We start from the raw sequence: 144,179 nt of genomic DNA on the forward strand, positions 1-144,179 counted from the left end.
TCAGGTTGATCTGAATTTGATGGTACGATCCGAATCCAAATTCAAATTTTGAGTTAACTTAGTTGTCTGGATCCCAAGCACACATACCAAGAAAAAAAATACATACATTTTATTTGAAAGAAAAAAAATATCCGACAATAATTATTTTAATAATCTTAATTATAATTTATAGAAAACTTTTAAAATTATTAATTACTAAATATTATATTAATAAGTATATTATTGAACATTTGACAACTTAAAGATTAAGTTTCATATAATTTTAATATTGTATTAAGGGTAATTTTATATTTTTTAAATATTAAGTCATTTGATATACTTTAAAAGGTACACCAAATCTCATTACATTTTATAAACATAACATGTAGATGATACATATTGATACAATAATATTGAATTTAAAATTAAATTTTATCTTTAAAAATGATAAAATTATCAAAATAAAGAATTATCATGATATCCCTCCTAAAAAATAAAAATGTCCTCGCTTCATTTTTTTTTGTAATTATTTAAATCTAGTAGTGTAAAATGATTGTTACCTACAAAAAGAAAAAGGTTCACAATTAAACATATACGATGTTTGATAAACAAAAATCAGTCCATAGAAATAAAAATAAAAATTGCCCAATCGTTTGTCATCTTTTACGGATAAAAATGATGAATGCAGAAATTAAAACGGAAGACCTTCGCTTCTATGAATCGACCTTTTTTTTTAAATAAAAAAATAAAGAGCCGGAGTTTCAAAAGTTTGATCTTTTCTGTTTTCATTTTCTTACAATTCAGTCGATTTTATAATATTTTATTTATCTTTTCTTTCGGAAAAAAAAAAAAACAAAGTACGTTGTTCCTGTTTGGGGATGAATATAAAACCAAGCAACACAGAACTCAGATTCTCTGATACAGTTACAGAACCCACCACACAATGTCCTTTCTCCTGACTAATTGACATTTGACAATAGGAAAACCCAACAAAATTAGATTCGCTACATAATATTGTTCACTGTATCTAGCACAGAAAACTTTGACAAATAAAATATATACCATCGGTTTATCCATCTATGCCTCCATGGGGACAAGTCAACTCTGTAATTTGCTGGCTTCTCTCTTAACTGTATCCATTTCCAGCTTATTCATCTCTCTCTCTCTCTCTCCAGATATATTATAAAAATCAAAGCAATGAGAAGCATTTAAAAATCAAAGAAAAGAATCCCCCCTTTTTCTTCTTCTTCGATCCTCTTATAATCTTCTTCTTCTTCTTCTACCATGGATTTGTAGCATTTAAAATCGGATGAAGACGGAGATTTGAGAAGGTCGATCGGAACCGTGCCATCACTATTTCTTCTGACTTTTCAGTTGAGAGCTGATTCTCCATTCAAACCCAAGTAAGTTTTTATATATTCCAACGGAGATTGTTATTATTTCTGTTCGCATTTTGAATTTGTGATCATTTCATTGGCATTGAGAGCCACATTTTGGGTTTGAACTCTTCCTGGTTGCATTTATTCAAATTAGCATCATTTTGAAACAGATTCATATTGGTTTAGATGATTAGATCGTTTTCTCTCCATAAAGAAAAGAAAATAAATCATTTGGTATAATATTGGTTTAGATCGTGTTCTTTCCAAGAATATATCAGTAGTCATAATGTGAAATCACAATTTTATTTTTAAAACCTTCGAGAATATGTAAATTTCACATAGAGTGCATAGACCAATAAATGCGATTTCTGTTGATTTGAATTATTATTTAAAAAAATCATCAAGCTGTTTTTTCTATATAAAGTACACAACTGTAGCTGCATTATTTTTTTGAAAGAACTGTAGCTGCATTATTGTTAAAACTATATATCTTTGTACTTTCTGACCATGAGAAATATCATCAGGATGGTATCAAAATAAGAAAAAAACAATTCATTAATCAAAATTTCATGGGGCACTTCTTAATTTTGTTCTGATTTTTAAGTTATGAGGTTTGAGTAAACTACTTGCAACATTTTTTGTGTTACACAAAAATGCCACACAAAATCAAAAGTGCTATGTGAGCTAAGCATTCTTTTCTTGCATTAGTATTTTGAAAACCATGCCTTTCAAAAAAAAAATGTATTTTGAAAGAGAGCAGATGACCTGCCCCCCGGGGTGCAGGAAAATCCTGCCCCCTTTATCTCTGCAATTGGAACCGGTTACTCTTAAAGGGGGCCGGTCACTGTTCATTTTTGAATTTGGGGGTCCAATAACAGTGACTCTGGAGGCAGGAATTTCCTGCCCCCAGGGGGCAGAGGATTCGATCTCATTTTGAAAACCATGCTTATATAGTGCTAATGGCCGCGGAGCCAGCTTAATCCAGGGTAGACAGTCACCTACACCTGAATTTTGGAATACGGTACCAAGTTTGTATATAGTTGGTTTGGATTTGGGTTTTGTCTATTTCTGGATTTGGATTTTGCATACTCTTGACTGAGTCAGAGCATCTCGATTAGTGAAATTGGTCGAGTCCTTGTTATAAATTTGGCAGTCTTTAATCAATCTATTTTGTAATGCATTAAATTATTTTTATTAGATTTAACTATTTAAAATGAACTGAATTTTAATAGAAGAGTCTTGTGAACCATACTTCAAAGTAAAATTTAATACTTCAATATTTCATATTAATTTTTGTATATTAATAAATTTTTTTGAAAAAATCAAGTTTTCGATGTAATTTGGTTGATTTATACCGATTTTCTTGATTTTAATTCATGGTCAATTACCGATTCCGCTTTCAATGAAAATTATTTAATAATTTAAATAAAATAATAACAATTAATTTTGCCTACCCCTAATGAAAATCCTAGCTACGCCACTGCTAACGGGCATTCGAAAAAAGAAAAATGTGAAACCATGCTTAATTGTTCTTTTTAAGAAATTCTAATGACAACTTTGGAACAATATTGGATCATCATTACGACCTTGAAACAAGTTCAAGAAAGTATATTGGGTTAAGAAATAAGAAGCATACGTAATTAATTGTTAGAACACTACACAAAATATACATATATATTGTGGATTACTTGAACTATCTGAGCATTTGCCACTGAGATAAGTTGTTTTCTCCAAATTTAGATAGGATTATAGGAACTGATTCTCTGCATTATTTTAGCATGAGAAGTATTGTACATTTATCTATTTTATAAATCTGATTAAGAAATTGAATATTAATTAAATGTAGAAGATGGATGCTCTATGTCTGAGTAATGTGTTTAAATCCTGACTTTAACCTTCTGTGCATGAATGCAGTAATCTATCTTGTACATATCACTGTTTAATTTTCAAGACAGTTTTTCCCGAATTTTGTAAGGATCATTTTGGGCATCTTAAAAATGTCAAGAGAGGCTTGTTTTGTTATACAATTTGAATTGGCTTATCAACCATTCAAATCTAGATTCTTCAACTATTTTGCAGTGAACTGAAACAAGTTTTAAGTGTTCCCTAAGTTTGGTTGTACTGACAAACAAAAAAACTCTTGGTAAAATAAATTTTTTGCTTCTGGCTAAATTCGGTGGCACCTATCTAGTTGCTAAAAAATTTAATTAATAGATAAGGGAATCTTTTGGTAAGCAATCAATTCAGCTGTTCTTGTAATTTACCTGCCAGCTACAATTAAAAAAATTTAAGGCTAACATGGAAGATGTCGGTAGGTGTAGTAATCGAGTGATATAAATATAATTTATAATCCATGTTACACCATTAACAACAGTCAAAATAAGTTAAGTATTCAATCCTTTTTGCATATTAATTTGATGTTTATATCATTTCAAGTCATTATAAATGTTGCATTAAATGGTACCCATGAGGGAGCATGCTCCTTATCCAGAACTAATGTAGACTCATAAATACACATTAATTGTTCTTCTTCTTTGTTTCTTTATAAACATATGTTCTAATTTTGCAATTTATTCGTTTTTGGTCCCATAATATTTGAGATAGAGAAATTGGACCTCACAATACATTTATTTTGTACCATCATATACATATATAATATCTCTACACATGGTATATTGACAGAGAAATCACATGACACACACATAGTGATGAAAATAGACCTATTAAATTAGAATATGTTCTACATTATATCTATCATAATAATTTATGTGTGAGACCATCATTTGTCAGCATTTTCCTATCCTCTCTTTTGCTAACATTGTAACAACAAAATGCAGGGTTTTTCGTTAAAAGAAAGCACAACAAACAGAAGCAATGGAGAGATCCAACAGCGCTCGCATCATGGCACGGTACCAGTTCCCCATCCCCGCTGCCCCCTCCGACGACCATATCGAGTGCGCCGAATGCTCGACACAGACATGTCGGTCGTGCTCTGCATTTTTCATGGGCGATTGCATTGCTCTTTGCTGTTGCCCCTGCTCTTTTGTTCACCTCTTAGCCTTCTCCTTGGTTAAGGCTCCCTACTTAGTAGGGAGGCGTTGTTTCAAAAGACTCACAAAGAAGAAGGGCCTTTTACAAAAAACACGTGTAAGTGATTCCGGGGAAATTAGCGACGTCGGGGAGATGGTGATGGGGTTTGATTATAAGGGGTTTGAGAGCAAAAGTGGTGAATTGGGGATGGGTGTATGGGGGATAGGTTTGGGGGAGTATAAGAGTGTCAGTAGTAATGGGAGATTAAGCACAAAAATGGATGCAGATAAAATTTGGATGGATCTGTACCAGGTTGGGAATTGGGGTTTTGGAAGGATCTCATTTTCATCAAATCCCCTTGGAGGAACTGGTTTTGGGAAAGATGTGGTGGTTTATCAAAATTTGAAAGATCTGAAGGACGAATGATGAACAATGAGTTTATCCAAAAAAAAAAAAAAATGAATGAATGAAAAATGAGGTGTCGTGTTTTGTTTATATTTTGTGGGGATTTGGTGAGGCTTTTCTGTACAGTTGGGTTTTGGATTGTCTGAAATATTGAAGTGATTATCTAAATTGGTCCTTGCCTTCCGATTTGTGGGATTTCTTTCCAGATTTAATTGTATCTAAGAGATCGTGTTAACTCCGAAAACAAATGTGTGTAAATCTCGCTGCTAATTTGGTTCTTTTGTTGTTTGTTGGTTGGTTTTTTATGAGATTGAATCATTGCAATATAAAAAAATATTTTTCTTTTATTGGTTTTTAAATGGGTGCTCCTTTTATTGCATAACGAATTTGCTTATTCCAGGCATTGCCTCAACCACATGCAAAACACAGTAAGCTTTCACTGGTTATGATTCTTATGAAGGTGACATACTTAGGTCTTAATTTTTTTTTTTAAATAAGATAGGGTCAAGACCTAATCTTATATTTTATTGATAAATTAAATATAAGATACAATCAAAAGAGTCAAAAAGTAAGAAATTGCTCAATAAGTATTGAGCAAAGATAAAATAAAAATTACTTCTCTTGTACCACTTGACCAACTAACTGAAAATTAGAGCAAAAATTATGTCCAAAGATTAGATTGCATTGCTCTCTCCAAAATACTTGCGTCTTAATTATTTCATGATAATAAATTTTCACAGAAACATTTTGAAGTCAAAATGCTTTTATTTGTTAGTCTCTAATTTTGGGCTTTGTAATTATCTTGAGAAAAGTGGGTTGGAGGCCCACCAGCGTTATTAGAAACCATAAAATAAAGAGTATGACTAATATAACATTAGTGTCATTTCAGTCTATATAACACCAACTCCAAAACCTATCAAATCAAATTCAAATAATGAATCCAAATCGTTCAAACCGATCTACTTCATTAGTTGTACGTTTACATGTAAAATTTATAAGTTTTTGAGTTTATGTGGTATCAAGTCAAGCGGTCAAATATGTGAGTTTTTAAATTAATTTTAATACATTCATTTTTCAATTTTTTTGCCGCTTGATTTGATACAAAAATAACTCAAAAATATAAAAAGTTTGCATGTAAACGCATCACTCATAAAGTAAATTAGTTTGAACGGTTTGGATTCATCATTTGAACTCAATTTGATAGGTTTTGAAGTTGGTGTTATATAGACTAAAATGACACTGATGTTATATTAGCTATACTCTAAAATAAAATACATACTATATCGAGTTTGGCTAATATAACATCAGTGTTATTTTAGCCTATATAACACCAATTATAAAACCTATCAAATCGACTTCGAACGACTAATCCAAACCGTTCAAACCAATTTACATTACGAGTGATGCGTTTACATACAATTTTTTTTATATTTTCGAGTTATTTTAATATCAAATCAAGCGGTAACAATATTGAAAAATGAATGTATTAAAATTAACTTAAAAACTCACACATTTGACTGCTTGACTTAATACTAAATAAATTCGAAAAGTTATAAATTTTGCATGTAAATACACAACTAATGAAGTAGATCGGTTTGAACGGTTTGAATTCACCATTTGAAGTCGATTTGATAAGTTTTAGAGTTAGTGTTATATAGGTTGAAATAACACTGATGTTATACTAGCCAAACTCTACTATATCAATTCACATATTTACTATTTAGCATAAGTACTGTACATCAGTACATAGATCAATTTTCCGTACCGGCAGTTACACCCGACTAACTGGTACGCCAGAGAACACAGATCTCATGTAAAACTTCCAATCAGATCAATATCGAATAAGCAAAACCAACCCAAAAGAGGAAATTTTACCCAAAAGTCCCCACAGAAGTGTAAAAGAAACTAAATAAAACAACTCATGATCAGAAACAACATCTTTCATATTTTTACATGAATTTTTTTTTCCTCATCAGTACGTGCTTATGCATATTAGCAATACAATTCAGCTACCAAAGAAACAAAAGACAAAATATATCATCCCCAAATAAACTTGTTTTGTGCTATCATGCATGCCTTCTGCTCTCGAGTATTACTGAAGAAAGTAACAGTGGATAAAATTTTACAGCTTTAGCATGCAAAGAACCTATTAAGGCTTTCATTCAACCAAAAAAAAGATTTTACAGGTATTACAGAATAAGGGAAAGAACAAGCAAGTGAAGGGAAAAGGAAACAGGAGCAGAAAAAATGAAAAGAAAAAGGAAAAAATGAAAAGAAAAAGGAAAAAAAGAAAAAGAAAAGAGAACTGTCCTGGCTGTCAGTATCACTGCACATCTCTGTTTCAAGAAACAGGAACGGAACTTGGAAGATTGATACACTACAGTTCGAGTTGAATTGACTGAGATTAGTCCCAACTTGCTAATTCAACTGAGGTTGATTTCAACATGTAGGTCAATAGTGTCTGATAAAAGAATGTATTTTAATTTACCAGAGAGCGCCCAGTCTATTCTTTCATCGAAAGCCATGCCACTGTCTCTGCATGTTCTTTTTGTATAGTTACTTTTTTTTTTATTGAAGACAAATGCATTACAACTTTCTTTGGATAATGCAAACTATGTACATATGCCAACAATACATCAAAAACCTCATCAAAATTCTGTACAAAGGGTCACTGGTGCTACTCCCGCGAGCAACGCCTCTACTATTTCAATTTCAAATGCACCCAACCAATTCTATATATCTAGTTTAGTCAAACCGATATGAATAATAGATATCATAGGTGCACCTTCGCCGAGCTGACAATAGCCGAGACATTTTTCGGTTGCACAACTCAAACCACACCAACCGGTCAGAAGAGTTCTCAGAGAAGTTTCTATAGGGAATCCCGAGCTGCCTGTCCAGCTGAGTGGCCTCTTCAGCCCGTTGGATTATGTGATCATAGCAAATGTACCTTCCTCCTGCTGTGGTATTCATTGCCTCATAGATAGCCACATGGGCCTCAGCCACTTTTTCTACGTTGACAGTTGCTAGTAGACCCTCTGAGAACATCTCATGGGCCCCTGAAAATTATGTAAAACTAACTATTAATACAATGTTTGCATTATGAGGTTCATTTTTTTTTTTTTCCTAAGTTCTCAAAGAAGAGTGTCCATAATTAATCCCGCATATTAGGGGGTTATCTGGAAAAAGAAAGAGCACAAGCGGTTTACCTTTTAAATAAGCAATAGACGAGGTAGAGTTGCGGCGCCTAAACCCGGGCCCAGTGACCAAAGCAGGACAAACAGTGACCAGCTTCAAGTCTCTTCCTCGAGCTGCTCTCCATGCAGCCTTCTCAGCCATCGTCTTTCCCAGTGCAAACCACAGCTGCCATTTTTAATGTAGTCTCAATAAGTACAAACATAAAATGTAATTTTTGTATGATATAATTCAATTTCTTATACTTTAACTTTCGAGTAATGAATGAAAAGTGAATATTTGTTATTACCTTTTTGTCACGGCAAAGACTCTCATCACTCCAGCAGTTCTCGTCAAGTCTTGTGGGGAGGTGGCGGTCATGGGGGTAGTTTTGCCGCCACACACATGCTAATAGTGAAGATGTGAACACACATTTTCTGACAGATGGGGTCCGCACACAGGCTTCTATCACTCGCTCGGCCGCCTTTGCTTCCAGATCAGCCATGTGCTTCTGTGGTTCACAATTACCAATTAAACATGTAAGATTTCATGAACTCTTTCTAATTCAAGTTTAAACTGGCTCCAAGCAGACCCCATGCATATCTAGTTCCCAATTATCACAATCCAATCTATTAAATTTGTTACCAAAAGAAGTCAACAGTAGAAGTTTCATTTTTCCATAATGCTCTTGTTTAATTTAACGGACAAAATCAATTCTAACATTTTTCCTATCAAAAAGTGGTGTACTTGAGCAAAATTCTAATTTACTTTTGGCAATATAAATTTACATATATACGCGTTCATGTAGATGATAGAATGATTCAGCTTCTGAGAACTTTTCTTTTGTAACCAAAGATTTCTTTTCTTTTTTGAAATGGGTGGTATACAACACTACAACAGTAGTACAGCACCACCTGTTTCAATTTAAAGGAACAGGGTTTTACCTACTTTGACAAAAGATGGCATAATTTTCATCACAAAAGATGTTTTTCTCTTTAAAAAGGTACTATAATTTAATTTTCCAAAGATATTGCTCTGTTTCATTTGGAGTTGTTTTTCTTGTGTTTACAAAACCGTCATACCAGTTAACTGATGCAAAATGATTATGAAAAAATATTTGTACTGATTGAGATATGATTAAGAGACTCGAGATTAAAAGGTATCTTCAACACTTTTCCTTTAATCAGTATCTTAACCGCCTTATCTTAATTTAATATTGCTGTTGGAAGTTCTTTTCCTTCTATATACCAAGTTGTCTTATGCAAAACGTACATGACAAAAGTTTATACTGATTGGGCTAATTAGTTGCTTCTGCCACGGAATTCCAAAAAAAAAAGGGATTGGGCTAATTAGTTATTAAATTTTTACGTGATTAGATAAGACACCTTTATGATTGAAAGAAGTATCAGCAACATATTCTCTTTAATGGAAAAGTTTTGTTATCTTACCGTAAAGCTGTTGTTTTTAAAAAAAAATCCAATGGGGAAAGAGAGAAAGAGACTTTGTTCATCTTTTACTCCTTTCACATTTCTATTTTGGATTTTTTAAGGAGAATGTTATGTTAATGTTATATCATCAAGTAGGTGTGCCTAAATCAACTACAGAAAGAAACTTGGAAACAACAATTACAGCTGCACATTACCTCTAAATTATTCATCTAAATCATTCACCTACCCAATTAATGTTTGACCCAAATGAATCATGTGAAACATGACAAACTAAAAAAGAAAAAAATATATCCAGATTTGTGAAAATTTGGCATCTATTGCCAAATGATGGCTAAGTAATTCTCTAAAGATTTGTATTTAGTAGCAAGACAGCAGCAAAACAGAACAGTCAGTGATAAATTATCTATATAACCTCAAGTAATGGAATTACTAGTAAGTGCTGGGTATTTACCAAAAAAATATTCATTCTTTCCTATCTTATTTATATATTTCAATTTGGTATGAAGTGGTCCAACAGTTTCATATTTGCAAGTTGCAACTATAGCGATGAGATTTTTGAACTATACGTGAGCTCATATTTCTAGAAGGACAATATTGTATTGTTGTCCTATACCTAATCAATTGAGTAATGTTACTTTTAAATGTCAATTCTAGGAAAGAAGAACGCAGCATTGTTTGAAGAACCACTAATGAATTAAATTATATTTGTATAGTAATTCCAAGTTTTCGTTGTACAAATAAATATATGTTAATTTTAGTATGTCACTTTGAAATGTACTTGGGAATTGTGATTGCGGTATATATCTGTTATTAGAAATATATATGCAATGATGTATTCCAATTAAATATACATAAAACCTTTAATAATACAAAACTAAATAAAAAGACGGTCAAAGTTTTCAACCCACCTCTAGCTCATACCTACCTCTTCCAGAGTCAACCAGTAGTTTTCGGATTTTGAACCTAATACTAGAATACTGACTTTTTATTTTCTTGAGCCTTGTATTTTCGTGGAAGCTAAACCCTTCTCTAATTGTTTTATATAAGGAAAAAATATTTTAATAATTTGCCAATAGGAAAAAAAAATAATACAGAAAAAGTCTTTCAAAAGGAGTGCTTAAATTATTATGTTAGGCAACCAACAGAAGGAGAGAATACTTGTGAATGTCTCACTTTGACCCACAAGTCTTGTTAGAAAATGCTACAACAGCAGATTTTAATTCCTAAAACAACGTGTACTCTGACGCGACATCAATCTCTTTCACTTGTAAGATAATATATAGGAGCAGTTGCATTCAGAAAAAAAGAAAAAAAAAAGTTTGAAAAATTGAAATAAAAGCCGGCAGATGTCATTTATTTATTTATTTTATTGTACCCACGTGGAGTGTATCAGAACCACAAACTGTACCTAACCCCTGTATGTGTTCCCTTGATTTATCACCGGAGTTGAAGCAAAAAAAAAAAAGATTTATCACTGGAGAGAAACTACCTACATGACTAGGCTGTTTTTATGTAGTGATTTGTCTACGACAATTTGTGCAATTTCCTTGATCAATAGATTGTTGCTATCATTCAAATAGTACTACAAAAGCTATTTTAATTGTTGTATGATTCAGTTATATAACAGTAGTTTGACTCGCTATATTAACAACTACAAAGGAGCTGCCTACAAATTAGAAAAGAAGTCGATAAATTAATAGAGAATTTGTTCTTGACCAAACAAAACCTAATATATGATAGAGATGTTATTGTGCCGTCATCTTAATTCTTCATCATATTATTTTCATCATCACTTTTAATAAAAAATATTATAATTTTCCATTATCTAATTAAACTTCCAACTTCATTTGTAAGAAATATACTACTTTCGGCATGCAAGTTACAAATAGCCGAATTATAAACTCCTGCATATAATTATTTATTATGATGAACTACTAATATCTAATCCATTTGCTTGATTGCTACTGGGGAACTTAAAGGAATATCTTATTAATGAAGCCATATAAATATTATAATAATTAGGTGTTATTTTCAATGCCCCCATTGTGCTACTAATATACATTTATAAATTAAGAAGCATGTTTGCATAGGTTTAGTATTACATTGTAAACAAAGATGCAAAAAAGGAATTGAGATTCTCTACTACAAATTAACTTACATAATTCTTGTTTTGAAGTTATTGACGGGTAAATCCATTCATAATTTAAAACTTCCATGGAGTTAGCTCAGCAGTGACTTTGATATACAAAACATGCATAACAAGGGAGCAAATACCGAAAACAGAATGTGAAAGTAAAAGACGTAAAACATAAGGCGTATTTTAAGACTTGAAAAAGTGTTCTTATAAACAACAATGAAGAGGAAAATATTGGAAAATATATAGAAAAATAAATTTAGCATACCGAATAGCCAGACACACCACTGGGGTCCACAAAGGCAGAGGTATGGAACACACCAACGCACCCTTCGAAGGCTCGGCACAGACTATCCAGATCCATCACATTTGCCATCACGGTCCATACACCATCTCTACCCATCTCACCAAACATCCCCATTTCCCTCAGCTTGTCCAAATCCTCTGTCATTTTCGTAAATGAAAATCAAACATAATTAATATGAATATTTGACATATTATAGGAGTAACCTGACGTGCAAAATTAAACCCCACCAAGCTTCTCTAAAAGACATTTCTTTCCTTTTTGAATTAACTTTCCTTAATCTTAGTATAGTGCACTCATGAAATGGCAAAACATTATATGCCAAGAAAATTATTTCTGATACAATTTTTAAAATTAATGAAAAAGAGATGAAAATACAGGGTATCGTGAATTGTCTACTTGTCAAGAATGAAAGGAACCTATTACCTCACCAAAAAGACAAAAGAATATTTTCAGTTTCCATGATTTGTTTCTTACTTCACCAAACCTATAATTATAGCATGGGACGTTGTAGCAAAAGGACATCTAAATAAGGAAATGGTTGTGGGTGCCCATATGTCCAAAAAATATCTATATTTCTTGTAGCAATCAAGTAATTTGCTGAAATATTCGTTTCTCCATCAATAAAGGAGCCAACTAGGATTATACCAATTAAATACACGTCCATATACTTTTAGAATTGTAAGAAGTTTAATCAGGGCTGGGATTCAGTTTTGTTTTCTAATGACCCTGGAAATTGCGATTAAGTTTACTGTACACGAGTAGGAATAGATATGATGTAGGACACATTCCCCCCCCCAAACCCCCTGTTATCATAAAATATCAGATTTTCATCAATTTATAATTTTATTTTTTTCTTCCTTTAGAGAGAGATTTGCTCAAGTAATTTAATCAACTAAGTTTGTGCAATCTTGCTGTTATGTTATGATAATTGACATATTCTATAATCTATATATAGTAAGTGGCTTCTGCTATACAAAGTTATTATTGAAGTGAACCATCACCAACCAGCATTATCCTTCTCAACTATATTCACAGTTGAAATCATTTTTTTCATATGAGATTAAACTAGTTATTGGAACCCCACTAAAATAATATAACATGTGATATTTTATGAAAAATGAAGATAAGGAGTATCTAGTAGGTCCAGTAAATAATTGAAAAATATGTTAAATACGTTTTTACTATTATTTATTTTTGCAAACATGAAACATCCCAGAGACCCAGCTGGTAGGGGTGTTCAAATGTTCGGTTTATTTGGTTTTGAACCGAACCGGTAAGATTCGGTTTAAATGGTTCGGTTGTTCGGTTGAATTGGTTCGGTTCGGTTGTTCGGTTGAATTGGTTCGGTTCGGTTGATTTTGTGACTTAGTTCGGTTTAAATGGTTCGGTTCGGTTTTGATTTCTCAAAACCGATTAAACCGAACCGACCGATTTTATTGATAGGGTCAAGACTTCTAGTATTATTTTGGTTCATTAATCAAAACCGAAGTTTAAATTGGTTCATTAATTAAAACCAAAGTTTAAATTGAGTATTATAGATGTATTGAGTTTTGATTTTTGAGAAAGTTCGGTTCAACCGAACAAACCGAAGTTTAAATCGGTTTAAATGGTTCGGTTTTAATTCGGTTTGCTATTTTAGTTCGGTCGGTTCGGTTGGATTTTCAAACTTCGGTTTTAAGTTCGGTTTGATTATTTTAGTTCGGTTTAAACCGAACCGACCGTTTGAACACCCCTACCAGCTGGCTGACGGAAGGAATGATAGTATTTATTTTATTTTATGGATATGCTTATCAGGTTCATGCCACATGATGCGGTGCATCTACTGCAAATTAAATCCAAGCCAATCTATAAAAGCTGAAATATAAAGTAATTTTTTGGCCAAATAGAAAATATAAGGGATAATTATGTTTAATCTCTTACATGATGCGGTGCATCTACTGCTAAGGAATGGGAATGGGAATCAATAATTTTGAACTCATTTTTACTGTTCATCGTGGGAAAAATAACTTGGCTCTGAGTCATTTTTTTTTCCCACGGTGAACAGTAGGAAGCCGAACGGGCCCTTACTGTCTAAAGGTTATAACGTCGCACAAAAGAGCAAAAGATATCGACCCCACTAACATTAAATAATCTGTATGGATAAACTCCAGAATAAAGCCATTAAAGCTGAGAAAAAAAGTCGAATAAATTTCTATTTTGATAATAAAATGATTGAATAAGGAAAAATAAATAAAACTAAGATATAATCTTAAAATATCTCATTCCTTCCTGTGGTAATGTACTCTACTTGATCTAATTCCAGTGGTGATTATGTAATTGAGCTTTCAAAACGGACAAAGAAAAATTCAAAAGAAAACAAAAAAGGTCACTGGACCTCAAAACACGAGGTCAATCCTAAAAGTTTGAATTCACCAAACCCCCTTATCAGCTGCTAAGCCTCACTTTTTTTGGGCACAGATATGCAAAAATACCCACAAAATATAATCTATTATTCGCATATAAACCCTCCACAGGTTTAAGCCATTGCCACCAGCTTGAACGAAAAAATGAATGATTCAACTTTCAAGGATAAAGACATGGCAACAACCATTTTAAGGGCAAATATTTAAATGTCCTTTTAACGTCTGCTTAGTTTTTGCCTAATTACTACATGCGGTTCTAAACTTCTCCGTATGATTACGTAGATATTAACTAATCATAACTTATGAGGATTAAGATGCAATTTTATTCGGATAACAATTGCGCTGTTGATATTATTTTACCGTTTTATGGCCACGTAACCAAACAACATCATAAAAAAAAATCTTCAACAAAAAGACAAGAGATCAAAATTACGAAACTGACCTTGCGTCTCGAGTGCCAATCTGACAGTGTACCCAACCTCGAGAAGTCGATTTACCACGGCGAAACCAACAAACGAGATTCCTCCAGTGACACACACAACCCTCTCATCTCCCTCAAGACCGTCGCCTCCAGTCAACCTCTTCACTGAGGCGGGTTGCATCTTCAACCCGTTCCCACTGTTGCTCCCAACAGCGCTTCCTCGTAGCATCTCGCGCATCTCCTCCACCTCCGCCTGGAGCGATTGTGTGCTCCGTAACACACCCATGCGGATCGATTATTGATTTCGCGATATCGAAAGTGAAACTTTTATTGTTTTTGTGTCAATTGAAATTGGATTGGGAACAGAGGGGTTTGGTATGGTGATGAGAAACTTGAAAAAGAAAATAGGTCCGTTTCGAAGTATATATACTTGTAGATTGGAGCCATGGAGGTTGGGGAAGGTGGGTTGGTTGATATTATCTGAGGCCTCTTTTATGTAGTTTATGTGTAACGAATCACTTAATTAAGGGTGATGATATTAAAACAATAAAATATTTTATTAACACAACATAATTAAAATATTTTAAGATATAGACAATTTTACTCTTCATTAAGTATTTTCTGTAAAAACTGATTTTCTCTCTCTTACTACATAACTTTTTTTCCTTAAAAGTTATATTTTATAAAGTAAGTTATTCTGTTCAAAATCTATTTCTATGTCATATGTTATTATATGATTTATTTTTTTAGAAGTTAGATTAACATAATAAATATTCTTTGTTTATTTTCATTAATTGAATCTAATATTTTTTTAAGAAAACTACAACAGTGAATTGTTGTATTATATTATTAATTTATCATAATTGTATTTATCGATTTTTTTTATAACTTCACCATTTTTTTAACAATCTACAATAAAAAAAATTGTTTTGTCACTTAACATTTTATCCATTTTTTGGATGGACTTTTTTCAATATGATACTGAGAACTTTTGGAATATTTTATCAATTTAAGTTTAATGCAAATAATTTATTAATTTTAGCATGATTGATGTAATTTTTTATTGTAGTGTTTTGTTGTACTTTTAATTTATTATTTTAATTATAAGTTGAATGTTAAAATTAATTATGATAATTTAAATTCAATTTTTTTATATAAGTAATCATGTCATTTTTTTAGTAAATTTTGAGCAAAAATGGATAAAATGTTAAGTGACAAAACAATCTTTTTTTTATTGTAGTTGTTAAAAAAATTGTGAAGTTATAAAAAAAATCAATATATACAGTGATGATAAATTAATAATATAATACAACCATTCACTGTTGTAGTTTTCTTAAAAAATCTTAAAAATTCAATTAATGAAAATAAACAAAGAATATTTATTATGTTAATCTAACTTTTAAAGAAATAAATCATATAATAACATATGACATAGAAATAGAAATAGATTTTGAACATAATAACTTACTTTATAAAATATAGTTTTTAAGGAAAAAAAAAGTTATGTGGTAACAGAGAGAGAATCAGTTTTTAAATAAAATACTTAATGGAGAGTAAAATTGTCTATATCGTAAAATATTTTGATTATGTTGGATTAATAAAATACTTTATTGTTTTAATATCATCCCCCTTAATTAATTACCCAAGGCCAAGGTTAGGTACATCTTAGGAGCAGGAATTGTTATGTATTTAATTTAGATGCTTTGAGGGACTGACACGTGTCCGAAACTGAAAAAAAAACTGGTCACACGAAGAGGCAGGAAATGAGGGAAGACCTCGTGTGGCTCTTTGTTTTGTATGCCTCAGTAGTCAGTATTAGTCATTATGGGTCGCCTCTCAAAAAATAAATTTTGTTGTGAATTGGATACCAAGTAGAAACCGAGATTTTTATTTTTATCCAATATTTTAAATAATTTAATAAAAATAACCAAGATCTGATCAAAATTTTAAAAAAGCCCAAACCGTAGAAAAAATCCACAGTCCCGTTTTTTTTTCTCACCCGTGGATTTTTTCCACGGTCCCATTAAAAAATTGGAACCGTGAAAAAAAATTCACGGTCCGGCCGTTTTTTTTTTTATAAACTTTTTTTTATAATATATGTATATGTGTATGTGTATGTGTATGTGTATGTGTATGTGTATGTGTATGTGTATGTGTATGTGTATGTGTATGTGTATGTGTATGTGTATGTGTATGTGTATATCTAATATACGTCGCAATAGCGCGCTATAGCGGCGCAATTGATACAGGGACCTCTGCTGGTAAATTAGCAAGTATGGATTGATGTATGGACCAAACTACAAAAGTGATTACACCAACATATAGAGCATTAAAAAATACACAGAATTGACATGAATTTTAATTTATTTGGAATTTTCTATAGTTAGTTATGAATTTTCAAAGTTCAGTTTTCGAAAAAACTTTAAACAGCCATAACTTTTGCTAGGAAAGTCAGATTTGCGCATATGACGACTTTTCGGAAAGGGGATGACGATCGTTTAGTGCCTCAAAAATGCAGTTTAAGTTTTCAGTAGGTATACAACGATCGGTATTTTGTTTATAAACGTCGTTTTTTTTTTTATAAACTCATTCTATTTATAATATGAGTTAGGCTGGGGTGCTATGGATAACATAGTGGCCTCTATGCTACGGCTCAATATTCGAGTTTTCAAAATTCAAACGGTCGATCCGAACTATTCATCTTATTCTCCATATTAATATCTGCTTGGAGACCAAATTTTATATTTTTCTGAATTTTTTTACTATTTATTAAGTATTTTACAAAATTGTTGATCCAATGGTGGCTGCACAAAACAGTAAAACCGTTGGATTAGCGATTTTCAAAGTGGCTTAATAAATAGTAAAAAAATTCAGAAAATTATAAAATTTGGTCTCCAAGCAGATATTAATATGGAGAATAAGATGAACGTTCGGATCGACCGTTTGGATTTTGAAAACTCGAATATTGAGCCGTAGCATAGAGGCCACTATGCTATCCATAGCACCCCAACCTAACTCTTATAATATATATATATATGAGTAGAACTAAGGTGTTCTTAAGCTCACCAAAGTATTTGGTGAGCTTAACTCCAAAATCCATCAAATATGTTTCAAATGACAAATTCGAACCGTTGAAACCCGCCTACCTTACGAGTGATGAGTCTACATGTGAAAATTTTAAACATTTGAATTAATTTAGTATAAAGTCAAGCGGTCAAAAAACGTTCAAAAAATGAATGCACTAAAATTAATTTATTAAGTTCAAAATTTTCACATGTAGACACATCACACGTAAGATATGGGGTTCAACGGTTCGGATTCGTTATTTGAAATAGAGTTGATGGGTTTTGGAGTTAAGTTCACCAAACACTTTGATCTTAGCCAACCTCTATATATATATAGAGAGAGAGAGAGAGAGATAGGTTAATGTGCTTTCGGTAGCATATGGGCCGAAATACACACGGTCCAAATTTGAAATTTTAAAATCCAAAAAGTCGATCTGAACCGTTCATCTTGTTCTCCATATTAATATGTGCTTGGAGACCAAATTTTATATTTTTCTGAATTTTTTTACTATTTATTAAGCCACTTTGAAAATTGTTGATCCAACGGTGGCTTAACAAAACTGTAAAACCGTTGGATCAACGATTTTCAAAGTGGCTTAATAAATAGTAAAAAAATTCAGAAAAATATAAAATTTGGTCTCCAAGCACATATTAATATGGAGAACAAGATGAACGGTTCAGATTGACTTTTTGGATTTTGAAATTTCAAATTTGGACCGTGTGTATTTCGGCCCATATGCTACCGAAAGCACATTAGCCTATCTCTCTCTCTATATATATATATATATAATATATAATATAATATATGTATATGTATATATAATATAATACATGTATGTATATATATATATATATAGGAATATGCTAGCATGCTATGCATAGCATAGAGCCCCTCCATGCAACGCCTTAAATTTCGACTTTTTAAAATCCTAACGGTCGATCTGAACCGTTCATCTTGTTCTCCATATTAATATGTGTTTGGGGACCAAATTTTACATTTTTTGGAAATTTTTTACTATTTCTTTAGATTTATTGAAAATCGCTGTTTTCAGCAAATCTGGACCATAAAAAACAGCGATTTTCAATAAATCTAAAGAAATAGTAAAAAAATTTCAAAAAATGTAAAATTTGGTCCCCAAACACATATTAATATGGAGAACAAGATGAGCGGTTCGGATCGACCGTTAGAATTTTGAAAAGTCGAAATCCAAAGCGTTGCATGGAGGGGCTCTATGCTATGCATAGCATGATAGCATATTCCTATATATATATATATATATATCTATATATAATATTATACATATATATACGTGTATATACATATATGAGGATGAATCAAGTGACAACAATTTTTGAGTTACAATAAGCATTTTTTATATTTTCAAAGTCCAAATCGTCGATCCAAACCGTTAGATGTGATCTCTACAATAAAATGTGCTTGGAGACCAAATTTTACATTTTTTTGGTCTCCAAGCACATTTTATTGTAGATATCACATCTAACGGTTTGGATCGACGATTTGGACTTTAAAAATATAGAAAATGCTTGTTGTAACTCAAAAATTGTTGTAACTTGATCCCTCCTCACACATATATTATATATACATACATATATATATATATATAGAGTTAGGCTGGAGTGCTATGGATAGCATAGTGGCCTCTATGCTACGGCTCAATATTCGAGTTTTCAAAATCCAAACGGTCGATCCGAACCGTTCATCTTATTCTCCATATTAATATATGCTTGGAGACCAAATTTTATAATTTTCTGAATTTTTTTACTATTTATTAAGCCACTTTGAAAATCGCTAATCCAACGGTTTTACTGTTTTGTGCAGCCACCGTTGGATCAACAATTTTGTAAAATACTTAATAAATAGTAAAAAAATTCAGAAAAATGTAAAATTTGGTCTCCAAGCAGATATTAATATGGAGAATAAGATGAACGGTTCGGATCGACCGTTTGGATTTTGAAAACTCGAATATTGAGCCGTAGCATAGAGGCCACTATGATATTCATAGCACCCCAGCCTAACTCTATATATATATATATATATACATATACATATACATATATTATATATATACATATACCATATATTATAAAAAAATGAGTTTATAAAAAAAAAATGGCCAGGCCGTGGATTTTTTCCACTGTTCCAATTTTTTAATGGGACCAAGGAAAAAATCCACGGGTGGGAAAAAAACGGGGCCGTGGAAAAAATTCACAGGTGGAAAAAAAACGGGACCGTGGATTTTTAAAATTCTGATCAAATCCTGGTTATTTTTATTAAATTATTAAAATATTGGGTAAAAATAAAAATCTCGGAAGTAGAAACGAAAGAAAACCCTCAAAAGTCAAAATGATATATTTTTGTTTAGTTTATTAAATAAGCAAAAAGAGTGAATATTTCTTATTTAATAAGTAAAATGGAAGGATGTACCAGTACTATTGAGGATTCACTTGATGATAATTTTGATATACGGAACAAATAAACTTATCACTTGTATAGGCGAAAACATTTTACATAGTTTGCCATCTATCACAAATATATAGAAATATTCCAGCGAAACTAGAAAATTTATATTAGAGACTGAAAAAAATGCATAGTGTATAATAGTCAAGATTTAAGCTCAAATCTCCATTATCACAATTCACAAAGTTGATTTCTAACTTCAGCTGCATGCACACATTTCGTAAAGAAAGATATCAATGAAATTTCAATATATATAATAATAAAAAATTATAAAGATAACTTAGCACCAGAAATGGAGCTCGACTTTCAAACAGTCAAACATGTATAGAAATCAATTATATAAATTTTCGTATAAAAAATAAGAATCAATTTTAAATACTAGATCATTTTGCTCTAAATTATGTAAGAAATTATATGCAAAATAGAAAATAAATAAAAATCAATTGATTATCATTCTCTCTTCTTTTCACCACCTGCTTAGCACCCAAACCAAACAGTAGATCCACCTCTGAAACAATTCTCGTATTGCTTAAATCGGACACATAGGCTACCTATACGATGTACCGCAAACTTTTATGAATCTTGTGTAATTAATTTGAAAACCGGATTATACTTTTAAAAAATTACAGGAAGTTGTTGAGAAGCTGCTTCTAAGTGCACGGTTGGGGTCAAACAGTAGAAGGGTAGCTTGAAACCGCAGGCGCTGACCGTAGGATAACTCCACATCCCACACTTTGGATAGTTAGTCGGATAAAACGATTATTATATTATAAAGAAAAAGAATTGAGAGAGAATGATTAAAAGAAGCAACGAGAGAAGTGCACTGAAGGGTAGTTGGGATTTGGGAGCATGAATAAGAAATGAAGGAATTCCAAGAGGACGGCTCGTCATAGTTGGCTGTGTCATCAGTTGATTTTTCTCTACTCCGTCAAAAGTTTACATCTTATGTCAATGTCAATGTCAAATTATACAAATGTAGCATGTTTTAATGAGGGGAAATTGTCGGGGTTTTTTTTTTTTATATAAATTATCGAGGAAATTTTGAATAAAATGTCTTTATATCATCATTCCCTATTCTCTTTAATTTTCATATTACCTCAAGTTCTCTTGTATTCTCTCATAACTTTACGAGAGAAATAAAAAAATATATATTTTTCTTAATGTTATTGATTAAGTTTATAATTATCTAGTATTAACTTTTTTTTTATCATATAGGCTTTATACAACATATAATTTTGTGTATATATCATTTCTCGATACTAAAATGAAAAGGTTTATAAAGATAAACAATTAATTTTTTTATTTAATAAATATAAAATTATAAATTTAACTTATAGAAAATATTGAACAAAATTACATAATTCATATAAATTTTCGTTGCTTATTACTTTTTTATGACCCATACGAGAAAATGTTTTAAGTTTTGTTATAAACCATCAACTTAAAAAATGAATAAATGTGAAGTTATTACTTTAAATGAGCAAACTAGAAAATATATGAGATGTAAGAAGATGGCTTGCAATAGGTATATAAAAGTTTTAATATGACAATAATATGTATTATATTTTAAAAGATGCAAAAAATTAGGGTTTTAAATAGCGCCGCTATAGCGTTTTTAGATCATAAAAAGTATAATGTTATAGTGCACTATAGCAGCGCTATATGGACGCTATATAGACATAGCATCATTTTTTTAACCATTTTACTATGACGCGATAAACGCTATTTAATTCATTATAAAAAAAAAATGTAAAATACCATCATGTAGTTTGTTGATCCTTTAAAACTTTTAAATAAAATTTCCGTGTGTCATCTTCTTACATTCCATTTTTATTGGTTTGCTCCTTTCAAACAATAATGTCAAATGAATGCTTTTTAGACTAATAGTTTTAATGAAACTTTTTTTTTCGGGTAGGTTAGAAAAAAAAAATGATGAGTACCGTAATAAGTTCACACGAGTTTCGGTCGAAATATCAATGTCTTGACTAAAAAATTGAATTTCTTTCAACTTTATAAAGTTTTGCATTTAGATATAGAAATTATAATATAAATATAAAACTAATAGTTATAAAAAAATATCTTATAGAAAATTAAATATTATATAAATAAAAACTAAGTCAGTAACAATAAGTAAAGGGGGTCCACAAGGACTTTGTTTAAAATATTGGAGGGGAAGATAATTGTTTCAAGATTTAGAAAAAAAAAAAAAAACCAAATTTTTTCTTTCTTTCCATGATAAATGTAAGCATGTTTTTTTTATTTATTTATGGCAAATAGTCTGGATAATTACGCGCACGTGTTATTATAATTAAGAGACATTTATAATAACGGATTATATTGGGTCAGTAGGATTAGGTTTAACGGATTATATTGGGTCAGTAGGATTAGGTTTAATGTAGGTCTAATCCAGTGGTGAAGCTAGCTACATCCAGAGGTAGGCAGTCGTCTATCCTGGATTTTGGAATAAAGTATCAAGTTCATATATAATTGGTTTGAATTTGAGTTTTGCTTATCTATGGATTTGAGTTTTGCCTACTCCTGATTGAGTCAAAGCTCTCAATCAGTGAAACTGGCTGAGTTATTACAAAATTGATAGTCTTTCATCAATCCATTTCGAAATATAACAACAAGAGGAAGATGATTAAAAATAATATAATAATGAAACCACAATAAAACTATTTTTTTTTAAAGGAATAGACTAAAATGTTTTACAAAGTAATATATTGAAATTTAATGTAATGTATTAAATTATTTTTATTAGATTTAACAATTCAAAAATGGGCTGAATTTTAATAGAAGAGTCTAGTTCATGTGAACTATGCTTCAAGTAAAATTTAATACTTCAATACTTTAGATTAATTGAATTTTTGATTTGATTCAGTTAATTCCTACCGATTTTCTCGATTTTAATTCATGGACAATAAATCATGAGAATTTATAAGGTGAAATTTTAATTCATGATGACTAACATTATATACATTGAACTTTTTAAGGAGGATAAGTACAAAATTAGACCCAAAAAAAACACTTTGTTTAGACTCCATTTCTAACTTGACCAGTAAAATACCAGGGAACAGTTAGGATTTGGTTAGAGATGTTACGTTATGAAATTTTTACAATTAAATTCGAATGATTTAAAAGAAAGAATCGATAAATCATGTTAATAAAATGGAAGTTTAAACCTTAATTAAGGTTCCCCTAAATAAGTAAGTTAATTGTGAATTGAAACCGCGTCGAAATTTCGAGATTTCGGAATTTTATAGCCCCAGTGCGGATTAGGTTGACCGCAGTGCGGGTGGAAGCCATCCGCAGTGGCTCAGGCTTTTTCTGGAATTTTGCCAAAAAAATGACTAAGTAGTGAGTGCGGGTGAGGGATCCGCAGTGCGGATGAGTTTAGCCGCACTCATGAATTTCTGTATTGCACTGAATTTTCCTGAAATCGGCTAAGTAGTGAGTGCGGATGAGGGTGAACCGCAGTGCGGATCAGGTTCATCCGCAGTAGGCTCGGACTTTTCCTGGATTCGGCTGACAACCAACTAAGTCTCGAGTGCGGATTAGGTAACCCGCAGTGCGGATTGGCTAATCCGCATTCAGGGTAATTTTAACCCTAAAACCCAAATTAAACCTTCTCTCTCTCTCACTTCACCATTTTCCCCATTTTCAAGTGAATTTCGGTTAAGAGAGAAGGAAAAGATCCCGTGAGTTTCCGTTTCGTTCAGACTCCCGATTGTTGCGAGAAATCGAGTCTGGAACCGAGAAAGCAGCCGAGGATCTCTCCGAACCCTTCTAATTGGTATTTCTTTCTCTCCTTGTTACTTTCGAAACCTCGAATTTTCTCGATTTCTCGGATTCTCGTTTTAAACCCGAGATTTTTGTTCGAATTGCTCAAGGACTAGTTCCTCTACACTTCTTACTAGTTTGTTTGTCAATCTTTTTCCCGATTTCTCCCGATTTATGAAATCTGATTTCTAGGGTTTCGTGCCAAAATTGAAAGTTGGCATAATCGTGATTTGATTTGTTTAACCCGACCAATTAGACTTGTAATCGGTAGGGTTGCCTCCTGATCGTGAATTTTTAGAATATTTAACGGCTGATTTGAGGTTTTGACCAAATTAGGGTTAACCAAACGGTGAATCGAATTGATCCGAGAACCAAAGTAGTGAAACGGTGATTAATGGTTACCAAAGTGAAATAGTATAAGGCTAGAGGGCCTAGATGGAATTGTGTACCGTTATGTGAGATTTTGGTAAGAAAGAAAGAACCGAAAAGAATCGATACCAAAACATAAGAATTGATTTAGGACTGTACAAACCCTAAGTAAACGTATGGACCACTGAACCCGAATTAAACCAAGTAAACGTATAATATAGGTGTAGGCTCGGTCGAGCAAGAACTTGCTAGACAATACGAGACGTCCGATCCTTAAGCTAAGCGGTACGCTCGTCATAATAAGGTGCGGGATTCTTGGACTTGTTTGATACTTTATTTTCAGGAATTAAACTGTGTATTCGTTTGTCATGTTGAATATCATTGATTGCATCTGAATTGTGTAAAGCATTTGCATAGCCCAATCAAATTAAACTCGAATTGATGTGACTTGAGTGATTTGCATGCTGGTATGGTTGTAGGTTGTGTCGATCGATTATTATCTGATTTGATTGAAAGTCACCACGATTTGATTTGATATGTATGTGAATGGATTTACGAAGTTAACACTTGGATCCAATTAATTTGCCAAGTCGGGCTGTATGCTGACTTGGATTCCCAGGATCCTAAATGGCCTTAGGTGAACGGCCCTCGATATTCCCAGTACCGGTTGGGACGAGGGAGGGTGATTATGTTATGAGATGTGTGATTGGAAATCGTGGTTGACTTGTGTAACGTCTATGGCTCGGTAGCATTTTCCTACGTGTTAATGCATTTGAACGGTCGATTGAATATGACGAATATTGGAAACGATTCTAAAGTGGATTTTCTTTACATGATTTGAACCAGACCTTAATAAACTGTTAAGCCAAGCGGTTGCAGATGGGTGTCAGATAAAGGGTCCAGCGGTTGGCCATCTGTAGGTGTCAGTAACCCTACAGATGTGGGTTTGATAAAGGTTCAGCTCGAAAGAACATCTGTAATTGCTACAAGCCCTACTGAACTGAGTTAGGAATCGAGTTAAGCCAAAATATATGTTGTGTTTGAGATTCATCTTGGAAATTCCGTAAACTGTGTTTCAGGTTGATTAACTGTTGTCGAGTAGTGGCATTCTGTTATTTATGTTTTCTTATATAACTGTTTGCATTGTTGTTGTTTGGGTTTCATTATTGAATATAGAGTTTGATTGCAAGTCCAATAGTCTAAACTGTGGCAAATTCGCACTGAGAATTTATTCTCACCCCCACCTTCCCCGTTATTTTACAGGTATTGGTGCGACTGATTCCGGAGAGGCACGAGAGTAGTAGGCCTTAGTAGCTTACCAGTATATGACCCTAGATATCTTTTGTTGTATAGATTTAGGGTAGGCCTCGTGGTTGGTATCCGGATGAGATACTTTTGTTGTATTATATGCTGACCAAACTGTGTACTCTGATATATATATTAGAAACTTGTTTAAATTGCTTGTTGTTTGGTTTGAAATGTGAGTAGCCTTGTAAGCATACACGGCGTTGTATGCTTACGGCGGGGGACTGTTACGACCCGTGGCCGCGGGGTGTGACAAGAGATCTTTTAAGTCAATTAAATATATTTTTTTTCCTTTTTCTTACTATCCTTTCATTTTAAACTTGCAGATTAGTGTTGATGGTCAATTTACTGGTAACTTAGTTGCTCAGTTTGGATAAGTTATTATGTTTCTTGAAATGCCTTCTAATGATCTATAGGAGCTGAGCAAGAGATGTTTATAGTTAGGAAATGCTAGTTAGAAATTTTGCTAGAAATGAATTTCAACATTCTTGATGTAGCTATAAATTAGTGTACAAATGCTAGTTAGATGAGTGATATTTTTAATAATTCATTGTTATTATATTGTTGTTTAGTGACATGGTTGATATATATATATATATATATATATATAGAGAGAGAGGAGGTGGGCTACGGTGAGTTGCGAAGTAAAGCGACTATTTTACTTCACGCTCATATTTTCCGATTTTAAAGTTCAAAACGTCGATCCGAACCGTTCATCTTGTTCTTCATATTGAAATGTGCTTGGAGACCAAATTTTACATTTTTTGGAATTTTTTTACTATTTATTAAGTAATTTTGAAAGTCGCTGATCTGATGGTCCAGAAAATTTTACTGTTTTTTACTGTTCACAGCAAAACAACAATTTTAAAAAATGCTTAATAAATAGTAAAAAAATTCCAAAAAATGTAAAATTTGGTCTCCAAGCACATTTCAATATGGATTAAATATCTAATGGTTCGGATCGGTAATTTCATCTTTCAAAATAAAAATACAGCGTGAAGTAGAAACGCGTTTTACTTCGCAACTCACCGTAGACTACCTCTAGAGAGAGAGAGAGATGGGCTATGGTGCATTGCAATGCATGAACCCTCTTATCCATTGCACTATAAATCATGGATTTATAGTCCAAACGACCAATCCGAACCGTTCATCTTGTTCTTCATATTAATATGTGCTTGGGGACCAAATTTTACATTTTTTGGAATTTTTTTACTATTTATTAAGCAATTTTGAAAGTCGCTGATCTGATGGTCCAGAAAATTTTACTGTTTTTTACTGTTCACAGCAAAACAACAATTTTCAAAAATGCTTAATAAATAGTAAAAAAATTCCAAAAAATGTAAAACTTGGTCTCCAAGCATATTTCAATATGGATTAAACATCTAACGGTTCAGATCGGTTGTTTGGACTTTAAATCCGTGATTATAGTGCAATGCACCATAGCCCATCTATATATATATATAAATTTTTTTTTTTTTGACAAAAGTGGTATTTTACCACCGGTTTCATTACGAAACGAAAGAGTTCATACAACAGGTCCAAAATAAAGCGCTAGCATACAATCCATCGACACCGTAACATGGTTGATATAATTTGATTAATTGTTGGAATCATGATTATTGAATGTTATTTGTGATTATTGAATATTATTTGCTAGCAAAATTGTAGGCCAGAAACATCTTTGAGGGAAACATTAAAAAAATAAGCATTCTAAAAATATAAAAAAAGAAAAAATAATAATAAAACACCATCGGTTCATTGTCCAAAACAGATGGTAAAAAGGAACCTAAAACCAAGGGAAAAGTACCAACACCATCGGTTGAAAAACTTTCAACCGATGAAAAAAGTACCAATGCCATCGGTTGAAAACCAATGGCATATGTACATACCTTTCCTATCGGGGCGATAGCTAAAGGTTAAAAAACAGATGATAAAGTGCAATTGTAACCGATAGTAAAGGTTTTTTTGGTAGTAGTGACATATATGATGTATATTTTTATCGTTGGTACAATCAGTAGATACAATTGCGTGAAAGCTTTGCTGATGATAATTATGGCTTATTGTGAGAGGATATATACATTTCTGCTGGTACAATTAATGATATACAGTTAATTATATATATTGCTTGTTGGTAATCTATAATGTTGTTATGTTACATATATGTATGTTGTTGTTGGGTACAATATGCGTTATGTCTATTTAAAATTGTTGGTTGAAAAGATGGATTTTAAAAAAAAAACTAGCAAATGGATGCTAGCTAGCTAGTTCCTAATTGGGGTGTAATTGAAACTATATATATATCACCAACGGTTCAAATTAAAAATAAAATTGAAATGCCATAATTTTTTGCACGTGCATAAATAAAATGATGTAGATCATATCCAACGGTTTTATTTTAACTTTTAAGTTTTAAAATTATTTTAACTTTTAAGTTAAGTTTTAAAATTATTTTAACTTTTAAGTTTTAAAATTAAGTTAAAGAGAAAAAAATCAAAATAAAATTGAAATGCCATAATTTTTTGCACGTGCATAAATAAAATGATGTAGATCATATCCAACGGTTTTATTTTAACTTTTAAGTTTTAAATTTTTGAATTATTAAAGTTTTAAAAAATGGAGGCATGGTGGAGGCACAAAAAATGGAGGCATTTGAACCCTCCTCTATATACATATACACATATACACATATACACATATACATACATATATACATATACATACATATATACATATACATACATATATACATATACATATATACACATATACATATACACATATACATATACATATATACATACATATATACAATTTTTTTTGTTATAAACTCATTTTTTATAATATATGTATATATATAAACGCATGTGTTATAAACTCATTTTTTCTTCACAAAATTATTTAAATCAAAATACTCAGATCTCTATAAAAAAAAAAAAAAAAAGGAGACCGCTTGTGGGGGGAGGGGGGGGGGGGGTTTGGTCCCCTAGGAGACCGCCCGTGGGCCAGGCGGTTTGCTTATTTACTGGGCCACCCGTGGGCCAGACGGTTAGGTTATTTTTGAAAAAAAAATATAATGCGGGGTTATTTTTAAAATTAACTTTTTATTTTTGGGTATTAATAAAAATGGCCGCACGCTGAGCTGTTAGCTTTTAATTGCTCTTAAAAGAAATGGGGTCAATAAATTATAATATAATATTTTCTAATATCAATATTTTTAATTAATTATTTTAAGGATAAGAAGCTACTATCTTCTCTTTGCAAAAGTTAATACTATTTTTCCTCAACAAAAATAATACCGGACTAGTTCGTAATAATTAATGCATCAATTGAGAATCAGTCTTTGATCTAGTGATAAAAATAATAAAAGATAATTTTTTATAAATATTTAATGGTTGAATGGTTTGACCTCCAAAATTTACAAATTAATATACAAGTTCAGTCTAATAAAAATTCCTATACGAGTAAGATGGGAACATCTACGAATTGAACTAAAAAGAATAGGGATAATTTCGTATATATTCCTCAAAAAAATTTAAAATAAAACATTTTTTCTTCTAAAATTCATAATATCATATTTATCTTTCTAAATTTCAGAAACTCACTAATATTATGCTTAACTTATTATTGCACTTGATATAAATTTTATAGAACACACATAAGTATCAGACCTGTATAAATTTATGGAAGTACAAATTTAGATATGATAAAAAAAATTATGGATGTCATAATTAAATTTGCACTTAAAAGAAGCAAATTGACAAGCAATTTAGGGGATCAATCACCGGAGGGCAAAAATGTCTCCAAGGATTTGGGCCATCTAATTTGTATAGATTGGTGATTTTATACGGATCATATTTATATATTGGTAATGTATATTCACTACCCAAAATCACAGCCAATCACTGACATGCTTAGTTGCTCTTATAATTATAATTTTTTTATTATAAGTATTGAAATTTAATTAAACTTTTTTTATTTTATTTTTTTATAATTCAGTCTTCCTTATAAAATGTTATATGTGTGTTTGTAGGATAGTAGTTAATTATAATTTGACTTTTTGATTGTAGAGACTTGAATCAAATCTCATATGTATTTTACATTTTAAATTTTCAGTCCATTTGAAAAAAAAATAGTTTCGCCATTGCCAAAATCATCTAATGTATGTCACTCAGCTTAATTTATCTCTCATTATATTGAATAATATAATAGTTATCTTCCAAAACATGCAAATCTTGTATAATCATTCATATAGATTTATTTCTCATATACTGTAAAGTTATCTCGGAAAATTTTGTAATTACCCGGGAGATATATATAGCTCAACTGATTAAATTAAATCGTAATTAACTTAATCTCTAAAAGTTTTTTATTTAATCGAAATTAATTGCAAAATTATGTTTCTAAGAATTCTCGTGAAATAGAAAAAAAATGAAGCTTTACTACATGCCTCATTAATTATCAAAAAAAAAAATTTCTGACACTAAAGGTGAAAAGAAAATTCATGAAGAGTCTTGACTTGTCAATCATAATTTAAATCTGAGATTACAATTCCCAATCTTATATTTAGACTGCATCAAATTCCTTTAAGGCCTACCCCATTTAATGGTAAAGATATTGATAGAGTAATTTTGACTTCACGGAGAGCATAAATAATAACAAAAAATAATAACAAAGACAAATACAAAAAAATATATGACTGGTGTGCTTTGTGAAGTCAAAATAGCTCCGGCCATTTTTATTAATATTCTTAAAAAAATAGAAAATTTTAAAAATGCCCCTCTCTCTAATTTTTTTTCATACATGCCCTGACCGCCTGGGCCTGGGGCGGCCCAAAACAGCTAGTGAGGCACCCCAGGGCCCGGCGGCCCATACCTTAAGTGAGGCGCCACCCCCTGGGGCGCCCCACTAGTCCTGTGATTTAAACGCATTTTCTGCCTCTGTCACTTCCCGATCTCAGACCTTCTCTGGAGGCGATAACTGGGGAAAATAGGTATGTTTTTTTAATTATAATAATTAGTAATTATAATTATAATAATTAGTAATTATAATTATAATAATTAGTAATTACTGTTCCAAATTTACTGTTGCACTTACTGTAGCGTACTGTACATTACTGTTGACATTTACTGTAGCGTACTGTACATTTACTGTTGACCTGTACTGTATCGTACTGTACATTATTGTTGGTATTTACTGCAGCGTACTGTACAATTACTGTAGCAATTGCTGTACACCTACTGTAGAAAAATTGTAATTTTTTTTAATTTTGTTTATTTATTTTTCAATTAGTCATTTATTAATGTACCCATTATTATGTCATGTAATACTTGTAAATTTTTTTTTAAAATGTAGTTTGTTAAAGAAGAGATGTTAGTTGCACTGTATGTCGGCGGCAAGCTAGAAAGGGATGAAGATGGCGTGCATTACACGAAAGAAGTCGCATTTGGCTTCGAGATTAATGAAAATACCACATTTGAGGAACTGAAGCAGCTAATATACGAAAAGACATCTGTAAACCCCAACAGGTATGAAATAGAGTTGGCTACACGGATTGACAACTCATGTGGGGGGGGGGGGGGGTAGACCTTACTTTGTTAAGTTTCCAATAACAGATGCCAATTTGTGGAGAGTTGTGTATACTCAATTTGTAGCTTGTGGGGTCCCGGTAATGGACATATATTCGAAGAGGGTTCCCCGCACGAGGGCTGGACCTTCAAGTTCGGCTGGGGCTGGACCTTCAGGTTATGACAACCAGGGGTACCATCAGCACTCCCCTTATGACCACCAGGAGTACCACCAGCAATCCCCTTATGACAACCAGGGGTACCACCAGGAGTATCACAGCCCCGGTAATGACAACCAGGGGTACCACAACTCCCCAGAAAATACTGAAGAGTTACCACTACCACCCAGACAGACACCCATAATCCCTAGATTTCCAACTATGCCAGAGTCAGGACCGGTACCCGTTAATCGAAATGATGTTGATGTTGATGTTGATGCTATTGATGCCGTACCAGAAAGAGAAATGGAAACGGGGGATGAATACCAAGGGGTTTGGGAAGATGATGACTTATCAGATGGTGATGCAAATGTAGCAGGGTTGTCCAGGGCAGAAAAATTCCCGATTAGAGGTCGGGGGAATAAGCATCCGGTTGCCACATTCAACGACACCACAGCTTTCGAAGAGGCAGACATTAGTTTCTTTGGTCCTCGTGTTGTATACAACAAAGAACTTGCCGCAGGGCAAGTTTATACCAGCGTAGACGAGCTTGTAAAGAAAATATATGAGACTCATGTTCACGGCAACTGGGAATGTATAATACACAAAAGGGACCGAACAAGGTTAGTTGTGCTTTGTTCAACTCACCCGCACTGCGAGTTCCGCCTTTTTGCAACCCCTGCGGGTTCAGGGGAAGCATGGATGATTAAGAAGTGCGAACCACCTCATACATGCAAGTCTGCGTCCACAAGGACAGACCATTCAAATCTGACAGCATCACTAATTGCCGATGCAATTGAGGAGGACATTAAGTTGGATCCATCGATGAGCATCAAGGCGGTGGCTATGACCGTCAGACACAAATACAAATATGTAATCCCAAAATACAACAGGCTGTGGAGAGGTCGTGAACTTGCGATTTGCAGGATATTTGGTAGTTGGAAGGACTCATATGGCTATCTGGCACCATTGCTCCAGGCCATGGCAAGTACAAATGTCGGCACCGTATATGAGCGATGGCATGGCCCTTTTTTTGATAAAGACGGTGTACTAATAGAGGGAGCTAAACAATTCAAGGGCATAGCATGGGCTTTTGGTCCTTGTATCCAGGCTGTGCCATACATCAGACCTGTTATCAGCATTGATGCATGCTTCATGTCTGGCCGTTACGAGGGGAGACTACTCATAGCATGCGCATATGATGCTGAGAACCAGCTGTTGCCTTTGGCGTTTGCAATTGTTCGTAAAGAGGACGGCGAGAACTGGGGATTCTTTATGCAGTTTTTAAGAAGACGGGTGATTGGGGAAGGGAAGTTTTTCTGTGTGATATCAGACCAGCACAAAGGAATAAAATATGTTTTTGATCGTGAAGATTACGGTTGGTCAACACGTACTGGCCAGTGTGTGCACAGGTTGTGTATGCAACACGTTGCGGAGAACCTTTCCAAGGCAACCGGAGGCGACACGTGGGTTACTGATACATTTAGATGGAATTGCAGAAAGAAAAAGCCGAGAAGGGTGGTAGAGATGACTAGCAGTTTTGCAAGGGTACATGCATTTCAATTGTTTACATATATTATTGTACTTTAAGAAAACAATTTTTTTTTACTACAATTGTTTACTTACATTATTCTATTTCCTTATTTTCTATGTAGTACATGCCAAAGGCAAATCTCTACTTAATGAAGGTGGGGAAAAATAATCCCCGAGATGTCAACGAAGATCCAGCATACGAGAAAATATATCAATCCCGGGATGGAGGTTGGCGTTGGGGAATTATGACCACCAACGGATCCGAGTCGCTGAATGCAGTATTCAAGCAGAGCCGGATGTTGCCTGTGGCTGCAGTTGTAGAGGACACATTCTACAAGTTAAATGCCTGGTTTCAGGAACGGCGTGCTAAGGCCGCAGAATTAATAAGGATGAACCAGTCATTTTCAACAAGGGTGGAGGAGAAACTAAGACGACACAGAGACAAAGGTGCAACCATGACCGTGATCCCGATGGGTAACGATGGAACAGAATTCGAAGTGCAAAATCCAAATGAGTACGTTCCTACCACCCGTAAACCAGACGGCACTATGGCGTTTGTCAAGAGGGCTTGCAAGTACGTGGTTAAATTCGGAGATGCCAGGGCGGTAACCTGTACATGCCAAGGACCCCAGCTAAGTCACATACCCTGCAGTCACGTGATGGCGGTATGCCGAGTGAGGAACTACTGTGAGGATCACTATGTTGCTGACATGTACCGTACCGATTACCTTGCTTCCACTTGGGGTGGATCTTTCCATTCTTATCCTGATCAGCATGAGTGGCCTACATATGTCGGAGATAGAATATTACCTTCAGAAGGATGGATAAGAAAGGGAAGGAGGAGACACAAGCGTATTGTAATGACCATGGACGAGATGGGTGGTAGGCGACCGTCGGGAAATCAGGCTCGCCGTTCTGTTTCCGACAGGCGCAGGGCAGGTACGTAGAATTGTACAAAATTTATTTATGCTTTAATTATATTACTAACTGAATTGCATTGTTACATTTAGATGCAATAAACGAACACAACGAAAGAGAAAATGCCAGAGTTGTCGCTGAAGCAACCGGTAGAACACAACCCCCTCCTCCTGTAAGCCAATCATCTAGTAGCCAAGCCTCTACAAGTAATGCCGCACCTGCCACTGGTACCAGAAGAACTAGTCGTTTGTTAGGTTTATTCAGACGTGGTGGCAGATAAACTTGCTATTTTGCTTATGCGAATTGATTTATTTGGTATATGTGTATGTGTATGTGTATGTGTATGTGTATGTGTATGTGTATGTGTATGTGTGTATGTATATGTATATGTATGTGTATGTGTATGTGTATGTGTATGTGTATGTGTATGTGTATGTGTATGTGTGAGTTTTTTTGTATGTGTATGTGTATATATGTATGTGTATATGTGTATGTGTATGTGTATGTGTATATATGTATGTGTATATGTGTATGTGTATGTGTATGTGCATGTGTGTATGTGTATGTGTGTATATTATACATATAGTTCACCAAAGAAATAAAAATAAAAATTAAAGTTATAAAAATTTACGACATCACTTCGTAAATATATCAAATATTATATTTTTTGGCATACACATACACATATACATAATATTTTATTTTTTGACATACACATATACATAAACCCAACACTTTTTTCAACAAAATTATTCAAATCAAAATACTAAGATTTCTCAAAAAAAAAAAAAAAAAAACCAAATTACTAATGGGGCGCCCCAGGGGGTGGCGCCTCACTTGGGGTATGGGCCGCCGGGCCCTGGGGCGCCTCACTTGGTGTTTTGGGCCGCCCCTGGTCCAGGCGGTCAGGGCATATTTAAAAAAAAATGAGGAACAGGGTTATTTTTAAAATTTTCTTTTTTTTCAGGGATATTAATAAAAATGGCCGAAATAGCTCTCTCAATATCTTTGCCCCAACCTAATCCTCTTTCATTAGTTTTTCAGATAGTAAACACTTTCTATAACTTAAATTTCAAAAAAAATTCTAATAATTTAATTTGAAATTTTCATTTTGATTGTATTTAAATAAAGATGCTTCGTCCTATAACTTAAATTTCAAATCAAATTTCTAATAAAATTTAATTTGAGATTTAATTTTGATTGTATTTAAATAATCTTCGGTGTAAATTTCGCAAAAAGCCTACGCGCTGTGCTTTTGCAATGCGAATATTCCAAGTCATAGTCTAAAATAAAGAAAACAATCTGACCTCAAGTCTTCTGAGAATTTACAATTCACATTAAAAAAATTCATTGGCTTTGACCACCGCAATTTTTCGAAAGCTTATTTTACATCGATTTGATTTTCCACTACCAAATTCACATTAAGTCGCTTGCGTTGTTGTTTCCATTTTGAATTTGAATTACTAAACTTTGATTATGTACATATAATATAGCCAAAAATTAATTTAAACCTCTAATATAGAAGTGGAGGTTATAGCGACTGCTAAAAAAATCATCAACGCAGAACGAAGGTAGTGTTCGGTACATTCTTCTTAAAGAACTAAGAAATCTTAAGCTTGTCAAATACTTGTTCATTTGTAAAGTTTAAAATTATTTTCTTAAGTTTCTTTTTGTCCACTTTCTTAAGTTTGTTCCAATTTTTAAGCTCATATTCTACATGACTTAAGTAATTGATATTCTAAAGACTCATTTTCTTAAATTTCTCTTACCAAACACATTTTTTTAGTGGAGCTTAAAATTTAAGCCTACCCATCTTACTGAAGACTACCAAAAGGGTTTTAGTCAATTGACGATACAAAGGTATATTGCTCGGAATTAGGGGCGGTCTGATGCCATGCCTGAACCGTACAATTAGCATTAATATCCGTGCGGAAAACTTCAAGATACGTGTGGATCAAGTAAGCATGAATATTAATGCGAATTGAATGGTTCTGATTGAATATCAAATTGAATTTGATCTGATACTCATCGTATACCTGCCACTCCATACTGATCGTCTGAATTTCTCAGGAAGAAAAAAAAAACCATAAACAATAAAAGGTTACTAGGAATATGAATATATGGAAATTCATTTTTTGTCCTAAGTATTAACAAATAAAACAGAAAAAAAAAAGATCTTACGTGGTGTTTAAATGATCATTTGTCATATTTTAACTAATAATTGCAAAATAATAACATGTTAAGAGTATATTTCACTACAGTCTGGCGGTAATAGTATATGGTCTCTTACAGTAGAGATGAAAATATCAAATTCCAATAGAGGTCGATAAAGACTTTAATTTGAGGCAAAGTAAGAAATTGTACTAAAATATATGTAGCGAAAATAACTCGAGAAGATTTGCTTAGAACTGGAAGTTGTTCAACGAAAATAATTATGGCGGTGCGGATCCAGTTTACGGATTTTAAAGTTTTATACAAATTTATAGGTTCAATTCGACTTTGTTTTCCTCTGGAATTTTATTTGTTCTCCTTTGGACTTTTGGTTTGTAATTAATATAAATTTAGGGTTAAAATTATGATAAATTTTTTGAATTCTAATTGGTAATTAGGATTATAAGTCAGAGTATTGAAAATTAGAAATCAGAACATTAAAAATTACAAACTAGAGCATTTTTTTTTTTATCTAATACCAGATTAGCTAATGGGTTTTAACCCGATTAACTATTTAAATTTGATTCGTTATTTTTTTATCCTTCTCTGACAAAAATCCTGGATCCACCCCTGTATATGTAATATGAGGAGGATTGAAATGCTTTTATTTTTAGAACTAAATAATTTTAAATTTGAAACTTAAATGTCAAAATAAAACTATCAAATATGTTATATATTATTTCTTTAATTTAAGCACACGCAAAAGATCACGGAATTTCAATTTTATTGTATTAGTATCGAGGGCTTGCAAATATGTATCAATACTTGTAAATACTGGATGTTGATTTTTTCTACTTATTGATTCTTATAAAATTTAAATTGAAAATTGATAATTTTATATGTGCATGTATCAAAATAATATAGATCACATTTAAGAATTTTATTTTGAAATATAAATTTAAAAAAAATTACTATTAATAAATTAAAAAGTAAAAGATGATGAAGACATAAAAAAGGTAAAGGAGTTAGTAGCATGTTATAGGATAGTGGCATTATTTTAAGTTGGAACATGTTAAATATTATTTGAAGTAAGACAAAAAGAGAGGTCATCGATTTTACATTCTAACAATAGTGGCATGTGTTTTCAACTGTTGACCAGAGAGGAGGAAAGAGGGACAAATTGGGCACCAAACTTTCCTTAAGATTTGGAAATGTGTGTGTGTGTATTTTTTTTTTCTGTTCCTTTGAAGTTTGCTAATATCCTTTTATTTCTCTTACAATAATTAAAATTATACTAGTTATTCGATCCTCCAATTCTTTTTTTTTTTCAGTCTCTGACTCTCTCGACTCATCAAATATCAATAGAGATTACGGGTACATTTTGATGATACAAGAAATAGAACAATAATATAGCTAATTTCAAGTTTAAAAATAGTAGCTAATTAAATTTTTGATTGGGTTAGTAAAATAGTATGCTAACTCATATAAGACAAATAAATAATAGTGAGTTAGTATTATTCTTGCTTCATCTAAATATCGAATAGCTTAAAAGAATAATGTTATTCTCGGATTAGTGTTATTTTTGCTCCATTCAAATGCACCCTATGAGAAGAATCACAATGTTGACCAAGTCAAAAAAAAGTAAACAAGATTTGACCAAGTCAAACAAAAGCAAGTAAGATTGATTAGGACTCTTAACAGTAATAGGTTAGTTTGTTTATTAGAAGATTATTACACTTCTAAACCGTAGCTATAAATGTATCTGTAGTTCTGTACTAAAAATTGAATCAATAAAATACAATTTCATTTTATCTTCTTTCTAAATCCATTATGATTAAATTGAGTTTTCCTTTTTTTTTAAAAAACTAGCTAAGTGTCCGTGCGTTGCAACGGGATTGAAATATTATTTTGATTACTTTCTTTAGATGTGATTAATATTTATTTGATTTTGTCATAATGTATTAATTAATAATGAGAGAAATAAAAATCAATAAATTGTTAATAGATGAAAACACAAACAACCACATCAAACAGGCCACGGAAGATCCGGGAATGTATCCTCTGAGATATCTCAACTTTTGCGTATCCGGTGAGATATTCCAACTTTTGCGTGACGCGTGTCCGGTGCCTATTCGGGGTGCTGTAGAGGGTCAGTATTATGTGTGTTTTGAGATTCGTGCGGAACGTATTTAAACGGTTGGGATTTTCCATTATGTCACGCTAAGTTTGAGATATCTCAGAGGATACGAATTTGTGGAGAGAAGGAAAACGCGTCGAGTGCGTGGAAAGAAGGGAAAACGCGTGGAGAATTAACTGCAATTACTATGCGGCGTTTCATGTAATGGATACGGTTTTAATTAAATTTAGATTTTTACACGCTTGACAATATTAAACAGATGTATAAAATCAAAACTATTTATTAAAGACTGAGATTAAGATCTATTTTGATGAGTGGCTGAGATTTATACAATCAAACGGCTCAGATTTTCTCTGAACAAATAGAGGATTGGATTCTAAAAAAATTAGCATGCTATTTAGTTGGGAGGATACGAAGGAGAGAGTGTATTTTGTGTACCAACTGCCCGATTTTTTTATTTTTATCCAAAATTTAAATTAAATTTTAAAAATTAACCGAACCGGTTGGTAAATTATAAAACTACCCAAACCGCTAAACGGTTAACCGGACCCTAGGTTCGGTTAACGGTTTAGCGGACCAAGGGTTCGGTTAACCGTTTAGCGGACCAAGGGTTTGGGTCCGGTTAACGGTTAACCGGATTCGTTGGTTCGCTGAACCGTTAACCGAACCCAATTTTTTTTTTTTTTTTTTTTTTTTTTTTTTTTTTTTTAAAACAGAAAATTTTAAATTTTTTTATTTTTCTATTGAAAATATACATGAAAATTCGTATTTAGATTTATTAACCGGAAATATGGTTTTGGTCCGGTTATCCAATAACCGGTTTTTTTTTTTTTGTTTTTTTTTTAAACTCGTTTTTTTATAACCATATTTATATGCATATGTATATGTGTATGTATATTTTTCTATAATTTTAAATTTCAGATTTGATTTACAAATTTTTTTTGTGTAAATTTGATAAATCTAAATACGAATTTTATTTTATATGTATATGTAGATTATATATAATATATAGTGTTTAAGGTTTAGGGTTAGTGTATATTGATTATATAGAATATTAATAAAATAAATATTCCGACAGAATATATATAGTTTACATTAAAAAAAAAATTATTCACTATACAAGAAACATTGAAACTATATAGACTAGAAAATTTATACAAGTCGTATATATAATAAACAAGAATCAAGATGGTAACAAGAAAGTTAATCTAGTATAGCGGTTAGTGTACTTGGCTCCCACCCAAGTGACATGGGTTCAAGCCCCGGTGGGTGCGAAAAAAGAGAGCCACCCAAGTGACATGGGTTCAAGCCTCGGTGGGAGCAAAAAAAGTTCTCTTTTTTCCCAGTTCATGAGTAAGGTATGGACCAAGTCTATTTAGGTTGAACCGGTTCATAGACCCCTCCATTCCTAAAGTAATGGACATGTCCATTGCCTCCATTTGAACCAGAAATGGATTATGTACAATCCAGAAGTATAAAAATAGTGCACACTGATCATGAACCATCAAATCCGAAAAACACTAATCATGAACCATCAAATTCGAAAAAATTAAAATTCAGCAACTTCTGAGAATTCTTGAGAAAAAATGGTTCTTTGAATGGTTGTGATTAATTTGGAGCAAAAAAATGTCCAACCCAGTTGTATAAGATCCGTAAACAACTAAAGATGCATGGTTTTGCTTTGCATCTCCCATTTCCACTATACAAGATTATTGTTTTGCAATGCATCTCCAAAAGATACATTTAAAAAATCTCCAAAACAATGAATCTCAATTAAATACGATTTACAAAAATAAACATCGTATTTATATCTATCAAATTTACGAATAAAATTTGTAAATTAAATCTGAAAATTAACCATGATACAGAATAAATAATTTTATAATTTCAAAAAAAGTAAAAAAAATTGGTAACTGTATATTATTTATGTGTATGTGTATGTGTATGTGTATTTTTCTATCAAATTATTCACTTAATTTTTTTTAAAACAGAAAATTTTCAATTTTTTTTTCTATTGAAAATATACATCAAAATTCGTATTTAGATTTATCAAATTTACACAAAAAAAATTTGTAAATCAAATCTGAAATTTAAAATTATAGAAAAATATACATACACATATACATATGCATATAAATATGGTTATAAAAAAACGAGTTTAAAAAAAAAAACAAAAAAAAAAAAACCGGTTATTGGATAACCGGACCAAAACCATATTTCCGGTTAATAAATCTAAATACGAATTTTCATGTTTCAATAGAAAAAAAAAAAATTTAAAATTTTCTGTTTTAAAAAAAAGTAAAAAAAAAAAAAAAAAAAAAAATTGGGTTCGGTTAACGGTTCAGCGAACCAACGAATCCGGTTAACCGTTAACCGGACCCAAACCCTTGGTCCGCTAAACCGTTAACCGAACCTAGGGTCCGGTTAACCGTTTAGCGGTTTGGGTAGTTTTATAATTTACCAACCGGTTCGGTTAATTTTTAAAATTTAATTTAAATTTTGGATAAAAATAAAAAAATCGGACCAACTGCCAACCAACTTTTTTAAAGAAAGAAAAAAGTTGTGAAGCAATGCGACCTATTTCCCAAATGATACCTACAAACAAAATGCCATTGAATGATTGAAAGCAGCCAGCACTCGCTACTGACATATTTTATATCTTTAAATCTAGAGTTGGCGCATCATATATCCGAATAAAATAATTATATAAGTAGCAATATTTTCATTTAACGATGTTAATGGTAATATGTAAACGAGTTGGAAGATATTAGAACTGATATATGAATTTATGGACAATTTATCATATATTGAGGCTGTCATTGAATGTCGTTAAATATTGATCATCATTATATATTTATAATTGTATGATATACAACAAAACATGCATGCAACTTACCTATATGCAATAAATTTAATATCATGTAAACGTACAGATGTCAATTAGTTCATGCATGTTTCCATTTACAAGGGTAATCATTCATTAACAATAGAATTAACTTGATATGTTTGCCAATTGAGATATATATATATATATATAGAGAGAGAGAGATTAACTAATATGCTTTTGATAGCACTTCGGCCGAAATGCTATCGAACCAAATTTCATAAAATCACATTTGAAACTTCGAACTAAATAGCCAAGTAAATTAGTTATATATTGAACTTGTAGAATACTAATTTTTACTATTTTTGAAATATTTTTACTTTTTTTATGATTTATTAAAGATGACAAAAAATAACTTAAAATATTAACAATTTTCTTTTATTTTTAATTAATTTGCTATTTTTCATAAATCATAAAAAATAGTAAAAAATTATAAAAATAATAAAAAATTGATTAAAAATAAAAGAAAATTTTATTTTTATGATCTAATGCAAATATAAAAAAGGTCGATTTTTACCCATATGTTTTAAGGACAAAAAAAATGTTTTAAGTAATTAAGCAGTATTTACCCATATGTGCCCATAGCACGGGTTGAGCTTTGCAAGTCCAAAATCTGCAAGCTATTTTTGTGTGCATTTAACAGGTGATTTTTTTTATATTAAAAAAATTTGGCTAATAAAAGGAACAATATCTTAAGTTGTAGAGAAGAAAATGAGAAATTTAAATACCTTAGGTTGAAAGGAATTAGCCAAGAGAATATTCACTGATTTGATACCCGGTGCACTATTAACCTCAATTAGAGGTTTGCTAAACCCCTAACGGGTGGAGCCCGTTTTGCCCGGCCCGTACCCGTTACCCGTGGTACCCGTACCCGTTGCCCGGGTACAAACGGGTAGACGGGTAGACGGGTACGGGTAATAAACGGACCGGACACCCCTATTTTGAAATAAACCCATTGTACCCGTACCCGTCTACCCGCCAACCCGTACCCGCCTACCCGTACCCCTATACCCGCCTACCCGTACCCGTACCCCTTTACCCGTACCCGTATCCCTTTACCCGGTTGCCCGTACCCGTTACCCGTTACCCGTACCCGTTATCCGTTACCCGTACCCGATCCGTACCGCAAAATTCAAATTTTTTTGAATTTTCCGCCGGTTCAAGACGGGGCCCGGGCCAGGTCAAATCAAACCCGGCCGGACCCACCCGGGTCACCTCAACCGGTGGTTTTTTTTTTTTTTTTTTTTTTTTTTTTTTAATTTCAAATTTTATTCCCTCTCCAATTTTTTTCTTTAAATACACCCCTCTAATCCTCTTCCTCTCCACACTCAAATTTTCAATCTCTCAAACTCAATCTCAAATTCTCATTTTTCATTATTCTAAATTTTTAAATTTATTGTTTGAAAAACATATGGTTGTAATTTAATTCATTTTACAAATACGCAAACGGAATTAGAGGTTCGCTAAACCCGTGACGAAATTACGAAGGTATCGAAATTACAAAGTTGTGCACCTCCCGCAAGATTTCTCCGCGAAATTTAAAGGTTAGATTTATTTTATGTTAGATTAATTTATTTTTGTAGAGTAATTTAAAATTTCATATTAGATTAATTAATTTTTGTAGAGTAATTTATTGTTGTAGATAAATGTATAATTTAAATTGAATGTTAGATTTAGTTTATGTTAGATTTGTTACATTTATTTAATTTATGTTAGATTTGTTAGATTTATTGAATGTTACATTTATTTAATTTATGTTAGATTTATTAGATGTGATTATGTGAACTTGTGAAATAATTAGATTTATTTTGAATATGTTAGATTTTATTTTTGAAATTCGGATTTATTTTTAATAGGTTAAAAAAATATGTTAGATTCATTTTTGTGAATATGTGAAATATTTTGAATATGTTAGATTTATTTTATGTTAGATTAATTGATTTTTGTAGAGTAATTTAAAATTTCATATTAGATTTATTGTTGTAGATAAATGTATAATTTAAATTGAATGTTAGATTTACTTTATGTTAGATTTGTTACATTTATTTAATTTATGTTAGATTTATTAGATGTGATTATGTGAACTTGTGAAATAATTAGATTTATTTTGAATATGTTAGATTTTATTTTTGAAATTCGGATTTATTTTTTATAGGTTAAAAAAATATGTTAGATTCATTTTTGTGAATATGTGAAATATTTTGAATATGTTAGATTTATTTTTGAAAATGATAGATTTATTTTGAATAAGTTATATTTTTTGAATATGTTAAGTAATTGTATTTATTTTTGAATATGTTAGATTTTTTTTAAAATAGATTAGATTTTATTTTTGTTTTTTCCGGATTTTTTTAATTTTATTTTTTTCTGTTTTTTTTAAAAGAAGTTGTATTTGAAATTCATTATATAACTAGGTTAGATTTATTTGTTGAATATGGTAAGTAATTGTATTTATTTTTGAATATGTTATATTTATTTTTAAATAGATTATATTTTTTTTCTGTTTTTTCCAGATTTTTTTAATTTTATTTTTTTCTGTTTTTTTTAAAAATAAGTTGTATTTGAAATTCATTTTATAACTAGGTTAGATTTATTTGTTGAATATGGTAAGTAATTGTATTTATTTTTGAATATGTTATATTTATTTTTAAATAGATTATATTTTTTTTTCTGTTTTTTCCAGATTTTTTTAATTTTATTTTTTTCTGTTTTTTTTTAAAATAAGTTGTATTTGAAATTCATTTTATAACTAGGTTAGATTTATTTGTTGAATATGGTAAGTAATTGTATTTATTTTTGAATATGTTATATTTATTTTTAAATAGATATATTTTTTTTTCTGTTTTTTCCAGATTTTTTTAATTTTATTTTTTTCTGTTTTTTTTTAAAATAAGTTGTATTTGAAATTCATTTTATAACTAGGTTAGATTTATTTGTTGAATATGGTAAGTAATTGTATTTATTTTTGAATATGTTATATTTATTTTTAAATAGATTATATTTTTTTCTGTTTTTTTTTCTGTTTTTTCCAGATTTTTTTAATTTTATTTTTTTCTGTTTTTTTTTAAAATAAGTTGTATTTGAAATTCATTTTAATCTTTATTATTTATAATATCTACATTATTTGTCCACTAATTTTTTTTTATTTTTTAATAGTTCCACTTTCAGGAGCACTAGCAGTAGTGGATTGTTAGCAGATTTTCAATCAGATGGCGAACCGCACGCATCCACAAACGAGTTAGTGAGCTATTTGAATATGCGCAACGAAAATGAAAACGTTGACATCATGACGTGGTGGAAGAGGAATCAAAGGTCTTATCCAACACTGGCGATGATGGCCCGCGACGTCTTTGCCGTACCCGTGTCAACCGTCCCTTCAGAAAGTTGTTTTAGTTCGGCGAACAGGATCCTCTCCGACAAACGTAGTAAATTGGGTCCACATGTTTTTGAAAGACTTGTGTGCTTGAAAGATTGGATTAATGCTGACGAGCGCAACCAACATCAAGCTCAAGAATCATCTTCTGCAGCTGATACTGAAGAAAGCGTTACCGAGCCTCAGCCTCAACCTAATTCAGATTCAGACGGTGCGGAAGAAAACGAACAATGGTATATGAATCCAAACTACTAGATAGGTAGTGTCGGTATAATTTTCTAACCTCTTTTAATATTTATGGTTATTTTAAAAATTATAATTTCTAAACATTTCAATTAGTTTTTAAATTATTCATTTTAAAGAACAATTACTAACAAAAAAAAAAGTTAGAACTCCGCCTATGTTATTTTACATAGCCGGTCCCAAGCCCGGAATAAAGGAGGAGGGTAACTTTTATTTTTTAATCTATTGTTTTCAAATTATTCATAATTATTTTTAATGTAATAAATTAATTTAAGATATTATTATTTATATTTTATTGTTTTAATTATAATGAGAATTTGAAAATAAAATAAAATGACTTGCTTAAAGAAATAAATAAATAGATTTGTACTTAGCCGTATAAATATACAAATTTTCGTACGAATAATTTTTATATATAAGGTACAAATTTTATTCATTTATAAATTATAAAGACGCGAGTTGATAATTTCATGTATATATATACTCTATTTGATATCGAACTATTCATATTATAAAAATTGAATTATAAACACGTAATAATATTTATTCGACACTGTAAAAAAAACAGAAAAAAAATATTTAAACAAAACAAAAAAAAAAAACAGAAACAAAGACAGAAAAAAAAAAAACGGAAAAACAAAACAGAAAAAAAAAAAAAAAAAAACTGACAAAAAAAAAAAACTGACAAAAAAAACAGACAAAAACCGGAAAGAAAAACAGAAAAAAAAAACGGAAAAAAAAACGGAAAGAAAAACAGAAAAAAAAAGGAAAAAACAGAAAAAAAAAAAAAAAAAACCGGGCGGACCGGACCCGTACCCGGATACCCGGACCCGTACCCGCGGTACCCGTACCCGTCAACCCGCAACGGGTACGGGTAATAAACGGACCGGATATATGTTTTGGGAGTTTTACCCGTCTACCCGTTACGGGTTTTACCCGTACCCGTTGTACCCCTTTACCCGTCCTACCCGTTACCCGTAACGGGTTACCCGGAACGGGTCACGGGTAACCCGTTAGCAATTGTCTAACCTCAATTGTGCTGAGTAAAGGAGAGAGAGGAGTGGGGATTTCAAATACTGAATAATGGAGAAATACGCTAGCAATTTATCACAATCTTTATCTCTCACAAGTTTCGCTATCAAGTGTCAATTAACCTCAATTGGCAGTTTGTTCTGAAGCTGTGTGTGATACTCAGAACAAGACGGTTTGAGATCAGAACAAGCTGTGTGTAAAAGATTCCCTTAACGGTTTGAGATTCGGACTAGCGCAGGGGCAGTATTATTTAGGTTTTGAAATTCGTGCAAAGTTAAAAGAACGGTCTGGATCCACTAATTCTAAAAGTTGCCCTTTTACGAGTGTGTATCATCGGAGATATCTCATATTTTGCGTGACCAACGTATCCAGTGCCTATTCGAGAATAGCACGGGCCAGTATTATTTTACCTTAGAGATTCGTGCAGAACGTATTTAAACGATTGAGATCTCCAAAAAAAGTCATGCACAGAGAATTTCCCTTTTACGGTACGGAGTAGGGCTGCTCATTAGCTGAGATGAAGATGATTTTGGCAAATATTTTTAATTTTTGAGGTTTTGAGACGTCTCAAAAATTGAAAATATATGAATTAGGGTTTGGTGTGATGAGTTCAACCGAGTTAATTCTGAACTGAATGGGAGATAACTTGAAATCGGCTCATAAATCAACCAAGTCAGTAAACTCAAGTTAGTTTTAACTTTGAGTTATAGTGAGTTGAATCTGAATTAATTCTAAATTGAGTTTTGAGTTATAAGACTTTTGTGTACCCCTAGTACGGGGAGAGTATTCTCTGCGGAGTATGCTTTGTTGAGCTGTGCAGAACTTTTAATCTGATTCGTTTGTTTTAATCGGACAGATCAGATCAGAGAGGCTCAAATTTTGAGATCTGATCTGATCAGTCCGATTAAAACAGATTGATCGAAACGGCTCAGATTAAAACTCCACACACAGCTCCGCAGAGAGGATAGCGTTCCCCAGTACGGGGAGGATGTGAATTCGAACGGAGACGGGAGGATCAAACTCCGCTTCCTTTGCCAATAGCTAAATTTCAAATTTAACGGAAGGATGGCACCCAACCCCCCCCCCCCCCCCCCCCCCCCCCCCCCCCCTTCCTTGTAGCTTCACGACCGCATTTTTTTTTTCTCTCCTTATTATTGCCCCCTCCTTATCTTTTTTTCACGCCAAGAAAAAATCAAACACAAGTGAGTGATGCAGAGCAGAGTAGACTCGTCTGTCAGTCGCTTCTCTTCTCTTCGATCCAGCACCTACAAAAATGTAGCTGGAAATAGACGCGCCTTGATCTGGTACGGCAATCGCCTGATCCGGTACCCCCTTACCCTTAACCTGGTCCTTTGTATGCAGTGTTTTTTCCTTTTTTCTTTTTAGTTTTACGTGGATGGTGCTTACACAGGAGGAACACTTGTTTCCAAAAGAAAGACCCGTTGAGGATGAAGATTGATAATGGAGGTACATCAGTTAAGGTCCATTCTGCCCCGGAGAATTCTGAAGGAATTGAATTCCCAATGAGTATAAGCGGGTACCACCCTTTTGAGGAAATGGATGATCCTGTCGGCCATGATGGGGCCCATGTCAATGCTTCCCATCTCTCTGATGCTCAAATTGCTAGGACAATTGTTGAGGTCTTTAGTTACAACTCAAATTTCCCACTTTCTGTTCAAATCATGCATTCTTCCTTTTTTGAGAAATTGAAATATATGCCCATTGTGAATACATGATTTAGATATTTACCCTTCAATTTAAAAATTAGTTATTTTCCCATCAATATACCAATTTCTAAATTTATCACTTTGGGGGCGTTTGGTTTGCGCTTTCGAAAGGGGATTCCAGGCTATTGTGATTCCATTCCTGCGTTTGGCAAAAACAGTCGGGAATAGAAACGGGAATATAGGATTCCCTCTGTAATCACAATTCCCTGCTTAATGGCTATCCCGATAGCCAAAAAAAAGGTGGATTTTCTTGATTCCCGTCGGAAGGAAATCGCGTTAGATATCAGTAATGCATCAGATATAGATTTAATTAGGGTATGAGATTTTAGTATTTTTCTTAGATTTAAATAGACCATATATAGATATCAGTAATGCATCAGATATAGATTTAACTTTATAGTCTAAATTTTGACTCGTGTCGACTGCATAATTATTCATATAGTATGTAATGTGTAGGCACATTTATAATCTTGTTATACATAATCTTCTAAAATTAAATTAATCTTTAAATAATACATAAGCTTTCACGTTATGTGATTTTTTTACATTAATTTAATTTATAATTTATCTTTAACAATATATAAAAAAATTGGTAAAGTAATGTTATTTAGTTAATAATTAATAAATAGTGAAGTTATGTCTATTGAAATAGCTATGCGCGAACCAAACATGGGAATGACTCATTTCAGGGAATGTTGAAGCAATAGCCATGCGCGAACCAAACATGGTAATGACACATGCCCTGGCATCTCAATTCCATGGCATTACATTCCCTGGAATTCTTCTATTCCCTGGAATGACCTATAGCGCGAACCAAACGCCCCCTTTGTAATTTAATAACAAAAAGCAACAGAATGGACAATTTTGCCCCTTATATTCAAAATCCTAAATCCTGTGTGGCTCTCTAACTTCCTCTCCTTTCCTGGTACTTGTTTTCACTTTATTATTTACCTGGCTCCAATTGGGAAAAAACTAATTTTTAAATTTAGATGAGGAAATATCTAAATCATGTATTTATGATGGGTATATATCTGAATTTCTCTTCTTCTTTTAGACATCATCCCACTAAATGTGATCATGCAGGTGAACAACAAAGCAGCAATAGAGCTGTCGCTTGACGATGATTTTGGTGATTCATTCACTTACGACAAGTTGTCCTATTCAACTGATGAGCATGGAGGTACTTCAAATGTTATGTAGTGGTATCGAATTGTAACCACTTGTCCTTATAGTCTAATTTTCAATTTGTACATTATTGCGCAAGGTTCTTAAATATTTTCTCTTGAAGTTGGTATAAATGGCAATCTGCTCAGATATTTACTTTGAAGTCGATAAAGAAGAAGAAGTTCTGATGGAGTTTGCTGGTGATAGAATTGTGGTATTGGCTTTCAAACTCCGTATTTTCACTTTTATTTAAAGTTATTAAGGGTTCCTAAGTAAATAATAACATCTGATTACTGACAATTTCAAATTTTTGTTACTTATAGAAAGTTGTAATTGGGTTGGATACTTCAGAGATGATTGTGGACGACAGGCATGGAATCGATGCCTATGATTTTGACATGGATATAATCCGTACTGATGACTACATCTATGATGATGAAAGCGACTCTGATGATGAAGATGATGTGGGGTTTATAGTTTAATCTGTGGAATGAATTTTCATTCAATTTTCAGGACTTTGGTGAACTTTTTTCTCAAAGGAATTAAACTTTTTTAACAGGATGATATAGAATTTTTCATTGTTGATCATGAATCTGAGGAGGAGCCCAATTGGTCCGTAATTGAGACGTTGAAGTCTGTTTATCCACCTGACTTTGCCAAGTCAATAGCACAGGTCTGCATTATTCTTCAATTTTATCCTGTTCTTGCTGAAGAAAAATAAAATTTATGTTCTTCTGGCAATGGTTGTGCTGCAGCCTTTGGTGCTCAAGTGTTGTGTTGAGTATCAAACACTCACTGTTCTTTATTTTCTTAAATGGAATATAATTAATGAGCAGAATGGTTGAAAGGTACCAAATCAATCAGAGGGCTTTGGCGCTAAGAGTTGGCACAACTTCTGTATTTTATTAATACTTTAAAACTCAAAATTCAAATGACAAGTCCAAACTGCCGATCTTGTTCTTCTTCGCGAGGCATGTGTCCATGTAAAATTTCATGAGTTTTTTAGCTTGAGTGGATCAAGTTCAATAATTTCATAAAATGAGTGGATCAAGTTAGCTTCTGTAGATAAATTTTCATGCATTCAATATTAGGGCTCTTGATGTTGTAAAATGTGAGCCCAATTATTATTTTTTTTTTAATTTAACGTGGATGCATCCCTCATGAAGAAGAACAAGATTATTAGTTAATTCGTCATTTGGATTTTGAATTTTAAAATATTAATGACAAAGAGAGGTTGTGGTACCTAAATTCTCCTCAATTGATTAACAGGCTATTGAAATAGCTGGTGCTGTATATAATTTATTTATGCAACTCATCATGAAGTCCAATAACAAATTATGGGGGATTTTCATCATCTTTGTGCACAGGCTGTATGTGGTACGAAAATTGATTGGACCAATTATCCGGCATCAGGTATTGTGGTGAAGGGATATCTTAGACCTGCCTTTTCGAATGAGCAAACAATGGCCAAAAGGAATAAGTCAACTGTTGATGGTAATTTTAAACAAAAAAATTACATTTCAATAAGCTAAGTTGCTTATAATTTTTCTTAAATTCTTTTATGCCAATGTGCAGGAGAAAATGATGACATAGATCAAAATAAGCAGGACGGGTCAACTCATTTTCTAAAACTTGAATTGGAAAATATTCAGTTAACTACTGCTTGTGGAAATCAGGTTTCTTTCTTTCCTTTTATGTAAGTTGTGTTACTTCTCATCTGTGCTAAACTAAAATAGAATAGCTAAGAAACCCAATGTTTGGGAACAATTAAGCACTAGCAATAAGGTACTTGTGGGGCTGTAGTGGGTTATGCTTCCTTACTACTTTAGTCCCTCTTAATCTAACTGAGAAATTATCTAAGAAAGAAGCCTCCTTAAGACCTTTTTTAAAAAAAAAAAAAAACTTAGCAGAGGCTGCCAAGGGACCTCCTTAAAGACTATTTTGACAATTTGTCCTGTCTTCCTTAAGAAGTTTAATTTATCTAATTTAATTATCATTTTGATTGCATCACCATGTATCTTTTATCAAATGAAAATGTTTTATATAGTTGGACTAGGGATATACGGAAAGTCATTGTGTTGTTGTGCCTTTTCCATATCGTATCAAACAAAAATGTGATACCAGACGTCATTGTGTATATATGTTATTGTCTCTTTACATCTTTATATAAATATTGTAATAGTTGCAATTCAATTTGTTCATAATGTTATGGTGTTGTTGCCTAACCTACTGAAAAGCATAGAAAAACAATTGTAAGGATGTTTTATAATTTGCACGTTTTACTTGTTGTAGATGCTTTGTTCAAAATCATACTCAATACACCAAGTGATAGGACCTATCTCTGTTTGTGTGAGTTGTACTGCTGGTGATGGGAGCAGCAATAAAGATTAATGTTATTAATAATTGATAAAATGTTGGAGTATTCATAACAATTATAATAATTGGTGGCGACTAACACAAGCAAAATTGTTTTAGATTAATTTTTTTTTAACTTGTGCAAATATTTGTATTCGCATGTGATCATTCATATTATCAGATCCATAATTACTTTTCTTTTAAGGTGTTAAATTGGTTTGATATTTGTAATTGTCTAAATCTTATTCTTGACAGACTACAGTGAGCATTCAGGAGTTTTGGGGAGCAAAACCAGATGTTATAGCTCACTCAGCAGCAAACATCATTTCACGACTAAAAGCTGGTGGAGAGAAAATTACACAAGCCCTAAAATCCATCTGTTGGAGAAACTTAGGTTTGCAAGTTGAGGTGCTATTATCTCTTTAAGGACTTCAAATTTAGTTTCTGGACAATTTGGTACCATATATTCTGGCTTATTCTGGAAGCAAGACCAAAGATACATTTTAGGCTGAAAAAGAGTCGCATTCATAGAAGTAAAGCTAGTGAGATCTAATCTCATCAAGGAATTCTTGAGATTAACTTCAAAAACCCTCATATCAACTTCAAATGATAAATTTGAACCATGAGCTTGATCTAGTTGACCAGCCAAGAATCTACATTTCAACTCTCTTTTTTTTTTTCTTTTTTTTTATAATGTTTTGCATAAGATCAAGAGATTCTAAGTGAATTGTTTTGGTCATTTTTTTAGTAATTTTCGGCCTCTTGATCTTATAGAAAACAAATTCACAAAATAAGAAGTTAGAAAAGGTAAACGGTTGGCTCGTCAAGTAGATCAAGGTCTAATGTTTGAATTCGACATTTGAAGTCAATCCATGATTTTTGGGTCAAGTTGATGAACCTCCTGGGTGAACTTAAGTTACATACTTGCTCCTCCATACATAATGCAACATACTATTCTGTACTAATATGTTTGGCCAAATTCTTTAGCATATTTTTGTCAAAATGAAATCCTCGGGCTCCAAAAACATTTTTCACTACTGAATCACACCATATTGGGTGCTTTAGGAAGCATGCGTCATTGGGGTGGATAGCTTGGGTTTCGATGTAAAAGTTTGCTCCAATAAACAGCTGCACATTGTTAGATTTGCATTTGACAAACAAGTAAGTTCTCTTGCTCCTGTTTCTGGAACCTGATGATGGCGTCCAAAGATAAAAAGTCCCTAAAGGAGTCTGTATTACGGTCCCTAAAAATATTATTATTTGTAATAGGTTTGTTCTTTTCAGTTTCCACCACAAATGGGTGAAAATCCAAGTCATTGACCCTGTGAATTGAGCCATTTTTATATTTTAGATGAATATCTTTAGGGGTGCACAAAAAATTCGAGATTTGTGATTCGATTCGAAACTAATTCGGTTCGAAATTAATTCAATCCAGTTCAATTCGAAATTAATTCAATTCGAATTCGAACCAAGGGTAGGTTCGAATCGGTTCGGTTCGAAATTATTTTGGGTTCGAAATTCAACTCGGAGTAGGAGTATGGGCCATAGAAAATAGTACCGTTAAATGCAGTGGGCCCGGTACTATCATATACACCTTGTGTTCTCTGTGCGCCTCTGCATATACCCAGGCCCTACAACTCTTTGATACATCAATGTGACAATCCGTGAATGGCTCAAGGTTCACATTTGGGCTCACTTATTGGGCTGCTTATGATAAATAATAAAATAATGGAGCTATTGAAAGAAGCAGAGCTCAGCGCCCAGTCGTCCGGTTTATAACATTATCCCACAATTTCAAATCAAAATAAAAGCAGCTCTCAGTAGCCTATAAAAGCAGCTGGGTTCTGAGAAGAATTTCAAAACCAATTAACTTGACCCTATGAAAACAGAACTCAGATAATGGGTTTTGTTTTAGTTTAAATTTTTTTTTGGATCTGAATCCGAATTCTTTTGTTAATAAATTAAATAATTTAAATTTAACTGAATTGGTTTTAATTTCGAATTAATTTCGATTTGAATCGAACCAGTTCGAATTGAATTCGAACTGGTTTTTTAGGTTTGAAATCATTTCAATTTCTAACTGGGTTCGATTCGAATTAAATTCGAATTCGAACTTGGGTAGGTTCGGTTTGGTTCGGTTCGTTTGCAGGCCTAAATATCTTATTTGTCAATTCCGACTAGGATTTTTATTTAGGGACCATAAATTCTGAACCAATAGGATCAAAAGAGGATAAATAAGACTTCTAGGAATATTTTTGTTATTTACAATTTAATTATTACACAACCATTCAATGATGCAGCTCTCTCGTAATTATGCCTTTTAAATTATTTTGAACCTTTAGTATGGAACAATTTTTTTTTTTGAAGGTCAGTTAGCAAACGCTACTGACTTTTCCATTAAGATTAAAAAGAGTCCGTACAATATGGAACAATTTTTTATCACAAAAATTATTTACTCTGCAGTATATGCTGATATCAACATCTGTTACATAGCAAAATTCCATTCCTGACAGTTAAATACTGTCCTGATCTCCTTATAACAGCCTTTGTGCTGTTGCAAGTACCATGCAATGCATAGATGCTATTAGCAACAGAAAGTCTCTGCTTTGATGCATGACCCTATCAGCAAGTGTGCAGTAGGATCATCATGGGTTATTTTCTACTGCTAGGTCTGGTAACATTGGAAAAATAAGGTCTACATGTTATTTTTTCTGGATATCCAAATGTTTTTTCTTACTGTATGATGTCATAATTATGTTCTGTGCAGAAAACTGTGGTAGTTTTTGTCTGAAGAATCTTACAATTTTTTGCAATTCAGGCTACTTCTGAATTCGGAGCAGAGAAACAAGTGCATGATTTATTGTTTCCCAGGATTCAAGAAGACAAGAGACAGCAACAAGCAAGTCAACATGAATGCTGAGTTAGCTAGCATTTAAGCACTTCTACTTCGAGAACAAGATCCTAGAACGTCTTGTGCTCAAATAAGAAAGAAAAATTATTCCATTTATGAGATATTGTTTAGCAGGTTAATGTATACACAGATCTCTGAATCTTTATAATTGTAACAACAAACGATTGATTCTTCAATGTGTTAATTTGTTGATACCCACGTCGTTCTTTAATCATCCCTGAAATGCCTCTATCTCTTTAAAAACTTAGTAGTGGCTACCTACCAAGTGTGCATTAGCCTCTCCATCTCTCTCTCTCTCTTGAAACTCTGGTAGTGACTATCAAGTATATCTCTCCTTCCATGTGTTACTTGCTCATTACTAATGACTATGGGACAGTAAGATTTTGTTTTGTTTTTGCCGCAATTTGGGTTGGTTGCGCATTTTTTAGAAAAGGGCATATGATTTACGAGCTACGAGGTTGTAAAACGTGAAAACCTTTGGGTTCCTGTTACAAATGTGTTGGTAGTTAGTTATGTGCAGTGACATAACCAGAATTTTTATCAGTAGTAGGAAAAAAAAAAAATCTTGACACCGATTAAATGATTTGATATTAATACGTAAATTGTTTGATGATAAAAATTGATAAATTTAATATAGTGATTAATTACACTCCAATATTTTGATGTATTAAAAAAAGAAAAGAAAAGGAGAATAAAAAAAAGCAAATTATAATGAATAATGAATGAAAAGGAGAATAAAAGTGTTTTGGACTGAGAGAAGAGAGCTTTTCGTCTAATTCATTAAACCTGATAAGTGGTATCCATCTCTTTTTGTAATATTTTGTATAAGTATGGTTCACAAGGCTCTTTTTACAGGGAGAGGGGGGCGTCCGACGCCCATCAGACCACTTTTGTGTTCGATGGGTTCTCTTCACCGTCGGATCTGCTTTAGGATTCGCACCCGCAATTTTGCATCTGCTTTAAAATCCGTACACACGAATCCTAAAGCAGATCTGACGGTGAGAGAACCCATCGAACATAAAAGTAGTCCGATGGCCATTGGACAGCCCCCTCTTCCCTTTCTACAACTCCTTTTATGGTTCATGTGTACCAATTTTAAACATATTGTTTATTCATCTTCCTCATTTAGTCTCGGGAAACAATCAAAAATGAAAAGAATAGGAAAACTAAAAGAAAAAATGGTGAAAGAAAACAACTCAAATCCTTCTTAAAAAATCTTGATCCAAATCAAGGGCAGGCAAAGGCCAAGTCAGAGTAGGCAAAATCTTGATTCAAATCACCTATGCATAGTATTAGTGGCATTTTTTTAAATTCAAAGGTAGACAAGTGCCTACCCATGTGTGGCTGTGGCTCCGCCTTTTATCATGTGTGTCTAAGGTAAAATGTATTTCTAATAAAGAGATTCAAATATCTCATTTTTTATGCTTTAGTTTTAAAATTTAAATAATTCCAAATTTAAATATCAAAAATAAATTGAGATTCTAGCTAGTAGATATCAACTCTTAAATTTATTGGATAAACTTCAAATAATTAATTTAAACTGTTCAAACTGTACATCATAAGTTATTTTAGTATCAAATTAAGTGATGAAAATTATTGAAATATGAATGCATTAAAATTAACTTAAAAACTCTCACATTTAACTCCTTAACCTAAATAGGAAAAGGAGTTAAGGAGATTTTGCCTATGCATAGTATTAGTGGCATTTTTTAAAACTTGATACTAAATAAATTGGAAAAATTATAAATTTTGTATGTAAACACATAACTAATGAAGTAGATCGGTTTGAACGGTTTCGATTCACTTTTTAATATCGATTCGATAAGTTTTGAAGTTGGTGTTATATAATTTGTTGTGACACTTCTAGCACCATTTGAGGCTAATACAGCCAAAATCAATTTGAGTCCGGATGCGCGGTTAGTGGTCCAAATATAATTTGAGATTTGTTAACCCGCTAAATGAGCTTATTTTATTTGTTTCAAAATAAGATACACATCAATGCACATATTATCCAGAAATAAAAGGATTAGATAGACATCAATGCATATACTATCCGGGAGGAAGCGGAGGCGTTCCGATGCCCATGGTACCAACTACCAAGGCTGGTTCGATGAGCAGATCCACCGTTCAATCAGGTGTTATATCCGTACAATCAAATTTGATCTCCACCTGATATATATATATTTATCAACTAATTATACTTAAAAATAGTACGGATGCATTCATGATCCTATCTCTTCCCTCCAAAATACTTTGCTCCTGGTGTAGATTGTATTTTTAAAAGGTTAATAAAGCGCGTGATTACAGGAGAAAAGAGAATACCAGATTAGAATCCTATACACCAGCCAAATTTTAGTTTCTCTCTCTCGCTCTCATTTCCAATTTTCTTCTTGAAGGAAATCGGGGAGACGAGAAAGGGATTAGTGTCTGTTCTCCCTCGATTGTTTTCCTTGCTTGTGTACATTTCTTGTTTTTCGATTTTATATTTCTGCATTTTATTCAGAATTCAGCTCAAATTCTGATTCTCTTATTCCTCTTTTTTATCTTTAAATTGTTAGATTTCCTTCGCATGTTCGATGAAATGCCTCTTGTTTGTTCATTTTTTCGTTAGCTACCCTGAAAAAGAAAAGAAGAAGAAGCTTTGAAAGCTAAACTTGGTTTTGAAAATCAAATGTCAAGTTCAGCTAATTCTCTATTTTTATCTCCCAACCCATCTCCTACAATTGAATTCCCTACAATTTCACCTCCACCACCTCAAACTGGTATCAATCAATTAACCCCACCACCTCCTGCTGTCAATCAATTCACCCCACCACCACCTTCTGCTGTCAATCAATTACCTCTACCATCTCCTAGTGTCAGTCAATTACCTCTACCATCTCCTAGTGCCAATCAATTAACTCCACCACCTCCAAATGCCATTCAATTAACTCCACCACCTCCAAATGCCATTCAATTAACTCCACCACCACCCGGTGCAATTCAATTAGCTCCACCACCGCCCAGTACCAACCAATTAACTCCACCACCTTTCAATGCCGGTCAACTTTCTCCTGAGTTTATTGAAAACAAAAAAACACCAAATCCACAAATAACCAATTCTCCACCTCCGATACCACCACCTCTCAATACCGTACCAGTTCCAGTTTTGCCACCCCCACCGGCTAACCCTGTATCAGTTCCAGTTCAAATAACACCTCCTGACTTGGTACAGCAACCTCCTCCTTCAATATCCTCACCAAGCATTACATCATTCCAGCCACTACCAGTACCATCACCTCCAGCTCCAGTTGACCCCTTGATTGCATTACCTCCTCCAGCTGTACCAGTACCAGTACAGGTACAGACCCCACCTTCTCCTCCTTTTCCTAACCCCATTCTTTCTCCTCTTACCAATCCAACTGATACCTCGTCTGTACCAGCTGTCCATGTTGAGTCACCACCAACACGAGATTCTTCAACAATGGTACCAAAAACTGGTACTTCGGACTCATCTCCGGCAACTATTGGAATTGCTCTTGTGGCTGGTTTCATGCTTTTTTGCCTCATGTATCTTTTTGTTGTTTGTGTGAAGAGGTTGAGAAGGAACTGGGCAACTAAATTTCCGGGCCAGTATAAAACCATGCCAGAAAATGCTGGTATGAAAAGTTACTTTTTTGGTATATGTTATATGAAATCACTTGGTTGTTACTGATTATAGAAGATTGCACAATCAGATTTGAAAGTTAAAATAAAGTAAAATGAAATAAAATAAATTTTGATATCAATATCAACTATGTAGTATGAGCCAAATGGCAGTATCATGGTGCCAACACTCAACTTCTATATTGGTGATTAGTGCATGTGAACATTTAATCAACTAAATGACTTGTCTTTATTTTTATTTGTATACTTATTTCTGCACTTATCTATTGTGGTATATGGCCTCCATACAGGACCAGTTTCTTCAACCAACTCCAATCTTGATTCAAATGGAGGATTTTCATACCAGCATTTATATGACATGACTGGTGGCTTCTCAGACGCCAATCTAATTGGTGAAGGTGGCTTTGCACATGTCTATAAAGGTGGTTACTAAAAATATATAGATTTTTTTTTCCTCCTCTTTATGGCCTTAATTAGTAGTTAATAGTACACATATGGTGGTAATATTAAGCACAATAGTAATATTTTTCCATCATGATTTTCTTCTCTTTATAGGATGTAGCACACATACACACCAGCTCACATCTATTTTAGTAGTTCACGAATCGGGTAAAGGGTAAACTTCAGTGATGGGAATAAACAGCAAAAGAGAAGTGGTAAAAAATAATTTGTAATATTTGTAACATTTACAGTCCAAAGATCAAAAAATAACTCGTGAAGCTAGAAAACAGCGATACAAGAAAATCAATAAGAGACCCCAATTGATGTAGCCCAAAGAAACATTGATTTCAAAATTTGAAATTCTTAATACAAATTTTGCAAAAAAGATTTGATTGACCTGGCAATTGCAGGGCGGTTACCAAATGGGACTGAGGTGGCAGTGAAGAAGATCAAGCAAGAGAAATCAGCGGGACAGGAAATGCGGTCAGAAATGGAGATTATATGTCGAATTCATCACCGGCATCTTGTCAAATTTCTAGGTTACTGCTTCACTGAGCTGTATCAGTTGCTCATCTATGAGTTTGTTCCCAATCAAACCCTCTCGTACCACTTACATGGTTAGTTTTTTTCAAAACTCTTCTGATAATAACACCCAACCTTTTGCTGCAATCGTTTTACTTCACACTCATATTTTGCGATTTTAAAGTACAAAAACGTTGATCTGAACCGTTCAAGTTGATCTCCATATTAAATTGTGCTTGGAGACCAAATTTTACATTTTTGGGAAGTTTTTACTATTTCTTTAGAATTTTTGGATATTGCTGTTTTTGATGGTCCAGAATTTTCTGAAAAACAGTGATTTTCAAAAAATTTTAAAAAAATAGTAAAAAATTTTCAAAAATTGTAAAATTTGGTCTCCGAGCACAATTTAATATGGAGATCAACTTGAACGGTTCGGATCAACGTTTTGAACTTTGAAATTGAAGATATAGACGTGAAATAAAACACTTGCTTTACTTCGCGAAGTACCGTAGCCCAACTATATATATATATAGAGAGAGAGAGAGGAGGGTTCCAATGCCTCATCTTTTTCATACCTCATCATACCTCATATTTTATTATCTTCATTTTCAAAGTCCAAATTATCGATCCGAATCGTTCAACATAATATTTATACTAAAATATGAATGGAGATGAAATTTTATATTTTTTAGAATTTTTTTACTATTTTTTAAGATAGGTACAAAATCATTGTTTTTGAACCGTTTAAAAAAAAGTGATTTTCTACCCCTCTTAAAAAATAGTAAATTTTTTTCAAAAATTATAAAATTTCATCCCGAACCATATTTTAGTATATATATCATGTTAAACAGTTCGGATCGGCAATTTGAACTTTGAAAACGAAGATATAGAATATGAGATATGATAAAGTATGAAGGATATGAGGCATTGCAACCCTCCTCATATATATATATATGAGGAGGGTTCAAATGCACCCTATCTTTCAAATTCTTTTTTTCCGTTTTCAAAGTCCGAATAGTCAATCCGAACCGTTAGTTGCGATCTATATACTAAGGTGTGCTTGGAGACCAAATTTTACATTTTTTGGAATTTTTTTACTATTTATTAAGCCACTTTGAAAATCGCTGATTTTACATTTTCTGAACCATTGGATCAGCGATTTTCAAAGTGACTTAATAAATAGTAAAAAAATTCTAAAAAATGTAAAATTTGGTCTCCAAGCACATCTTAATATATATATCGTATCTAACGGTTCGGATTGACTATTCGGACTTTGAAAACGGAGAAAAATGATAGGGTGCATTTGGGTGCACAAAAATTTGGGTGCATTTGAACCCTCCTCTATGTATATATATATATATAGAGTGTGGCTAATTTGCTACCGGAAGCACTTCGGCCGAGGTGCTTCCGGGGTTATATTTTAGTGTGTGATGATCAAACAACAAATCTAAACCGTTAGATGTTCAATCTATTATAAAATCTGCTTAGAGACCAAATTTTACATTTTTTGGAATTTTTTTACTATTTATTAAGATGGTTTGAAATCGCTGTTTTTTAAATTAGTCACGCTCTATATATATATATATATATATATATATCGGATAGCATCAAAAAAATTATTGGGTTCTTTGCAATTTTGTGAAGGTCATTTACACTGGCCCTGATTTTTCTAACTTGGGTCTACAAAATTGCTTTCTGACAAGTTCATTTGAATTAAGAACCCAGCATATAAATGCTCCTTGTTTAATGTTCAACTTAAGATTCTAGGGAAAACATGTTCCTTGTTTGGTATTATAATTATTTTTGAAAAGTGGTGTGAATTTGGTGGTGTGAATCTTATTGTTAGTTGTTTTAGTTAATTTTGAGAATAGTGGTGTAAATCTTACGTTTCAATTTGATTCATGATTGGTCGACTTGATTCCAAATATAATGATTCATGATACAAATCGCAATTTGAACCCATTGAGTGAAATTGTGCATAATAATTAATTTTTCTTCAAGAGATGGCAAAATAATACTTTTTTTAGTAAAGAAGGCAAAAATAATACTTAATTCTTGAAGAAAACATAATTACTCTATGTTTAAATTGAGAATGTTCTTTTCAAAGTTGATGTTGGGATTTCAATTTGAGTCCAAATCTCTTTGTTGAAACTGAGAACTCAAATTAATCCCATCTACTTGTGCATGACATGCAAATTAATTATTTCACTGTATAAAGTGGCTGAATAATATTAAAAAAATAAATCATATCCAGAGACAATAATGCAGTACAGCTCTTGTCATCATTAACAGTTTTGAATTTGGATAATTTGAATTAGTTTTTGATGTTTGCTGCTAAGCCACCATTTTAATTATGCTCAAATTAATAGTATTAAGATACAATCTAATATTTTTTTACTAATAAGGGAAACACATTTGCAAGTTGCAGTTACTATTTCGGAAGGGTCCAAAATTCTCATATTATGCATGATCATTTATCAAATTTTGCATTGCTTTTTATTACATGGAACAGAGGAAGGCCTACCAGTATTAGATTGGCAAAAGAGAATGAAAATAGCAATTGGCTCTGCTCGGGGTCTGAAGTACCTACATGAAGACTGTATGTCTGCTACTTTTATTTGATTATAATATTGAGTCCGGTTAGTATAACATCGGTGTCATATGACACTAAATTCAAAATCAATTGAATATACTTCAAACGACTAATCTAAACCGTTCAAACCGATTTACTTTATGAGTGATGCGTTTAGATACAATTTTTCTATATTTTCAAGTTATTTTAGTATCAAATCAAGCGATAAAAATGTTGAAAAATGAATGTATTAAAATTAACTTAAAAACTTATACATTTGACAGCTTGACTTGATACTAAATAAATTCAAAAAATTATAAATTTTGATATAAACACACAACTAATGAAGTAGATCGGTTTGAACGGATTGGATTTACCGTTTGAAGTCAATTCGATAGGTTTTGGAGTTGGTGTCATATAGGCTGAAATGACAGATGTTATACTAGCCAGACTCAATAATATTTCTTCACTTTATAGGATCCAGTGGTAGATACTGATACCAGAACCTGTACTTGCTAAGTGGAAAAAGGCAATATTTTAGTGTCTGTATGCTTATCCACTGTATCTCATATATGGAAATAAGAGCCGATATTATTTTAAAAAAGGGGATTGCTATTAGGTTAGGAAATGGAAAAGGTAATGTATCCATCTTGTCAACGCTAATTAGCTTGATACTGTGATAAAATGAGCTAATTTGGTCGATTTTCAACCAGAATAACAACAGACAAGACAAATTTTGCTCTTAATTGACATAGATCTTGACATTTCTATCTGCAAATAATATGATTAAATTGAGAAAAGCAAGAAACACAGGAATTTGCAAGACAAAAAATATAGGATAGATTTGTAAGCACCATGAACAAAAATGAATCTATCAAGAAATGTTATATTATTTTTTTGGGGTCACATTAGACATGAAGTGCATTTGCAATTTTTAAACTTAGTCAGCATTTTTTCTCCATCGGGATTTGAAACAATAACCTAGTCTTTTTCCTGAGTTTGTTTCGATGTGTATGCACTTATATTAAAGCTTTATTTTGGAGTTTGCAGGTGAACCTAAGATTGTACACCGGGACATCAAATCGGCGAATATTCTCTTGGATAATTCCTTTGAACCTAAGGTGCTTCGATTTCTCATTTCTTCTCTAGAACTTAAGATATTGTTCCTTTTGTTAGTCTTTTTTTTTAATATAAAAAATCATCTGTTAAATGTACATGAAAATAGATTGCAGATTTCGGACTTGCAAAGTTGACATATGATAGCAATACCCACGTCTCAACCCGTGTTATGGGCACATATGGGTAAATACTGCTTAATTCATTGAATTGTTTTATTTTCAATGACCATTATATTTTTTCTAAGTTAAAAAATATTGCATATGTACTCTGTTTAGAAAATTGTTTCAGTTAAAGAAGTTATTTTTGAGATTGATGATAATTCATGAAATATTTAGGTATCTAGCACCAGAATACGCAATTACTGGAAAATTAACCTACAAATCTGACGTGTTCTCTTTTGGAGTTGTGCTATTGGAGCTCATAACTGGTCGTAAAGCAATCAACCCATCAGATCCAGAAGAGACTTTAGTTGGATGGGTACAAAATTTTGACTTTAAATTTAAGTTTGTTAATTCAAAATGTGTTCATTTTCGGAACTATTTGAAGAAAATTGCTCTGGTTAATAATAAGTATCTAGCATTAGTTAAGTTAATTAGGAATGAATATTTCAATTTTCTTTGAAATATTCATTTTTAGATTGATTGCAGGAGATATGACAATTTGGAGTTCAGATCCAATGAAGTAACCCAATCTTTGGGTTTTAAATCGGGACCGTCCGATTCAAATCCGTAATAATCTATCCGAAGTGGAGTGCACACATCTCGAGAGGTGAATTCGGATCGCAAAACAATCTCGAGCGATGGATTCGAATCAGACGGTCTCAATCCAAAACCCAAAGATTTGGTTACTTTAGGGGATCCGGACCCGACAATTTGGAGGGGATACCCGCAATGAATATTTCATTTTCAATTTTCTTTGAAATTTTCATTTTTAGATAGATCGTGTGAGATGTGCCATCCGGAGGGCATATTTAAACAATTGTTGTGCATAGCTGATCAAAATTGTTGTTGTTCTTATTTAATAGGCATGGCCACTGCTCGTTGAAGCAATTAACAACAGAAATTTTGAAAATTTGGTGGATCCAAAACTAATGGGAAATTATGTTGAAAAAGAAATGCTTGAGATGGTCAATGTGGCAGCAAGTTGTGTGCGCCATTCTGCTGCTAATAGGCTCAGCATGCCTCAGGTACTCCATTTGCCTTTATTAGTACATGGTATCCTAGTACAGTTTTGGCGTACCAGTAACAGAAGTAGATCAGCTTCTGATTTTATGCTACTTACCAGTAGGTGTTGATCTCCCACAGTTGTGGTGTCATTTAGAAAAACATAGTATCATGAGTTAAACTAAAATGACTGCATGTCAATCTATTTTTCAAATTGTATTTTAGTGAAAATTTGCTCCCTGAAGCTGATTATTAAATTTTAATAATATAAACAAATATCAGGTTTTAAAGGCACTGGAGAGTGGGTGTAACCCGTCTGACCTTTGTAATGGGGTCTGGTTTGGAGACAGCACAGCTTTTGATTCGAGACAATATTCCATGGAAATAGAGAATTTTCAGAAGAGAGAATTTTGGGATGCTGGTGTGAACATAGTGAATAGTTAAATAAATTTAGTTGCATAAAATTTTGTGTATATATCAGCCAAATTTGTTTGTATATAGACTAGTCAGTTACTATCAGGAGATGTGTCGGTATTAGGTCGTAATTTTTGTTCTCAATCTTTTTTCATATTTATAGAAAAAATAAATAATAATTTGGATTGCGTGTGTATTGCATGCATAGATGAGCTCTGGAATATTGTGCTAAGTAGAACTTCGAACAAAGTTTTTTTGGTTAATGTTTGATGTTAGCTTTTGATAGTAAATTGTGTTATTATGTTTAATATACTGTTTCCGGCGAGGGCTATAATTTTTCTCATATCATTTGATGCACATGGAATAATTAGTACTAGAGAGAGAGGCTACATTACTTCACAAAGTAAAGCGAGTGTTTTAATTTACATCTATATTTTCAATTTTAAAGTTCAAAATATTGATCTAAACTGTTCAAATTGATCTCCATATTAAATTGTGCTTAAAGGCCAAATTTTACATTTTTTGGAAATTATTTACTATTTCTTTAGAATTTTTTAAAATCGTTATTTTTCAAAAAATTCTGGACCATAAAAAACAACAACATTCAAAAATTCTAAAAAAATAGTAAAAAAATTTCAAAAGATATAAAATTTGTTCTTCAAGCATAATTTAATATGAATATCAACTTAAATGATTCAGATCGACATTATGAATGTGAAGTAAAATACACATTTTACTTCACAAAGCACCGTAGCCCAACTCTATATATTTATAATAAAACAGTAGTACTTGTTTCAAAGAACTTTTGTACAGCTCAGATAAAAAGGTAGTGCTTCGATAAATACTAAATCTTCCAACTGCTCCGCAACTCAAGTCAAAGATACATTCAACACAAAAATACATTAAAAAATAACTAAACCATCAATTTCAAGGATTTGAAGCATACAAAAATTTAACCTGAATACATTAAAATATTACTAATCATAATTTAAAAAATTTATTTTGATTTTAATACTAAATTTAACCTGAATTATAAATCAAATATTCAAAGGAAGGCAAAAAAATTTCCAGAAAGGACAAAATCAATCGGTATCAATAAATCATTACTAAAACTTGAAATTCAGAAAGGGCCCCCTGTGCTACAGTAGATCCGCCCCTGAACATCTGCTTCATTTTCATTCTCCAAAAAGAGATGATCAAATTTCTGCTGGATGTTACCAGGTAGAACAGCAAATTGTGCAAGTGGTTCAACTGGAAAAACTTTAAAAACACTAACCATGCATTTAATTACAAAACAATCATCCTTAATATATGACTCGAATACATCTCTTTTAGCAAATGACAGAAATCCCCACTCTGTGTCATTACCAAAATGTGTAATCTCTCTTGTATTGCTCAGGAGAGAAGCGCATCCATTTTGGTCTAGAATAGTAAAACTATATTGTGCTTTGACACATTCTAATTTACTTTTGAGACAGATAAATATCGAAATATCATCATCCTCAGCTGCGAGGCAGCCACTGGGGTAATACTGGATGCTCCAGTAATTATTACCGACATCAAAGATTGTTGATTCCAGAAATTTACCTTTGCCCATATGCTTATCCAAAGAGTATCCCGTTATCTTGAACATACGAGTACTCGTCACCATTTCCATTGGACGTACACAACCTGTGGTTTGTAGTACTGTTTTGACGGGATATTGTGGGGATGACATGGATGGATTTATGAAGAGGAGAGGTTTTATTACAAAAGAACAGAGAGGAATGAGCTTCTTCTACCTGCGTTGCTTAATGTCTACCTAAAAAAGGATGGAAAAGATGTGTTTTTAGGGACGGTTTAACTCCTCTGTTCAGGGAAACATGGAAATTTAAGGAATAGAAAGAAGGTACCCTTTTCTTGGAATTCGGATCCCCTAAAGTAACTCAAGTGTTTTGAGTTTGGATGTAGACCGTTCGATCTTCTCTGACGCGAATAATGATCCAAAATTCTGATCGGACGGTCTGAATCCAAACGCAAAATCTGGGTTACTTTAGGGCAGATGGTGGAGTTTTTATTGACTGAGGCGCCTGTCAACTGGAAAAAAAAAGGCGCCTTTCCCTTTTAATTCAGTCAATTTGGCTTGAACTTCAGAATCAGTCAAAAACTAGATTTCGAGGGGGTCTCTACGGTTTTCGATGCACAATAGAGTGATCAAAGCTTTATGCCTTTATCACAATAGACCGTCAGACCGATAGAGTGGTCTGACATTGTGTATTCCCGACGAGCTCATCTTTTCCAAAGTTCAACCAAGATGGAGTGGTCTGTCATTAAGTTTTGGAGGATTGTTGGGCCTTTCGAGAGTTCATCCAATTAGACGGGCCGAGATGGGTCAATTTAATCAAATGAATTCATTTGTATATTTATTATGTCAAATATTACCTTTACATTTTAAATGCACGCTCAACATATGCTTGAATTCAATTTTTCTCTAGGCTAGCCCTTTTCTCCCCTCCCCAAATCGGGTTATATTCGGGCTTTTTGGTATTTTGGGCCGGGTCCAGGAACACGGGCCGAATGCAAAGCACTAGCTATAAATATTTGATTTGGTTCAGTTAGATTGATGAAAAATTTGTAATTGGACATTTCAATTCTTGAATTTTGTAAACAATGTGTTTTCTTTGGAAGCTGACCATGGTGATGTGTCACCTATTTACAATTAACGTAGTAAAAGTAACATCAATGTAATGTTAACATGACATTAATCAGATATTATGCTAATTCCATGAGAAGTACATAAAATGTTATCTGCCACATGCTAGAAAATTTTTAAGAAATTAATTGAACAAAACAGAAAGGGAATCTCACATCTTATACAACACAAAAATTATTTAACCAAAGACAGACTTGCTTCTCAAGGCATATTTACATAATTTAATGAAATAATGATGGAATAAAAAAACATATATCTACTGAAAGTGAATGTTAAAATTGAAATAAGCTGATCAAATTTGGTGAGCAAGCAATGAAAAAGCCAGAATTCTCTCTCAAATTAATTATCCTTTGTTAATTGGCCAAGCAATAATCAGGGGAGCTCATCTATTATCCAAATTCCAAAAAAAAAAAAAAATTGGGATGGGACATGCAATGCTTGTAGCCTTGTTAGGTTAGTTGAATACCGCGGAAGCAGATCACCTGCCCCCCGGGGTGCAGGAAAATCCTACCCCCTCAGTCACTGCGGGGTGGGGCCGGGTTTAGGATTTAGAGGTTTAGGATTTAGGGTTTAGGGGGTCCACCAACAGTGACTCTGGAGGCAGGAATTTTCTGCCCCCAGGGGAGCAAACGATTCAATCCCGAATACCGCATGCTCTCGTAATTCATTTCTCAAACTAAAAAAAAATAAGCTTATGAACAATCAAGCGCCGAAAGATGAATAATAATTTATCGAAAGATGAAGAACAATAATTATCATTATTATAAAAATGGGGGAGACAAAAATGATTAGGAACTCTTGTTGCGCGTCATTCAAAGCTCTTTATGTTGTGTTTCTTCCACACAAAAAATAAAAATAAATAAACTCTCTGTTGTGAGCTAATTTCGAGTTATGGTTTCTAGGGGCGTATTTTTAGTGAAGGAAGATTGAGGTAAAATCTATGTACATAATTGAAAGTTTGTAACTTTGTTTATTAAATTTTTATAATTTTTGTATATATCAGTACTTTTTTAATAAAATGAAATTACATTATACCAGATTTTTTTTTTTTTTTTAAAAGGCAAAACATTCATTTCATTGATCGGAATATGGATAATTACATCATCATAGTTGTTTCAGTTCTAGAGTCAACTAAAAAAACGCAACAATAAAACAGTCATCAAGACATACATCATCCAATGCTTAACACTTGCAATATTCCAAAAATAGACTAATGTTGCTAAAACTAAGCCGCTAAGTAATGGGCTAAGGCTAATAATATCTAAGTGAGAAAATTAGAGTTTAGTCTTCATAAGCATCTAGGTCTTCAGAGCCGGCTGCTGGTTGGTAAACAACCACCTCCATGGGCATGTACTGAGCTAATGAAATAGCATCTTCAATCACAGAAAGCCACTCTCTAACTGCATCTTTGACTTTCTTCTTCAAGGTACCTGACCAATAACCACACAAGGTTTTAATGAGCAAAATGAATGATCTAGCATTTTTAACATGACAATTAGTAAATCATACTTCATTTCTATGTTTTCAAATACTCCAACTAATTGACTAATGTCATAAAATAATCATAAAACCAGTTCTATTTTCAAAATCTAGCGTATGTGCAAAATGTTATATATCATCCATGTATGCCAATTTTTGCAGTATCCATTGACTTTTACCTAAATAAAATCAGATTTATTGTGCTAAATTGCAGTTTATGAATAAGTGATCAATGGATTCGTGCTCAGAACAGAAATGTAGTATATACCAGATTTTTCAACTTTTGTTTTTCAATTTTATGGTTCCGCTCTGAGTCGGTTTTGAATTTTTCTTTCATTTTAGTATATTGCTGCAAGGTTATTATCTATTTCTCAAATTTCACGCCTTCACATGTTGTCGTCAATATTAAATGTAGTATGTATGGTTTGTTAATGTATATTATTTATAAACAATGGCACCTTTCACCATAAGTTAATGTAGGAATCGTACTATTCAAGTATTTTTTTTTTCATGCTTTTCTATCTGTTTTTAATCGATCGTTTTCTATAAATGTGGCTTTTATTTATTTTTTATCTATTATCTTGAAGAGTATTATTTATTGACTGATACTATGGTATTTGGTAAAACACAAATGGGTCTGTGCTATGAATCTCTATATTTATTTTTAAATTTTTATAGTTAATTTGAATTGTTTAACATGAACTTAAAACTAAAATATAAAGGGGATCGAAATTTATATTTTTTTTTGTAATTTTTTTTCTATTTAGATAGGTAGAAAATAACTAGAAGGTCTATAATTTTTAAATTAGATGATTTTCTACTTGTATATAAAAAAAATAATAATAATAATAAGTATTAATTTAATTTTCTAGTACATTTTCATATGACTATCATATTGAATGGCTCAGATTGGCTATTTTTTTTTTTATTACTTCATGCCCGTAGGCCTCAGATTGGCTATTTGAATAATGAAAATGAAGATACAAATTCATAGCATAGACCAACGAGTACTACCATAGTCTCACTCTTATTTATTAGTTATTATTAAATAAGGAATATATTAATCGAATTGTACCTCATTTCACTATATTTTTTAACATGTACTTGGCAAAACCAATAAATAATATTATTGCTTATCCGATAAACAAGAAATAGATACGGATACACTATTCGATCTTATCCTTGTCCGATTCGTTCTCACCTCATATTTGATACGATATCTAGCTCTCAAATATAGTGTTACATTGGTCTGAGGAGGCGATTATATTTATTCCAACAAATATAAAGCGCACATGAAGGCATTTAAAGGACGATGCCATTCTACTATATCTAATCCAGTATGGCAGTATATCATCAAGGAAGAGATTCCTAAGACATGCTCTTCATGCACTTTGTGACTTTAAATCCTTAATTTTGAAATATATTATTATAAATAGGAAGAATTTTATGTCACAAAATTTATCCCTCTCTAAATTTCAAAACTCTCAAATGTATCCAATTTATTTTCTTTACTGTTAAGATTTATTTTAAATTTATAAAATTCTCATTTTACTCTTTATTAAAAACATAAAAATATGCAGTGTATGTTAAAAAAATATTCACTCCCATTAGGTCGGCTTCCGAGGGCTCTATTTCTCTACTTGTGATGCATACATAGTGATATTTAGTTATATGTTTATCGGTTTATGTGCACGTCACAACTAAGAAAATGAATAATTTATCCTCACAGTCGGCCAACTAGAGGACTGAACATTTCTCTTAAACAAACTACACATATTTTTATTTTTTAATAAAAAGAAAAATGAGTATTATATAAATTTTAAATGAGCTTTAATAGAAAAGACGATAAATTGGGTAAATTTGTGAGTATTTGAATTTTAGAGGGGTAAATATGATATTATGAGTTTTAGAGGGGTGGGGGGAATACATGATTTTGAGATTCTTGAAGGGCATGAATGAAATTCCTCCTAAATTTTACAAAATAGTCCTTTATTCCATATTTGTATGGAGTCCGGCTAGTGTGACATTGGTGTCATATGACACTAACTTCAAAATTGATTGAATAGACTTCAAACGATTAATCCAAACCGTTCAAACCAATTTACTTTATGAGTGATGCGTTTACTTGTAATTTTTTTTATATTTTCGAGTTATTTTAGTATCAAATCAAGCGATAAAAATGTTGAAAAATGAATGTATTAAAATTAACTTAAAAACTCATTCATTTGACCGCTTAATTTGATACTAAATAAATTCAAAAATTTATAAATTTGCATGTAAACGCACAACTAATGACATAGATCGGTTTGAACGGTTTGAATTCACCGTTTGAAATCAATTCAATAGATTTTAGAGCTTGTGTTATATAGGCTTAAATAACACTGATGTTATACTAGCCATACTCATTCGTATGTGCACAACTGCACCTGATATAAAAGTGCCATAGACCATAGTATCTTTGGATTACTTTGCCAGTTTGCCTTGAAATCCCCAGAGTTTTTTACTCTATACTATTTTTTAACTTTAAAGACATAAAATGTTCAAATTACCATAAAAACATAGAACTGGTTGGTCATATAAAATTAGAGGAGAAAATTATTATATTGCCTGTTTCTTATTGCGATTTATTTCAAAAAAAATACCATGAATTATCAAATTCAAATTTTTAAATGAAATAACATATTCTAAGAATTATATCAGTGGTATTATATTAATGAACATAGATCATTTTCGTAATAACAAGTTTAATTAGTATCACTGGAGATGATATTATTGTTATTGGTATTGTAGTCACTGTTCTTATCATCACAATATTGACATTAGGACTGCTAATGATCAAGGTTCGGCTCAAACTCGGCTTGGCTCAATGAAAGAAGTAAAATAACTCGGCTCCAGCTAGGTTGCGAAAGAAAAAGCTCAGCTCGGCTCGGCTCAGCCAGGCCAAGCCTGGTCTGGCTCGCAAGTCAGCTCATACTATATTCAAATTCCTTGAAGTCTCAGATTGAACACTTTTTTCAAGTAGAACGTATAATTACTATAATTGAAATAAACGCATAATAGTTTTAAAAATAATGTCATCCATTTTTAAACTCAAAATTTTGTCACCCCTAAAATGTAATGTATATTTTTTTTCTTCTTGAATGAATTCTTCAACGTACAATGTAAACTCTTTAAAATAAAATAAACACTTACTTATTTTAATTCAGAATAAAGATATGATAACTATTACGTATTAAATCAAAATACATTTTGTAACACTATGAAAAATATGAAAATGAAATTAATAACTAAAAATATTATACGAAATTCATGAATATATTTTTCACCAAAATAAGTAACAGTTAAGGAACAAATATTAAATTGTTTGAATAGATTAACAAGTTAATCAAGTTAATCAAGTTATCTCAAAGTTAGTTACAAATTGTTTGCATTGAAAATTTATATATACTACAGGGATGAGAATGAGTAATTTAGAATGGTTAGGCAAACTAGATATTTCAATTAAATATATTTGATTTGACACGTGGGGTACATGTATAGTTCCTTATTTCTAATATGTAAATTAAATTTTTGTTGTTTCTCTCATAATCCTCAACGTTCCCATGTCTTTCTTTTTACGTGGCAATCTCTCAATGCCCAACACTTCTAAGCAACTAGGTTACTATGCTGCTTATTACCTGTCTACCGTACTATCTCTATTCTCTTTTCCTCATGCTATTGTTCCTCTTAAATCGATTTTGGATTTAGAAAATTTGAGAGTAAATCTTGGTTCATGAGCACATGTTGTTGGTGATGACGGGTGGCAGATAGACATATTGACCCTTCTCTAAATCTCTTGATTACAATCATGGTATGGTTCTATTCTCCTGTTTCGCATCAGTAATGGTTTTTAAAAAAAAAAAGAAGAAAAAAAATGAATACTTTAATGAGCTTGTCTTTCGAACTTGGTTCGGAAAAATGAATATTTGTAGAAAGGTAAAGTGGATTTGATCTAAATTGATCTATGCTCGAAAATGAATGAAAATAAATTGGATTGAAATGGAAATGAAATAAAAAGAATTAATCAATAGTTACTATCTATTAATACAAATGCTTCTATTAATTAAGGTATAATTACGGGAGGAGACTGACAAGATGATATGTTCAAGAAAATTTAACTATTGGTGACCACGCTTTATTGCCCTACGATATCAGGTGCGAGGTTATTGAATTAGTCTGAGATTCATAACTAGGAATTAAATCGTAACTCGCTGTGCATTTTGAATATTTGATTGACTGCATTGATTGAACTGTTGCATCATATGCATAGCCCAATACAACTGAAACTGAATTACAGGTAAGTCTGTTGACTGTCATGTTGATATTGTTTATCGATTGGTTTATTCTTATTGCAAATGATTGATTAAGACCACAGTGATTGAATTGAATGAATATTGAATAATGAAATCCTTGAACCTCCATACAGTGGAGAAAAATGATTATTATACGTAAAGTCTAGCTAGCTACTAGACTTTACTCCAGGACCCTTATGCGCATATGGTGAATGACCCCAACTGAATCCAGTACCGGTTGGATAGGGGATATTAAATAAATTGTGAATTGTGATTGTGAGACTAATGAACTGTGGTTACTGTCTTATCATTGATTTTCTTTAATGACAGTATTGTTATATTGATTTCGTATTGTTTTTGTTAACAAATAGTTAGAATGGTATAAGTCCTGACACGACAGATACATGTTATTGTATCTATGAGTGTTACCAGATTTGAAATTGTAAAGTTAAGAAACCAAATGTTACTAGACTCAGTGGTTGTAAAGATTAGGTTCCAAATATTACCTAACTTTATGGTTTAAAATATTTTGACCCAAACCATTTATTCTGATAAGATTCTTAGAAATCTGATTTATTTCTGTAATTTTTGTTATTCAATTGGATTCTATTATTGAGCATTTGCATTCGTCATTATGAAATGAACTGTTTATTTCTCGTGCGGTGATTTCATTCTGAATATGGATTTCCTTCAAATCCAATAATCTGAGTGGCAATCAGCACTGAGAAATAATTTATTATTTCTCACTCGTTTCCCCTTGTGGGTTACAGGTTCATTATGCGAAGTCAGAGAAACGCTTCCTGGTTATTATTGACAGCAGGGTCACCTAAAGATTGGGATTTGGGATTATTTTATCTGACAGGATGCAAAGAATATTTCTCTAGCATTATCCACTATAAATGTCAGATAATTATTGTAAATAAATTGAGATGTGGTAAAAATAATGGATGCTATTGGCAATGCATAAAAAGATTTGTGCCTTGTGTTACATATATTGAATGGTAAATAGACGCGGTAGGAACTGTCGCACCTCCGGATCGGGGGTGTGACACATTTTGATAACTATTAATTTATTATTTGAATTATTAATAATTGTATTCACATCCTCGGAGCCTCATAATGAACACTTCTTGAAAGTAGAGTCTAGACTCTAGAGTGTATACTTACTATAACTGAAATAAACACAATAGTTTTTGAAATAGCCTCTGAGGCCCGGCTCACGAGTTGGCTCAATTCAGCTCAGATTCGATTCAGAGTAAGTCATAATATTTGAGTTGAGTTGAACTTTTTTCAATTTAGAGTCTGATTCATTATAAAAAAATTGAATTGTTCAACTCATTGATTCATGAGCTGGTTGGGCTAATTAGCAGCCCTAGTTGACATATTATTTTAGTTAGATCTAAATTATCTAATTTTGATAAAATATGCATAAATATTAGAGATAGTGATGACTCGAGTAACTAGTGACAGAGTCATGTGCAGACAGAAGAGGACACTTGCTCTCTCGACTCAAATATGTGACAAACTATGCTTCTAAAATAATACTTCTGAACACAAAATTTTGTAAAATTTATGTTTGAATTTGAAAATAATTATGAAATTAGATCCAGCCTTATTATATTTCTCGATTTCTATCTTGATTGCACGAATAGTGTATCAGAAATCGATTTTTTCTTTTAATTACACCTAACACTAAAGATTGAGATTTTTAACAACATTAAAACAATTTCAGATCAGATGAAATGGATGATATTTCAACGATATTCAAATAAAAAAATTACAAACCCAACCTTGTGGGAACAAATGGTTTAATATTCTACCACAAACTTCCAAATTAATTTTTAATGTACATATAGAAAGGGAAAGACAAAGAAATGGCAATTTGGGCGATAGAATATTTAGATTCATCGGTATTATTTTTGCTTTCGCATCAAGTTGTTCTCAAAATAAAAATCCATCAAATCAGGGGTACACATTTGGGATCGTTCCATTTGCTGTTGCCTACCTAGAAGATAGATAATCTTTGCAACTTGTGGATTGGATTGCGACTCTCTCTTTTTCCCAATTTTATTCTATTTTGGAATTTGGATTTGTTTTGTTTTATTGTTTGTAATAATTGCCTTTCTCAGTTTCTCTTCCCACAATACCACGCTCTCATCTTTACAAGCTGGAAAGGTACATTTACTGTGCAAAATTTGAAGGAGAAATTTTGAGCTGGAACAAGACGTCAGGCTAGAATTTATTAAATTGTTCTAGAAAGCATATGGAGCCGTTAATTTCAAATATGACAAATTGACAATTATTGTTCGGCTCCTCGCTCAAAAGATGTTTCTAATGGATATCTGTCCTTTTGTAGAATTTGATTTATTGTATTTTCCGCGACTTTCTTTTTGTTTTTTTGTTGGGAAAAAAGTGGGTATCTTTTTACTAAATTTTGATTCCGGCGAAACAATCACTATAATGTTCAAACTTTACTACTATAATGAATTTTTCTTGTACTATTATGATATTTTCCATCCTTTTCCAGTTAACGGCTCAATTTTCTCCATCATTTTTCCAATTACTTTTAGCAACGCAGACATAATAGACGATGGACAATATTCCAAGGATTGACGGTTCAGAAATTAGCATGCAACATTTATATGCTGATGCCTGAAAGAATTAAAAAGAAAAAAAAAAGTTACTACGGCAATACTACTACCAAGAAGTAGAATAGGGTGTGTTTAAGTTCACCAATTTTTTGGGAGCTTAACTTTCAAATCTATCAAATAGACTTTCAACGTGGAATTCAAACTGTTGAAACCATTCTACTTTATAAATTACGAGTGATGTGTTTACATATCAAATTTATAAAATTTATAATTAATTTATTATAAAATAAAGCAGTCAAAAATAATGTTTGTAAATAAATTTTAATATGTTTATTCCTCGTCATATTTTTGACTGCTTGACTTTATACTAAATTATTTGAAAATTTATAAATTTGATATGTATATACATTACTTGCAAAATAGAATAGTTTCAACAGCTTAAATTTGTCGTTTAAAATAAATTTAATAGATTTTGAAGTTAAGTTAACTAAAAATTTGATGAGGTTAAACAAACCCTAGTCCGGTCAATAATTTTGGAGTAAAGCTAGGGTGTGACATGCTCACCAAGAAAATTTGGTGAGCATAACTCCAAAAGTATATCGGATCGACGTTAAATATCAAATCCAAACCCTTGAAATCCATGTACTTCATTAGTGATGCATATATATGCAAAATTTTGAAAGTTTTGAGTTTATTTACTACATGGTCAAGTGGTCAAAGAAATAATAAAAATTGAATATATAAAATAACTTATAATAAAATGTTCGTTTTTTTTACCACTTGACCGTGTAGCAAATAAACTCAAAACTTTCAAAATTTTGCATGTATATGCATCACTCATGAAGCACATGGATTTCAACGGTTTGGATTCGGCATTTGACGTCAATTCGATATACTTTTGGAGTTATGCTCACCAAACTTTCTTGGTGAGCATGTCACACCCTAGCTTTACTCATAATTTTGATTGGTTAACAATTCTTTTATAAGTCAATATTTATAATAACTAATCTCCTTACTATGACAAACCCTTCCCAACAATTTCTGGCGACATTCCAACAAAGACATTTAATGATAATAAAACAAACAAAATAAAAAATAAATCACTTAATCTGAAGTTTGACAGTGCTCAGATTAATTTATGATAAACAAGATCGGAAGCATATGAGGGGAACAATATATAATACATATAAACTGAACACTGGAGTATTTAATCGGAAAAATAAAAATTTCTAAATTGCACAATAAATAACACAAACTGAATAGTGAAGCATTAAAATTGAATAATCAAGCACATGCATTAAATACAATAAAACACACATGCAGAGTATTTAAACTGAAAAGTACTTAATCTAAGATTTGAACTATACAATAAAACATACATACAGAGTAACAATTCGTTCTAATTAAATCTAATAATAAGAGTAATAACTCCGATGAATTTAAGTGCGTTTTTTATCCACTTTGATTACTCTATTGTATTAATTATATTGAGTATATTATTATTTATTTTGTTTATTTTGTCATTCATATTGATTGGTTAATTATTTATATATATTAATTGCTTATTATTTAGTCAAATTGAGATGATCAATCAAATCACTATGGTTAAGATAGTGATATCATGGGATTAGGATATGAGCTACCTTAATACAAAGTCTTCATTAAAAAAGTTGTTCGCAAGTAGCAACAGGGGTGGTTATAAATTTAATGAATGGGATCAGTTAGATCCTTATTTATTATTCAAAGTTACACTATTTGTATAGTATTTTTTCTGTTTCAATATAAAGTATAAACAAAACTTAAAATGAACCTTCATATTTTAGTAATATTTATAACTCTAATTTTAAATAATAGTAGTACTTTTACATTAGAGCGGAAATTTTACCCTAAAAAAAATTATGAATCTACCCTCGATTTTTTTATTTTTATAAATGCCCCAACCACCCCCTATACGGGCGGCGGTCCACTATCTTTTTTTTTTTTTTTGAAATCTTAATATTTTCATTTAAACAATTTTGTGAAGTTTTAGTTTTCTTGTTTATGGTGTATGTCAAAAAATAAGACATTTGATATATTTATAAGTGATGTTGTAACTCTTTACAACTTTGATTTGATTTGTCAGTTGGATATCACAAGTCTAAATATAACACTAATTAAGGACTTGGCCTTGATTCTTATAATTTATTTTATTCAATATACACAAGGAAATATGGTTAAATTACCTCAATGATGTCAACTTTTTTTTTAGAGAATAATTTGAGAGCAAGAGAGAGAATAATTGGATTACCGTCAACATATACCATTTGCTTGAATAAGCAAACATACACAATAAATAGTAAATGCATTTTAAAATAATTATATGGATAATTCTTGAATAATCTCTTAGGCTTGTGACTAAACAAAATACCGATCGTTGTATGTCTACCGTTGATAGAAAACTTAAACTAAATTTTTGAGCCACTAAACGACGTTTTTTTTAATACAATTCTGATGCTTCGGATGCCAGGGGGTCCCCCCAAGCCCCCCCCCCCCCCCCCCCCCCCCGGGCAAAATTCGGATCCATATCATGCCCCCCTTTTTGAATTGTGGTCATACGTGCAAATCCGACTTTCCTAGCCAAAGTTATGATTGTTTAAAGTTTTTAGAAAAACAACGATCCTTCCGTACAAAAACACCGATAACGGACCGATGCTTTATGCCCGGCTTAACGATGGCAGAAGTGCATCGATATTTCATTGCCAAAACATTGATGCCATGCTCTCTAAACGGTCATAACTTTATTATTATCAAAACATCGATGATGCACCCATGCTCTCTCAACGACCATAACTTTAAAATGCATTTACTATTTATTGTGTGCATTTGTTTCTTTTTTTAATGGATTACGGTCTTATTTATTATTCAAAGATTATTGAAATTATCTATGATTGTTCAATATATGTCATTTACACGGTAATTATTATTTTATTTTCAAAATTCAAAACCGTCTCCTCTTATATTTAACAATCTTGTTCTACACTTTTTTGTTGATATTTTTCATGAATTATGGTTATATTTATGATTCAAAATCATCGAAAGCATGAATTATGGTTATATTTATGATTCAAAAATATTCAAAAACATCTTGTTTGGAATAAAAGAAAATGGTTATATTTATGTAGTTGAAGGTCAATGAGGCAATATAACCATATTTCCTTGTGTATATCTGAATAAAATAAATTATTAAGAATCAATGCCAAGTCCATAATTAGTGTTAGCTTTAGACTTGTGATATCCAACTGACAAATCATATCAAAGCTATAAAAAGTTACAACATCACTCATAAATATATCAAATGTCTTATTTTTTTGGCATACACCATAAACAAGAAAACTAAAACTTTACAAAATTATTTAAATGAAAATATTAAGATCTCTGAAAAAAAAAAAAGTGGACCGCCTGTATAGGAGGTGGTTGGGGCACTTTTTTTTATAAAAAAAAAAAATCAAGAATAGATTCGTAAAAATTTTAGGGTATTAATAAAAATTTCCGACATTAGAGTCATTAAAATACTCTCTATTATTTAAATCGAAAAGAAAATTTAATGTCTCCGACATCAGAAAACTGCTTTATTTACAAAAAATTTCATGTACAATTGGTCACCTTTTAAGGAGAAAAACATATGTCAAAATAGAAAAATATATATTCATTGTACCTTTTTATTCTTATAATTTCTTAGCATTTCAATAAAAAGATAATTCTTTCAATTATGTTAGGGAAAAAAATATATGTTGCCTCTTATATAATATTTAATCCTACTACAGGCAATACAATATAGTTTCGAACTTACAGTCTAAGTCTAATACACATAAAGTATTATCATTGTCATTAAATTAAAAACTAATTGTCTTTCTTTTTTTTTCTCACGGTTAAAAAAACATTTAACTAAAAAAATAAAACAAGTCAATTCTAAATTCTAAAGCATCTTGAAAAATCTTTTTTTTTTACTTCAGAGGAAACATTTTTTTCTCCGATTTTTTTAAAAATACCCATTAAAAAAATTAATTTAATAAAAATAACCAGATCTGAACTAAAATTTTAAAACTACCCAAATCGTGGATTTTTTCCGCGACCCAGAATTTTTATTCCGGGCCGCGGAAAAAATTCGCACCCCGAAAAAAAAAAAAAATTTATTCTGAGCACGGATATTTTCCGCGGCCCGGATTTTTTTTTCTTTTTTTAGAGTTTGGAGAAAGAAAATATTGTTTTTGTGGTCCAACTTTGCACCTCTAGTTAACATATCAAACACCTTCAAAAATCATGAAAATTTATCGACATGCATTCTTGACTTCATAGAATAAGACTGTGAAGTTTCATACAAAATCTCAAAACAGATCGTGAGATATCGGCTCTCAAAAATTGCCCGAACTGCTGAAGGAGTGCTTTTGAGCCCAACTTTTCACCTCTGATTAACATATCAAAACACCTTCAAAAATCATCAAAATTTACCGACATGCATTCTTGACTTCATAGAATAATACTGTGAAGTTTCATAGAAAATCTCAAAATAGATCGTGAGATATCGGCTCTCAAAAATTGCCCAAACTGCTGAAGGAGTGCTTCTGAGCCCAAATTTGCACATCTGATTAACATACCAAAACACCTTGAAAAATCATGAAAATTTACCGACCTGCATTCTTGACTTCATAGAATAAGACTGTGAAGTTTTGATTTGGTCATTTCGTGGATGTAACATTTTATTTGGGTAGTTTTAAAATTTCAGTTCAGATCTGGTTATTTTTATTAAATTAATTTTTTTAATAGGCATTTTTAAAAAAATCGGTTTTTTTCTTTGTGGAGAGTGCAAAGTGGGCCCTATCTTTTTCTTTGAGGTTGATAGCTCCAATTGTCTCTCTGAACATTCCCTCTTTGTTTTATTAAACCTTCATAGGTAGTTTTCTTGGAGGGCAAACATGTACATGCATGTATAGTAAACAATAAAGCACTTGTTTAATCACATCCTAACCAGTAATCATGATCACTAACTGCCATACTTTAATAGATCTTCCAGATAATTTAAGCTCTTTAAGATATGATTCCAATATTTTTTAGGATCAATGCTAACCGACATATTTGACCTTTATTATCCATCTAGAACATTATCCATGCATCTCCTCTTTGGGATAAGAAATGTTATCTGCAACAAAAGAAAATGTTACATCCACGAAATGACCAAATCAAACCTAGAACTTTTGTTAGAAAAATATTTCGCTCGGATTCGTTCTCCATCGAAACATGTGCTTGATGAAAATTTAGAAATAAAAAACTTACCAACCCATTATTTGAAAATAACCAATCAGCTGCTTTGTGCTTGCCATTCTGGCATCCATGTGTATCGCTCCAGAATCCAAAGACGGTGATTTTCTATGGCAGAGATCTATGCAGCCTTCCCAATGGTTGAAATAAGATTGTACCTGTCAAAATGGGGGTAAAGATTTTAACATAGCAGTTTTGTTTTCATACAACCCACAAATTATATAATTAAAACAACACTACATATATTTCATGCACTGCACAAAGCTATAGAATCAAAACAATAAACAAGTTTTTGATCCACAGTAGATTCGTAAAATTATTCGGAACATAAATTTTGTTAGAAAGAATGAGGTAATCTCATTCTAATTTATAGATTAATGTATGATCAAACACTACTTTATTTTTCTTTCCTGAATAATTTTCGTTAGTTCTGTGCAAATCTCTTGATGCGATCGAAATATGCTATAAATACATTACTGTATTCATCTTGTTATCATGTTATGTTGAAAAAAATATAAAATTATTTCAACGAAAGTGAAGTTTTCCCATTTAAATTTAGTGACATATCATCTTCACCTAATTAGTTCGGTCCATTTTTTTTCTAAAGGCACAAATCTCGCCTTTTTCCAAGTGAGAATTTTCTCCAAAAAATTAAATAGTGTAGTCAATACAGAGCCTAATGCAAAACTTGTTGCCAATCAAAATCATAAGACTTTGAACAGGAATAACAGTTGAAATTTTGAATTCTATCCTCTACTCTTCAGCACAGCGCACAATTTTTTTTATTTTTAGAAAATAAAAATAAGTTATTGAATAAAGATGAAATTTTTTTATCGAATAAATGTGATTGAACCAATGATTACATCCATTTGGGTATCTATTGGGGATGAAGCGTACCTTGGTCATATAAAATTTGTAAATATTGGGACCGAGTTATTGATTTAGTCCTAATAGTTCTATTGTGAATTTAGTATTAAAATTAATTTACATTTGAGTTAAAAATTAAAGAAACTGGAAAAACGATTAGTGGGACCGAACTAATGACATGTTCTCAATAGGTCCTGAATTATTGATTATTCGGTTTGATCTATTTTTTTTTTAAAAAAATCCATCTTGTTTTTGATAATTTATTTTTGCACAACGAACGTGCTACACTGTCTTCAGCGTGCTAGGTACCATCACGATTAAATCGAACGGGTGATGCGCGTAAAAGATGCAAACTGTGTTGTGCAAGATCCTAACTTATAAAACTAGAACTACTTCGGTCTGGATTTTGCTTCCAGTATTTTTCAAAAAAGAAAAATAATGTTCTAGAATATAGCCTGATTTCCTTCGCTTAGTTTGCATGACACAAAAATAAGATAACAATATTCAAATACAATATTGTATAGCAAATTGCTTCCACTATGGCAATTTCCAAGCAAGATTGACTTTGATTTGATTATATTATTGGGATGTATCTTTTTCAGAATATGTTGACTGTAGCAGAAATTTCCTGATTATTAATTATTAGGTAATCAGTTGAATCTGACCCAACCAATACAGCTTAAACTAATTATCATGCTTCTAGAAGGAGTTATAGAGATTGGAATTTCAGTTAGCCTAAACAAAATTATGAGTCATTTGGTTATTTTTGTGTCATGATATTTCATTATTAAATTTGATGGGATAATTAAAAGAGGATCCATAATAATCACTTGCATCATGAAGATCAAATCCTAAGTCATAGTATTATTCTTAAAAGTTTTATTTCATTTATAATATAAAAATATAAAAATACACTTCTAGTTGACATATATAGTATTTATAATATAAAAATACATAATTACTTTATTATGTCCAATGTGAATTTAATGATTAAACGCTAAAAACGTGAAACAGTCTACAGTGTACTAAAGGCACACTGTCTATTTATTAATTTATTCATCTTTATTAAGATTCTTACTACGTATGCAACTCTCTAGTAAAAGAAACCGCTAACAATAGTGATTAGTGACATAATCAATAAATTTAGATTGAGGTTGAAATATAAAACATACAATGTGTGATACTTAAAATTCGAACTCAGGTGATCGTGATTTTAAAGTGGGGTTATAATTGTCAAACTACAACCACATACATGTTAAGTATTTTATGAGAGGGTCCAACCATATAAACATTTCATAAGTGTAAAACTTTTAATAATTTATATTGAAATTTAATTGATTTTTTTTTTTGAAGTATTTTATATGATTCAATCCCTTTTTAAAATTGCTAATGTGTACATGTAATTTAGTGGATAAAATGTTACTTTGTGATTGTGATTGTGGATATTTGAATTTAAATTATGATTATCATATAACATTATATATTGTATGTTTCGATCCTTGATATTCTAATTCGACACTATTTGTGCGATTTGTGAGATAATGATAGGGGTTTATTACATATATAACAGTATGGCCTAACAGTTTCCAATTCTACAAGTCACTAACTTGACCTCTAGCTCTAGGTCTTCTCAGATAATAACAGGGGTATTATGGCAAAGGCTTCTATGGACATAAGGACCAATTTGTAAAATGAACATATTTTTATTTTCAAAGTTCAAACAGTCGATCCGAACCGTTCATCTTGTTCTCCATATTAATATGTGCTTGGAGACCAAAGTTTACATTTTTCTAAATTTTTTTTACTATTTATTAAGATGGGTACAAAATTCAATGGTCTGAATTTGATATTTTTTGTATCCATCTTAATAAATAGTAAACAAATTCAGAAAAAAATGTAAAATTTGGTCTCCAAGCACATATTAATATGGAGAACAAGATGAACGGTTCGGATCGACTGTTTGAACTTTGAAAATAAAAATATGTTCATTTTACAAATTGGTCCTTATGTCCATAGAAGCATCACTCTTATATTATTATATATCATTTCTAAGACTAGTTTTCTAGAAGGTCTGAGGTCTCATAAGATTTTTTTTAACTTTACGACTATGACTCCTCGGTATCAAGTTCTGAGTTCTGACTGTCAACGGATCTGTTTCGACTTTCGACTAATCGACTAAAGATACTTTCATATCTATGGATATTAAGCATTTGCTTATAATTACATCATATCTTAATTTAACTTATGGTTATTATCGTCTCTATTTCTTTCATTTTTTTTGTTATATATAGAATTAACGAAAGAATAAAAAATTTCGATCGTTTTTTATATCCGGTGGTTCATAGAGTCTCTCTCATCTTTAATTATTTTATCTCCTAAATCAAATTGCTGGAATAAAAATGAATACTATGCAGAATATAGTTCGAATAAACAGAAACTAAATAATACACCAATAAAAATGTGCGACATGTACGCACATACGGCAAAATATAATAAAATAATTTTCGTCCACCATCTCACCATGCAAAATGTTTTGATTGATTATTAATTACATTTTTTTTAATATATATTATTCACATATAAACGTTCCTAACATAGCTGCTGTTGCAATTTTATTTTAAGATTAGTCGATATATATCGCTAGCAAATATATTGATAAGAAAATTATTTATAAAATACCTGGTGCAATTTATAATCTATTTTGGAATAAACTAACAATCAGATGATGTAATTTGATACTTTGGATCGTTTTACGCATTAGTCACCTCATTTAGAAGTTCAAAACGAAACATAGAATCCAAATATTTCGTTGTCACTTCATCAAAAATCTATAAACACATTTTCTTAGGGGTTTAGTCATGGATTCCCTATTTTCACATCTCTCTTTTATATATTTTCTGTCTTCTTTCGTCTTTTCCCCGTATTTTCAATGTAACCTTTTTAAATGAAAATTTTCTGTGGCGGCAAGGGTGTATTTTAATAAAAAACAAAAACACATTAATTGATATTTTTCAAATTTTTACCTATAAAATGATTACTAATTTAAATTGAACACCTTAATTTCAGTTATACAAATGTAAAATTTAAGTAAAATTAAAGGTTGTTTTATAATTAGCATCTTTATTAAAACATTCTAGAAGAAGTACACGAACAAATACACAAAGAGCGCCAGAGAAAACCACACCATATCTAGTCGCCTGCACCGGATTCCTCGGACATATCCATTGCATGATGGACCGGGTCTTCCGTGTGGCTAAACACTTTCTCAGGTAACTGCTTTCCTATAATCGGTTTCCCATCTCCTGTGACCTGTCTTACTGTCTATTACCATCCACATATCTGGACTGTCCGATCAAGAATAACGGCAGATCACGGGATGAGTTATTTTTGCGCTGCTCAGGGAACGAATGAACCATACCAAACCGAACCTCAACGTGTCCTTCTAGAAGACCTACTGCTACCGTCTCCTGTTCAGACGTTGACACGTACGCCTTCTCTCCCAAGTAACTGTCTCAGAACCTTCCTAGTTAATGTACTCCCATAATCTACAAATTCTTACTCAATCGGACATGTTTTCTTATTAATGGTTCGTGTAATAACTCGCTTTATAAGAACTTGCCACGTCATAAATTCGTAAAAGTTCGTAAATATATGATAAGACCGAATACGCTAACGACAGTGACGCGCTCTTGAGACCTTGAGAGGATATAAACTAACCTAGATAATGGATGGATCCAATTTTCTAAACTTGAGAGGATTTAAAAAACCATTTCAGTTTCCACTGGCATAAATCACCTTTATTAACGCCGCAGAATCTCTCTCTCTCTTCTCTGTACTCCACACCAAAACTCCAGCCTTTCCATTTCCCAGCAAACTCAGATAACCAACGAACAGCAATTTCCCAAAAGCAAAGCAACAAAAGAAGAAAAAAGGGAAAGAAAATTTGAAAAACCAATGTCGAAAGAAGAAGACAGACAGGCGCTGGCGCCAAATTCATCCACCTCCTCCTTCTCAGGTGAAGCAGAATTGGAAGCTATCTCCAATCAAGAAATCCCCTTCGTCCATCATGATTCCCCTGAGAGAATCTCAGCAATCGACTTCCCCAGCCAAGATCAAGAAGAAGATTCTGATGATAACTTGGAAGACGAATTCGAATTCCCATCTGTCATCGGAGATTCGACTGTGGCGATTCACTATCCAATCTACCCGGTATTCGGTCGGCCACATATCTCCTCTCCAGCAAGTCCCGAACTGGACACTCCTGTCCGTCTACCTCTACGAAGGCTGTTAGTTGAAGAGCGGAACTCCTCTATCGGATCAACCTCGTCATCGTCTTCAACGGCCGATGTCGACTTGGAGGGGATACCAGCTGAGAGCTATTGTCTATGGAACCCAGGATCGGCTCCTCAGTCACCAATCAGGTGTCACAAATCGGGTTCGACTGGTTCGTTAGTGAAGTGGAAGAAGATAAGCGATCTTGTTCTAGGTAGAAGCCAGAGCGATGGCAAGGAGAAATTCGTTTTCCTCTCAGCCAAAGGTAATGCAAAACAAGAGGAGAAGGAGAAGGAAAAAGAGAAGAAGAAAGGGAAGGGAGGTAAGGTTGCCACCGAGGTGGATACGATCACTGCACACCGGATGTACTATGGCAACAAATCCGGTATGGGAAACGGTGTAGCGGGTCCTAGAAAGTCGTTTTTGCCGTACAGACAAGATTTGGTTGGGTTGTTTGCTAGCGTTAATGGCATGAGTAGGAGTCACCACCCCTTTTAGATTAGAATTTCAACTTTTGGTACTTTGAGAAATTCTTCTTTTTGGGTTATAGTGTTATATTGAGTCAATAGTATTTTCCTACTTCTAGAGATACATAAAGAAAAGAGATTGAGGTGATTCACATAGATTTAGTAAGGCTTGCTGATTTACTTTTTTGTTTTTTTCCCTCGTTTGAAAAAGCTGTATATAATGATTTTAGCGCTGCTGACAAATTAGTCGTTTTATCAGTACGCTGTTATATAATATAATGATGATTGATGAAATATTGCCATTGTTTTTCCATAAGTTGTCATTTTATGCAACATTGTTATATAAATACAATGATTATTGGTATTTTTTTTAAGCAAATAGCCATAATTAGTCATCGATTTGGAACTATGCAACAGGTCTATATAAAAATAAAGTCAAAGGTTAGGGGTTAACACGCGTAATTAACCAAAAAGTTGGTCATATGCATGCTTGGTCGAAAAGAGATGATGAACAATTGAAGGATGTCGGTGGGAAATGCGGTTATAATTAGGCCCAGAAGTGTAGGCTTTCGTCTTGTGTTCATACGAGAAGTGTGAACACATGGGGTCATGAGCCTTGACACGAGAAGTTTTGTGTGTATGTTAGCCGAGTCCTTGTATCATTATATGGTTGCTAAAACTAATGTAGAAGTGAAGTTCCTCTGTATTGCTTTTAGATGGCAGGTTCCCTATTTATGCAATTCCTTCTTTTGCCTTTATATCCAGTCCTCGTTTTGGTGGCTCAGTGGCTGGGTTCAAATGGATACATATCAATTAGATTCTGCTCTAGAGCAGAGCGGATTAGAAAAAACAAAAAAAAAACAAAAAAGGGAAAGAAGAGATGAGACGACACTAAAAAGAAGTCACCTCAATTTGAAGGTAGAGTATCCGATACAAACCAGAAAAAAATGGACGAACGGTAATATTGAATAAATGGATGTTATGTGAGAAAACAAATTCTGCAAGAAATACTATCAAGATTCTAAGTATACATTTACCCCGAATATTATATGAAAATAAAAGTATGTAAATAAGAAATATTATATTTTCTCATTCTATTTAGAAGTTAAATGAAATATTTAAATAATTTCTTAATTTTTACAATCAAAATTATAGGAAAGCAAACCCCCAAATTAATTTAAAGCTTCTCCATATTGACTTTAGTTTTTGATAGTCAAAATTAATTTAAAACTTTTACACTAAAAAATATATAAGAAAGTAAACCTCAAAATTTAATTAGTCATCGAATAAATTTACTGTCAAATTTCAGAAAAAAAAAATTAACGCTAGTGGATCCATTGACTCCATCCTCTAGGGGAAAAAAAAATGTAAAATGTTAGAAACCATTGATCCATTGACTCCGCATCATGTTTTTCTATTTGTATATACTTAAGTTGTTTTGGACCTTTTTGCATCACAAAATCTTAATATTATAAAGTAAACATGAGATGGTAGTATGGTACCTCCTACTACACTATTTTTAGCAATATGATGTATTGATGGATTTCCAATTATTTTCAGCTGTTATATGGTGTCAGCAATTGTTGAAATTTGATTAAATATTTATGTCAAAATACGTCAGGCATGACGTACGATTATGCGGAAAACAGAAATGAAGTTGACCTTACTGTATCCAAGAAAAATAATTACAAAAATACGGACTTATCATTAATTTATGGATCTACAAGTTTTCAACTTCTAAATTGACTAATCATTGTTCCAGCAAATCAGCAATTAATTAGGTCCAGTATCTATATTATATGCTGGAACACAGTTTTCTCGCATTTCTTCTGATCAGCTACTATCTTAGATTCATACCAAATGATTATTTTTTATAAAAATATTTAATTCGAATTTTGAACTTGAAATCTCCCAAGATATTTCATTTTATTACCATATTAAAGACCGATTCTCATACGAAGTAATTTTTAAAGTGATTTTGTTACAATTAACCCACTAACAAAATATCATTACAATTATGAAATTTATACAAAATATTTGAATAAATACAAGTTCTGTACAATTTTGAACATATTTTATAGTTATGTGATAACTTAAATAGAGATATTAATTGTTCTTAAAACTTAACTGGATTTGCATGCCATCTCTTTTAGGAAAGTATCACCAAAAAAAAATAGTGGTCTAAATGGGTAGCCTGTTATTTTAGTTAACCAAAGAAAGAAAGATATTCCAAAATTGTAAAAGAAAATCCTAATTTTTGTCAAATTTTATTTACCAACAAATAAAGTCAATGGTTTTGTTTGTTTGTGATACGAGCTGCATTCATAAGTGATACGAGCCGTGTGATATAACAGATCTGCCATCGTTTAAAATTTTATAGAAGAAAAATAAGAAAAAATGAAAATCTATATTGACTTTTACATTTTCCTTTTGATCCGTTATATGTCCGTAGGGTAGTCATTTACGTTTTTCTACAACATATTAATGTACAAAATTACTGATATGTGGGCCCTAAAACCAATCAAAACATGTCACAGTATTGAAAAATCTAGTTAAGTCTGTATCACAATTAGAGAGTCTACTTTTATTCAATTATCCGATCGGAACTGAATCGGATTCGAACTTTCATCCGGATCCGATTAATTTGAATAGGGCATGGTTTAATAAATATAACCGGTTAAATTATAGATACGATTACAAAATTAATAATTTAATATCTGATTCGGATCCGAACTGAAACCAATATTGTAATGGATAGAATATGAGTATAATTTAATTATCCGATCCATAATCGAACCCAACCCGATACCCGTATAAATACTCGATAAAATGATAATACCATCTTTTTATAATTATTTAATATAAAAATATATATTAATAACTATGAAAAAAATAATAATTTGTAGTATTTTTTAATTTTTTGAATGAAATTTAATGCTCTTTTTGCAATGTCACGTTCACCTTTTGCCTATAAATTTTTGAAGCTAATTAGTTCCTTTCTTAATATCTTTGTTTACCATATATTTGTCTTTCTGCATAGATCGTTGAAATTTATTGCTCTCTTCATTTATTGAAATAAATTGATGTTAATATTTTATTCGTGAATTTTTGGAACCATATAATGAAATGACCATCTACAATATTTTACTTTCTAAAATTATCTCACTTTTAATATTTTGGAATAGACTTTTAATTATATTATAAGAGTGATGCTTTTATGGACATAAGGACCTATTTGTAAAATGAACATATTTTTATTTTCAAAGTTCAAACAGTCGATCCGAACCGTTCATCTTGTTCTCCATATTAATATGTGCTTGGAGACCAAATTTTACATTTTTTCTAAATTTTTTTACTATTTATTAAGATTGGTACAAAATTCAATGGTCTGAATTTGATATTTTTTGTACCCATCTTAATAAATAGTAAAAAAAATCAGAAAAAAGTAAAATTTGGTCTCCAAGCACATATTAATATGGAGAACAAGATGAACAGTTCGGATCGACTGTTTGAACTTTGAAAATAAAAATATGTTCATTTTACAAATAGGTTCTTATGTCCATAGAAGCCTTTGCCATATTATAATGATATATTATGTGAAATGTTTAAGAAATTATAATTATATTTAAATATAAAGGGTTTCTCAAATACTTGTGAGTTGCTATATGTATCTGCTTCGGACCCGGCCTGAATTCGAACTAGACCCGATAATCTACAAACAAGTTATGAATGTTTCTCTACTCGGAATCGAAAAACTAGACCCGAAATATCTATAAATAGATAGATATTCATATCCAGACCCAATCTGATTTGAAACTAATAAGTATATGGATTAAAATTCGGACTCAAATATTTTTAGGGTACGGATCAAAATAGAATAGTATTCGGACCCTACACAACCCAATAGCAACTCTAATCACACTCTGTTTTCATGACTAATATACATAAGCTAAAAGTTGACATCTGAGATTAAAATCCCCATAATTGCTTCTCTTTTTAGACAATATCTTAGTAACCGATATTTCCTGCTCTAATTACTTCTTTTTTTAGACAACATTAGAAAGAAAACATTAAATTATTGCATTAGGTCGAAATTTTAAATTTCTATCTTGAGAAGGTCGGAATTTGAAATCCCTATTCGTAGAAGGTTCGAGTTTTAAAAAAATCCCTATTTTTAAATGAGGATGAGCTCTGTAGCTTCTATTTTGAAATATAAAATATCTATCTTTCAAGTTAAAATTTTTGAACTCTTTTGAGGGTCAAATTTTTATATTCCTATCCTTGCATTAGTTTTTTTTTTTTTTTTTTTTTTCAACTGAAGATGTATGTGAACAGAAATTTTATACTACGACCCTCCTAAATATTAAAATATTTTTATATTTCACTAGAGATCTAATTTATTTAAAAGTTCATATTTTGAAATAAAAAGTTGGTCTTAGTAATTTATCTTTACAAATACATAAAAGGATATAAAATTATGAATTCAGGTTCATATAGGGTCATGCGCGTCCTTCAGCAATACCTCATGATGACATATGCTTAATTTTAATTTCCACATATAAATCATTCAGTACTTTGAAAATCATAATCCTATCTCTACAGTTCTAAATCAGAAGTGGTAGTTGCGCACTTGTGCTGCATGTGTAGATAATTTAATATAAGATCACAGAAAAGTACCTAAGATGTAGGAAAGCACAAAATGACAAAAATATCATTCAAATCATCTATTCAAGTAAACAATTAACTTGAATGAATAAAAAAAATGTTCTTTCAAAACGGCTCAAAACAAGATTTCCAAGAAAGAAAGAAAAAAAAATAAAGAAATGGAAAAGAGATTAAATCCAAACTAACTTAGCTTCCAATGAAGACGGTGGGTAAAATTTGTACATCCATCAATTGCATTTTCATAAACTAAATTATAGCGGCCATTTTTTTTAATACCCCAAAAAAAAAGAAAAATATTAAAAATAACCTCTGTTTTGGATTTTTTTCATATATGCCCTGACCGCCTGGAAACGGGGCGGGCCAAAATTTTAGCAAACCGCCCATTATACGGGCGCTTCATGCCATTACCAAACCGCCCATATATTGGGCGGTCCACTTTTTTTTTTTTTTTTTTTTTTTTTTTTTTTTTTTAGTTTTTTTTTTTTTTAAACAGAAATTTTTTTTTTTTTTTTTTTTGTATTGAAATATTAGAAATATTGAATATATTTCTTTAAAAATAGATGAAATACAATATAATTTAATTTATTAGAAAGACTACAACAAATAACCCGGATCAATATTTTTCAGGCCGGATTTTTTGCGGCTGTAAGAAAACTTAATATATTTTTTTATGTGTTATTGGACAAAAATAAAAATGCTTAGATTCCGAGTAATTGATCCCGGTTCAAAAGTTACTTCTATGTAATCTAGAAAATATTATAATCCTTCTAGTACATTTAATTTATAAAAAGTTGTATCTATTTTTGAAAAAAAATAAAAACTTTAAGTTATTTAATAATTGTTATTCAAAAAAAATTCTCAAAATAGATACAACTTTTTATAAATTAAATGTACTAGAAGGATTATAATATTTTTTAGATTACATAGAAGTGACTTTTGAACCGGGATCAATAACTCGGAATCTAAGCATTTTTATTTTTGTCCAATAACACATAAAGAAATATATTAATTTTTCTTACAACCGCGAAAAATCCGACCTGAAAAATATTGATCCGGGTTATTTGTTGCAGTCTTTCTAATAAATCAAATTATATTGTATTTCATCTATTTTTAAAGAAATAAATTCAACATTTCTAATATTTCAATACCAAAAATAAAAAAATAAAGAAATTTCTGTTTAAAAAAAAAACTTAAAAAAAAAAAAATTAGAACCCAAACCGCCCAAGCATTGGGCGGTTCATTTTTTTTTTTTTTGAAAGTTTTTTTTAAACAGAAATTTTTTTATTTTTTTTATTTTTTGTATTGAAATATTAGAAATGTTGAATATATTTTTTTAAAAATAGATGAAATACAATATAATTTGATTTATTAGAAAGACTGCAACAAATAACCCGGATCAATATTTTTCAGGCCGAATTTTTCGCGGCTGTAAGAAAAATTAATATATTTCTTTATGTGTTATTGGACAAAAATAAAAATGCTTAGATTCCGAGTTATTGATCCCGGTTCAAAAGTCACTTCTATGTAATCTAAAAAATATTATAATCCTTCTAGTACATTTAATTTATAAAAAGTTGTATCTATTTTGAGAATTTTTTTTTGAATAACAATTATTAAATAACTTAAAGTTTTTATTTTTTTTCAAAAATAGATACAACTTTTTATAAATTAAATGTCCTAGAAGGATTATAATATTTTCTAGATTACATAGAAGTAACTTTTGAACCGGGATCAATTACTCGGAATCTAAGCATTTTTATTTTTGTCCAATAACACATAAAGAAATATATTAATTTTTCTTAGAGCCGCGAAAAATCCGACCTGAAAAATATTGATCCGAGTTATTTGTTGTAGTCTTTCTAATAAATTAAATTATATTGTATTTCATCTATTTTTAAAGAAATATATTCAATATTTCTAATATTTCAATACAAAAAATAAAAAAAATTCTGTTTAAAAAAAAACAAAACTTAAAAAAAAATAAAAAAAAATAAAAAAAAGTGGACCGCCCAATATGTGGGCGGTTTGGTAATGGCATGAAGCGCCCATATAATGGGCGGTTTGCTAAAATTTTGGCCCGCCCCGTTTCCAGGCGGTCAGGGCATATACGAAAAAAATCCAAAACAGAGGTTATTTTTAATATTTTTCTTTTTTTTTTGGGTATTAAAAAAAATGGCCGAAATTATAGAGTCATGCTAACACATTTCAATGCACATATACATAAAAGGTCCCATTTGTAAATATAATTTTATGGAAAGGAACAGCCAAATGCCAAATAATAACAACTGATGTTAACTGGCAGTTGTCTTAGAGCAGAATTAAATTCTAAATTACGTCTCTTGAATAGAACAAATTAACAACTAATGAAAAGTTCTATTCACACACATTAAGCATATATTTATAACACCAGCCAATGATACATGAAAAAGTACAATCCTCACATGCAAGTTTTAATTTTGGTATTAAGGCTTCAAAGTCCCAAATTTGTTATTATTTTCTATTCTACCCTTCTATATTTTCAAAACTCACAAAATTAACCCAATTTATTGTTTCTTTCTATTAAAACTTATCTTAATAAAAAAAAGTATCAATTATACCATTTATTAAAAAAAAAATTGCTTGTTTAAGAGAAATGTTCAGCTTACTAATTAATCGCATATGAGAATAAATGATTCATTTTCTTACTTGTGGAGCACACACAAGCGTATGCCTAACTACTATTGTGCATGCATCACAATTAGAGAAATGAACTATATACCCTAGAAAACCGATCAATTAGAAAACTGGACATTTAAAAAAAAAACTAAATATTTTTTTTAATAAAGATAAAATGGATACTTATAAATTCAAAATAAAATTAGACAGAAAATGCAATAACTTGTGTAGATTTTTTAGTTTTTAAATTTAAAATGATAAATATAAAATTCCCCATAAATTAGTATATTCGTTTCTTGTAATAAACTTTTTGTTTAGAGCCTAATGGGCGGCCCATTATGGGCCCAGTACCTCCTTTTCAGGGACCGCGAAAATCTAAAGCCACGTACTTGCTTTGCCCATCGCCCATTACGTTGCCAACTCAGCGCGTTGGCGAGTTGAAATTTGTGATCTGTAGTTGTTGATCTGGGGCCAGAGATTGGGAGCGTTCACCAACTCAATCTCCATGGTACAAACTACCACTTCTTTTTGTTTTTTCTAATTAAATGCCACAAACAAACGTTAATAATATTGATTTTTAATGTTTTTAAGTGTCTGATAACAATCATTATTCATTAGTCCTCAACCTAATAATTTTTTTAAGTGTAAATTTTGATGCACACATGCAAATTTTAATGCACCGAAAGAATGAAGTCGGTACCAATATATACAAATTTGTACTGATATCACACTATCACACATCATTAAAAAAAATTTGAGATGAAAATCCTCTTAGGAAAAGTAATATTGATGAAAAGTGTAAAACATGTACAAAACCAAGATCCAATTATCCATATAGAACCTGTTAAACCAAACTTTTGTCTTTCAAACAAAATCGATTTGGACAGTTTATCAAATCGCCAAAATACTAGCCAGGGAAAAAAAAACAAAAATGTCAATTGAACCCCACCACACAATGGAGTGGAGGATATTGTTGCCCTTGCACTTTAGTAAGATTTCACGGTTCAAATTTGTTGAAGGCATACGGACAACAAAGCCTCTTTGTAAACTAGGAAAAATCCATTTTAGGATAAGCACAACCTGATATCCCAAATGAAAGGAATGGATGTTAACAACAAAGGAATCCATTTCCTAAAAAAAAATTAATTAAATTCAACATGTTTCCTAATTATCTAACAAGAAAGAGATCAAATATATTCGTATGTACCCACAAAATTCCTACTTCTTAGACATTCAATTCTGGCTTCAAGATAAGATTGGCAAAAAGAACTCGTAACTCATAACCCAGCTTGAGATTGGCGATAAAAACTCGTAATTAGCTTGTTCAATTTTGACTCGATTCGTCATTAACGAGTTCAAACTTAACTCTGTTTGGCTCGTTTCTTGATTCGTTGCTATAAGAAAATGAAGCTCTTTCTCAATAACTTTAAAATTCTTTTTCGCATTTATCATATATAAGAGGATTAAACTCGTTACAAGAAGAATTTTTTTTTTTCAGCTCGTGATTCATACGTGACTCACATTATCAAATTAATGAGCAATCTTTTACCTAAATGCGATTCATAGCAAAAAAAATGAACTGTTAATTAATTGGCACAACTAAGTTTGTTTACGACCTAATTCATTCATTGAAATCCGTACTAAGATCGTACACAACCTTGAATAATCTTATTAGAAGCTAATTAATAACGATGTTTATTTGCAACATTAATGATAGCTTAGCTTGGCCCAAAAGTATTATTAATGATCTGTTTATTAGCTAAGTATTATATTATGTGAAGCAATATCCTTTGTTTAAGTCTACGAACTCCATCATGGGCCCTTTTGAAAAATGCACATCAGCCACAAGCAGGAGGAATGAAATCTGCTCCTTTTCTTGAGAAAAGGAGGACCCTCCTATTCTCCAATCTGAACCGTTTAAAATCGATCAAACGGCTTCAATTACATCTGATTTATTTATGCTTTGAGATTCGTGTCATGTTAAAAAGAAATTGAAGCCGTTTGATCAATGTTGAACGGTTCGGATTGGAGAATAGGAGGGTCCTCCTTTTCTCAAGAAAAGAAGCAGATTGGCTTCCACAAGCAGGAGTGCAGGACAGACCAAAAAGAAAAAGGACAAGGAAAAGGAAAGAAAAACATCCTTCAACTTAAACTATTCATTTGGGTTAAGATTCGTACATGGTTTTCATCTGACGATCCAGATTCGATTCCTTTTCTATTTTAGAAAGGCAGAGGTGCGGTGTCTTCGGGCTCTAAATTTGAAATAATATCCAGCAACCAAGCACACATCCAAAATAATAGAACTAGAGAAAATAAAAGATAAGCAAAAAATTCACGAGATCAAGGCACTTAAGTCGTCTTCAATGGTCATCCAATTACTTGCACACCAAGTTGAAGAAAAGAAGTACATCCTTTTCCACTACAAAAATGTCTAAATCGTACCATTATATAAATAAAGTACTTCAACAAGAAGAAAATAAAGAAGGTACCATAATTTAGAGGAGGCTTCAAATGCCTCCATTTTTTGTGCCTCCATCATGTCTCTATTTTTAAAATCTTTAATAACTCAAAATTTAAAACTTAAAAGTCAAAATAAGCCGTTAGATGTGATCTATATTATTTTCTCTATGTACTCATAAAAAATTATTACATTTCAATTTTGTTTTTGTATAAATCAATAAGTTGAAAAATCAACGTCTAGAAATTATCCACATTAGTACATTTTTTACAAGTTCTTGATAACAACCAAAACAAATTTGAAATGTCATAATTTTTTACATGTGCATAGATAAAATGATGTAGATCATATCCAACGGTTTTATTTTAACTTCTAAGTTTTAAATTTTGAGTTATTAAAGTTATTAAAAATGGAGGCATTTGAACCCTCTTCTTATCATAACACATCAAAGAGGTAATTAAGTTAGAAATATTAATCTTTCCTAAAGAATGTAAGGTTGTTCATCCCAAAATTTGGAACCTATAATACCAACATGATCAACTATCACTAATTACGGAGATATTGTTTAAGAAAAAAAAAGTTTATTTTAAAAACAGGGAGAAAGGACAGGTACAAAAAGACATTTTCAGTTTTATCGGACTTGTTTTCTCAATTTGCAACGACATATTAGCAGGTAAAGAAAAATCAATAGACTCAAACAATCACAGTCATCAGAGGCGGACTCATGATTTTCGTTAGGGGGACAAAAAAATATCAAATCGGGTTTAAATAACTTATCAGATTTAAACTTATTAACTAATTAGGTACTTGATAAAAAAAATGTTTTGACTTATATTTTTCAATACCCTAACTTATAATTTCTGATCCTATAACTTATAATTAATACTACCAATCATAATTCAAAAAATTTATTTTGATTTTAACACTAAATTTAACCCGAATTACAAATTAAACATTCAGAGGGGAGCAAAAAAAATTTCAGGAAGAGACAAAGTCGATCGATACCAATAGATCACCACTAAAATTCAAAATTCAGGAGGAGAGCGCTACAATAGATCCGCCCCAGACAATCACTGAGATAATTATAAAATATCATAAAAAGGTTGAAAAAGATGCATAACGACGATAAGAGGAAACTATTGATCAAAAGTTAAGAATACCGTATTTCAAAAGACGCACGAGTAGGGGTGAAAACGGAGCCGGATTATCCGGCGGATATCCGCTCCGTATCCGGATATAATCCGAATCCGGATAATCCGGATTCGGATAATTCCCGGATACGGATTCGGATAATTTTCAGAAATCCATAAAAGATCCGGATACGGATTCGGATACGGAGTCCTAAACGGAGCGGATATCCGGATTATCCGGATTCGGATAGTTTGGCCAAACCCATATAAAAGAGAAATAAATTTTTGCTATAGGTGGGATTTGAACCCATGTCCTCCCATCTCAATGCTTAAGATTAAGCTTCAAACCACTACACCACAACATCTTTTGTTACCATACACTTATTTTATATATATATATTATATGAATAGATTATCTTTCATCTCTTATAAGTTCATTAATATTTATATTTAATGTTTTAATTAATATTTGTATTTTAGAAGTTCATATATCTTAATTATCCGACCATTATTCGTTTTATATCCGTATTCGAATCCGTATCCGTGGACTATCCGTTCCGTATCCGTATCCGTTTAAGGCGGATTTGGTTTTGAATTTTGATATCCGTTTACTATCCGTATCCGTATTCGTATCCGCTCATTATCCGATGGATGCGGATATGGTATTAGCATTATCCGCTCCGTATCCGCTCCGTTTTCACCCCTACGCATGAGTGCCTTGAAAGTATAGACAATAAAACTAATAAATTTGGAGTTAAGAAATTCAAAATTAATTGTGATGCTAATAATATCAGTACCTTTGTACATGACTGAGCTTTCTTTTTTTCTTTTTTTTTTCAGACTTAACCAACATCCAAAAGCACGTTTTGTCCTAATTGTTTGTGACCTACATGCCCAAAAATGTTTCATAACATATCTCCAGAGTTTTAACTAAATTAATTCTGCGGAAAGTTCTTGAATGCTCTTTCAAAAGCTCAAACTATCACACATGCCACCCGTGAGAATACTACAAGCACAGCATGTTGATTTTATCAAATTGAGGATATCTTTTTGGCTTTATTGATATATTTGTTATTTTACAATATATACAACCGCTATTTATATAATGGAAGCTCATAGTAGTACCTGTGCTACAGTATCTGCATTGTACCTGCAGGGGATCACCAAAAATTAAATGTGAAAAATAAACTTTTTGTGGAGATCGCAAAAACTTCACAATTCGATTTTTTTTTTTCCTAAAGTATTAATATTTATGCACGGAAGTATTTATAGCTATGATGTGAACAATTATTTATTGTGCGGGTACTGTAGCGCGAAGATAATAGTACCCACATCACTGTACCCGTGGGGGGACCACCAAAAATTAAATGCAGAAAAATTACTTCCTGCAGGGACTGCAAAATCTCCACAATTTTAATTTTTTTCCATATTATTAATATCTACGTAATATTTTCTTTCAAATGAGATCCATGATGACATACTTTCAGACTCGTCGTCACGCAAGTATTTATACCTCGCCGTACAAGTATTTATAATTAATATCTAAGTATTGAAAGTAGTTATTCTTATACATTGAAGTATTTATACGTATGAGGTCAACTATTTTTGTTAGAGGTAGAGGTTTAATAAAACCCGGGTCGGGTATACCCGACCATACCCGCCCGTGCCCGCCGCCCGGGGTACCCGTGCCCGAGCTCGGGTATGGGTCGGGTACTCGGGTACGCGGGTACAGGCATAAACCGGACCGGACCCATTTTTTTGGACCAATACCCGACCATACCCTACCCGAATTTACCCGTACCCGTACCCGATACCCGAGTACTGTTCATCCAAATTCAAAATTCAAAAATTCTATTTTTCCCTCCAAAAAAAAAACAGAAAAAACCAACAAAAAACCAGAAAAAAAAACCACCAAAAAACCAGAAAAAAAAAACAGCAAAAAAAAAACAACAACAAAAAAAAAACAGCAAACAAAAAACCAACAAAAAAACCAAAAAAAAAACAGCAAAAAAAAAAAAAAAAAAAAAACCCATACCCGCCCTACCCGTACCCGCCTTACCCGTCAAGGGTACACGGGTAAGGGTATAGGACGGGTAGGGCTGCTAATAATTAAGATTCGGCTCAAACTCGACTCGGCTCGTCAATTGTAGTCCAATGATTCGGCTCTTGACTCGGCTCATTTTTGAAAGAAAAAGTTCGGCTCGACTCGACTCATGAAAGAAAAAACTCGACTCGACTCGGCTCATAAAAAAAAAAGCTCGACTCGGCTCACAAACTCGCGAGCCGGCTCATGAGCCGACTCATATTTTTAATACATGTATATCTCCATTTGCTATGAGTCCTACCTTCATGCTGATGTTTAATTAATTTACATGTAGAAACGAATTTTTTCAAATTTGTAATACATGTATATCTTCATTTGCCATGAGGCCTACTTTCAAATTATTTCAGATTTCAAATTTTGTCAGATTTCAAATTTTGTCAGATTTCAAATTTTTTTCAGATTTCAAATTTCAATTTTTTTTCAATTTTCAAATTTTTTTCAAATTTCAAAATTTTCAGATTTCAAAATTTTTCAGATTTCAAATTTTTTTCAGATTTCAAATTTTTTTCAGATTTCAAATTTTTCAGATTTCAAATTTTTTTCAGATTTCAAAATTTTCAGATTTCAAATTTTTTCAGATTTCAAATTTTTCAGATTTCAAATTTTTTCAGATTTCAAATTTTTCAGATTTCAAATTTTTTCAGATTTCAAATTTTTCAGATTTCAAATTTTTTCAGATTTCAAATTTTTCAGATTTCAAATTTTTTCAGATTTCAAAATTTTCAGATTTCAAATTTTTTCATATTTCAAACTTTTCAGTCCAAATTTTTTCAGATTTCAAATTTTTTTCAGATTTCAAATTTTTATAGATTTCAAAATTTTCAGATTTCAAATTTTTTCAGATTTCAAATTTTTCAGATTTCAAATTTTTTCAGATTTCAAATTTTTCAGATTTCAAAATTTTTCAGATTTCAAATTTTTTCATATTTCAATTTTTTTTCAGATTTCAAATTTTTTCTTTTTCAAATTTCGAAGTTTTCAACATGTAATATGAGCCGGCATTTTGAAATTATTTTAAAAAAATAATATTTATTTCAAATTTCTTTAAAAAATAATCAAAGTTTTTCAACATGTAATTTAAAGTCACAAGAATATCTCTATCCCACTTCAATCATTTCTTTAAAATAATTAAATGATTATTTTTTTAACATGTAATATGAGCCGACTCGCGAGCTCGCGAGTCGAGCCAAGTGTTTACATGAGTCGAGCCGAGCCGAGCTTTTTTCTTTCAAAAGTGAGCCGAGTCGAGTTAGGGCATTTTTTAGTTTCGAGTCCGATTCATTATGAAATATTGAGCCGCTCAACTCATTGATTTGCGAGCCGGCTCGACTCATTAGCAACCCTAAGGACGGGTAGGGTATGGTTTTTGAAAATTATACCCGTACCCGAGACATATCCGTACCCGTCTCGGGTATACCCGGGGTACCCGTACCCGCCCGAGTATAAATACTCTAATTAGAGGAAGGCTGATACAGGAATGATTGGAGAACTCCAAAAAGGATAATCATAACAAGTCACGCATCAAAGTATTAATATTTTTTCAAGTGTTAATATATTCTAAGTATTTATAACTATGAAAGTATATATATCTAAGTATTTTTTACATATGACACTAAAAATATTTTATAACTACGAAGATATACACATGACACTAAAAATATTAATATTTAAGTACTAAAAGTATTTATATCCATGCATTGAAATATTTATTCCTATGAAGGTAACTATTTTTGTTAGAAAAAGATTGATACGAGAACGAGTGCGGGTATTGTAAAAAAAAACTATATAATTAATGGGGATCATAAAGAAATGATGCTGCTGAAATTTTAGAATAATAATTAGTGAGGACTATAATATATTATTTCTCTAAGTACAGGTATTACTATAACACAACACTGTAGCACAGGTACTAAAATAATTATTCTTATATAATTATAAGTGTAATTTAGCCATTGGAGTCGAAGCCGCGATAACAGGAAAAACAAAATGCATTCCTAATTATCTCATTTCTTGCATGAACCCGTTCATGTATCTTTCTGTACACTGGTCCTCTATTTGATTTCACAACAAACAGAATGCTCCCCTTTCAAAAAAATAAACAAAACTAATAACTTCCAAAAGTACCCATATATTTTTTTTCTCGACTGGTTCTTGCTATTACACAGTAACTTATTTTACACCCATTTTCCTTCATTTTTAAATTACATAAAATAAAATCCTCAAAATAAAATAAAAAAACATTTTCAAACTTCATATGTGACCCCACTGGAACTCGCGTCTGAATTAACCAAGTTAGATACTTTCCCTAGATGATCTGAGCCAGGTTGCGAGATATCACCTATGATAGGCTGCAACTGAGGTGCAGCCAACATTTCCTGCTGTTGATTATTTGTCTCCCAGGGCTGTTTAATGAAAAATAAAAACAAAAAATAGGTAAATTACATTAATTGCATGATGTGATGCAATATGATAGCAACGAATTAAAAGATAGATTCCAATTTTTGTGAGGATCAAATATTTTTTCCAACAAAAGGGCATGATTCCAAAGACATACCCATTTAATTTTATGGGTTAGACTTAATATTGTTCAAAGTATGACCTCGACATTACTCTATAATGGATAGGTTATGATTTTAGTCTACATGGAACTAGCCTGATACCCATTATATTGCCTATGCATATTGCATATGAGATGGGTACATATAATTCTAAAAAATGAACACCCCTGGTAATTCTGGAAAATTAAATACAATGTGAACTGCTTTGTCATGCAATCTTAAGAAAAGTTTTTTGAATATCTAATTTCAAACTTTCTACTTGTATGAATCAACCCAGATATACAATTGAACGTTTCCAAAGTGCTGGATCATGCAATCTTTAGTTTGTACCAACGAAATAAAAACATAGTTGATCAGAGATAGTTGTTTTGTTCTCACCTTGGGTCTTGGTGCCATGCGTGGTTTTGGTATTGGCCGGTTTGGGTCAGGTGGCATGTCATTTATATCCTGTAATAGCAACAGTAGAAAAATATCAATCATATAAAGGAAACAAATAGAAATTATCTGTGATCTCGGTAACCTAGTAGATGAAACCAACCAAATGCCAACTCAAAATTTCATTTTTTATTATACCAGTTGGACGGTAACATATGTTCAGGTTTACCAGGTGCTTGCTAATTCTGTATGAATGATAGTTATCACAAGTTCACATGTTAGGGTTACAACTGACCTGACATATTCGGGTTGAATTAAGGTGCTTAACAATGGGTCAAGCAAATATTTACATACCTTGATATTTGGAGGTCTCTCTCCTCTTTGTATCATTTCCATTATCTGAAAAAGGAAGTAAAACCCACTATTATTCTACTTCTGATACTTCTTTGGAAAAAAAGCAATATATTCCTTCTCTGACTCCTGATGTTCATGCTTATTCAAATGGCGTTACGATTCAGAATATCATCATAAAATATCAGTACCACCTGTGAATCTAAACCTTCTCAGATCTTTTAAAATTTTCATTTTCATAATTTATGATGCTATTTTCAAACATGTAATGCAAATCAATAGTTTTATAATAGTAGTTGTCAATGACAACATTAACAAGATTACTATCCATAGTGATGATAATATCAGTACCTCCATATATGACTTGGGGTGAGGTGGCATAGTTGACTCGGCAGGTGTTGGCTTAGCAGGTTGCAGTACTGCATAAATCAAATGTCAAATTATACTTTGTTTCAAAGATGCAGAGGATTCAAATGCCTCCATTTATTGTGCCTCCATCGTGTCGTGCCTTTATTCTTTTAAGTTCTTTAACAATTTTAAATCTAAAACTCAAATTTTCAAAATAAAATCGTAAAATTTGATCCATATCACCTTTTGACAAGATTTGCAGCATTTTGGCTTTCTTTTGATGGTTACAGAGAGGTTTATAAAATTCTACTGATATGGGAATCTTTTATGTGCAAGAAGAGAAGATTATGTAAATCATACCTAGCAGTTCTATTATTCTCTGAGTTTTAATCATAAAAAATTCATTGAACTAATAGAAAGGGGCACAATGTGTGTGTGTGTGTGTGGTGGTGATGGGTGGGTGGGGGGGGGGGGGGGGGGTGGGGGTTACTGGAATCCAGTTATTCTAGGATATTCATGAAAAATAAAGTTAAAATACTCAATACTCACCTGATTGAGCTTCTCGGTTAGTTGTGCCACTTATTTGCTGGCGCTAAGAAAAGAGGAAAATAAAAGTTTAGATCTAACTTGAAGGTAAACAGGTACAGAGATTCATCAAATATTAGACCACTGCGTACTATTTTATTGATCATCAAAAACCAAACAAGGTTCCTTGAAATAATTATGCTAACTTTTTCATTACAATATATCAGAAGAATAACAAGCACATAATCTGGTAGGTTTTTATTGAGGTACTCACAATTGAAGACAAATAACCAAAATACTACCTGAAGTTGATACAATTATGAACAAGGTATATATTGTATATACAATAATGACATAGCATTAATATGTAACAAAAATATATATCACACGGACAGTTCTAGGCAAATTCCCCCCCGCTTGTGCATATTGGCAGCATATTTTCCCCTTCAAAGTATGATGGTAACATCAGAGCTGGAAGTAAATTTATATTTGGAAAAGAAACAAAAAAAATGAATGAGAGGTACTCTACCCTAGATTGAAAGCTCGAAGTCGGTATACTTGTGCCTGGAGAACAGGGGGAGAAAAATAGAGCAAGTCAAGAGCATTACCAGGTAAAGAGAAAAACAAAAGAATGGAAACAACAACCAACCATCTGTACCAGACTACTGCATACCTACATGGTACAAAGAATGCATCCAGTTATTTGGCAACATTTTTTTTTTATTGAAATTATTTGGCAACATACCCCTTTCAGTCCGTAACTTATCGACATGTCGTTGAACTTTTATCTTGCGAAGAGATTTTCCTATCAGTTCCATCTCTTCAAGCTTTGCATCAATCCTGTCAATCACCACCTCCATATGCTTCTTATCTGCACTAAAATGTAGTTTGTAAACAGCACTCAATATAGATATATATATTTTTTTCTGTAGCACTTATAATACCCTTGAGTAATTTGCCTATGACATCCAAGTGAACAAAATAATGTCAGATCAAGTTAAAAATAACTAAATTAACCCCAGATATTAAAAACTATAGAAATTTAATTCGTGGGGATAATGCTATTTCAAATGACAAGATGTGTTGGGTGTTTTAGCAAACAGAGGGGAACACCTGTTGTTCTAACAAAAGAACCTGTACTCCATAAAGAGATAAAAGAAGAGTGAGGCTATGGTATTATGCATAGCGTAGATTGGTCCATACTATGGATCAATATGTTTGTTTTCGAATTCCAAACAATCGATCTGAGCCATTCAACATGATCTCCATATGAAAATGTACTTGCAGACTAAATTTTACATTTTTTAGAATTTTATTTACTATATTTTTATATAGGTAGAAATCAATACTTTTGAATGGTCTAGAATCTTTAGATCGAGTGTTAACCTATCTAAAAGAATAGTAAAGAAATTCCAAAAATATGCAAAATTTGATCTACAAGTACATTTTCAATTGAAGATCATGTTAAACGGTTCGATATTCTGTTTGGACTTCAAAAATAGAGATATTGATCCATAGTACGAACCAATATGCACTTGCATAGTAACATAGCCTCACTCATATAAGAATTGACCAAAAGGTGACCTTCTTTTTTAGCGTTGAGCAGTTCTTGGCTAGCTCTGGCCACCTTCTTTTTTAGCGTTGAGCAGTTCTTGGCTAGCTCTGGCCACCTCAAGTGCAGCCAAGGTAGCAGCTTTGGCCGCCTCTGTTGCTTCTCTAGCTGAATTTGATTTTGTTGCTTCTCTAGCTGAGTTTGATTTTGATTTATCATTTGCATTTAAATCCCCATCTTCATCTACAACTTTCCTAATCCAGGCTTTTAATCTAGGAATTACCGCTTTCTGTGAAGTTGATAAAATATGGCAACCAATTACTCATTTGAAAAACCTAGCAATGCCCACACTGAACATATGAATTGCATATACATGTTTGAAAGGGGTGTATGGTATTTTCTACAAAACAGGAAAGCAAAGGTGCGATCGCATCAGTGATGCCCCTTTATTTCAAGCAGGGACTTGCACATGCATTGATGCTATTTTAATATCCTTCTTATTACTGCCATTTTGCTAACTTTCTTCCATAATGCTTATGGGGCTTGATATTCATAATTTACATGGTAAGATACCTAGTTTGCCTAAAGTATCATCTTCAAGAAACAGCTAAACTAAATAGGGCTTGAATGGCATATGCTTTTCTAATTGAACTCCTCAAGCATCAATTTTGCTTTAAATGCTTAGCTCTCAACAGAAAGTTATGAATTTCATTAAGGTAAGGATTACAAGCTTCCATACTCAACTGCACAAAAAAGATTTTTTATCGGAAAGGGGTCTACGAAAAATTATGGGAAAACATCAACGGTTGCTGGCTTATTTGTCAAAGAAAAATCCAGTACATCATAATAAATTAATTGATCGGTTGAATATTCTAGAGCCACAAACTTGTTAATTTCATCGTTTGAATTTTAAATATGTAGTACCTTATAGAGTACAGCCGCTCCAGCTCCTGCAGAAGCAAGTATAGTAATAGCACCTAAAGCATGGTACAAGTTAAACCTAGGCTGCTGCAAGCTTGGATTTGTTGAAGCAATAGCAGTTGTGGTTTGAGCACTGGAAGGAACAGCAGGAGTCCCCTGTCCTGGATAAAAATTGACAGCATATTATAAGAAAGTTGAGCAGATTATCAAAGGGGGCATTCTTGGAAATAAAAAATTTACCGTTGTTTGTATTAGTAGCTGATGCAGGTGTTGCATTTGGTGGTGGATCCTGTAATTTAAACAACAGCTTAGTGTGAGAACTGTAAAAATAAAAAGGGCATGCATCCCACTATAGCCTTCCAAGACCCTGAAATAAACTGAAATTCACCGAAAGGACATGAAACATGGGTTTTGCTTTCCATTTTCTATAAAGAAAGTTCAAAGTGGGTCCCTTGCTCCCTCTCTTTCATCAAGCGAGGCAGGAAGTAGTGTATTTTAGGAAAATTGTGAAAATAAACAACAACAGCAGCAGCAGCAAAGCCTTTAGTCCCAAACAAGTTAGGGTAGGCTAGAAATGAAACCCAAACCGTAGTCACAAAACCAAGGTTGAGGGTTTTATTTCCATAAATAAATGAACGTCGAAAAGGTGTAACGGACATTTCTGGTCCATTTTACCCTAAATGTACAATCAAGCCCGACTAAGCTTTAATTATGCTTAAAGCCCTAAATCCATCCAAATTTGCTTTGATAAGGCCTAAAATCGTGCCTGATTCTCAAAACCAAAATCCTCAATCATCCTAATTTTCACTCTCACAAATCCCCCAAAACCCAATCCAAGAAAAATAATAATAGATAAAGTGCAAGAAACAAAATTTGGTACCGCAATCCAGGTACCCACATGCATCATAGCTTAATTCTTACAGGTACACGATGGAACGCTTCATCAATCTCCTCCTTGGTGAGACCTTTCTTCTCAAGAAAGGAACGTCGGTATACAACTGGAGAGTCCCTTACTTTAGGATGTTGCAAGAAAGTAACAGCATTTCGTATCTGCTCCTCTCTCATTGGTTCAGAGGCCGTTAGCATATTTTCATTTTCCCCTGGACATTGCACGAAGAAGCAATTAACTTACCAGAAATTATACTTCTTATGTATAAGTATTAGTGTAAGGAAAATGTATCCTTGTCAATTAAGATGAGCACATTTCAGATGTTGCGACACATGGACCACTTGAGAATCAATTTGATATGAAAGTTTTTGGTGGCAAACTATTAATTTTTTCTCTTCCATTAGCCTTGGTTTCACCACGTAGGGTTCTATTAACCAATAAACCCTGTGAATCTCATGGATCTACTGCAACTATCAGAAATTTCTGGAAGAACTAGCATATATGATAAAGTTTCTCGTATAATTTGCAAAGGGGTAATGATTTCTCTCTCCCAGGAAAAATCACATAGATTTCATCCAGTAAAGGGTTCCCTCTTTTTTCACTTCAGAGAGGGCGAACCCTATACATTTGAAGAGTAAACCTTGGGAAAATTTAAAGCAAGAAAAGGGTAAATCCTGTACTAGATGGAAAAAAAAGGAAATTTTTTGGTGGTAAGCACCTCTCTTTGCAAATTATTTCTTTCTTTTTGTTCCTGTTTATCCTTTTCTCTTCAATTCTTCTTTTGAAACTTTCACCTAGTATTATCCAGTATGCTTCATCTGATATCATTCAGGTTAAACCTCAGCTAAAAGTTTTATCACCTCATACCCAAATTCCCACTGCAATTTCAGTTATCCTTCAGACACATACATGTGGAACCCACCAAACAGTACAATATCAGTTTAGATTTCTCCGCAAGTAGTAAGCTGAGAAGTAAAGATCAATCTGAACAGTACGAAATTACATCAAGGAATTCGCAAGCTGGTGTAAACAGCATAATTCCACTCGGTAAGAACAGCAAAAAAAAAAAAAAAAAAGTAAAGAGCAAGTGATTAGTAGCAATCAAATACCTTCAGTTTGAGATTCATCGATCGGATTAGCCATCGCACTATTTCAGCTTCGCGCTTGGAGAACAAAATTGATGGCAATTAAAAGGGCAAAAAAGATGTCATGCTTGCTATATATCAGACGAATTCAAGTCACCTAAGGTAACATAATATAAATGTTTAGATTCGAACCGTTCGATCAGAATCTGCACGAATTTTAAAGGAATCCCTTGCATTCCTATTGGCTCGGATTCTAATCGAACGGTCTGTATTTAAATATAAATATTCTGTTACCTCAGTGGTTTGGACTCATATCGGACCGGGCCGGGCCCTATTGGATCAGGAATTCGTAAATTATTGGATTGCATAAAAAACAAAGCAAAAAAATAGCATTATTCGAAGAGCCTATAATTAGTTGGTCTTGACAAGCATTAGTTTATAATTAGAAGGGATTATTTTTCATGGATGCACATATTTGAAAGGATGGTTCAATGTAGAAACCGCCTGGTGGTAAACTGGTAATATAGCTCGTTTCTCAGTTTCTCTGTAAAAACAAGGGGCGTGCAAGAAAATAGTCAAATGTTGAGAATACAAAAACTATTCTGAAATTATGCTGAAGATAATAGTCAAATGCAAACATAAATATCTCCACAAATCTTCCACTCACAGCTTAGCTTCTTCTTGGGTATAACAACTGTGCCTTCTAGCAGCTTAACATAATGTTGGTTATATTATTAAAGACATCCATTCCTCAAAAGGTAAGCACATCTTTATATATACAAGTTTGTATCTGCTGTCATAATTTTAACAACACGGGTGGAATTTAAAAAAAAATCTTGTCACTTCAGTTTTAGATAGGAAAATGAGAGATTCTAGCACAAAATCCTAAACCCTGAACCCTAAATCCTGAACCCTAAATCAACTCAAACCAATCCCAAATGAACCCAAATTGAATTCTCTACGATTCTAAATAATATCTGAACATATCCAGGTCCCAGACATAACCTGAAATGACCAAAATACCCATCTCTCAACATATTTTTATAAATAAAAAAAATATAAAAATGATATTTAAATATTCTTTTCAAATTAAAAACATATAAATGATATTTCTCACGAATGTTCTCACACTTCAAACACATAAAATCCATGTCTTCATGCATACATCATGACAATTTACCAGAACATACCCATAAATCAAATGAGAACCAACCATACGACCAAAACAGATTATACATGAGCCCTTTTTTAGCCTCTTTATCCGGTTCAATCCAAATAGGCACACATCCCGGAATGCATGAGGTCTTCAGATAGACTCGAAAGGTCTTTCTGATGTAATTAACGGCGGGGGCTTGCGCCCGTCGGGAGTAAAACGTCCTCACAATCGCAAATAATAAAACCTCCGACAACTGATCATGAACGTAGGTCGTCACAAGGGGTGAACCAGGAGGAAAGCAGAAAACAAATTCCGAGCGAATGCCTTCCCCTGGGTTCGGTGATCTGCCCATGAACCAGAGCACTAAGCCCAACCGGGAGCATTCCCACTCGCCCACAAATGAAATCCCGCACCGTTAGCTAACCTGACGCCGTGCAACTTTCTGTGCCCTACAACAACATTAAACTAAAATAAAAACAATGTACAACATGAACTCCAAATAACAAAAACTAAATTACACAACATTATACTAAAACAAACTATCCAAAATATGATACATTATATTAAGATATATTAAATTAAACTAAGTTATACAACATTATAATAAAATTATATAAATTATGCAAAATATGTTAAAATATACAACATTATACTAAGGTAACAAACATCATACAACACGAAGTTCAAATAAAAAAAAATAAATTATACAACATTATACTAAAACAAACTATCCAAAATATGATAAATTATACTAAAACATATTAAATTAAAGTAAGTTGTACAACATTATACTAAAATGACAAACATTATACAACATGAACTCCAAATAAATAAAACACTAAATTATACAACGTTATAATAAAACAAACTACCTTACCATTGATTGCCTTCTAGTTCGAAACTGGCACCCATGTTTGTGCCAGTATTGACATACTGTACAAGAAGTTGTCGTAAATAATTTCATCATAATTTATTTTTCGGACCATCGCCATGAAATTAGAACATGGTATACTGGTCAATTGGGACTTCTGATATTCAATTCAACTGTATTGTTATCCTAACAACAATCTTATACCCGAAATCTCGATACTTCACCGTATCTTGGAGTTTTTGAAGGCAAAAGTGGCGGTGCAAACATGCGTGTTGTCAAAGAGGTGGCAGCATGTGTGGACTTCTTTACTCTTCATCGACTTCAATTTTAATTTCACTTTTAACAATGATTTTAATTTGTTTCAAAGGCGGATACTTTTAGAATCAGAAGATGAGAATGATCGTCCTTGTACGAAAAGTTATGATGTTTTTAGAGAAAAAGTTGTTTCTAGGAAGTTTGTAAAATTTGTGAACATTTTCTTCCCGAGGCGCAAACCCTTGTATTTGGAGGTGTTTCGTTTGTTTTGTCATTGCATCTTCCCAAGTGATATTGGATTTGAAACAGACTAGATCCATTATGCCGTGAACCATAACATTCGAATTCTCCATCTTTCGTTCGTTGGTTGTGAGTCATTGTCCATTTACACATGCACATCATTAGAGGAATTATGTATTTTAAAAATTTGACCGGTTGAGTTTTTGATTCGGGGTTTGTGTATTTTGCTTGTTGCTACTTAAAACCTAATTTACATTAGTAGTAATATGGCTTTGTAAGTCAGTATTTATTTTGTGATTTAATGTTGTTTATATTTGATTCGAATAGTGATTTGTTTTTGTTGTCTCAACTAATTCATTCAGATATAATTTTCTTTTATTTGAGAGTTCTTGGATTAGTTATTTTGGGTCATACATCAATTTGGATTGCATTGAATTTCAGTAGATCGGTTGATAATGTATTTACTGCTATGAATTGTAAAAATATTTTTTGTTTTCTATAACGGAACAAGAGGTATTACTAAACCCAAATCAGTTTGATCTTGTGCATGTTGGGGTTTCGGCGGTGCTGTAACCAAAAATCCGTTTAGGCTTAAGGTGCGGAATGACCGTAGAACAAAAATTTCTACAGCCAACTTAAGCTCAGGATTAAACGGGGCATGTCAGGAAACTTTCCAAGGCGGTCCACCTTCAGTATTCCTTTGGCATCAAAACCCAATTTAATCCTTTTACAGATCTACTCCATGATTGATTTCAAAAACTTTAATCTACTTACCAATTAAATAGATTAATATAACATATTTATACCTTGTTTCCAAATCACAGTTGGAATGCAGACCGAGCGAGTAGAGCCTCACCAGGGAAGGAATCGACTCGGAGTATCACACGTGTGATACCTCTATCGGTTATCCACTAGGACTAACCAGAGAGCGGTTTATTTCTTTTGCCAGAAATACTATAAACCGCGGAATTCTGCAAAATCACTATTCATAGGGAAAAAGACGAAAACCCGTAAACACGAATTTTTGGTTGCTCAGTTTCATCAATATGCAAAACTGACATACCGCTAAATTCGGTAAAACACTATTCATCGATCCCGTAAATATACTCCACAACAACCCGCAAGATTATACGTCAAGTACGTATAACTTTCTTTTCTCAACCGAAACACTATTTGGGAGAGAAACCGAGAAAGAGAGAAAATACCGATCCGTTTCGACACGAAACGGTATAAGTGAATTAGCGATTTTTCTCTCTACCCCTCCACCCCTATTTATAGGGTTTAGGGTCGGTTGCCAAATGACCAAAATGCCCTCCAAGTTCGGCCTATTTACAAGATATGCCATCGAATGGATAAGGATGATGACATGTGGATAAGATCGATGACGTGTCATCTGGATAGGATCGATGACATGTCATGCGGATAAGACGAATCTGAAAAGACCCGAATGCCCTCGGCCCGAATACAAATAATATTCGTATAATTATTCTGAACAATTATATATATTTTTCTTGCAGTTGTTGTTTCGATAATTTATACGTGTCCTGCACATTTATAAATTAACCGGTTAACTTTTATACAACGTGTCACACACGTTTATAAATTAACCAATGTTTTTGCTTGTTATTTTTACATAACATTTATAATTTAATTATAACACGTATAATTAATTATAACCATCTTACTATTGATCATAACCAATTTATAATCAATCACAATAAGATTCTCCGATTAACTCCTATATGGTGTGACCCAATAGGATCTGTGTTATGTTGGTAAATAGAGTTAAAACTATTTTAACTTCTATAATCATGAGCGGCATCTGGCAACACATCATGACCATCCAATTACACAGATGATGCTGTACAGTACAATATCACGATCCAGTAAACAATTTACTTGTGTCAGTTCTTTTGTCACATAGCTATCAGATTAGTTTCAAGGTAGGTGTGTGTCATCCTTGTAAACTTAATCTTTTCTTGATCTTGAGCAGATTATCAAATATGATTACTCTTGTGATCATACCGCGCGCTGATAATCTTACTCTATCAAGGGGCCCAGTGATGCTATAGGTCGTATAGAGATACGAGGGACAATAGTACTTTTGGTAAACCATCACTACCTCAGCTAAGCCATGTATACCGAAGAGCTACCGTTATAACTGCATTTTACCGACAGCGTTTGATAACAATCACACATATACATTTCTTAGTAGGAAAGATGAATACCTTATACTTTAGAACTTAACACTGAATGAAAACATTAATGACACGAACACAATTCCGTATAATGTTTCATTTGGGGTCTGTCAGATATCATGTTCCTGGAACATATATCTATGTGATTAAAATGACAACTCCTTGTCTATGGTATGTAAAACTTGACCATAATTTAATCCACATACTAACCTTACAGTGGTAATTAGTGTTCCTGCTAATTACCTTGGTCAGTGACCTTTTAAGAGTATATATCATCTATATTATGGAGTTTCACAATTTCAGTCATGAACTCGAAATGATCCATAAATGCAATAATACTCAAGGCAACAAAATGATATTAATCATCCAATTCATGAATAAAGCTTTATGATAAATTATCGTATTATTGACTTCTAGATTATTACACTAACAGTGCAATGTGCAGAGTCAGGCATGTGTGCTTATTAGTTGGGTTGTGTTTTAAGTTTATGACTTCAAATGCATGTGTCCTCTTAATTTATCTGATTTTTAAACCAACTTATGCAAGCGTTTAGGATTTTTGTCAATTTTCAGTATTTAAAAATGCGGAGATAAGACTCAATGTATTTACTGGCACCCCATGTTTGTGCCAGTATCGATATACTGCACATGATGTTGTCGTATATAATTTCATCATATTTCATTTCTCGGACAACCACCATGAAATAGGAACATGGTATACTGGTTAAATGGGATTTTTGACATTCAATTCAATCGTATTGTTATCCTAACAACAATCCTATACCCGAAACGTTGATACTTCATCGTATCTTAGAGTTTTTGAAGCCAAAAGAGAAGGTGCGAACATGTGTATTGTCAAAGAGATGGCAGCATGTGTGGACTCATTTACTCTTCATCAACTTCAATTTTGATTTGACTTTTGACAATGATTTTAATTTGTTTCAAAAGTTGATACTTTCAGAATCAGAAGATGAGGATGATCGCCCTTATACGAAAAGTTATGATGCTTTTAGAGAGAAAATTGTTTCTAGGAAGTTTGTAAAATTTGTGAACATTATCTTGCCGAGGCGCAAACCCTTGTATTTGGATGTGTTTCGTTTGTTTTGTCAATGACTCTTCTCAAGAGATATTGGATTTGAAACAGATTGGATCGGTTATTTCATGAACCATAACATCCAAATTCTCCATCTTTCGTTCGTTGGTTGTGAGCCATTGTCCATTTACATATCCACATCATTAGTGGAATTATGCCTTTATCCAATTTCTATATTTTTACCCGATTAGATAGTAAATATTCATAACCTTATAAAGCTAAGCATTTCTTCGGTGGATCTTAATCCTAAGCATGTGAAGAACATTCTCTCCCGATGCACAATTCTTGAGTTTCTTAGGCGAGATACTTGCGTTTTTCAGTAAATGCATAATTTTTCGTGAATGTCTAAAACATCTTGCTATTGTAAATTGTATGGTAGTAGAAACCCAATTATTTATTAGTATTCCTAATCTTTTTTTTGTAGGATTATAAATTATCATCATAATAAAAAACAACTATAGGCATGACATTTCTAACATCCTCATGTTTAATGAGTCGTGATAATTACATGAGCACTTCCTTGAAAGGAATGAGTACTTTATTCGTTTCCTTACAAATGCTGAGCTTCTAGAGTTACATTTACAGTGTGCTTGGAACAAGGTATGTTTATCATATTCTCATTTTGTAAGTAATGCTAATTGTAATTTATGTAGATCTTAACCTGATAAAAATGGTGTATGACTTCTATTATTTTATATTGTACACATTCAAGAGGTCCTGAATTAGTGTAATCTAAATGAACAATAGCAAAATTCTGATTGAATGCCTAAATAAATAATTTTGAAAAATAAAGTTAAGTGTGTATTTATGAAAATTTTCTTCCCGTATATCCTAAGTACTGCGTCAGTACTTGATTGATATATGTTAAATTCAATTCTTAACTTGGGTTCAAACTTTGTGAATATATTTTCCAAATTTAGAAATGGTTACAATATGTATTGTCACTAGAATTACAAATATTTGAGAAACTCGTGAATGTCATTGTTGTTGTTTATATGTTTTCTTGTTTTCAAATGGTAACTTGAATTCTAAAGAGTTCACTGAACTTAGAGAAGCTTACAATACTACAACGTAAAGGATGTGTAAGTTTTTCTCCCAATATTACTATTGTTTAATCATAGTATTTTCATTTGCACGGTTAAGTAAATACCTCATTTGTTATCAGTTGTAGTTGTCTTCTGATGAAAAACGTGCATCTTCAACCCTTGAGTTAACTAACACTTCATTGATAATCGCAGCATTTTCAAACCAAAAACTTGAGATAGTTGAGATAAAGTACAGGATATATGATGAGATGGTATGACGATTGGTGGATACTTTGATAGATGGTATAAATGAATTAAAAAATCTAAAGTTTCATTTGTCCAAGTACAAAAGTACTAAACAATATTTAAAAATTTGATCGGTTGAGTTTTTGATTCGGGGTTTGTGTATTTTGCTTGTTGCTACTTAAAACCTAATTTACATTAGTAGTAATATGGCTTTGTAAGTCAGTATCTATTTTGTGATTTAATGTTGTGTATATTTGATTCGAATAGTGATTTGTTTCTGTTGTCTCAACTAATTCATTCAGATATAATTTTCTTTTATTTGAGAGTTCTTGGATTAGTTATTTTGGGTCATACATCAATATGGATATAGTACAAAATGTTAAGAAAATAATATTTGCTACAGACTAAATGGATCTAGTAGAAAATATTAATAACATAATAATAAATAATTTTACTATAATCTTTACATTGAAAGCAATTTAATCACCAACATCAAATAAGAAACCAATCTTGACGTGTTTTATATTTTATGGTCTGTTGTATAATCCTCCATTTGAAGTAAAAAATTGCATAAGGAGATTTGTTTCTTAAATAAAACACAACATATTATGCAACAAGGAAATATATTTTATATTTATTGGTATGTTGCATAACCCTCCATTTTAAATAAAAATGATGGAGAACAAATGGGGAGAAGTGAGAGGAAGAGAAAAAAGGAGGAGAAAGTGGAGCCTACAAGGACATTTTGTTAATAATTTATGAAGAGGAGTATTTTGTTTGTTGGTTTGAAAATGAAGGACAATTTGTACATTCTCCCTTATGTTTCACATTTTGTAACTATTCAACATCAATACAATTGGTATATTTTTAATTTAAAAAATGAACGGTCCAACATGTTGCGTTGTTCATCTGTTTCCATTACTGTAATTATCGAATCTTCCATGGTTTTATACAACCACGATTTGCTTAAGGCAAATAATGTATCTTCTCTTAAATGCAGAGGATGAGTGGAGTACTTAGTCAGGGTAGCGAAACAAAAAACCAACTGTTGGCGAAACAGCAACACATACACTTGCATAGAAATAAATTCACTCAAATTCATGCAAGTCAAAACTTTTGTGATGTAGCAGAAAATAAACAAATGTGAGTTACTATCCTCTTAAATAACCTAATACAGATTTTGGCAAATCCCAAAATATAACTTAGTTTGAAGAAGCTGCAATAGCTCTCTTCTTTGGCGCTGCCTCAGTTCCTGTAACATATCAATGAAAAATCACTTTATTTTCTATTCCAAAAACTGATAACATGTCACCTAAGTGCAAAAGCTTTTACAAAATACACTGGGAAGACAAAAGAACAAAAAATATGACTAAGATGGCATAATCTTATCAAATTAAATTTGGTTAAGAAATTTAAGTGCTTTATCAAATTCAATTTGAAAAATATTCTGGGACAATTCTAATAACTATAATGCTTCATTAGGGCAACCTCACATTTTGCCAACTGGATCCCACTTTTTATAAAAACTTATACATATGACAATTAATTAAATTAATTTTAAGTCAGAAAAGGAAATGACTTATACTTTAAGTTCATATTGACAAGATGAGTTGCCCCAGATTTGTTAATGCAAACTCTGAAAAAAAAGCTAAAATATTTTGGCTTCAATTCACTTCAGTTTCAGCTTAAACGAAGACCCACTTTACAGCGGCAATAACTTGTCAAGTCTTCATGTGCTTCATTATGCACATTCTTCACCGAAGGTTCCAGTATATCGTGACATTCGGGCCCAACAGAGCAGTGGAATATACATGCAGAGGTATCCAATTAACTGGAATTCTATGCGCTCATGAGTTAGTGGTTTGTCGACATAATAACTGGTCACCCGACCTATTTGTTGACCACTGGTATAGGGTGGATTACCTTCTGAGTACTTGGAATGCCGTGTTTGTTCCTTATGGCAATCCTGAAGATTGGCCTACGTCCACTACCCCTAAAATTGAGCTAAACAAAGATTGGATACGGCGTGGTAGGAGAAAATACATCCGTCAGGTAATGACCATGGATGAAATGCAAGGTAGGCAACAGGGCCACCGTCCTCGCCGTTCCACTAATTACAGGCAAAGCCGAGGTATGTAACATTCAACTCTGATTATATTTCATTCCAATATTAAACAGCTTAATAAGTAACATATTTGGGATGCAGATGCTCATAACGCAGCAAATGCAGCTGAAAATGAGCGAGTTATGGCAGAGGCAAGTGGATCGCAAGGGTCACAGCGAAGCACAGCTAGAAGCCGTACAGCTGACCGTGAAAGTGCAAATATGATGTTTAGGGAGGCAATGGGAGAAAGACTGGCAGGAGGAGAGGCAGTTGGGATGAAGGGCCTTCAAGTACTACCCAGCAAAGAAGGAGCACATCTCAAGCTGAAAGAAGGAGCACATCTGGCGCAGGACCATCTGGTACAACACACCGTCAAGAAGAAGCAATGCAACCAGCTAGAAGGAGCACAAGTGGCGCAGTACCATCTGGTACAGCTCACCAGCAAGAAGAAGCAGTGCAACCAACTAGAAGGAGCACATCATCATGGGGATCTGGACGATTAATGTGATTGCATTTTCTTCGGAGTCGTAGAACTTAACATGCGGCCTATTTCAATGTGTTGGGAACTTTATTTTGTGAACAATTTTCATTTTGAGGTTTGTATGAACTTTATTTTATTATGTTGTATTTTTTTAATTATTATTTTTTAAATAAACTGTAGACGAAAAGAAAAATAGCATGGGCATTTGCGGGAAGTTTAGAAAGGACTGTCCGAAATGTGTGCAGATAGATGAATTTTTTAACCAGAATGACATATCTGATGATGATTTTGTAGAAAAGCCCTACGGCTATGGATCGAGGGAAAAAAATTGATGTAGAGACGCCTAAGGCTAAGACTAAGACTAAGGCTAACACATCGTCTGTTGTTACTGACTCGAATTCGTCAACCTCGGACGATGACTTTGTTCCATGTACCTTCAAGGCTCATTGTAAGAAATAGTTTGAATTGTTAAGTTAGAAGTTTGTATGAACTTAATTTTATTGTGTTCTTTATTTGTTTTTTTTAAAGCAAAAATAAGAACTATAAAACTAAACACAAAGCATAATAAAACATAACGAAACTAAACTCAAACAAAAACAATAACTATAAAACACAACTCAAACATAATAAAACATAATGAAACTAAAGTACACTAAAACAAAAACTATGAAACATAATAACTATAAATAAACTCTATCTCAAATGTACTCCAAAGGGCTAAATCGATCAGGTGCTCGACCCCTATTTTCCCTATTGAAATTCTTTTGATGCCAGTCATGCCACTGTAGTTCGCCATCTTGCGCTCTAAGAGCTGGTGTAACCTCCTCCTCGGGCTCAGCCCGTGCGCTCATCGTGAGTGCTATACTCCATGGAATTGTGGGCTCGGCCACGTAGGTAGCTGGCGGTGGCAGTGGGGTATGGAATAGGGAATCTGCAAGCTGGGACGCATAGTCAGGCTGAGTTCCACTACCAGAGGCCTCCCAATTGTGAGCCCTCGCTGGATACGGCTGACGTGGGGAGGTGGCTGTAGGTGAAGGATAAGCAAAATAATCGACGCTGATATGGAAATCAAGAGACTCAAGCATAGGCTGTATCTCCGGAGAGTCATGCATAGGCTGAATCTCCGGAGACTCATGCACAGGCTGGATCTTCGGAGACTCATGCGGCTCAGGCGGTGGCGGCATGTAGGCAGGACCCTGCAAGGATACCAACAAATTTTAACTAACTTAATTTACGGAAGGAGAAAATTTTAACTAACTTGTCATAAAAAATGACATATCGGGGGAAGAACTGGACGTCCATGCTTGTTACGGAAGGCGTGCCAACCGGACATGGTCAGTACCCAACGATGATAGTCCCACCTTGTCTGCTCTAAGGGCTCCGGTGGCAACTCACTAGCTCTAACATATGGCTCGTCGGGCTCATCTGCTTGTACTTTGCGCCAATCAATTTCCTCTCCAGCGTCTCGCAGCATGGTGACTAGCTTTGCCTCATGGTCGTGGCTCTCAATGCAGGGGGCAACCAAGTTCAACATCGCATGTCCAAAGGCTCTATATCCACATTTTTCAAGACAAACGATTGATCGTCCGGTACCTTTAAGCGCTACTAGCAGCTGAAAAAGAAAGTTAGATAAAATAAAAGTTAGGAAATGAGATAAAGGTGATAAAAATGTATTGTTGTAGGTGCATTACTTACATCGAGAGAACCTTTCCGGCTAGTGGGGGTATAACCATCATCTTCGAAGATCTTCGAGCACAGAAAATCACCGTAATCTACCTCTAGATATACCGATGCCATGCAGATCCGCAAATACCAACCCTGATATCTCAATAGGGGAGGTCCTTAGAACTGTATCACATCCACCGGCATCTACCACAAGTTGGCACTCATATTTGCTGCCCTCCCGTAATATTCCGAGTAATGCGAACTCCAATCATGATCGGGGTAATTAGCGTGGACGGTCCTGTAATTAATATATTAGTTGCAATTTAAAGGCAAGAACTGATATTACGTACAAAATGCTAAAAGAACATAACTTACCCGTACCCGTGTAGACTCCTGATCACATATCTCGGGGTCTGGATCTGCGGGGATGAGTGGATCACATCCAAACTGACAAAGCACCCGGTCTAGATAGTGGTGCTCCACTATCCAGAAGCAAACCATCGGACCCCTGTAGAACCACATCTCTGCATCATCCGCTACAATCTGCGGCAGATCTCCCGCATTGTACAGCTCCTGGTACGGAGTCCAGATCACCTGTGTCTCACCCAGACTTTGAATCTGACTTTAGACCACCCTGATACCTATTGGCCTTCCGTGAGGCTGGTTGATGAACTTGTGTTTTCCGTGCCATTTCTTGCCAAATACCGGGCAATCTGCACCGTTCAGGTCTGCCCCATTTTGCCGTGACCATGACCAATGCTGCAGTAGAAGTACCGACCCGTACATGCCCTTACTTTTCGGCTGTAATTTGAAAAATACTAAACATCAGGCCGGGGACAAGTTCAACAATTAAAATAAGATAGCAAGTGCATGACAAGTTAAATAAATAAAATAAGACAGCAAAAACATACTGACCTTGCAACTCTGGCACAAGTTCGAGTAAAGATGTGCTAGGACAGCCCCACCCCAGTTGTACTTTCTTGACGACTGAAGGTCTCGTAGTAGCTCTAGATACATCATCGGGATGGTATCACCACTCGAATCAACGAACATGACAGAACCAAATAGGTCCATCACGAAGCCCTGTGTGTATCTGTAATGTCGAAATTACAAAGTAACTCATTTTTGCACATGAAATAGGGTACAAAGTAAATGTGTTTAGAATAGTTTGTATGAGTGCCTCTGAACTTCGCCTGGCGTGGAAGCATAATCAATTCCTGTCGCAAACATAGTTCGCAGCTTCTTCCTATTCATGCAATACTTTGACCTCCCACCATTTTCTCGTATATCCGGCTCTGCTCCCAACAACTCTTCGAGCCTGGCATTAATCGTGTACTCATCAGTGGAGTCAGATATGCCACCAACGGGCACGCCCTGGATGGGCAAACCCCATAGGGCAATGACGTCCTAGAGAGTCACTATCATTTCTTCGAACGGTAAGTGAAACGTGTGCGTCTCTGGGCGCCATCGCTCCACTAGTCCTGCAATGAGAGACGCATTAATGGCCTTACTCTGCGTCTTTATAATATCGATCAATTGCTTCAACCCTAGTACTTGCAGATACAGGTCCATCAATGACGGGTAGTACTTTATTTTGTAATGCCGACTCCTGACATCTAAAATATCCTCATTCTGCGTTGAAAAAAGTAAGCAACATAAAAAAACTGAAATTACGAGAACTCAAGAAAATTTAATCTTAAAAAAAAAAAAAGGAAAAGAAAGTAATCAAGTACCTCTCGGGATGCCAGTGAGACTCGGTGCTCATCGTGAGTCATCCATAATAAATGACTAAAATGGTCCTTGCTATTCTCGGGAATGGGCTCATCAACAGGGGGGGGGGGCTGGTGGTGGTCTCCTAGGACGTCCTCTATTCATCCTGCATTGAAAAAACAATTAAGACATGAAACAATTGGCTAAAACAAACAAAACTATACTCAAATATGAAAAAATACGCTCATTCAGTTAAAAATATGCTAAATTACGCTACTATGAAAAAAATTGTTATTCGGATAAAATAGGCTAAAACAGAAAAAAAAAAAAATATACTCAAATTGACTTAAAATACGCTATAAAAATAGTCGGCAATTACATTGCTTAAAATATACTCAAATTTCATTGATTCATCTACATTTCATAAAAATGTTAAATTTTAAAATATTTTTTATACAGATCAGTATATCACATCATCATTATCTTCAGTTTTTCGATTGTTTTATCTTTCTTTATCTATTAAATTTGAGGGTTTCATATTTACTCATGATGATTAGTGCTCAGCTAGGGGGGCAAGCAGTTTCTGTCTACTTATATGTGTTTCTGTCTATATCTCTTCTTATTTAGGAGCAAACGGATATTTGTATATATGTTTTGGTAAAAATTTCTACGCAGTATTATTTTTATTATACAGATTTTCAGAGTTTAAAAAATATTAATTTACGTCAAAAGTTTTAATTCTGTAAAATTATTTATAACAAATATCATTGTAAAAATTTAATCTATTCGGAAATAAATTTTTTTTTTAAAAACGAAGTATGAGGAATCCTACATTAGATAGAAGCAAACCGATCATGTATTTCCATCTTTGAGCAACAGAAATGCAGAAACTATTTATTTTATTTCGTTGTCTCTAATAATTCGCTTGTGACTGCAATAGGAATTCTATAATACCTATACTAGTCAAAATATGTGCATAGAACAAAAATTCAAGTGCTCCAACGCTAGGGGTGTCAATAAAACTGCTCAAGCTATAACGTATTCGATAAGATGAGTATAGGTAAGAATTTTTTCGTTAATGTAATAAGTAATGGTGTGGGTAAGAAAATATATGGTTAGCTTATCTGTGGCACATAAAATCTTGCATTGATATGAATTTTCCAATAATCAACCACCTATTTATGCAAAACATATAGACTTGAGACTTATCAGCACTATTCACTAATTTTAACAAATCAACGGACATTAATTAATTTTGCAATTCAAAACTGAACTAAGAATTTACTTATGCACACAATAATACTATAATAACTAAGCTAAAAATCACTAAACCAAAATAAAGTATATAGAGTGTAGATTTTATCAAATAGATATGACATACTAATCATATTCATATTTAAAAATGTATATAAATTTTTTTTTTACTTATGCATTCATATTTGATATATGCTAAGTATATAGAGTGTAGATTTTATAAAATAGATATGATATACTAATCATATTCAAAAGCTTATCATGCGCTCGGTATACTATTTCATCCTTTCCACTTTAATTTACAACCGAGCCCAAAAAGTTATAAAAAGCTCAATTTTCTATTTTAAATTTACATTTTATTTTCAATATAACAATTGAAGACAAATTTCAACACTTTAATGGCCCAATTCAAAAATGCATTTCCTAAGGCCGAATTATAACTCAAAATTTTCAGATTAGCATAGAGGCCCCCCTACTTAATTAATTTACACAATTCAAGTTTATTCACAATGCACCTCTCCATGTTATCTAATTTTACCAATAACCCCTCTATTTAAATTTACCAATAACCCCTTCATATTATCTAATTCAATTGAGTTGGGAAAATCAACAACCCGCACTCGATAATTAATCAATTCAAGTTCTACGGTTTCTCGAAATAGATCGATCGACATAAGTGACATAAGATATCATCAATTCGATCGAGTCGGGAAAATCAATAACCCGACTCGATAACTAATCAATTCGATCAAACACGAAAAATTCAAGAGATGGGTTTACATTTACCCGAGAGAGAAAAATCACAAGGCAGTGAGACTCGGTGCCCCAACGCACGGCGAAGAGAGAGCTCAGGTGCATTTCTTCCTTCTCCAAGAAGTGACGAGAGAGAGATTTTTCGGTGGGGGCTGCGGGGCAGTGAGCAAGAGGTGGGTTAGGGTTTTGGAACGGAGGGGAAGGAGGCGGAGCAAGAGAGGGAGGCAGGTGGGGTTTCGGTGGGGGCTGCAGGTTAGTGAGCAAGAGAGAGGACGGAGCAAGAGATGAGGGCGGAGCAAGAGAGTAGGAGGGCAAAGCAAGAGAGGAAAGACGGGTTAGGGAGAAACAGAGGCTGTTTCAAGATCCGCACCACTTTAAACCCCGGGCCGTGGAATAAATCCACGGTTCTGATTTTTTATTCGGACCGTGGATTTATTCTGCGGTTCCGAATAAAAAATGATAACCGTGAATGTATTCCACGGTTTAGGTATTTTTAAAATTTCGAACAGAAAGCGGTTATTTTTATTAAAATATTTTTAAAAATGGATAAATTTAAAAATGTCGGTATAAGACATTACAAAACATCAGAAAAAAAAACCAAAACAAAACAAAAGATGCATGTGGTGGTCAGTGGTCATGACCAAAGTGGTGAGTGCCTGCTAATGAAATTGATGAAAAAAAATTATATCAATAAGGATTGACCAAATCAAGTATACTACCAATCTTAGTCTAAGACAAACAAACAAATAAACATAATCAAATTCCAAATTAACCTAAACTAAGTACTTGAAATGCTTCAATCCTCAAAGACAAAAATCTGAGAAACTTCTTAACAAGGATGTTCTCCAGTTTATCTGATTGCTTCACCTTGAACACAAAAGTAAGCAATTAAATTTAAAAAGATAAATTATCAAATAAATTAATTTAAAAGTGAAAAAAGTAAAAAAATAATGAAAACAATGAGATTTGATGTTGTATAACCAAACAAAAGACTTCGTCCTTATAACAAGATGGACATTTAAAATAGCATAAAATGCTAAAAATGCAAAATCAAATTATAATATGTTTGTTTTGAAGTTTTCTATGTGCCTGTAAAAGGGTTTGGTCAAATTATTTGTCTAGCTATGTTTTTCTATTTTTTTTCTTTTTTGCTGTCTTTTGGTGTTTTCTGTGTACCAGTTGGTGTTCATTTCGTTTGTTCATAAGATTGGTACAAGGGCTGGTACAACCTGATATACAAGTATGGGACCTGGTTAGAATATTGGGGGACCTGTTTATTCACTTGTACACATTTTGAGCCTTGAATAGAGAGATTTATGCATGGAAAACCAGAATTTCAAAAAATGAGCCACAGATTTTTTAACAGAAGTGTTTTTCAAATTGCCTTGTCAATCTAGCATTACGCAAGGAGGACCCTGGGTTCTGTTTATTGCCTTGAGTGACTATTGGACATGACAGAGAAGGTTCTTGTGTAGTCTTAATATACAATCCACTTTCTCATATGTTGTTATTATTTTTATGCGGCATATATTGTAGTTGCTTGGATAAATTTTGGAGCTTTGAAGGGCGGCTAGTAGATCTATTTCTCTATTTTGTTTGTTTGTTTTGAAATTGGAGCAAGGAATTGGAATTATATAAAAAACTGAAAAGTTTGCATGCACTATATTACCGAAGCTTACCAATAGGAAGGTATTGAACATAACAAATACCACAATCCATGGTTTCATCTCCCTTTTGAGCAGCAGTGGTAGTAATTGGAGGTTGAGGCAATTCAGTTTTTAATATCAATGCCAGATTCTCATTGAATGCCTTGTCATTGTTCCTTCATTTGATAAAAATGGGTTAAGGAAATAATAGTGAAAAGCATTTTTTTTAAGATTAAATTGAGAAGTGTCACAAGGCTTGCAATTTGAACAGGATTCAAAACCCTAATCTGTAAGGCAAGTCAAAGATGGAGAAAAGCAAACTTTTGTACAAATACAGAATATCCAGACTCGAGAGTGAGAGAGATTTTAATGGAGGATAGTGAAGAAAAGCTGACCTATCAAAAAGACCACACAAAATAGCCTTTCGTGTTTGATCCATTCCTGTACAAATAAAGAATGAGACAATATTTTTAGGTCCAAAAGATTAACGATAGAAAGTAGTGGGGTAGTTAATGATGATGATGATAATAGTTATTGTTGACGTCATCTCTGTAGTTGGTACTTGGTACTTACCAGCAAATATTTCCAATTATTTATTCAAGGATTTATTTCAACCAATAATAATTTCACTGCTACGAAGGAGTCTGTGTTCAGGAGTTACCTTATTGAAACACTTAGTGCTTCTAAATATTGCTTTATGAAATCTATCCTAAAATCATCATCATAGGTCATTTTTGGGTGTGCAGGGTCGACTGCCTCAGCATTTCCTGGGTGATCAAATGAGAACAAAATTATACTTTTATTTTTTGTGAATGCTTGTTTCTTCTTAAGTAGTGACAGTAAGCACATTTTTGGATTGAGAGGTGACAAACCAAAACCTGAGAAAATGTAGGAGAGTACCATTTTCATGAATCATAACTGGGGGATTCCCATAGTATACTTTGATGTGCTCCAACATTTTCTGAAGAGCCCCCGGTTCTGCCGGTATTCCTTCAGTAACTTTACACGGAGGACCCTGTTCATTTGTAATAGACAAAAACTCTAGAAATTTACCAGTGTTGCTATTTGTTTATGTAACAAGAACTTGTATCAGATACCAATATCAATGAACATGCACTCAAAATGGCCAAATACCAACTCTTGAACTCAAACACTAATAAGAGAAAAAAATTATTACTTGCAGAATGTTTAGATTGAGACATACCTTCTGTAGTCTTGCAAAAGGACCACCCATATAAAGGAAGTATTAGTAGTCATTATCCGAACCAATTGCACAAAGTAAAAATAATTTCATGCAAAAGACGTCAGTTGGCAAAAGATCACGCCATTTAACTCTGTTAACAGGCTTCTGTACCAATAAATGTCAACCAATAATATTTGTTGTTGGTATAATAACGAAAGTCCACATCTTTAGAAAGATGGAAAATAATTGTTGTTTAGTACTGCAATCACTGAGTGGCACGTGTATTATATTGTTTTATTTCTTCCTTAGAAATGCTAGAGTTGAGGCATTAAGCAAGTTGGTACCTTGAACTACTGTCCTTACCAGCGAGTCTGAGGCGAGAGAGGCCAAGAGAGATGGTGCTAGGTCGGGATCTGAGGCGAGAGAGCGAGAGACCAAGAGAGATGTTGCGAGAGATGGTGTCGGAGAGGGGAAGAGCCGCGGAGCCAGAGAAACGCGATTTAGGGAGCCGCAGAGGGAGGTGAGAGAGGCGACCGAGGCAGAGAGAAGTTTCTAGGGTTTTTAGTTTTTAGGGAGGAGATGGATCTACGGGAGAGAGTCGCGACAGAGAAAAATTGGGAAAATGAAGTGGCGCGGGGAAGGGAAAAAGAGAGAGAGTTTCGCGACAACAGCTGAGATTGAGTCCGTGTGGCTGTACGTCTGGCGAACGTTTGGCGAGTATAATTTTCACCACCTTGCATGGACTGGGTCCTGTGAACCGAGCAATGCAAAATTATTTTAGCGGCACCGAAGAATCGATTCCAGGATCTACTGCATAAATACCATATTTCATTTATACTTGCGTTGATTTTTCATATTTCATTTATAATACAATGGTTAAATTAATAAAGAGTTAGGCTAATATGACATTGGTGTTATTTGAAACTAAATAACACCACATCTTAAACTCTTAGATCTGCTTTAAGATTCGTACAAAATAAAGTGCTTGAACAGTAAAAGCGGATATTACGAATCTTAAAGCAGATCTAAGGGTTTAAGATGTGGTGTTATTTAGTTTCAAATAGCACCAATGTCATATTAGCCTAACTCATTAATAAAATATATATATCGTATTCAAGATATTTCAAAATTAACGTATCGTTGTATCTGTATCGTATCCGATACGATACTTGTACCAGTGTCTATGCAACATAGATTTTCACTGAATTTAGACTTCTACACATAGAAATTGTGTATTTAATCAAAAGAAAGTAGATTATTTGTTTGAAGGGTTCAGATTCAATCCGCATTTAAATCAATCAATTCCAACCATTGCAGTTAATATAGATGAGATAATATTTAAATCAAGTATCATACCTAAATAGTTATTGAATTTTGTATTTATTTTAATCAAGCTGCCTCCATAATTTTTTCGAATATGTCCATCCATTATCTTTTATGTTCAAGAAAATAATAAAATAATAACGTGGATGAATGAACATATTTAATCAGTATTTTAAATGTAAAATTTATAGAATAAAAACAAATAAATTTTTTAATAGTTATAAAAAGACAAATCAAATTTGAATGATCAATTCGTGATAAAAGATAAAATTTAGTAACATCTGACAAAATTTACCCTGTATTTTTTTTCGTTTCTATCAATCAACATTTACCAATTATTTTTCCCGAGCTGTCATTTTACCTGCAAATTATTTTTCTTTTTACAAGAAAAGATAGCACTTATCAAAATTTATGTGTTGTGTCTTGACTTAACTTTTTATAACTAAAATATAAATTTAAAATTCAAAGAATAGCTAAAAAGAAACACCCTAGGAGTGTACATTAAGAATATAGTTTATCGGGAGGTCATGAGCGGAAATAAAGTATAAACCATATGAATTTAATATTTTTAATTTTATTATATATTTTCAATTGTAGTAATTGAATATTTATTTTTTATCTGACAAATATAAAGTGTATAATATAGTTATTATTATGATATCTTCAATTTGCACTAAGTCAACATTATTTTTAATTAAACTTTATCATACCAATTGATTTGTATTTATAATTTTAATTTAAAATCAATCTTTTTTAATATCATTCATGGATATTGTTGAGTAATTATTCTTTTCATTGTCAATTCTTTATGAAAATATGTCATTTGTATGAGAAATTTTTTCTCTTATAGTATGTCATGTTGCAACACATGAGCAAAATACTAGTTTATATCTATACATTTAATGCAGCCTATTTTTTTATTAATAAACTAAATAAACTAAAATACCGCTTTCTATTTTAAAAAAAAAAGCTATTACATTTCTTAAGTTTTTAAAAAATAACCATAGGTTATCTGTTAAGATAAGATTTACATAAAAAAAAATTGAGTTTTAGATTTACATAACAATTAAAATGCATGCTACAATAATCCTTAAAATAAATAAATAGAATATATACTCCATATATTTAATTTGGCAATTAGCTCCGTCACTGTCCGATTAACTGCTCCATGATCACCCAGGTAATTAAATCATGGCAAAATCCAAACATAACCTTTGAAAGTTGTGATTTAGTAAAATACTTCGTTATTTTAATAATTAAAAATCTTACTAGTTTGTATAACTTGCAAACTCGTGCATCTGCATATATATACCACGTTATGTAGTTTGTAGATATATGTTATGCCATAAAAATAAATAGGCGGTCCAATTAATCAACATCTCTCCAAGAATTTGTGATTGATCCAGAAAATATCCATTCAAATTAAATCAAGCATAACGAATCACTCATATACTACCAAACTCATGTTCATTACACTTTGCATAAATAACAGCAGAGATAAAAAGAATCTACATACAAAACAAGAACAATAGGAATAGAAACAAAAATACCGGGTAAAACATTTTTATATTTCTGCGCATAAAATACTACGGTTATTAGTTGTTTTTGGAAAAGGCATCGAGTCCTTGTGAGTTGCCGCAGGCCTTCACAATCTGTTACAGAGTAAACAAAAAACAAAAAAAAAATGTTTACAGGGGTTCCTGTGAATTAAAGGCCAACGTTTTACATGACACCGACAAGGCAGGTGATTAAAAAAAAAAAGAGAAATGCAATGTATGTCAATTTAACAAGTGACATGTTATTTAATTATATTTCCAAAACTATTTATGTACAAACTAAATATATTATTTTGAAAAAATGTTGGTCACAGGGCACAGAGACGCATTTCATGCACCAGAGGACAAAGGTTGAGTCTTCTGTAACTGCTAGCAATTCTGCAAATATATGTTTGTTCCTTTTTACTATTGTTTATGAAACTTTCTCCATATTTAACCAATGTAACTGAATTCAGGGTTTCTCACTTTACAATAATTAGAACAATGTACAAGGATTACGATCCCTAAGAGCTCGGAATTGGGAATTTTGATGCCTCAAGTTGTGCTACCTGCCAGTGTAAGAAGTGACATACATGGTACCATATTGATTCTGATATCTTTTGTTCATTTTTTTATTTGTGTTGTAACAAAGTAAATTTTTACTCCATATCAAGGATTTGCTTATTTTAATGCTGACAGTAAAATTACTGTTGGTGTCCAGTAGCAGTAGAGATGATGCTTTACCAGTACACATTTTTATAGTGGTTAACTAGCATGAAGGTGGCTTCATATTAGTATGGTCCTCATGTCATGTGCAAAGTAAGCGCACCAAAACAATTGTAAAATTGAAATCCTTGCAATTTGATCCTGTGCCATCCAAGTGCATACCAATGCATTGTTACCTTGTCTGATATTAAACTTTTTTAATTTATCTGAAATGACTCCTTAGTTAATTTTCTTTTTACAACTTCCTGATGATTATAGATTTTTTTGGATTTACACAATCACATAATCGTAGTAACTGTACATGTTGATATGCTTTCCTTGGACATGATTGTGCAATAAAGTTTTGTGTTATTATTGGCTTTGACTTTTCAAGAATCTTGCTGTGGAGTGTGCTGTGTTAGATAGCAGGGATATTAATGTAATTTCTTAATTTTACTGCTAGGATATGCTGTGTGAGTTTCAGTGGTCGATAGATTACATAGGGTCTTTTTGTTGGGATAAACTAAGCAATACTGCACTGCTTTGTGCCAGTATGCAATGGATTGAAGAGAGAAGAATATTTTTCTGAATAGAAACAACGCTTTATTTCCTTTCTCTCTTACTCAATTACATAGAGTTCTAGGATATTTATAACATTACAATGTTTCTAAAATAGACACCCACAACTCCCTAAATTAAGCACCCACTACACAACAGGCAAAAAAGAACTAACCACTATGCCTACTCTAAATTTAGCACCCACTAATATGTCCTTGCTATTATAAACATATCCTCAAAATAACGTAGCACTACTAACAGTTATTCTGAAAAACGTGCTCCTATTTTTGGATCAATTTTCAACACTCCCCCTTGATCCAAAATTGGTTACTCCAATCTTCTTCCTCATGTTCTCAAACTTGCCAAGTGATAATGCCTTGGTTAGAACATCTGCCACATTGCTTGACACGCGGCTAAATTGATCGCAATGTATTCAGTTTCTGAGGATGAAAGCGCCACTGTTTCTTGCTTCTTCGAGCTCCAACTTATTGCACTTTATCCAAGGGAGAACATGTGACCCGAGGTGCTTCTTCTATCTTCTGAACATTCTGCCCAATGGCTGTCACCATAACCAAATAACTCAAAAGGAATTTGTGTTACCATACCACAGCCCGAAATCTGTTGTACCTGAGATGTATTTCAATACTCTCTTTGCTGCTCCAAAGTGAAGCTTGGTCGGATTATGCATGTAGCTAGATATCACTCCAACTGCACAGGAAATATCTGGTCTTGTATGGGTTAAGTAAATCAAACCTCCAACTAGGCCTCTAAACTTTGTTTCATCACAGAAACCCGTACCATCATCTCTTGTTAACTTCTCATTATTATTCATGGGTGTAGTTGCTGCCTTGCAACTATGCATACTGAATTTCTTTAGGAAATCCTTTGCATACTCATACTTTCTTTGAGAGACAAAGATGGTGCCATGCTCTTGCAAACTCCTTTTTCATGCTTGCTCGAAATTCTGTTAACAACTTCTCACTTGTGCTCATATAGATCATATCATCTACATACAAGCACACGATCAACAACTCTTCTTAACATACAAATTGGGTTCACTCTTGCTTCTTCAAAGATTGTGGATCTTTGCCTTCCACCTTCTGTACACGCCATGAAAAGCATGAATTGCTCTTTCTTTTCTTCTTCACAGCATGCTTGCTGTTCTTCCCTCTATTTTCTGAAACAATCGGCTTGTACACATCCAGATCTATTCTGCTGGAAGCACTAGACATCTTTTTGTCGTGCTGAAACTCAGAACCGCCAAATCTACAATGGCCATGTCCACCTCTGCATTGAGAGGACTCTCCCTTTCTGTAGAACGCCTTTTCATCTTCTTTCTCCTTTGATCTAAACTTTGCTTCGTGGGTCTGCAATGATCCCATCAGTTCATCAAAGGAATTGGTTGAAAGATCCTTTGATTCTTCAATTGCTGCCACCATGTGATCAAATTTTGGTGCTACATTTCTCAGCACCTTTTCCACCTTGGTTTGCTCTAGGATGTTGTCTCCATATGCTAGAATTTGGTTGACAACGAATGTGACTCTTCACTAGAAAAATCTGCATTGATTCTTCTATTTTCATATGCAACAAATCTCCGTGTAGGATTTGCCATTTGATTGCCACAACTTGAGAACTTCCCTGAAATGCCGTCTTCAAGGTTGTCAATGCTTCTTTAGCAATTGTTGCTGCTGCAATTCTTCAAGGTTGCGCACCAATTGACTCTACCATCAATTGCAAATTGACGCTGCCTTCAATTGCTTGCCCACCGAACCATCGGCTCTGATACCATTTTGTTGGGATAAACTAAGCAATACTGCACTGCTTTGTGCCAGTATGCAAAGGATTGAAGAGAGAAGAATATTTTTCTGAATAGAAACAACGCTTTATTTCCTTTCTCTCTTACTCAATTACATAGAGTTCTAGGATATTTATAACATTACAATGTTTCTAAAATAGACACCCACAACTCCCTAAATTAAGCACCCACTACACAACAGGCTAAAAAGAACTAACCACTATGCCTACTCTAAATTTAGCACCCACCAATATGTCCTTGCTATTATAAACATATCCTCAAAATAACGTAGCACTACTAACAGTTATTCTGAAAAACGTGCTCCTATTTTTGGATCAATTTTCAACACTTTTATGGATGCAGGAAAAGTATGTAGGCCTGTACTTTGTAACTAATTTGACAGCCACTGTCAAATCTTTCAAAAAAAGACTTTTCAAGAATCTTAAGTTTTGGTAAAGTTTTTGCAGGATTTTGAAAGGAAACGAGCAAGTAGTGAACAGTGATGATGGTGTTGTGTAAACCCACAATAATGTTTCTTTGTAATGCTACTTGGTATGCTCAAGTCTTATCACTCTTTTTCATTTGCATTATCATTCACAGACTTTAGAAGTATCAGTCTTGATTTTCTTTAAACGTGATCTGTTGCCATTTGAAGATTCATCATGATTTTATATATCTATGTCAAGGTAAAGATTGTAGGATGAGTTTGAGGTTCCATAGCATTGTTATCCTTTCTGGGTTTTTTATTCTTTTTAATTTGTGTAGACCAGACTCGCTACAGAGTGACTAAGGCTAAGGTAAGAGAGTTCTGAGGGATACATTCTTCTTTCATTTTTGGTAAAGAAAAAGCACCTCACTGGTTTGTCCAGACCCTTTTAGGAAAAACTAATGAAAATATGAACTGTCTAAAAAGCGAAAAAAAAAATGTTCCTAAAAAGAAGTTAAGGTAGCCAGTGGCTATTTTAATTAGTATCTAATTCTAAATAAATACAAAGTATTTACTATTTTGGGTTTCTCAGACACATGAAGAGACAAATGTTCTTGACTCAGCAATACTCAAGTACCACTTCTTTGCTGCGAGCATTGGAATCTAGAGATTATGCAAATTTTGCTCGAGAAAGGTGCACTGATAAAATCCCATATTAGATTTGCATGTGAGGTATTTTGTAGAGATTTTTCTAGCATATTATAATTTTCTAATACTCTATGACATACAAATTATGCTTCTAATGAAAATCAAGTTGAGAAAGAACAAGGATTCTATGGTCTTAGGTTGTACAAGTAGCATTGGTCATGTTATGTCAGATTTTTATTGCTTTAATTTGTACTGGTATTCTGTCTTGAAAGAGATTAAGACCGAAAAGATTAAATTTAACGGTGCTTCAAACATGAAAGCCTCCATAGAATTTGATGAGAAACTTGAAAGCCTCCATGGAATTTGATGAAAATCCCAACCGTAGCCTAGGGAATCCAGAAAAAAAAAAATAAGCATTTAACTTTTTGCTTTTGTTTTTGTCACTATTTTTCGTACTTATTTAGAGGTGAACAAGTGCAATAACAAGAACCGTTGGTATGGTGTAAAATGATTTTAAATCATTTATTTTTAGTGATTTGAGTGATTCCAATGACTACAATGCCAAATCTATTTTTTTCAGGGTGGATATACAGAAGTAATCTTGCTATTGTTGAAAGTAGCAGCAATTTTTTTTTAATATAATGTTTTGTATTGTTGTATGAAATCCAAGAATATTAATTCTGTAAAAGCAACACAACAATTTTATCAAATACCTTTGTGTTTATTCTTCGATTTCTTTCATATATGACTACATGAATTAATAATCTTCATAGAACTAACTCAATTTAACCAAACTGTATACTTCTGCATATTTGGATTTCAATTTTTCTCCACCTGCCTCGACAATGCTGCCGAAGCAGCGAGGCCCACCTCTAGTATATATATAATTTCTTACGGGATTTTCATCAAAAAAAAATATATATATACATATATAATTTTTTTTCTTGACCTAGCTAATTTATTATTTATTTAAACTCAATCTCTTTCTCATATACATATATAATTTTTTTTTCTTGATCTAGCTACTAATTTATTGTTTATTTGAAAGTTAATACAGTCAATGCCACACTAGATTCCGAATTTTTTATTAATATCCAAATTTAATATTAAATTTCAAAAACTAACCGCTTGAGCAGTGCAATTCGAATTTTACCCTTTCCGTAAAAATTTTTTCCGGAAACAGGCCCCATTTCCGGAAAAAAAATTTCCGGAAAAAATTCCTTCGGAAAGGATCGCTGTTTCCGGAAAAAAAATTTCCGGAAATGGGAAATTTCTGGAATTTTTTTTTCCGGAAATGCATTAAATTTCGTTATAAATTCGCAGAGTGTTTACGGTTCGCTTTCATATCATCCGCTCTCTCTCTCACAGTAAGTTTTAATTTAATTAATTTATTATTTATAATTTAAATTTAATTAATTTATTATTTATAATTTAAATTTAATTAATTTATTATTTATAATTTAAATTTAATTATTTTATTATTTATAATTTAATTTATTTATATTAAATTTAAGTAATTTATAATTTTAATTTCATTAATTTATAATTTTAATTTCATTTATTTATAATTTAAATTTAATTTATTTGTAATTTTAATTTAGAAGTATTTAATTTGTAATTATTTAAATATGTAACTATTTAATTTGAAATTATTTAAATTCTGAATATTGTCATATTAATTGAAAAAAATAAAAAATGGTGCAGAATAAATTTAAAAGTTTTTGTAATTCTAAAATAATTTTATTAATTCTGAAATAATTTTGATTAATTCTAAAATGATTTAGAATTGTTTTAGGAACTTTTTGCTTTTCGGATTCCTTACGGAGCTCTGACAGTCAGATCGACCGGTTTTCGATTGAGGTAATTTTATTTTCTTTATGTTATTTTTAATTTAATTTATAATTAATTACTTCATTCCAATTTTTTTTTTTATTTTTCATAATATTGTCCAGAAAATTTAGAATTGTTTACAACCTTCCAAAATGGTTTATAATAATTTAAAAAATTCCAATATAGTTTAGAATGTTGCCCTATTAATTTATGAAATTCCAAAATAGTGTAGAATAATTATTGAAAATTGTCTAGAATATTTTTACCAATGGCAACACAATTTTTAATTAATTATATGTTGTTATTTTTGAAATTGTCAGACCAATCGAAATTAAAAATGACAACTATTTGTGCGAAAATTTATACTGGAGGGGAAATCCAATATAATGATGACGGGGTCTATTACAGTACCCGAGCTAAATACTCATTACCGCTAACCGTGAACCACAATTTTGATTATCTTCAGAATGAGATTTATAAATTTGTTGGGTACAATGCTAGTCAAGCAAATCTGGAAATTCAAGCCAGGTTTAATATGTCCACCGATGGACAACGTGACTATCAATTAGTACCGGTAATGGACCAACAATCATTCGAAATGATTTTAGGAATTGTGTCGTCTTTTTCACAAAGGTTCAAGATTATGGAGTTATATGTAGAATTGGAACCGAACTGTACTAGTCAGATTCCTGAACCTCGATCCCGACCCAGTACCAGTCAGAATCCTGTGGAACCGGACCCAATACCAGTTAGATCTCGACCTAGCACCGGTCGGTACTCTGTGGATGTAAGAATGAGACCCGGACCCAGTACCGGTAGCAACTCTGTGGATTAACCAGTTATATCCCGACCCAGTAGCAGTCAGAATCATGTGGATCAAGACCCAATACCAGTTAGATCCCGACCTAGTACCGGTCGGCACTCTGTGGATATACCAATGAGATCCCGACCCAGTTCCAGTGCGGTCCGCAGACATGTACGCGATTATTCGCACGTACCTGTGGATGCAATTGATTCTGATAGTTTGGCGAGTGGAGATGAGATGCTCTCCGGTGAGTCGTCGGGTTCCGATGATGATATCGGACAGCCCAATCAGTCACAACCACAGTCCCGTCAATCACAGTACCCGATTACTGGTCGGGAAAGTATGACACATCCGGTTGACAGTTTCAATGACATATCCGGTTTTCGGCCTGCGGATGTCGATTTTTTCGGCAGCTCAAAAAAAATGACAGATAATCCATTGGCTAAAGGTGTATTTTATGAGTCGAAAACGGCTCTAAAGATAGCAATCAATGAGTTTCATCTTGAAAATAATTGTGAGTGCAGGGTTATTAGGAGCGAACCTAAACGTTACGAGGTGGGGTGCAGAGATGCTTTTTGTAAATTTAAGGTGTCCGCAAAGCAGAACGGTCTTTCAGAATCTTGGATTATTACCAAACAAGCACTTCCCCATACGTGCACAGTATCGGCAACACGTACTGATCATTGTCAGCTTACAGCAGAGATGGTTGCCCTTGCGATTGATAAGACCATTAGAAGGGACGTGTGCTCTTCTATAAATCATATTCGAGATATCGTCATGATGAAATATGATAAGGTAACCCCCAAGTACAACAAATTATGGAGAGGCCGTGAGCTTGCTATTGCAAATCTATTTGGGAGTTGGGAGAACTCGTACAACTTGCTTATTCCACTATTGGAAGCCATCAAGAGAAACAATCCAGGAACTAAGTATTGTGTGATCTCGAAACCGATTGAGAAAGAAACTGATAGGCACTTCCACAGAGCGGCATGGGCATTTGGAGCGTGTATTGCAGCGATACCGTTCCTCAGACCAGTGATTAGTATCGATGCATGTTTCATGTCGGGACGGTACCAGGGTAGGCTGCTAATGGCATGTATGTACGATGCTGAAAACCAATTGCTTCCAGTGGCTTTTGCAATTGTGGAGAAAGAAAGCGCTGACAACTGGGGTTTTTTTATGAGATGGTTAAGGTTGGAAGTAATTGGAGATAATCGATTCTTTTGTGTCATATCAGATAGACATTTGGGAATTAAAGCCGTGTTTCAGGATCCAAATCTCGGATGGGATGAGTCTACCGATCAATGTGTGCATCGGTATTGCTCCCAACATGTTGCCGAAAATCTCTACAAGCACGTGGGTCTTCAAATACAGGGCCTGGTGGCATCGGCTCCGTTCCCAAAGGATAAGAATCGTCGGATGGAATTTCCTCCCAATTACGTGGAACCCCCGCATCCTCCAGCATGGCAATAGCACGGTCTCCATAACCATTATCTCTGCAGAGGCACCAACCTAGTCTCATTTTGCCCTTGCCAATTGCACGGAGACCCTTCGTGAAAAATGCCCGTGTGCCATGTGCTAACTCTCCTATCCCACGCAAAGCTTGCACGTATATTCAGAGTATAATAGATCATATATAATAAACCAATCATAAAATTCAGAGTTAGAAATGTTTACATTTCGAACAAATGTCGATCCGCTGGGAATGTATCCAGACTTGGAGTGCTCGTCTCTTGGAACTGGAACATTACGATCCATCCCCACCACGTGCTGGCCAAACAGGTAGACGGATGCCATGCAGGTCTCCTGGTACCATTTACGATATCTTAGGAGGTCATTTATATCCCACGGACGACCTACTTCGTACACATGATCTGCATAATGTGTTGCATCGTTTACATGCCGACGGTGCACTTGCGCCCAGTTGGCATTTTTCTTTGAGCCCGATTTCAACCTGTTTACAAGGTTAGTACAATAAATAAGTAAATAAGTAAATAAGTACTTTAAAATAAGTAAACCACATCTGATTTGCGAATATTACTTGTGCAGCTCTTGGTGCTCGACTGGATCCTGGGGAAGCGGTGGCTCTATCTGTTGCCATCTTCCGAACTGTCGCATGCAGCGATCAGGATTGTGATGCTCAACAATCCAATAAAAAATAAGAGGACCGCGGTACAAGTAGAACGGCTGACAAATTTAGAGTTGCAATGTTAGGTACAAATTATAAATGTGATGACATAAATGAAAGAAAGAATATGACTTTATTACAATGTACCTGGTCCGCCCGGGTTGTTCTCGAAAGGTTGTGGTAAACAAATGCATATGGCTGCCAATTGACCATGTTATCCGTCAGTTTCTGAATCTGGTCGCGAGGGATACCTGGACCGGAGGTTGCACCATGGGACGAGTTTTCCCAATTGTGTGGGCCTTTCCACATGTCAGCAAATGATGGACATGTATCTTCTGTTTCTGCGCCCCAATTCGGTTGAGATCCCGGTAACGGCCGGTGAATTTGAAATCGGGTCCACGACCAGTGTTGCAGAAGCATGGTGGGACCATGCATGCTTTTGCATGAAGGACTGGATGCGAGGCATAGATTTCTATATAAATAAGCGAGAACAGCTCCGCCCCAGTTGTACTTTCTCGGCTCGTCCAAGTTTTCAATCATGCCGAGATACCACAGCGGTATTCCGTCCCCGCTACTGTCAGCAAACATGGTATTCCCTAGCATGTCGAGGAGAAATCCACGGACATACCTAACCGTCAATTTTAAAATGTGAGTACATTATTAAAAATATCAAATACGAATAAGGTTGTAAATAAAAAAATACTAACCATTTCAATTGTTCGTCGTTCGCATCTGTTGGTAATGTTTTGAAGCGCTCACGGACAGCTTTTTTGGCGATAAGCATGTCGTACGTATTAGTTCCCCTCTTCTTCATGAACCCCTTCACTTCATCATCTTTCACCCCCAGCAACTCATACAGTCGGCCTTGAAAACTCGCCGAGTCTGTAAATCCCGTTATCGGCTCCCCCGTAATAGGCAAACCCCAGAGACAACTCACATCCTCTAGAGAAACTGTAATATATTTGACTTGTCAGTAACGAATAAAAAAAAATTATTTAAATTAGTTAATACCTGTCATCTCTCCGAATGGAAGATGAAAAGTGTGCGTCTCTGGACGCCACCGCTCGACAAGTCCATGAATGAGGGCCGCATCGAGGGCGATATCGGGCAATGTCGCGAGCTGATATAAGCCCATTCGAATTAAAAACGGTGCGTACCTCTCATTATACTCGCATTTGTGCCGATAATGTCTCACGGATAAAATTTCTGTACTCTACAATAAGAAAAAAATTAATTACAATATTTATTTGATTACTTACAGAGTTATGAAAAAAAAATAAGTAAATGTTTACCTCCTTAGACACCTCAGATATCCTGTGATTACCGTGAACTATCCACAACAGGGGGCTAAATCTATGCTTAAGTACTGGGTCTGCCATACTACAAAATTCGAACAATATTGTAAATCACCTTAAATTTTTTCAAATTATTCTACACTATTTTGGTATTTTTCTAAATTATTGTACATCATTTTGGCATTTTCTAAATTAATCAGACAATATTCTAAACCATTAAAATGAACTCATTAATTACATTTTAAATTAAAATAAAAAAAATACAAATGTAAAAACCTGAATCGCAGATCCGATCGATCAGACAATCAGAGCTCCGAAAGGGACCCGAAAGGAAAAGAGATTCCTAAAAAAAATTTAAATTAATCGAACAATTTTCTACATTACTGAGATAATTTTCTACACCATTTGGTATTTTTTAAATTATTGTAAACTATTTTGATATTTTTTAAATTATTTTACACCATTTCGGTAATTTCTAAACAATTCTAGACTATTTCGGTATTTGCTAAATTATTCTACACCATTTGGTATTTTCTAAATTATTCTACACCATTTAGAAATTTTCTAAATTATTCTACACTATTTTGGTATTTTTCTAAATTATTATACATCATTTTGGTATTTTCTAAATTAATCAGAAAATATTCTAAACCATTAAAATGAACTCATTAATTACATTTTAAATTAAAATAAAAAAAATTCAAATGTAAAAACCTGAATCGCAGATCCGATCGATCAGACAATCAGAGCTCCGAAAGGGACCCGAAAGGAAAATAGATTCCTAAAAAAAATTTAAATTAATCGAACAATTTTCTATATTACTAAGGTAATTTTCTACACCATTTGGTATTTTCTAAATTATTCTAGACTATGTTGGTATTTTTTAAATTATTCTACACCATTTCGGTAATTTCTAAACAATTCTAGACTATTTCGGTATTTTCTAAATTATTCTATACTATTTTGGTATTTTCTAAGTTATTCTACACTATTTGGGTATTTTTCTAAGTTATTCTACACTTTTTCGGTATTTTTCTAAATTATTCTACACTATTTCGGTAATTTCTAAATTATTCTACACCATTTCGGTAATTTCTAAACAATTCTAAACTATTTCGGTATTTTCTAAATTATTCTAAACCATTTTGGTATTTTCTAAATTATTCTATACCATTCGGTATTTCCTAAATTATTTGGACATTATTTTAAACCATTCAAAATTAAATAAATTAAATTAATTAAATTAATTAAATTAATTAAATTAATTAAATAAATTAAATAAATTAAATAAAAAAAATTACCTTAAAAAACGGAGAGCTGATGGGTTGTGATGGGGATGGGGAGGACCAGCGGGACCATTGCATTTGTAGTGAGGCCATGTTTCCGTAAAAAATTTTCACGGAAACAGGCTCCTTCCGTAAAAAAATTTCCCGGAAATAGCATGGTTCCGGAAATTTTTTTTCCGGAAATAACCTCTGTTTCCGGAAAAAAAATTTCCGGAAAGGGTATATTTCAAATTACACTGCTGATGCGGTTAGTTTTTGAAATTTAAAATTAAATTTGGATATTAATAAAAAATTCGGCACTAGATTGGTGCCATACCGGTGATTCTTCAAATTATAATCAATCGAACTACTTCTAACTTGGACACCAAAATGACACAAAAATTGAAAACATAATAAACCCAATCATATGACATCGAACGATCTTCACAAATTAAAATTATCTTTTTTAATTCACAAAAAAATAATAAGAAAACACGAAACTTTAATTAACTTCTATGAAGGTTAAAAAAATTTAACATGTTATATTTTTTCATCATTTTATTTGCGGAACTAACAAAATTTGATCATCCTAACTGTTTTTATTTATCATCCTTTTTTATTCAAATAATTTTTGTTGTATCAAATAGAGAAGAATTTGTTCACCGTTATTTTTTTTACCATTCTCAATGAATTATCTCGTCAATTAAATGCTTAGAGAAATTATTTCAGGCTATTCAAAATATGAACATGATTGATAGGCAGGAATTAATAGCAGGATTATTTAAACAAAAAATGTCATGAATTCTCCTTCCATAATTGATAACATGAATTAATGAGAGGCTGCCCGGTAGAGGGAGTGTGTGTGATGTGCATAAATAATGCACTGGAATCAACATACCACTTATTTTGGGAGTGTACTGCGGCATGTGCGTTCTGGTGGGGCTTCTTGGCATCAATCAACCTGCCAATCCCGGCGGGGAATGGAGCCACTGAAGAAATCTGGTGGGAACATAGAAAATCCTTGCAGGGAGCGATGAGAACGACTTGGGATGAGGCGTGGTCACTGGGAGTTTGGACGTTGTGGAAAGAGAGAAATCAGAGGATTTTCTCTCAAAAAAATAAACAGGTGCACAGGCTAATAGATGAAGCGGTCCAAGAAATTACGCTATGGAAAAATAATCTCTAATAGGAGGTTAGGAAGGGGCAAAATGGCCACAAGGGACCATGCACGGTCCTTCACCGGGTGGCTTAGTGTGTTATTTACTAGTTAATAGTACAATGATAGAGCAAAACACTATGTAAATATTCTTTTTTATTAATATATTGCCAGCCGGCTACTTGCCAGCTGTCCTTCAAAAAAAAGAATTAATGAGAAGCAAATAAGAAACTATTTAACAAGGAATAACATTGGATTAAAAATAAAAGAATTTTCTCAGCACTCAAAAGTATAATTCATGCCCTCAAAATAACAATCCCTTCTTAAAATATATTGATTCTGATTATAACATTGCGCTTTGTCTATGTTATTTTGTACTAGAGTTGGAATTCTCTAGTTTGACCATTAAGTATGTAATTGTCACTAAAATATAGTTTTAACATGAATGAATGATTCTTTGCATCACAGGAATTAATCTATTGGTGAGAATCTTTAAAGTAACCTTACAGCTAGAGTTAATCAAGCTTACAGAATTATATTATTTAATCATGTGTACATTTTAAATCTTTGGTATCAGAAATCATTACATGATTTACTTTTTGCACATTCAATCTTCCAATAATGTAAAATTCCTTTTGCATCAGTAACTAATTATTTTTAGGGAGCACCTAGCTATCCCCCGTAACAATCCCCCATTTATCCCCCAATCATTAACTACTAACTACCTAGGGGGACCACTTACTATTTGTGGACCATTTAATATTTGAAAGATTTTACAATTGACGCGCGCAAGTATTCATCTATAATGCATTAAGTATTCATTTATAACACATCAAGTATTCATACCTAGGATATTAAGTATTTTATAAAAAAAACTAGACACGTTTTTAGAGGTGATTTTTTTTTCTCCGTTCAATGTAATCAATATTTCTAACGATCGGTGAGGAATTTTGCAAATCTAAAACCACGAATGCTTTCTACATAATTTTATCTTTCAAATGAGATCTATGATGACATACTTTCGAGTTGTCTGTTGCACAAGTATTCATCCTCATCGAGAAATCATTTATCCTCATTGTGCAAGTGCAAATATAAAAACTTAACACATCATTCATCCATGTTTTACACATTTTTAGAGGTGATTTTTTTTTCTCCGTTCAATCTAACCAATATTTCTGACGATTTGTGAGGAATTTTGCAAATTTAAAACCACGAATGTTTTTTTACACAATTTTATCTTTCAAATGAGATCCATGATGAAATACTTTCAAGTTGTCCGTTGCACAAGTATTCATCTCTCATCACGCAAATATTCATCTCTCAGCGTGAAAGTATTCATTCTCGTCGTGCAAGCGCAAATATAAAAACTGGACACATCACTTATCCATATTTTACACGTCTTTAGTGGTGATTTTTTTTTCTTTGTTCAATTTAACTAATATTTTTGACAATCTGTGAGAAATTTTGCAAATGTAAAATCACGAATATTTTCTGCACAATTTTATCTTTCAAATGATATACATGATGACACACTTTCGAGTTATCCGTTGCACAAGTATTCATATCTCGTCACGCAAATATTCATCCCTCATTGAGAAACTATTCATTCTCGTCGTGCAAGTGTAAATAGTTCATGTATCAATAGTATTACAAGCATATGTGTATACCTCAATTAATTTTACAAGAGCATCCGAATAGTATTGAATATTGTTTTATTGCTTTCTAGTTTAATTTTATCTTTTGGAAATAAAAAGTAGTTGTCACATGTTCCACTGTCGAAACAAAAATAATATATCAATGTTACAGATCATGTAACTGAAATGTTCTAAACAAAAACAGTATTTAAAAGAAACAAAACATACTTCATTGAAGTATTCATCCATATATATTGAAGTATTTATTCATACACGTTGAAGTATTCATTTGTACATACAATTGTGCACAAATCTTGATGGAAATTAAATAGCTCCAATTGATGTCCATCAGACGGTCCCGAATTCACGTGCACTCCATGTTTTCACTAAAGAAGAGTAATGCTCATACCGGGAAAATCAATATTGGCATCATTCGTCCAAACATGGATTTATCATTAGCATGCCGACAGTTCTATTGCATCCCATCACGTACGCATTTCAATTTAGGAATCCAAAACTTTTGTATTGATTTAAACATGAAATTTGTACGACCATATGCCATCATTTCCTCGTTGCATGACAAAATTTGACTATTTCGAAACGACAGCTCAAAAATCTCCCACCTCTCTCGGTTTGACCCCCTTCGAGTTACACTTGTAAAGTTGTAATTTCCAAATGATTCAAATCTTGACCACCAACCTTTTCCCAACCAAGAACCAATTTTTTGTTTTTTTCCTTTTAAGTTTTCCTAGATACCTAAAATTTTGAGCGTTCAATCCAATAGTCAAACAAAAAAATTTACAATTTTTTCAATTGTTGGTGACTAACAAACAATTCGTGATTTTTAATTTTATTTAGAAATAAAATATTAGTTTTTGCTGAAAATCAAAGCAGTGAAGTTTATTTTCAAAAAATAGATATTATTGTAGAATTCATCGGAGTATCGGACGTAAAAGTGGAGACATTGCTAGCACTGTAAAAATTTTCTGGTACATGTCATTTTCATATCTAAATTTAAATACTTGTGTGGAAAACGGATTAAAAAACTACTTGTATCGGAAAAATTTACGGTGCAAGCAATGTCCTCAACTTTACACTGAAATAATTCTAAAGTGATACTAATTTTTCGAAAATCAACTTCATTGTTTTTATTTTCAGTAGAAAATAATATTTTATTTCTAAATAAAGAAAAAAGAAAAATCACAATTCGTTGTATCTTGTCTTTGATCCTAAAACATATTTCATTTTGGAACCGGTGTTTGGGCATGTTCGGATGGTCTCTTCTTTCGTGAGAATTTGTGGAAATTTTGGTGGCATGAGCTACATATGCCAAAGCTTGTTTGGTGGTCTTTTGATTATAAGAAAAAATATCACGAGAAAATATTTGAGAATCTTATATGTACAAAAATGCACAAGAAAAAAAAATACGAGGTAAAACTTAATTTTTTTTTTCCCTACATGTTATCTGTTTTCCATTCTTTTTTTTTCGTAACAAGTACATTATTGTTGATTTCTTTATTTTAGTTTTTGACCATCACCTTCACTTTTAGAGTTTTAGTACAATTTTCTACACCATAATTTATTCATTTTTTTTTCATGACAACATTTCATATTTATAATTTTATCTGTTTAGTTTTCCTAAATGTCATCATATTTTAATTATTTGACTTTAGATTATTAAAATTGATCAAATATTTAATCATAACCAATAACCAAAAAAATAATATTGACTACAAGTTTTTGAAAAAAATGTATTCACAACTTTTTTCACAATACAATCTAAAATTCATTTCAGCAAATTCTCATGATTATTTCTGAGCATACTCAAGGATATAGGTTCTCATAAATTAATTTGTAATTTGCGGGTGCTTACATCCAAAAA

General features: G+C 32.7%; 9 protein-coding genes and 2 long non-coding RNA genes across 26 annotated transcripts; 7 read left to right on the forward strand and 4 right to left on the reverse strand.

Annotated features, from left to right (window-relative positions):
- Nucleotides 1-1,068: 1,068 nt before the first annotated feature.
- LOC144546832 (uncharacterized) lies at nucleotides 1,069-5,080 on the forward strand. Its single transcript, XM_078295397.1, has 2 exons — nucleotides 1,069-1,382; nucleotides 4,196-5,080. Exon 2 carries the CDS (start codon nucleotides 4,233-4,235, stop codon nucleotides 4,812-4,814), a length of 582 nt encoding a protein of 193 aa, XP_078151523.1. The 5' UTR covers nucleotides 1,069-1,382; nucleotides 4,196-4,232; the 3' UTR covers nucleotides 4,815-5,080.
- Nucleotides 5,081-6,920: 1,840 nt separating this feature from the next.
- LOC144546585 (NAD(P)-binding Rossmann-fold superfamily protein) lies at nucleotides 6,921-15,206 on the reverse strand. Its single transcript, XM_078295117.1, has 5 exons — nucleotides 14,701-15,206; nucleotides 11,818-11,993; nucleotides 8,278-8,478; nucleotides 8,003-8,156; nucleotides 6,921-7,852 (listed from the first exon to the last, which is right to left on the reverse strand). Exons 1-5 carry the CDS (start codon nucleotides 14,963-14,965, stop codon nucleotides 7,539-7,541), a joined length of 1,110 nt encoding a protein of 369 aa, XP_078151243.1. The 5' UTR covers nucleotides 14,966-15,206; the 3' UTR covers nucleotides 6,921-7,538.
- Nucleotides 15,207-31,256: 16,050 nt separating this feature from the next.
- LOC144546636 (uncharacterized) lies at nucleotides 31,257-34,130 on the forward strand. Its single transcript, XM_078295176.1, has 3 exons — nucleotides 31,257-32,947; nucleotides 33,055-33,871; nucleotides 33,943-34,130. Exons 1-3 carry the CDS (start codon nucleotides 31,346-31,348, stop codon nucleotides 34,128-34,130), a joined length of 2,607 nt encoding a protein of 868 aa, XP_078151302.1. The 5' UTR covers nucleotides 31,257-31,345.
- Nucleotides 34,131-46,836: 12,706 nt separating this feature from the next.
- LOC144546705 (uncharacterized protein At3g49140-like) lies at nucleotides 46,837-54,025 on the forward strand. 10 transcript variants are annotated; one of them, XR_013508863.1, is made up of 11 exons: nucleotides 46,837-46,995; nucleotides 47,082-47,310; nucleotides 48,481-48,577; nucleotides 48,711-48,775; nucleotides 48,885-49,037; nucleotides 49,121-49,234; nucleotides 49,929-50,055; nucleotides 50,137-50,237; nucleotides 51,172-51,310; nucleotides 51,982-52,077; nucleotides 53,735-54,025. XR_013508863.1 is itself a non-coding variant. In XM_078295238.1 (11 exons), exons 1-11 carry the CDS (start codon nucleotides 46,880-46,882, stop codon nucleotides 53,834-53,836), a joined length of 1,353 nt encoding a protein of 450 aa, XP_078151364.1. In that variant the 5' UTR covers nucleotides 46,837-46,879; the 3' UTR covers nucleotides 53,837-54,025. The 10 variants fall into 10 exon arrangements, 9 of the variants coding, with proteins under 9 accessions (XP_078151364.1, XP_078151366.1, XP_078151365.1 ...); XM_078295238.1 differs by having other exon boundaries at nucleotides 51,172-51,324; XM_078295240.1 differs by having other exon boundaries at nucleotides 48,885-49,025; nucleotides 51,172-51,324.
- LOC144546706 (uncharacterized) lies at nucleotides 51,331-51,924 on the forward strand. The gene is made up of 2 exons (XR_013508865.1): nucleotides 51,331-51,713; nucleotides 51,745-51,924. It is a non-coding gene; the product is annotated as an uncharacterized LOC144546706 (long non-coding RNA).
- A 2,080-nt stretch (nucleotides 54,026-56,105) lies between the features above and the next one.
- LOC144547002 (proline-rich receptor-like protein kinase PERK15) lies at nucleotides 56,106-63,991 on the forward strand. Of its 2 annotated transcripts, XM_078295603.1 has the most exons (10): nucleotides 56,106-57,293; nucleotides 57,402-57,465; nucleotides 57,763-57,894; nucleotides 58,324-58,530; nucleotides 60,948-61,034; nucleotides 62,058-62,128; nucleotides 62,233-62,309; nucleotides 62,462-62,603; nucleotides 63,151-63,312; nucleotides 63,572-63,991. In XM_078295603.1, exons 1-10 carry the CDS (start codon nucleotides 56,499-56,501, stop codon nucleotides 63,731-63,733), a joined length of 1,899 nt encoding a protein of 632 aa, XP_078151729.1. In that variant the 5' UTR covers nucleotides 56,106-56,498; the 3' UTR covers nucleotides 63,734-63,991. The 2 variants fall into 2 exon arrangements, with proteins under 2 accessions (XP_078151729.1, XP_078151728.1); XM_078295602.1 differs by having other exon boundaries at nucleotides 56,106-57,465.
- An 832-nt stretch (nucleotides 63,992-64,823) lies between these two features.
- On the reverse strand, nucleotides 64,824-65,360 carry LOC144546637 (BTB/POZ and MATH domain-containing protein 3-like). The gene has a single exon (XM_078295177.1). The coding sequence runs from the start codon at nucleotides 65,358-65,360 to the stop codon at nucleotides 64,824-64,826; it is 537 nt and encodes a 178-aa protein (XP_078151303.1).
- Nucleotides 65,361-84,660: 19,300 nt separating this feature from the next.
- Nucleotides 84,661-85,991, forward strand: LOC144546870 (uncharacterized). Its single transcript, XM_078295456.1, has one exon. It carries the CDS (start codon nucleotides 84,913-84,915, stop codon nucleotides 85,726-85,728), a length of 816 nt encoding a protein of 271 aa, XP_078151582.1. The 5' UTR covers nucleotides 84,661-84,912; the 3' UTR covers nucleotides 85,729-85,991.
- A 14,826-nt stretch (nucleotides 85,992-100,817) lies between these two features.
- On the reverse strand, nucleotides 100,818-107,427 carry LOC144546977 (peroxisomal membrane protein PEX14-like). Of its 4 annotated transcripts, XM_078295573.1 has the most exons (12): nucleotides 107,338-107,427; nucleotides 106,261-106,439; nucleotides 105,580-105,628; nucleotides 105,343-105,500; nucleotides 104,494-104,707; nucleotides 103,612-103,737; nucleotides 103,396-103,430; nucleotides 102,891-102,933; nucleotides 102,345-102,412; nucleotides 101,997-102,041; nucleotides 101,646-101,714; nucleotides 100,818-101,111 (listed from the first exon to the last, which is right to left on the reverse strand). In XM_078295573.1, the coding sequence occupies exons 1-12, from the start codon at nucleotides 107,369-107,371 to the stop codon at nucleotides 100,953-100,955; spliced, it is 1,179 nt and encodes a 392-aa protein (XP_078151699.1). In that variant the 5' UTR covers nucleotides 107,372-107,427; the 3' UTR covers nucleotides 100,818-100,952. The 4 variants fall into 4 exon arrangements, with proteins under 4 accessions (XP_078151699.1, XP_078151701.1, XP_078151700.1 ...); XM_078295575.1 differs by lacking the exon at nucleotides 107,338-107,427 and having other exon boundaries at nucleotides 105,343-105,495; nucleotides 106,261-106,426; XM_078295574.1 differs by lacking the exon at nucleotides 107,338-107,427 and having other exon boundaries at nucleotides 106,220-106,261.
- Nucleotides 107,428-123,027: 15,600 nt separating this feature from the next.
- LOC144546561 (beta-glucosidase 32-like) lies at nucleotides 123,028-125,848 on the reverse strand. 2 transcript variants are annotated; one of them, XR_013508833.1, is made up of 6 exons: nucleotides 125,557-125,848; nucleotides 124,911-125,025; nucleotides 124,672-124,777; nucleotides 124,406-124,451; nucleotides 124,044-124,186; nucleotides 123,028-123,231 (listed from the first exon to the last, which is right to left on the reverse strand). XR_013508833.1 is itself a non-coding variant. In XM_078295094.1 (6 exons), the coding sequence occupies exons 1-4, from the start codon at nucleotides 125,242-125,244 to the stop codon at nucleotides 124,409-124,411; spliced, it is 294 nt and encodes a 97-aa protein (XP_078151220.1). In that variant the 5' UTR covers nucleotides 125,245-125,550; the 3' UTR covers nucleotides 123,028-123,231; nucleotides 124,044-124,186; nucleotides 124,406-124,408. The 2 variants fall into 2 exon arrangements, 1 of the variants encoding a protein (XP_078151220.1); XM_078295094.1 differs by lacking the exon at nucleotides 125,557-125,848 and adding an exon at nucleotides 125,215-125,550.
- A 2,458-nt stretch (nucleotides 125,849-128,306) lies between these two features.
- Nucleotides 128,307-133,018, forward strand: LOC144546937 (uncharacterized). 2 transcript variants are annotated; one of them, XR_013508914.1, is made up of 3 exons: nucleotides 128,307-129,159; nucleotides 131,557-132,230; nucleotides 132,765-133,018. It is a non-coding gene; the product is annotated as an uncharacterized LOC144546937 (long non-coding RNA). The 2 variants fall into 2 exon arrangements; XR_013508915.1 differs by lacking the exon at nucleotides 132,765-133,018 and having other exon boundaries at nucleotides 131,557-131,661; nucleotides 132,129-132,520.
- Nucleotides 133,019-144,179: the final 11,161 nt, after the last annotated feature.

The sequence above is a fragment of the Carex rostrata genome, chromosome 30 (genome assembly GCF_964058835.1).
Source record: "Carex rostrata chromosome 30, lpCarRost1.2, whole genome shotgun sequence".
NCBI classification, from domain to species: domain Eukaryota; kingdom Viridiplantae; phylum Streptophyta; class Magnoliopsida; order Poales; family Cyperaceae; genus Carex; species Carex rostrata.

Coding starts and splice junctions, on each gene's coding strand:
- LOC144546832 (XM_078295397.1), top strand. CDS start 4,233: ATGGAGAGATCCAACAGCGCTCGCATCATGGCACGGTACCAGTTCCCC.
- LOC144546585 (XM_078295117.1), bottom strand. CDS start 14,965: ATGGGTGTGTTACGGAGCACACAATCGCTCCAGGCGGAGGTGGAGGAG. Junction 8,479..11,817: donor GTGGTGTGTCTGGCTATTCG/GTATGCTAAATT, acceptor TGTGAACCACAG/AAGCACATGGCTGATCTGGA. Junction 8,157..8,277: donor GTCTTTGCCGTGACAAAAAG/GTAATAACAAAT, acceptor TAAAAATGGCAG/CTGTGGTTTGCACTGGGAAA.
- LOC144546636 (XM_078295176.1), top strand. CDS start 31,346: ATGGACATATATTCGAAGAGGGTTCCCCGCACGAGGGCTGGACCTTCA. Junction 32,948..33,054: donor TGACTAGCAGTTTTGCAAGG/GTACATGCATTT, acceptor TTTTCTATGTAG/TACATGCCAAAGGCAAATCT. Junction 33,872..33,942: donor TTCCGACAGGCGCAGGGCAG/GTACGTAGAATT, acceptor TGTTACATTTAG/ATGCAATAAACGAACACAAC.
- LOC144546705 (XM_078295238.1), top strand. CDS start 46,880: ATGCAGAGCAGAGTAGACTCGTCTGTCAGTCGCTTCTCTTCTCTTCGA. Junction 47,311..48,480: donor TTGCTAGGACAATTGTTGAG/GTCTTTAGTTAC, acceptor GTGATCATGCAG/GTGAACAACAAAGCAGCAAT. Junction 50,238..51,171: donor CTACTGCTTGTGGAAATCAG/GTTTCTTTCTTT, acceptor TATTCTTGACAG/ACTACAGTGAGCATTCAGGA.
- LOC144547002 (XM_078295602.1), top strand. CDS start 56,499: ATGTCAAGTTCAGCTAATTCTCTATTTTTATCTCCCAACCCATCTCCT. Junction 57,895..58,323: donor CTTTGCACATGTCTATAAAG/GTGGTTACTAAA, acceptor TGGCAATTGCAG/GGCGGTTACCAAATGGGACT. Junction 62,604..63,150: donor AAGAGACTTTAGTTGGATGG/GTACAAAATTTT, acceptor CTTATTTAATAG/GCATGGCCACTGCTCGTTGA.
- LOC144546637 (XM_078295177.1), bottom strand. CDS start 65,360: ATGGAAATGGTGACGAGTACTCGTATGTTCAAGATAACGGGATACTCT.
- LOC144546870 (XM_078295456.1), top strand. CDS start 84,913: ATGTCGAAAGAAGAAGACAGACAGGCGCTGGCGCCAAATTCATCCACC.
- LOC144546977 (XM_078295573.1), bottom strand. CDS start 107,371: ATGGCTAATCCGATCGATGAATCTCAAACTGAAG. Junction 102,042..102,344: donor ACCCCAAGTCATATATGGAG/GTACTGATATTA, acceptor TTCCTTTTTCAG/ATAATGGAAATGATACAAAG. Junction 101,715..101,996: donor AGAGACCTCCAAATATCAAG/GTATGTAAATAT, acceptor TTGCTATTACAG/GATATAAATGACATGCCACC.
- LOC144546561 (XM_078295094.1), bottom strand. CDS start 125,244: ATGGGTGGTCCTTTTGCAAGACTACAGAAG. Junction 125,026..125,214: donor CTTTTGCAAGACTACAGAAG/GTATGTCTCAAT, acceptor ACAAATGAACAG/GGTCCTCCGTGTAAAGTTAC. Junction 124,778..124,910: donor AGTTATGATTCATGAAAATG/GTACTCTCCTAC, acceptor TTGATCACCCAG/GAAATGCTGAGGCAGTCGAC.